Below are 126043 nucleotides of genomic sequence, written 5' to 3' on the forward strand. Positions count from 1 at the left end.
AACATTAAGGATGCAGAGGGTGTTGCTCCAGGCCCAGGCCCTAGGAAGACATCAGCACTGTGTTCCCGCCCCCCTGCCTGTGTTCCCCCCCATCCCCCGCGTGTTCTTTCCCACTGGGTCCTTTACACGGCAGGGGTGGGGTTCATTATTCACATGCTTTTGCTTGTTTTAAGATAGGGTCACTACAATGTAGTCCAGGCTAGCTTGGGACTCACTTGGTAGGCCAGGCTGGCCTTAAACTCATGGCAATCTTTCTGCCTCAACCCCCCCCCCCAAGTGTTGGGATTATAAGTGTGAGCAACCATGCCCAGCTTATCCCCCACCCTACATGTTTTCTTTGATAATGCTAAGCTTCTAAGCTGGGCCCTTATTCATACTAGGCGGTGTTCACTGGTGAGCTATGCTCCCAGCCCTGCTGTTGCTTTCAGGTTTAGTTTCTGTCCGAGACAATGTTTTCCAGGCTGATCTCGAACCCTCGGGGGCTTGAGGGGCCCTTCTGCCTCATCCTCCCCAATAACCAGGACTTCAGGTCTGTGCCAGGGGCTTTTCTTTTTGTTGTTTCCTGAACATATCAAAACCAGTCCCACCTTAGCACCCCTGTTTACGCTATGTTCTTCAAGAGTTGTGCTGCTGACGCCTGGTCTTTCAGGAGTCGGTGCAAACATTATTTCCTTGAGAGCCCCAGCCGCTTAGTGTTGGGCATCAACCTGTCTCTGTACCCTTCCTATTTCATTATCTCGTTTTCTTTTGAAAGATTTGTCTGTTGATGCCTGGTGTAGGAACCACATCTGTCTTTAACCCTAGCACATTGGAGAGGTGGATGCAGGTTATCTCTATGAATTTGAGACTAGCCTGGTCTGTGCTGTGTTTTACCTGCTTCTATACTTACCCACCATGTGCATGCAGTGCCTCAAGAGGCCAGAAGAGGGCGTCAGATCCCCTGGAACTGGACTTAGGCTTCTGAATTGCCATGTGGGTGCTGGGGAGCAAACCCTGGTCCACAGGAAGAGTAATGTGAGGTCCCAATCCCCCAATATGGCAGCACCACTGACGGTGACCCCCAATGACAGTCTGGGCTCAGCTCAAAAAAGCTGGACTTTTACAGGGTAAAATAGAAAGTCTGTCTTGGGACAGACAAGAACTTACACTCCGCATTCTCCAGAAACCTGTGAATGGGTTTCCGTCCGCGGAGAAGAACCCGTTCACTTCTCTTCCCCTACCAAATGGAGTAAACGGGGCACCTAGTTTCCTATCAGCACATACCTGTAACACGCATCCCACAACCTCCCCTACCACCACCTGAACTTCTAGGCTGTTCTGGTGTGCACATCTTCTTCCTGGAAGCTGCCCCTCTCTTTATAACTGGCCAGACTTTCCCCGCCTTTTTGCTATCCCTCCGCCGACCCCCGAAAGATAGCCTTGGGAGTTTGAATCAGTTTCCCTGTCACGCACGGGAGCAGTCTAGGTCCTCGGCTTTACTGCGCTATGGGCAAATTATTAAAGTCATTTACAGTTTATCTTCATTTTCAGGACTTGTTCCCCAGACTTTGCTCTTGCCTGGCACATTTTCCAAACCTTTGAACAGGCTTGGCTCACACTACACTCAGCAACTACCTGGGGAACCCTCACAGAACCTTTGGGGCTACTGGATGGACTTTTGAGCACCCACCAAACCCTGCTGTTCTCAGACGCTGCTGGCGCTGCAGGCGGAGCCGCCCCTAGCTCAGTCTGCAGAGGTCCAGCCTTCACTTCTCTCTAAGGAGCCAGGCCTCCTTTTCCTACTTCGCTTAGCCGCTCCCTCCACAGTCAGCAACTAACAAAAACTCTTTTGTGATTTTATGCCGGGGGGTGGGGGGGATTCATCTGAGTCAACCGCCACAGCGATTCCCGCGGAGCTGAGTCCAAAGGTCTGCTCAGTGTTTCCTTCGCTGAGGCCAGAGACCCGCCCTGAAGCCCCGCCCCGAAGCCCCGCCCCTCACCCTGGCGCTGGCTTGGCGCGCGTGCCCTGGGGTCTGGGGAAGCGGAGGATCACTTGAGACCAAATGAGCAAACCTAAGGCGGGGTACTGTGAGCTCTCAGGGGAGCGAGAAGGCAAGGTCGTGACACAGGAGGAGGCTGTCGGCACTGGGAAATGGCGTGCAGCCTGCGCGATCCATCCTGGCTTTCTCTGCCCTAAGCGCGTTAGGTTTTAAGCACTGGCGGTTTCAAGCTGATGGCTTAGCGCCTTAGTTTCCTGAACTGCCCCGATACTGAGCCTCGCCTGTAAAACAGAATTCCTGCAAGATCATGGATAACCTTGCTCGGCCTTTTGGTCGTCCCAGAAAGGATACTCTAACTTGGCAAATAACAACATCATTGACAAGCCCTTCACTCCGTCCCTAACCACAGCTCCTCTTACCTCCTGCAGATCCCCCAATTTCCTACTGGAGAGAGGCCGCCTCTTGCTGAGTCTGCTAATAAACACAGCCCAAGCTGTGTCAGGCTCCTGTCTTTTCTGCCTCCTGTCGCTTTAAGCGGCCTCAGAAATCTCACAGTCCAAGAGCTGGCCTTTTGGCCTCCAACAAGTCTGACTTCTTTATAGACCTGACAGGTTCCCCTGGCTTCAGGTCGCTGAACACAGCTGTAAAACTTTTTAAACGTTTTTGTGCACTCAAGTGTTTTGTTTATTAACATAAGTTAATTACCTGTAACAATAGGCTTCATTATGATTTTCTTTTGTTGTTGTTGTTGTTTTTCAAGATAGGGTTTTTCTGTGTAGCACGGGAGCCTATCCTGGAACTAGCTCATGTACCCCAGGCTGGCTCGAACTCACAGAGATTGCCTGCCTCTGTCTCCTGAATTCAGGGATTAAAGGCATATGCGATCAAATCCCGGCTTCTCTCTCTCTCTCTCTCTCTCTCTCTCTCCCTCCCTCCCTCCCCCTTCCTTCCTTCCTTCCTTCCTTCCTTCCTTCCTTCCTTCTTTCCTTCCTTTTTTTGTTTTTGTTTTTGTTTTTTTTTTTTTTTTGAGGCAAGATTTCTCTGTGTAACCCTGGCTGTCCTGGAACTCACTCTGTAGACCAGGGTGGCCTCAAACTCACAGAGATCCGCCTGCCTCTGCCTCTGCTGGGATTAAAGGCGTGTGCCTCCACCGCCCAGCGCTTAGTCTTATTTCTGACTAGCTCTTATAACTTAAATGTATCCATTTCTATTAATTTATGTGCTGCCACATGACTCACATCTCCTTACCTCATCTCCTACATGCCATGCTTCCTCTGCATCTCCTCAGGACCCGGCTCTTCTTCTCAGTGTCCTCTGTGCCTGGAAATCCTGTCTAGCGGTTGGACATTCAGGATTTTTTTTTTGTTTGTTGTTGTTGTTTGCTTTTTGTTTTTGTTTTCGGTTTTGGCTTTTGGTTTTCTGAGACAGGGTTTCTCTGTGTAACAGCCCTAACTGTCCTGGGAACTAGCTCTTGTAGACCAGGCTGGCCTTAAGCTCACAGAGATCCGCCTGTCTCTGCCACACACACACACACACACCCTGCACCCGCGTGCTAGAAGGCACTGCCCAGATCAGCTTTTTATTAAACCAATCAGAGTGGCATATGTTCACAGTGTACAAAAAAATTATTCCACAACATTTCCCCTTGTCTGTCTAAATAAAAAAAAGGTTTTAACTCTAACACAGTAAAACTACACACAATAAGAACAATTATCAGGAAAGAATTACATTTACAATGTCCAGTTCGTTTGCATTAGATTTGGCAAAGTCAGAAAAATACTCCATTATCTATCTTGTCTTGATGAGTCCAGAGCTTTGTCCCTAATTTACTTTCTGTCATGACTAAGGAAAATCCTATTATTATCTAGTTTTCAACTCCATCAAAGACCCAAGAAGGATGTAATATTACCTGAGTAAACAGGAAGTGCAGAGCAAACTTCCAAGACAATGGAACAGAGATATGTGGTTGCCTGGACAGTTGCCCCGAGGTCCCTCTGCAATGCTGGGGCATCTGTCTTCAGCCTACAAGCCTAGAGTATCTGATAGGCTTTTCTGTGAAGCAGTATTTTTGAAGAACTGTCCTCCCCTGTCTTGGCAAAGTTTAGCAGTTGCTTTCTTTTGTGTCTTGCTGGTCCAGTTTGGACAGCATACTGCCAGCAGTCGAGGCAAGAGCAGCTTCTTGCCCAGTGGCTAACCTTTGCCACAAAGACAGCAAACTCCATGTGAAAGTTCTTTGATGCTCAACATCTTCTCAGAATTAGATTTGTGCTTCCAGGAGCAGATGTATTTAATTGTCATGAAAAGCCTTATGTTATTAAAACATCTTAAATGCCATATTATATAAATCTCTGAAGTGTTTGAAGACACCCTGTCTATCTAAAATATATCTGTTTGACCTTGAAAACATACCTAACATGAATATAAGTTTGATTATTAAAGTTACTAACTACTAACCTGTATTTTTTATTATTCTAAATAGTTTATAATAATAACTTTCAAGGACTAGAAATGTGCATTACATTGTTTTGTTTTGTTTTTGTTTTTGTTTTCGAGACAAGGTTTCTCTGTAGCTTTGTAGCCTGTCCTGGAACTAGCTCTTGTAGACCAGGCTGACCTCGAACTCACAGAGTTCTGCCCGCCTCTGCCTCCTGAGTGCTGGGATTAAAGGCATGCGCCACCACTGCCTGGCATTGCATTACATTGTTAAATGAGCTGCATAGGTACAAAACAAGAGTAGAAATGTGTGTACAGAATGTTCTAATAAAAATAACCTTAAATTTGTATCAATATACAAAAATCCATACCAATGTAAAATATTTAAGACTAGTAGTTTCTTTTTAAAAGTAGATTCTAATCTATTCTTTTTATCTTATCATTTCTATGCCCCCATTTTCTTTTCAGAATAAGATCCCTTAATCTAATCTCCTTTGCTTAGTCTCTTCCCTGATTATGATCAATAACAACAATAACAACTTGCAATCAACCCCCCAAATGATAGTAAACATTCATAATCTACTGAACAACCAAAACTGTCCACCTAACCCTTGGGAATGTGGGTGTCATGTTTTCTAGACTGCTTCCTGTTTTCTGGGGTCAATGACGTCTTTAGGAGACCATGAGAAAGTTAAGATAATGATCAAGTCCTGAGAGAGCTAGCTGTTGTCTAGTCTCCGTGTGATAAGAAAATTCAGGGCTTATCTGAAGTCTGGCTGGAGTAGTCTGTGAGGCTGGGTCATCTCAGCCAATGGCTTTGAAACTGTTCTATATATAGAACTGCAGCAGAGACACCCGAGAGGCTGGGTCACCTGGGTAACCCGTTTTCATTGATGTCTGGTCCTCTTGCTCTGAAACACACAAACCTTTAAAGGTAACATACATGTCTGCATTAACACAAGCCCAGGTGTGCATTGTGCTCAAGTCAGTTAAAAATGATTTTTTATTCTATGTTTGAGCAGGTAGAAGTCTGTCAACTTTATAAGTCCATTTGGACTGTATAATCAAACTGTAATATAGTCTCTATCCATGCCATATGAAAGGACGACATGTAATAAGTCATGAGGAACTATAACAACAAGATTTGTCATGCCTCATCTCGTCTTCAAGCTGTTCCCATGAAGAGGGATCAGTTTATGCATCTCCTATCCTGCAGTCTTTCTTAGCTTCCTCCCCTGGTCAAATATGATCTCAATTTACCTGGAAGGAATCCACGGCCTTTTGTTTCCTAACCTCTTCTACAACCTAATACAGTCTGACTTTCATTTTAAGGCATTTCTATTCCTTTTCTTTTCTTTCTTTCTTTCTTTCTTTTTTTCTTTCTTTCTTTCTTTCTTTTTTGTTTTGTTTTTTGGTTTTTCGAGACAGAATTTCTCTGCAGCTTTGGTGTCTATTTCTTTTTTGTTTATTTGTTTGTTTTTGTTTTTTCAAGACAGGGTTTCTGCATTCTTCAAGACAGGTCCTGACTGCCCCGGAACTCATTTGATAGACCAGGCTGGCCTCGGACTCATTGAGATCCGCCTGTCTCTGCCTCCCGAGTGCTTGAATAAAGGCGTCTACCACCACCACCCACCTAGATTAAGGCATTTCTAAAGTGTATAGGCTGGTTTAATTCAGCAGCCCCTTCCAGTCCCATGTCTCTCAGAAGCTGTTGTCCGTTCATGAGCAATCAAAATGCTCAAATGTGACAAAGCAAAGGTAAGGCCCATACTTCCTGTGTTGTCATGTGTCCCGTCCTTGCACGGCTTGTTTTTATTGCTTTACTTCCTTCTCTCTTTAAAGACTTTACTATTTTTTAATTATTTTTTTTCTTAAGCCTACATACACTGTTAAACACACTGTAACCTACTTAGAGGGTTTTTTTTTTTTTTTTTTTTTGGTCTGGACCAGTTTTACTGCATATCTGTAACCTTTTCCATCTGCATGAGCAAAACTTAAACCACCACACAGATTAGCTCATGGTGTGCTGGCGATTCAAGCACACAGTCAGTGGCCAGGAGACTACTGCATTGTACTGTAACCCGGATGAGAGACTTCGGGATTAGAAAGCCATGTTTGTCTTCATTTTTGTGTTTGGGGCCCTTTTTTTTTTTTTTAAAGTTTTCTCAGATCTTTTTGCTTTGTTTTGTTTTTCAAGACAGGGTTTCTCTGAAGCTTTGGAGCCTGTCTTGGAACTAGTTCTTGTAGATAAGGCTGGCCTTGAACTCACAGAGATCGCCTGCCTCAGCCTCCCGAGTGCTGGGATTAAAGGTGTGCGCCACCACCACCCGGCTTGCTTTCTCAGCTCTTATGTGGAAATATGTGCCCAGACACTGGGCATAATATATAACTAGTTTTTTTTTTCTGTCCCATCAGCCAGCTCCCAAATCACAACATGGAGACTTATTGTTAATTGTGAAAGCTCAGCTGATAGCTTAGGCTTGTTTCTAATTAGCCCTTATAACTTAATTAGCCATCTCTATTAATTACGTGCTGCCGTGTGGCTCATGTTATCTCCTCTCCTGTTTCCACTGTGTCTCCTTATGACTCTACCCTTCTTCTCCCCAGGCTCCTCTGTGTCTGGAAATCCTGCAGAGCTTTTGGCCGGTGGGTTTTTTTTACAGAGTAACACATCTTCACAATGTACAAAAAGATTTTCCCGTAACATCCAGTTTAAAATGACCTTGACTTGTGCTCTCCAGCCTGAGTCTCCCAGAGGCTGGGATTACTGGTGCCCCTGTGGAGACGTGACAGCCAGCCCTACCCTGATGGCTTGTGTCATTGCCTGCCAGAAATGAACTGCTCTATCCCAGTCCATCAGCGTGCTCAGACCTGACTGATAATTTGCACAGTTCCCCTGTGTTGGCTAACACAATTTAACATTGACCTTTAGCTCTGGAATGCCTGGGGGATCCCAGTGGCCTACAGGTGAGGTAAGGATAGTTTAATGAGTTATTAACAACTTGCTTCTATAAAGTTTGTTTATTGCTATGGGAAGGGACGAATGATCTTTTTATTATTATATAGCGGGAAAGAAACAACTGAGGCGGTCAAACATTGTTCCCTGCCAGCGAGGATTCCCTGGACAGCTGCACTGCACACCTTTCTGGGGTCCCCCGCCATACCCCACTTCCGCAGGGCACACTGTTTCTAAAGCTGCTGTCCTTCTGCTAACAGTAAGAGTAAATTCATTTCATCTCAATTTGAATCGAGTCTCAGTCTTTGGTCTTTCCCAGTAGATCTGAACAAACCCCAAATCAGACCACACCTAGTTCACCTCCCTTTCTTTCATGGGGGAATTTAACTCAGGGCCTCAAGCAAGCTAGGTCTACCTCCCAGTTGTTCTTGGTCTGTCTGGGTGACCAACCCTCCCTTCCTGTAAAGGTGTGAGTCCTGGGAAAGAGAGCTGACTCACGAGCCCCTCCTCTCCTTCACTCCGGGCCTTCGCTGCTGCCTGCTTTCAAAGCCTGTTCCGGCTAAAGATGCTCTATCTTCTGTTTGCTTGCTTGTTTGTTTTTGAGACAGGGTTTCTCGTAGCTTTGGGGCCTGTGCTGGAATTCGCTCTGTAGACCAGGTTGCCTCAAACTCACAGAGATCCACCTGCTTCTGCTCCCTTAGTGCTATAATTGCAGTTTCATAGCTTAGAGAGAGAGACAGACACAGAGAGAGGGAGAAAGAAAAAGAAATAAAAGAAAACACACACCTGAAACCCAAGACTGAGGCCAGAGAATCTCAAGTTTGGGGCTAGCCTGGGCTATGTGAAGTAATAGCGTCAAAACTGACACAGTGAAACCTTGTCTTGAAATGCAAAACAAAAACAAACAAAAAGTAACCATCAATCCTAAAAGGGATATCTTCATCAAACCCTTGCTCTTAGGGTTCAGGGAACTATAGAGAAGAGGAGACAGCTTTTGGGGGGGCCGATTTCAAGATAGTTTCTCTGTGTAGCCCTGCCTGTCTTGGAACTCACTCTGTAGACCAGGCTGGTTTGGGACTCACAGAGATCTGCTTACCTCTGCCTCCCGTGTGCTGTGATTAAAAGTGTGTATCACCAATGCCCTCAAAAAAAAAAAAAAAAAAAAAAAAAAAGAAAGTTTAACGTTACGTTTAGGTCAGGTGGTCATAGCATAAACTTTAATCTATCAATATATGCAAATTAAAATAGCTTTAAAATATAAATAATCCAGTAAGTGATGACTGTGGTGGGCAGGAGGACAGAACTAAGACTCCCGATTTCAAGATCCCAAGGGCTTTGTCACGCCAGAGTGGGAAAGTCAGGGAGTCCCAAGAGGAAGGGGAAAGGGGAGAGGCCTAGGTTTAATCACTTCCTCTCTCTCTGCGGCTGAGCTCTTCAGCCTGTGGGCTGTGGTGAGAGACAGTCTGTGAGATGCTTTGTAAGCTGAGAAGTTTCCAGAAGACAGAAAGCGTGGGAACCTGGTGGGAAAGGCTTGACGCCTCAAAGGAAAGTTAGCCCCGGGGGAGTGACAGTAGCAGAGCTGCTATCTGGGGAGTGAGTCAGACACCAGGGCCCTGGAGAAACCCCACAGCCATAGGGAGGATTATTATCACTTTTCCATTTGTCTTCTGGAGACAGGAGCCTGGCTGTGTAGACCATGTAGCGTGACTGCTGTGTAGACCGTGGACCCGTGACTGCTGTGTAGACCATGACTGCTGTGTAGACCGTGGACCCGTGACTGCTGTGTAGACCGTGACTGCTGTGTAGACCGTGACTGCTGTGTAGACCGTGGACCCGTGACTGCTGTGTAGACCGTGTAGAATGACTGCTGTGTAGACTGTGTAGACTGTGGACCCGTGACTGGCTCAGCCTCCCGAGGGTCACGATTACAACCGTGGATGACCATGCTGGCTATTAACTCCCATTTTAAAGATGCGGAAAATGAGACGCAGAGTGGGGAGACATTTGCCCAGGATCACACAGTAAACACATAGGACAGAGGATGGCCGGATCTTGTGACTTACACAAAATGAGCCGTGTAGACTCTAAGTCAAAGTCATTGTCTTGAACTGTAGATGCCTAGCGTGTGCAATGTCTTGGGTTTGATCCCCCAGAACCCTAAAAATGCATTAAATCTAAAAGTCCTTAGCTGGTCATAGAGTCAGGCTGGTAGTCCCAGCTGTAGGAAAGGGGATTTCAAGTTTGGGGCCAGCCTTGGCTGCTTGAGACCTTGGGTCAAAGCAAAACGGGGCAGAACATGACAGCACAGAGTCTTTATTATTTATTTACTTATTTTTCTGAGACAGGGTTTCTCTGTGTAGCCCTGGTTATCCCGAACTCCCTCTATAGACCAGGCTGGCCTCGAACTCACAGAGATCCGACTGCCTCTGTGTTTATCTCTCTCTCATTTTAAAGATGAGGAAATGAGGCTCAGAGTGATCCAAACCCAACAACAACAATAGTTTTTAAATGTTTATGTAATTCTTGTATATGGGTGTTTTTGCCTGTATGTCTGCCTACTGGAAGAGTCTGTAGGATCCCACGGAACTACAGTTACAGACTGTCATGAGTCACCTTATGGTTGCTGGGAATTGAACTCACGACCTTTGGAATAGCAGCCAGTGCTCTTAACCACTGGGTCTTCCCTCCAGCCCTAATAATAAGAACTATTAATTAACTAAAAATAAATGTTAGCTGAGTGTGGTGGCAAATCAAGAAGACCTTGGTTCTCTCTTTTATTTTTCTCCTGTCTCTTAAAAACAAAACAAAACAAAAAAACTTCTTTGTGTGTGAACGCCGATCCTGACTCCTTACTCCTCGCTCCTCCACGTTAGTCACACAGACCTTGCACAACCTCCGAATTACATATTCCCGTCTGGTTTGACTGTTAGAACCCTCGAAAGAAGAAAAAATCCCCGAGGAGTCAAGTAATTTCCTCAAGGTGGCACAGCCCAAGCCTCTAGGCCTGACGTCTTTCCCTCCACCTGCGTCACAGTCCCGCTTAGGGACAAGCGGATTGTGCCCATCAGTCAAGCCCCGACCGGGGAGTCTAACCTCATGTTAGCGGGCACACGGTCGGGATCACAGACCCCGCAGAGAGGAGCGCGCAGGCTCACACTGTCTTATGTCCTCGGGAGCTCGTGGACTCCAATACTGTTGTCTAATCCTAACTGCTGGGCAGCTAGGCGGTGAGGGACCGCTTGCAGGACGGATGCTGAAGCCCAGGCATCCTTTCTGGAGAAAGGACGCGCCTCCAGCTCTGAACCGGTTCATTCACTGGAAGGAAAATCCCACACTTGCTTCCCCGTGCTTCGTCTAAGAATACAAAGCGGCTAGCTCATAAGCCCTCATTTTTGGATTAATCTAATCAGTTTCTCTTCCACATCCAGGGTGCTGTGGGGAAAACGTCTCCTAATTCTGCCGATTCCTGCCAATGCACATTTATGGTTTCCGGGCCCAGTGACGTCTGTAACGCAGCTTGGCAACTCTCCCTTGAGTCCGAGCGCACACACCCAGCCGTCTCATGACCCTTCCGAACGAAGCTTTACAGGTTTTCCTGTCATCGAAGAAGCACAGTGTACACACTTTAAATTCCCACCTCAGTGCTTTTGCCCTGTTCCCCACCACCGGCTTGTTTGTTTGTTTGTTTGTTGAGGGGGGTCTTCTGTGACCCAGGCTAATTTCAGAGTTACTATGTAGATGAGGCTGGCCTTGTGTTCCCCATCCTCCTGGCCTGCATTTACTGAGTGCTGGGATTACTGCCTTGTGTCAGCACACTTGGTTTTATTTTATTCTCTTTTAAAGTAGTTTTTGAAAGGAGCTGGGCAGTGGTGGCACACGCCTTTAATGTCAGCATTCAACAAACAGAGGCAGGCGGATCTCTGGGTTCGAGACCATCCTGGGCTATTAGTGAATTCCAGGACAGCCAAGGTTACACAGAGCCAATACTCTAGCACAAACTATGGGTATTTGTGATACTGAATGAGCCTGGAGGCCGGTATGTGCTTTGGTATGCTAATAGGCACCACAGATAGACAGTTGTTCCAAGTTTCTTTCGGAACCGATCCCCTCAAATGTATCATATGATTAAAAATATAAAAAATCAAGATTCAAGCAGGCTATGGCATTTGCCTTTGATGCCAGCACTCAGGATGGACAGGCTGCTAGACCTCCAAGCTCCAAGTCAACAAGGACTACGTAGTGAGACCCCATCTCAAAAGTAAATAAGTAGTCGGACAGTGGTGGCATACACTTTTAATGCCAGCACTCAGGAGGCTGAGGCAGCTGGATCTCTGAGTTTGAGGCTAACTTGGTCTACAGAACAAGTTCCAGGCTCAAAGCTACACAAAGAACCAAGGTTCGATTCCTGGCACCCACATGACAACTGTCTGCAACCCCAGGTTCAACCTGATGCCTCCTGCTCTCCTTACATTCAGATATACATGCAGGCATAACACCCACGCACAGTATTTTAAAAGAGCAAGTGCCTTTAATCCCAGCACGTGGGAGGCGGAGGCAGACAGATCTCAGTTCAAGGCCAGCCTGGTCTCCACGAGCTAGTTCCAGGACAGCTAGAGCTGTTCTACAGAGAAGGCCAGTCTTGAAAAATCAAAATAAACAAACAAAACAACAAAACAGTACAACCTCTCACACACTAACTGTAGGGGGCAGTAATATCCACAGTCAGCAGAGAGCTAGAGCAGACAAAATTAACAAAGAGAACTTGGGATACCTCAGACGCAGCTGCCTAAGGACTAGTAACCACAGCCCATGGGGTCCCCAGAAACAGCAGTCTTGACTCCTACAAGGACTGGCACCAGTATCAGACAGACAAGTCCATTCCAGGACAAGGACACCGGACTAAAGTCCCCTTTGTCTTTTTTTTTTAAAATACATTTTATTGATATTTATTGAGCTCTATATTTTTCTCTGCTTCCCTCCCTGCCTCTCCCCTCCTCCCTTTAATACTCCCCAAGGTCCCCATGCTCCCAATTTACTCAGGAGAGCTTGTTTTTTTCTACTTTCTACTCCCCATGTAGATTAGATCTATGTAAGTCTCTCTTAGTGTCCGCATTGTTGTCTAAGTTCTCTGGGATTGTGGTTTGTAGGCTGGCTTTCTTTGCTTTATGTTTAAAAAACATCTATGAGTGAGTACATATGATAATTGTCTTTCTGTGTCTGGGTTACCTCACTCAAAATAATGTTTTCTAGCTCCATCCATTTTCCCGCAAAATTCAAGCTGTCATTATTTTTTTCTGCTGTGTAGTACTCCATGGTGTAAATATACCACATTTTCCTTATCCATTCATTGGTCGAGGGGCATGTAGGTTGTTTCCAGGTTCTGGCTATGACAAACAGAGCTGCTATGAACATAGTTGAGCACATGTCCTTGTGGCACGATTTAGCATCCTTTGGATATATACCCAAAAGTGGTATTACTGGGTCTTGAGGAAGGTTGTTTCCTAATTTTCTGAGAAATCGCCACACTGACATCTAAAGGGGCTGTATCAGCTTGCATTCCCACCTGCAATGCAGAAGTGTTCCCTTTTTCCCACAACCTCTCCAGCATAAGTTGTCATCAGTGTTTTTGATCTTGGCCATTCTTACAGGTGTAAGATAGAATCTCAGAGTTGTTTTGATTTGCATTTCTCTGATGACTAAGGATGTTGAACATTTCCTTAAGTGTCTTTCAGCCATTTTAGATTCCTCTGTTGAGAGTTCTAGGTTTAGGTCTGAACTCCATTTTTTTAATTGGATTATGTGATCTTTTGGTGTCCAATTTCTTGAGTTCTTTGTATATTTTGGAGATAAGACCTCTGTCTGATGTGGGGTTAGTGAAGATCTTTTCCCATTCTGTAGGCTGTCGTGTTGTCTTGTTGACTGTGTCCTTTGCCCCTTTGTCTTTTTGTCAGGGTTTTTGAGAAAGTCATGGGTCAGTATGGATCCCCACAGAAATCTAGGCACCATGGCAAACACCTGTGACCCCAGCCCTGGGGAGGCTGAGGCTGGAGAATTGTTGAGTTTAGGGTGTCCTGGAATTCCCATTCTCCTGCCTTCCCTCCCCCAAACACTGGAACTACAGGCGAAGTCACCATCTCGAGCTCAGTTTGAGATCAGCCTGGGCAGCTTCCACACTCCCCCTCTCTTGCTCTTCTTAAAGACTGTCGATATTTCGCCTGTGTGTATGACTGAATGTGAGGAAGCCTCCACGTCTCCTAGAACTGGGGCTACAAAAGGTTGTTAGTTGTCATGTGGGTGGTGGGAATCGAACCTTGGTCCTCTGGAAAAGTAACCAGTGCTCTTAACCTCTGATCCATTTATCCAGCCACCAAACTCCACAAAAACAAAACAAAAGGCTGGGGAGATGCTCAGCCGTTAAGTACGCTTGTGGCTCTTCCAGAGAACTCAAATTCCGCTCCCAGCATCCAAGTCACGCTTCACAGCTGCCTGTAAGTCCAGCTGCCTGGGATCCAGTGCCCTCTTCTGGCTAACACACACACACACACACACACACACACACACACACGCACACACACACGCACACACACACACATAAAATCAAGTCTTACCAGGCACAGTGGAAAGTGGCAAATGCCTTTGATTCCAGAACAACATAGTGAGACCCTGTCTCAAAACAAAACAGGACAAAATCTTTTTAAAAAAATATTTATTTATTTATTTATTTATTTATTATGTATACAATATTCTGTCTGTGTGTATGCCTGCAGGCCAGAAGAGGGCACCAGACCTCATTAAAGATGGTTGTGAGCCACCATGTGGTTGCTGGGAGTTGAACTCAGGACCTTTGGAAGAGCAGGCAATGCTCTTAACCACTGAGCCGTCTCTCCAGCCCCCAGGACAAAATCTTTTTTTTTCTTTTTCTTTTTATTTTTTGTTCTTTTTTTTTCTTTTTCTTTTTCTTTTTTGTTCTTTAGGACAAAATCTTTAAACAATGACAACGATGACAACAAAGAACCTGGGTGTGGTGATGCACACCTGTAACTCCTGCTCCCCAGAGGGAGCTGAGGTGGGGTCCAGCATGCCTGACACCTCTACTCTACCCCCCAAAAGCATCAGAAAATTAGCAACATTTGAGCAACTACTACACTGAGATGCTGAACTCTGAAGGGAATGTCTCCTGAAGGCGGCATGTGGCCTTGGGGCTTTTGTTCTGGAAGAGTCAGTCTGAGCTACCATTGTGGCATCTTGGGGTCTAAAATCTATATCTGGGTCGGGGATGTAGTTTAGTTGCCCTACCAGCATGCACAAAACCCTGGGTTCAATACCAAGCCCTTTACAGAGCTGGGCATGGTGGAACATGCCACCAGAGACCTGGTCTCAAAAAAGTAAAAGCAAAAACCAGGGGCTGGAGAGGTGGTTCAGAGGTTAAGAGCACTGGTTGCTCTTCTAGAGGTCCTGACTGAGCTCAGTTCCCAGCAACCACATGGTGGCTCACAACCATCTGTAATGAGATCTGGTATCCTCCTTTGACCTGCAGGCATGCATACAGACAGAACACTGTATATATAATAAATAAATAAATTCAGTTCTGAGTCCTGTTGTCAGTGTCAGGGACAGACAACTTTACACGTCTGAGACGGACAGAGCTCCACACTGTGAGCAGCTGAGGCTTCTGAATAAAGAAAAATCCAAACAAACCAAAACAAAAACTGCAGATCAAGCCAGTGTGAGGCAGAGTTGGAGAGGATTTTTGCTTTGTGTTCTTTTATTTAGCGTGTGTGCACCTGTGAGTGTGATATACTGTGTGTACAGAGCACAACTTTGTGGACATTGGTCCCCGGCTCCAAGGCACCTACCTACCACACTATGGGAAGGTTCCGGGCTCAGAACCCGTAGGCCAGCAGCTTACACAGGTGACCTAAACCAGTCAGAGTCCTTGATGGCAGGAAAAACGAGAACTCCCATTTAGACTACAGGCAGGAGGTAAAGAGCCAAAGGGACAGGGAACCAAGCTATTGAAACCTCAAAGCCCATCTCCAGTGACATACCTCCTCTAGCAAGCAAAACCTAATCCTTCCCAAACAGCTGCACCAACTAGGGACCATGTAGTCAAATACAGGAGCCTACGGGGGCCGTCCTCATTCAAACCACCACAGCCTCTTATCTTGTGTCCTAGGCTGGTCTGGAACTCCCTACGCAGCTGAGGATGACCTTGAACTTCCGATCTGTTGGGAGCAGTGAGACCCCAGATCTTGAATTTTTTGTAATCCCCTGATCTGAGTGCCTACAGCTGCTCTGAGCAGGAGACCTTCAAGAGTTCCTGATGGTAGGAGAGTGGTTTCTGGTGGGTTTGGCTGGGGCGTGGCTATCTCTATATAATCTGCCCCTGAACACAATAAAGGGGGCATTCTTGGGGAATTCAAGGATGACCCGTGTCGCTGTCTTTCTGTCTGTCTGTGTTTGTGTATTTTAACCTTCTGCCCCTTGCCCAAATCTCGTGAACTAGGTTCAAGTGCACCGAGTGCAGACACGGGGGCGCGGTGCGCGGCACCGATCCTCCTGCCCCCGCACCGCTCATGCTGCAGTTACAGGTGTGTTGCCATCCCTGTTGGTTTACTGTGTGGAAGAGTGAGCCCGGGGCCTGTGTGGGCCAGCTGAGCACTGTGCTAACCGAGGAGATTTTACACAGATTTTTAAGCTCAAGAGTTAAGGAAAGAGAAGTCACCCAGAAGAAAGCAAGCGAAGACGAAGCTTGGTGGCTCCACAGTTGCAGGCACCGCTTTGTGAGGTTTGAAGCTATTATCTTTGAAGAGTTGGTAGGGACTTAAAGGAGATCCCAGGTTCCCAGTTGATAAGGTGAAATCTAGATCTCAGGGGTGCAGGAAGTTGGATTGTCTCCACTGTACACAAAGTTAATGATGTCCTTTATAATATTTCCAGAAACCACTCAGAAGAGGAGGCCAACCCCTTTTCGTGAAGTTATTATTTTTTTTTTAATCACAGCAACATAAATGTAACTAGGACATCACGTCACCATATTTGCCATTTATCTTGCCTCAGTGCCGAAGGGTGGCCAGGAGACTTGTGCTCCAGGTATGGTGTGGAGGGGTCAGTTAAACCTAAACAGACACAGAAAACTCAAGCCTGAACTTGACTTAAGGTGGTTAGAGATTGCCAATACCCTCAGTAATTCAGAAACATAGCAAAAAGTTCTCTTTGAAAGGGTGTGGTGCACACACCCGTGAACTCAGCACTAGGCAAGCCAGTGTGCACAGCTGCGACCTCGGCTCTGGGCAGTCACTGCACACACCTGCGACCTCAGCTCCAGGCAGTCAGTGTGCCGCACACCTACGACCTCAGCACTGGGCTGTGAGTGCGCACACCTGCGACCTCGGCACTGGGCAATCAGAGGCAGGGACTTCTTAGGAGTCTGAGGCTTAGACTGAGACACAGTCAAAAGCTGCTCAGGAGAAAACCAAAACAAGTTCTCCCTGATGGAAGACGATATTGTCTTATCTCTTGTAAACTTTTTTCTTTTACTTTCTCCTCTCTGTCTCTCTCTCTCTGACAATCTTTTGGAGTGTGGGCTAGGCTCAAACAGCCTGTGAGGCAGAGGGTAATCTTCGGATGTGCCTGCCTTTACCTTTCACGTGCTGGGATTAGACACGTGGATCACTGTGCCCAATTTAGAGAATTTCTGCAATTTTTCAAAAGAAAGATTTTATTATTGTGGTTTTTGTTTGTTTGCTTTTTTCTTTTTTTTCTTTCCTTTTTTTTTCTTCTCTTTTGCAGACAGGCTCTTACTATTTAGCTCTGCCTGACCTAGAACCCACTATGTAGACCAGGCTGTCCTCCAACACACAGAGATCTGCCTCTCTCTGCTTCCAAAGTGCTGAAATAAAAGACATTCTCTACCACTTCTGGGCAAAACCAAATTAATTTTTTTTAATTAAACCTGGTCATGGGGACTGGAGAGATGGCTCAGTGATTAAGAACACTAACTGCTGTCCCAAAAGACCTGGGTTCAATTCCCAGCACCCACATGGCAGCTCACAACTGTCTATAAATCCAGTTTCAGGGGATCTGACACCAATGGCAAACACAACTGCACATAAAAAAATAAAAATTTTAAAAACCTGGACATGGTATCATCTATCTTTAGTGCCAGCACTCAGAGGCAGAGGCAGGCAGATCTATGGAAATTCCAGACCAAAAGGGAGAGAAAGTCACGCCTAGCAGAAGAACACCAGCGTTCAGTCTCCAGCTTTGCCTGGGCATGGTGACACACACGCCTGTAATCCCAGTACCCAGAACAGGAGGCTGGAGAGTCAGGTGTTGAAGGTCATCCTTAGCTACACAGTGAGTTCAAGGCCAGTGTAGACTAAAGGAACCATTTAAAAAAAAATCACAAAATATAAAGCCAAAGCAAACTACAACAAAATACAATATCCTGGAGCCAGATAAAGTGCTTCTAGTCCTGGCTGACTGGGAGGCTGAGGTAGGAGGATCCCTGTGAGTCCAGAAATTCCAGATCCGCCTGGATGACGCAGACTCTAAAAATAAAAACAAAAACAAGACCAATATGAGCACACAAAGGTAACTGGAGGGCATGACACAGCCCTCTAAGACTAGAAGTGCAGAGGAGTTTGTGTGGTATTTCACACCCACAGCTCCAACACCAGGGAAGCTATGGCAAGAGGCTCCTGGATTCCAGACCATCCCAAGCTACAGCCAAGCCAAGGCAAGCCTTGACCAAAGTAACACCAGCAAAAGATGGTGGGTGTAAGGGTATCATAGACCCTAGGAAAAGAGCCACAAGGTTTCCAGACGCTGAAAATGAATAGCATGGATCACAAAACAATTGTACATTGTGCAGTCAAGAGAATTAGTGAACTGGTCAAGGATTAGAAATTTCAAAAAAAAAAATGATGGAGCAAGAAGTGAGTGTGGCACACACGTGGGATCCATGCCCTGAGGATCAGAGTTCTTTAAAGTCACTGTTGACTTTATAGCAATATAGCAAGAGGCTGTTGCACGAATTCTATTTGGCATCAATAATAAAAGCCCAGAGTCAGATACAGGGGTTAATGCTGACTGAAGGTCAGAGAAGCTGAGCGACCAGCCACTAGAGAATTCTTTTACCTCTACCAATGCTCAGGAAGGGCGATTCTGTCCTCAGACTGTCTCCTCAGACTTCATCTTCTCTGCAGGGTGACCCTCAGACTGCAGCTGTCTTCACCAAACCTCAGACTTCCCTGAGCTCCTGTCTCCTTCCACCTTATATTCCTCTCTCCACTCAGCCATACCACTCCTGTCTCCACTTCCTTAGTGCTGGGATTAAAGCATGGGATCCCAAGTTCTGGGATCACCTTTGCCTGAACTCTGTTTCTCTTTTAGACAGATCCAACCTTAAGTAGCCCAGGGTGGCCTTGAACGAATAGAAATCCCTCTGCCTCTGTCTCTCTGTCCTGGGATGAAAGGTGTGTGCCACCACTCCCTGGCCTCTAGTGGCTGACCTCTGCACTCTGACCTTTGGGCAAGCTTTATTTGTTAAAATATAAACACCATATGGAATTCTGTCCAAAAAAGGGAGGGACAGGGGTAGGGTCAACTCCTACTATGCACCAGCTGGTACCTCTGGATTCTTCCATTATATAGAGACAACCTCAAAGAAAGCGGGCATCTCTCTTGCCAGGCATCCTCGTTAGAGTGACATTGTCTTTAATTAAACCCTAAGTGGCAATCCCTGACGCACCACCGTGGTGCCCAGGGAAGACAGGGTGACCTGGAAGTCCAACTACTTCCTTAAGATCATCCAACTTTTAGATGATTATCCAAAATGCTTCATTGTGGGAGCAGACAATGTGGGCTCCCAGCAGATGCAGCAGATCCGCATGTCCCTGCGAGGGAAGGCTGTGGTGCTGATGGGCAAGAACACCACGATGCGGAAGGCCATCGGGGGCACCTGGAGAACCACCCAGCTCTGGAGAAACTACTGCCTCATATCCGGGGGAATGTGGGCTTTGTGTTCACCAAGGAGGACCTCACTGAGATTAGGGACATGCTGCTGGCCAATAAAGTGCCAGCTGCTGCCTGTGCTGGTGCCATCGCCCCATGCGAGGCCACTGTGCCAGAGCACTGGTCTGGGGCCCGAGAAGACTTCTTTTTTCCAGGCTTTAGGCATCACTACTAAAATCTCCAGGGGCACCATTGAAATTCTGAGTGATGTGCAGCTGATAAAAACTGGAGACAAAGTAGGAGCCAGTGGAGCCCCGCTGCTGAACATGCTGAACATCTCCCCCTTCTCCTTTGGGCTGATCATCCAGCAGGTGTTTGACAATGGCAGCATTTACAACCCAGAAGTGCTTGACATCACAGAGAGGCTCTGCACTCTCGCTTCCTAGAGGGTGTCTGGAATGTTCCAGTGTTTGTCTGCAGAGCGGCTCCCCGACTGTTGCCTCAGTGTCTCCAGCATCCATGGTTATAAGCGGATTCTGGCTCTGCTGAAAAGGTCAAGGCCTTCTCGGCTGATCCAACTGCATTTGTGGCTGCTGCCCCTGCAGCTGCTGCCACCACTGCTTTTCCTGCTCCTGCAGTGAAGGCTGAAGACAAGGAAGAGTCGGAGGAATCAGATGAGGATGTGGGATTTGGTCTCTTTGACTAATCTTCTCAAAGCAACCAACTCAGACAACTTAATCTGGGAAAAATGGAACTAAAAGCTTACTTCTGTTAAAAAAAAAGAAAAGAAAAGAAAGAGAGAGAGAAAGAAAGAGAGAGAGAGAGAAAAAGAAAGAAAGAAAGAAAGAAAGAAAGAAAGAAAGAAAGAAAGAAAGAAAGAAAGAAAGTGGCTGATTGGAAAATTCCTGTTTGTTTGTTTGTTTTGACTTTGGTTTTTGTTTTCAGGACAGGATTTTTGTTTCTGGCTGTCCTGGAACTTGCTTGCTATTTTTTTTTTTTTTTCGAGACAGGGTTTCCCTGTAGTTTCTAGAGCCTGTCCTGGAACTAGCTCTTGTAGACCAGGCTGGCCTCGAACTCGCAGAGATCCGCCTGCCTCTGCCTCCCGAGTGCTGGGACTACAGGCTTGAGCCACCACCGCCCGGCTAACTTGCTTGCTTTTGTAGACCACGTTGGCATCAAGATCCACCTGTCTCTGCCTCCTAAGTGCTGGAATTAAAGGCGTGCACCGCCCGGCTGCCTAAGTCTTTCTTAACACATTCCATATTCCAAACCTTTCCCTCGGGTCTGAAGCTCTGTGACACATAGGTATGGGCCCTGGAATCTCATCCTCCATCCCAGGAATCTGAGGGATGGCGACGTCCGAACTGCCTCTATGTCTGTCTGCAGGCAAAGCCCACAGAGAGCAGACAGCGTCTGCAGTTCATACAGGAGTTGGGATTTATTTTAGATTTGTTTTTATTTTATGTGTGTGGATGTATTCCCTGCATGTGTGTGCAGCACCTGAGGAAGTCGGGAGAGGAAGTCATATCCCTTGGAGCTAGAGTTACAGACCATTGGGAGCCTCCACAGTGTTTGAAAAGCTCCACTGTATATTTAGAGGTCGCTAGCATTTATTAGTGATAAACAGAACCACAGCAAAAATATTTTTTTTGAGCCGGGCAGTTGTTGAGGTCTGGTGCCATCCCGGACCATAAATTATTTCTCTGGACCAGAGGGGAGGCGTGAGAATAAATATACAACTCACATGGCTTTATCAGGAAGAGTTCTCAGGGATACCTCATGAAATCTGAGTTCACATCCTGAAAATCACCTGTGTCTATTCTCCAAACAGCTTTTATACCAAAATACAAACCAAGGAGGAAATTCATCAGCATTCTGTTTCCTAGGCAACCGGGAGAATGGTTGTGGTCATGTCTACACCTTTGACCACACCTTTCTATGCCCGTTTGTTTTTCTGTCTTCCTGCTCTGTGTGCCAGCTCTGTCATGTAGGCCAAATTAGCATCTCTATCTCAAGCGTCCTTCAAATTACAAAGAAGGAGCAGAACAACATTAGCATATCCTGATCCTTCGTCTGTAAAGACTAGGTGACCTTCTTCTGTGAGGCCAGGTGTAAACTATGGGTTGGGAGTCTGGCAGCCATTCATTGTAGGGATATGGGCCTGTATGGTATATGAGCCTACAATCCACTCTCAGTATTTAATTTTAATAAAGCCTGTGCTTCTACAACAGGACAGATGATCATGTCTGCCTTGGGCAAAGACTTTTCCCTTTACCCAAATTTATCCGTTGTTGGAAATTAGGAATATTTTATGTAAGCTCTTGTCTTAGGTTTTTGAGAAGGAGAAGCTTTAAACCTGTTGTTGACTGCTGACCTCTGTGAAGAAGAGATTAGGGGAGAGAGATACATTTGGGCTCTGTCTCTTGGAGCCATACTTTTTGTAGGATAAATTATGATGCTTTATGCATAATCATGTCCTTAAAGACCATAGTCTCCTATTTAAAGGTGAAGAGAATCACCTGAGTTTAAAATGTTTTTTAGCTAGTTTAGAGCACCTCTTAATTTTTTTACATTGTATCAAAATCTAAAATTTTTAACATATGCATTAAACCTAAACATTTACAGGGTGTGTCAAACCATTCTCAACATCTCATAAGCAGTTACAAACATTATCAGGTCAATACCATAATTTTAGAACAGGAATTAACAATGAATCCACAATTAAACATATCATAATATTTTTAAATCCACATTCATCAAAAGACAAGAAAAGCTTTTCTGGTGGGTGAGGGTCCAATGACATTGCTGTTATCAATACCAGCTCCAGTCTCTGAGCAGTTAAACCCTTAGGCTGCCGCCTCTTAAGAGAGGAAGGGTTTTAGTCATTTTTTTATTTTGAGTCTTTTTTTTCTTAAGAGGAAAACTGTCTTAGTTCTCAGATCCAATATTTTAATCAAAATGAGTTCTGTGTCCCAAAGGTTAAAACAGCCAAACATTTAGTCTGCATTTCTAATTCAGCTCCTAAACAAACAGGATTCAGATTGCAGAAAATTGTAGTCATCGTGGTCAGGCCATCTCAGTAGGGCTGTGTGTGTCCCAAGTGTCTGGAAGCAGCTCAGCATCCGTCCCTCAGTGTAGCAGGGCATCAGCGGGTCTCACAGACCAGGCCCTCCTCTCAGTGGGGGCAGGGAAACTGGACCAAGGACTCCTCTCCTAGTCCTTCCTCCCACTCCTCTATGGGGCCTCTGCAGCTACGATGTCACCAGGTCGGCGACTCCTTCACTGTATACACAGTCATCTCATCCAGCTTTATTTTCTTTCTGTGAAAAAAACACAAACACATCCCCGACCCCAAATTAATATAGGGCCGGGTCTTTTTATAATTCATTGTAAGGGCTTTTTTACCTTGCCTTAGCAAAGGTCACCTTGGTGTCACCATGCCAGATCTGTCTGCATCTTTTATCCTTTTTTTTTTTTTTTTTTTTTTTTTTTTTTTGGTTTTTCGAGACAGGGTTTCTCTGTGGCTTTGGAGCCTGTCCTGGAACTAGCTCTTGTAGACCAGGCTGGTCTCGAACTCACAGAGATCCGCCTGCCTCTGCCTCCCGAGTGCTGGGATTAAAGGCGTGCGCCACCATCGCCCGGCTCTTATCCTTTTAAGTTGTTTTGAAGGAGCCATGTCACGCTCCATAATTCCTTTTCATTATTAATCATATAAGCAGTTTTTCCATTGGAAGAACCATGTGCAAAATTTTAGCATAACATCCTTTAAGGGATCTTTAGCTATAACATTAGCAAAATATAGTTGTGAGAATTGCAACAACAATCACTGGGAAAGATTATTACTCTGGCCTTTAAATTGAGCAAAGACAATTGTCCAAGAATCACTATTTTAAAATTATCAGTTAATCTATTGCTTAGTATAAGACACACTGATCACAGTCAGTTCTCTGCTAAAGTACCTCCTGAAGGCCATCCTGCTCTTTTGTATTAGAGAAGCCACTGCTTTAAATTAAGAGTTTAACATCTCAACTGGCAAAATGGGAAGGTGCAGTCATAAAAGACATTTTGTTTTTCCATAAAACTTCTGTAGAATACATTTTGTACTTAATATACACCCTTGCCATAGCTGAATCATAATTAATATACTGTACTTGCTGATTATTGTATACTCTGCCTGCTTGAGTACCTGTTTGGCAGCTTCTATAAGCTTTCTACTGGAAACTGGATCATTGCTTCCTTTAAGAATTTTACTTAGTGGCTCAAGGTCTCCTATAAGAATATTATAATTAAGGCTTTAACCATTGTATAACTAATTAAAAGTTTGTAAACTCTCCCCCTTTTAAGGTGCAAGTCTGCCTAGCTGATAGGAAAATGGAAAAAAGAAAGCACATTCTACTACGAATGCTGGCATAACTGGACAATCAACACACGGAGGGATGAAAAGAGATTCACATTTATCTCTATGCACAAAACTCAAGTTTAAATGAATCAAACACCTCAACATGAAAAACTAACAATACTGAACCCCATAGAAGAAAAGTTAGAAGTACACGTGAATGCATTGTCATATCTCAAATACATCCTCAGTGGCACAGACATTGAGAGAAACGATTAACAAATGAGATCTCCTGAAACTGAGAAATTTCTGTCCAATAAAAATATATGGTACAGACCTAAACCAAAAACTCTCAACAGATGACTTTAAAACACTTAAAAAATGCTCAACATCCTTAGCCATCAGAAAAAACAAATAAAAACTCTGAGATTGCACCTTATCCCTGTAAGAATGACCAAGATTAAAAATACTACTGACAACTTATGCTGAAGAGAATGTGGAGTAAAGAAAAAAAACTCCTCTACTATTGATGGAACTGCAAACTGGCACAGCCACTTTGAATACTAGTATGGCTATTTCTCAGAAAATTAGGTAACAAACTACCTTAAAACTCAGCACTACCACTTTTGGGCTTATACACAAAAGATGCTCAACCATACCAAAAGGACACAAGCTCAACTATGTTTATAGCAGAATTATTTTATCATAGCCAGAACACAGTGTTTGAAAAGCTCCATAGTACGGTTAGAGGTCACTAGCACTTATTAGTGATGAACAGGACCACAATAGCTTCCTGCACGCCCGGCCCTCTGTCAGCAACAGCCTCCTGTTTCAGTTTGAAGCTGTACTTGGGGGACATAGACTCAGACAGGCCATGGAGGCTGCGTCATGTAACCTTTTTTTGATATGCGTGTGGAGAGGCCTCCGTCACCAATGCAACTTCAACAAAATAAGCAGAAAGGTGTATCTCCACGAAACTTAGAATCTAGCAGATATACAAGTATAAACTCTGTCTCAAAAAGCCAAAAACCACCGGGCGATGGGTGGCGCACGCCTTTAATCCCAGCACTCTGGAGGCAGAGGCAGGCGGATCTCTGTGAGTTCGAGGCCAGCCTGGTCTACAAGAGCTAGTTCCAGGACAGGCTCCAAAGCTACAGAGAAACCCTGTCTCGAAAAACCAAATATATATACATTTGAAACAGAGTTTCATGTAGCTCAAGCTGATTGCAAACTCAAAATATAGACCATACTGACTTTGAATTTGTGATTCTCCTACCTAAGCCTCCTGAGTGCTGGAATTAAGACATGAGCTATGCTCAACCAAATAAGTTTTTAAAAATCTAATAATTATATAAAAATCTATTAGATATTGCCACCTCCAACCATGCATGTGTGTGTGCGTGTGCGTACATTTGAGTGTGTGTGTGTGTGTGTGTGTGCGCGCGCGCGCGCGCACATGTGTGTATGTGTGTGTGTCTCCTGGGAGTCAAACCAAAGGATAAAGGTATGAGTCAAAGGTTCTGCCATTAAGTTACATCCCCAGCTGTATTTGCTCGTGTTTTTGTTGTTGTTGTTTGTGTGGTTGGTTTTGTTGTTGTTGTGTTTGTTTGTTTTCAACTGGACACAAGCCAGGGTCATCTGGGAAGCGGGAACCTCAGTTGAGATAATGCCTCCATCAGACTGACCTGTGGGCAAGTCTACAGCGCATTTTCTTGCTTAGGGACTGATATGGGCAGGTCCATCTCACTGTGGGCAGTGCCTGCTGTGGGCAGGTGGTCCTGGGTTGTGTCCAGTCATGGCTGTCCTGGAACTCTTTGTAGGACCAGGTTGGCCTTGAACTCACAGAGATCTGCCTGCCTCTGCCTCCTGAGTGCTGGGATTAAAGGCGTGTACCACCACTCCCAGTAATATCATTGTTTTTTTTTTCTTTCTTATAAGTGAAGACTGCTCTTTCATTCCCAGAGACCCAGATCTGAATAATCATACAGAAACTTTATTAATTACAACCCTGCTTGGCTCAGGCTTCTTATTAACTCTTACATCTTAAATTAACCCATTTCTATTATTTTGTATATCACCATGAGGATGTGGCTTATTGGTAAGGGTCCCGGCGTCTGTCTCCTTCAGCAGCTACATGGCGTCTCCTCAACTCCGCCTACTCTCTCTATACATCTCTTCCAGTCTGCCCTGCCATAGGCCGAAGCAGCTTCTTTATTAACCAATGGTAATAAAGCATATTCATAGCCTACAGAGGGGAATCCCACATCACTTTCTTTTTTTTTAGATTTATATTTATTATGTGTACAGTGTTTTGCCTGCCTAATATGCCTGCAGGCCAGAAGAGAGTACCAGATCTCTTTACAGATGGCTGTGAGCCACCATGTGGTTGATGGGAATTGAACTCAGGATCTCTGGAAGAGCTGCCACTGCTCTTAACCACAGAACCATCTCTCCAGCCCCTTCTCTTTCTTCTTAAAAAGTTTTTGACCATGTCCATATTGTTTCTCCCGTTCCTCATCTTTCACCATCCCGTTGGTCCCCTTTTTCCCAAGTGTTCTTTCTTTCATGGCCTCTGCAGGGCCCTCTCCACCAACCCCCCTACCCCCCCGCGCCTGCTACCTGTGAACAGACACTAACTTCTCCAACGCTGCGCCTGCCGCTTCCCACCACGACGGTCTGCACTCGGCAACTGTAAGTAAGTAAGCTCCCAGTTAACTGCTTTTTTTTCCTACAGTTACCTTGACTATGCTGTCTCTTCACAGTGTAGAACATCACAGTATACATCAGGGACTGGGACAGTAACTTGATATGCTGCCCTCCCATTGGACCAACTTTCTTGAAAATGAAAACATTAAAAATAAAATAAAAATCCATGTGGAGGCCGGTTAGTGGTGGCTCACACCTTTAATTCCAGCACTCAGGAGGCAGAGGCAGGCGGACCTCAGTGAGTTCAAAGCCAGCCTGGTCTATGAAGTGAGTTTTTGAACAGCCAGAGCTGTTACACAGGGAGACTATGTCTTGAAAAACTAAAAATTAAAATTATGAAAATTACGAAAGAGGCTGGGTGGTGGTGGCACACCCCTTTAATCCCAGCACTTGGGAGGCAGTGACAGGTGGATCTCTGTGAGTTCGAGGCCAACTTGGTCTACAGAGTGAGTTCCAGGACAGGCTCTAAAGATAATGGAGAAACCCTGTCTCAAAAAAAAACCAAAAAAACAAAAAAACAAAACAAAACAAAAAAACAAAAAAAAAAATCTAAAATCCATGTGGGGGTTGGGAAATGGCTCAGTTGGAAGACACACACACACACGTGCACACATGGTGCTTTGTGCCTATAATCAAATCTTTAGAAAGGCAGAGACAGGAGATCACTAGAGCTCCATGTTCAGGCAGCCTGAGTGAATCTGTGAAGGACCCTGCCTCAAAGAGCTAAGTGAGAGCGTTTTCAGAAGAAGCCGAATCTGCCTCTGGCCTCTGTGTGCTTGAACACACATGTGGCCTCACACATACACACACCATATTTCCTCTGTGTGCTTGAACACACGTGTGCCCTCACATGCACATGCACACACCATATTTCCTCTGTGTGTTTGAACACATGTGTGCCCTCACACGCACATGCACACACCATATTTCCTCTGTGTGCATGAACACACGTGTGCCCTCACACGCACATGCATATATCATATTTCCTCTGTGTGCTTGAACACACGTGTGCCCTCACACGCACACACACACACACACACACACACACACACCATATTTCCTCTGTTGTTGGACATCTAAGTTGCTCCCATTCCTTGGCTATTGTGGACAGTGTAGCAATAAGCACGGATGGCTGGGTGTCTCTGACATGTGTAAACACCCGTGACTATAAGGGCTGCTGTTAGTGTTTGGGCATCTGCACTGGGGTACGCCTCCTCAGCTGCAGCCACTAAGAGCACCTGTGCACATTCACTAGGTTCCATTTTAAAAGGGCTCTGCCCTTGGCTGGGCAGTGGTGGCATTTGCTGTTGTTAATCTCAGTGCTCGGGAGGCAGAGGCAGGCGGATCTCTGTGAGTCTGAGATCAGTGAGGTCTACCGAGCAAGTTCCAGGGCAAGTCACAAAGCTACACAGAGAAACCCTGTCTCGAAAAACAAAAACAAAAAACAAAAAAAGTCCCTGCCCACCTCCCATCTCTGTCCCTGTCTGTCTGTCTGTCTGTCTGTCTGTCTCTTTCTTTTCTCTCTTCTTTTCTGCCACTCCTGTCCCCAGAGCCCGGTCTCCCCTCTCCTGTCCTTCCCTTAATACAAATCCCTCCATATGAACTTGGTCTCACGGCATCTTTCTCTCACGTGCCACTTTTTCTGAATTACAACATTGGTCTCCTGAGTGGAAAAGGTTCTTCTTCCTGCCTGCAGGCAGTTGAATCCTGAAACCTGGTCCACATATGACCGCCTCGACAGCCTTTGCTTCTCCAGATTGCTGGGTCCCTCCATCCCAAACCTGCACGATTGGTGAGCCCTTCCCTTTCTCCCACCTCTGGCTGTTTCCCGAGGGAGGGCTTGTCTTGTCTCTAGAGCATGGTTTCTCACCTTTTGTCTTATTAAGCCCTGGTACCAGGCAACCACAGCCTTTGGGCTCAGAGCCCTGGGCTCCCACTCTTTATGTGACGACCTACTGTGCAGCCTGTTCCAGTTCATTTCTCGGGACTCTCAGGTCCTTTGCCCCTTGACTGACCGGATCACCACCGGGCAGCTTATGCCTTTCTCATGATCCTTGCTTGATAAAAAGCCACCTGTTCTCGTTCTGCCTCACTCATGGGAATAAACCTACCAAAAATCTGCTTCCTGGCACTCCATGTCCTGATGTTTTTCAGGACCTTTGCAACACTGTCAGCGACCCCGATCTTGTTGCACGTGGCACGTTTCCCCAGTGGCAGAGCCCACCGAAAGGCACTCACTTCACGCTGGGACCCTACCCACCTGCTCCACCTTCAACAGAGCTGCTCCTTTTCACTTGCAACAAATCTGCCTTCTTGTTCTCTGGCGGCCTCGCCTTCCATTCAATATAGTTAATTGGGTCTGACCATCCCCCCGGGAGGTGAGGCTTCCTGTCTCGAGCACAATCCTCTCCTCGCCTTCTGACTTTTCTTGAAGTTCTGGTACCAGGTGACTGTGCCTCTTTCGGGCTCAGAGCCCTTTGTCCCCGCCCTTTGTGTGATGAGCCACTGGACAGCTTGTGCTTGTCTCGAAACTGATCCTCTCTGAATTCCTGGGAGGCTAGGATTTGCAGCCCCTTGGGTCTTCTCTGCTCACTCGTGGGAGCCGTGTCGTCGTCGTCTACAGCTCCTCGTTCCCACTGGGATGTTTTTGGAGACCCACCGACCATTTTACCAGCTGTTGGCCACAGAGCTGGAGGCGCAAGACCATCAAACATGTCCGGGTGACGCTGTGGTGACGGGAAAGGATCAGGAGCTGTAAACCCTAGGGAGTCGACTTGGATCCACCCCGAACAGCATTTTGCCGGGTCCTAGCAGGCCTGACAGTTCCTCAGAGCCTGGGCAGTGAAGTGAAACACCTGGCTACTGGCCAGCACCCCAGTTTTCCCAGGTCCCCCAAAGATGAACGCCGCCCCCAGGTCAGCAGCAGGATCTAGTCTTGAGAACTCAGCATCCTCATCCCGCCTCACTTGCTCCCCTTTCTAACTCCTCGCCCTTTTTATTTTGTTTTCTTTCTGTTTTTCATCACAGGGTTTCTCTGTAACTTTGCCTGTCCTGGAACTAGCCGCTTTTTCTAAGTTACAGCAGCTGTGGCTGTCATAGGAGGACCTCTGTCTGTTTCCTGGGAAACCTCTGTCCTGAAGACCTCAGTGGCTGGACTTGTGTTTTTTAGCTCCGCCAGAGGCATATAAGGCTCCTCTCCGTCCACATCCTGGTCAATACTGTGATGTTTTCTTAGTGACTACCATTCTGACTAGGGTGAGGTGGAATTCCGGCGTGGCTGCTTGCGCTTCTCTGATGGCCAGGGAGATAAAGAGTTTTCCATGTTCTTGGGCCTTTGTGTTCCATCTTTTGAGAATGGTCTATTCATTTCATGAGCCTACTCCTGGGTGGGTGGGTTGCTTGTTTAGTTTCTTGACTTCTTTGTTTGTGTATTCTAGATATTAATCCATACCAGATGTATAACTCTTCCCTACCTGTAGGCTGTCTCTCTCTCTTTCTCTCTCTCTTTGGTCTTTCAAGACAAGGTTTCTTTGTGTAGCTTTGGTGTGTCTTATGCTACTCACTTTGTAGCCCGAGCTGGCCTCGAACTCGGAGATTCTCCTGCCTCTGACCCCCCCCCCCCCCCAGTGCTGGGATTAAGCCACCGCCCATCTTGTAGGCTGTCTCTTAGCTCTTTGCTCTGCTCTACAAAAGCCTTTTAATTTCATGGGTTCCCTTATCTAATTATTGGCCTTACTTCTCTCTCTCTCTCTCTCTCTCTCTCTCTCTCTCTCTCTCTCTCTCTCTGTTTTTTTTTTTGTTGTTGTTGTTGTTTGTTTGTTTATCGAGACAGGGTTTCCCTGTAGTTTCTAGAGCCTGTCCTGGAACTAGCTCTTGTAGACCAGGCTGGCCTCGAACTCAGAGATCCGCCTGCCTCTGCCTCCCGAGTACTGGGATTAAAGGTGTGCGCCACCACCGCCCGGCTCTCTCTTTGTTTTTTTGAGACAGGGTTTCTCTGTGTAATAGTCCTAGCTATCCTGGAAGTCACTCTATAAACCAGGCTAGCCTTGAACTCACAGAGATCCATCTGCCTCTACCTCCCGAGTGTTGAGATTAAAGGTGTGCACCACTATGCCAGGCTAATTGATAAAATTTAAAAAGAAGTCAGCCAGTAGTGCACGCCCATTATCCTAGTACTTGAGAGGTGGGGATGGGAGTTAGTTTAAATTCATTCTGTCTACACAGAAAGCTGAAGTCAACCTGGTTTACGCTAGATCTGTCTCAAAGGAGAAACTCAAGAGAATGCCAAAAGCATGAACATTTTTATGAAACTTTGTAAATTCCCACAAAGGAAAAACTGTTCACAAAAATATAGATATGAGAAATTCTGATTAAACAGGACTTTTAAAATAATGTGAAGCAGGGCTGTGGTGGCACACGCCTTTAATCTCAGCGCTCAGGAGGCAGAGGCAGGTGGAGCTCTGAGTCTGACAGCAGCTTGGTCTACAGTGTGAGTTCCAAGACAGCCAAGGTTATATGGAGAAACCCTGTTTTGAAAATCAAAAACCAAAGAGCCAGGCTTGGTCTCAGCACTTAAGCCTTTTAGACTAGAGGATCATAACCTAGTTCAAACCAGAGGCTGGAGAGATGGCTCAGTGGTTAAGAGCACAGCTGCTCTTCCAGAGGACCTGAGTTCAATTCCCAGCTAACACATGGTGGCTCACAACTGCCTGTAATGAGATCTGACGCCCCCTTCTGGCCTGCAGGCATATGTGTAAGCAGAACACTACACATAATAAATAAAACAGATAGATAGAAAAATAAACTTTAAAAGGTACCCAAAAAACCTGGTATCAAATAAACAAATGTAAAATGCCCAGTAGGTTTCTTTTATGCTGGTGATTTATTACTATGTCGCTAATTAGCCCAATGTTATCACAGATTCCGTGCTTGGGAATTTTGGAAGGGACTTAATTGGCTCTGGCTCAGGCACCCACTATAGTGTCGCCTTGTAGGGAGGCAGGGCGGTTGCCAGTCTCTATGCTATGTGTGTGTGGCTTCCGCTGTAAACAACAGTCTCATGCAGATGCAATGCCACTGAGCCACACCACCAAGCCTTGGGTCTCTTTCCTTATTTGCTTCCCTGCCCTTTCTCCCTTCATTTTTGCTTTGTTTTGAAACAGGGTTTGTTGTGGGTCTTGTCCTGCCTGCCTCTCACTCTGTAGATTACGCTGGCCTCACGCTCACTAAGATACACCAGGTTCTGCCTTCCACATTCTGGAGCTAACGGTGTGGGCTGCCACTCCTGCCCTCTTTATTTTTATATAATTGTTTGTTGTATTTTTCAAAACAGGGTTTCTCTGAGTAACTGCTCTGGCTGTCCTGGAACTTGCTGTGTAGACCAGGCTGGCCTTGAACTCGGAGACCCACCTGCCTCTGCCTTTGGAGTGCTGGGATCAAAGGCGTGCACCACCACCTTGCTTTATTTTTTTTTTTTTTTTGGTTTTTTTCGAGACAGGGTTTCCCTGTAGTTTCTAGAGCCTGTCCTGGAACTAGCTCTTGTAGACCAGGCTGGCCTCGAACTCAGAGATCCGCCTGCCTCTGCCTCCCGAGTGCTGGGATTAAAGGCGTGCGCCACCACAGCCCGGCTTATTTTTATATTATTATTATTTTATGGCCATTTTTTGTTCTTTGCTTAACTGCATTTCGTGGATACTTCTTTTCATTCTAGGTTTCTGGACTATGAGGCACCCACAGCCCTTCCAATGGCTCAGGCGATTGTTACCATTGTTTAGCCACAATATTTGTTTTTTAATTATAAAAAGGTGAATTTTAGGGCTGGAGAGATGGTTCAGTGGTTGGGAGTGAGGCTACTCTTCCAGAGGACCCTGGTTCAAGTCCCATGGGTGCTCACAACTGTTTGTGATTCCTGTCCCAGGGGATCTGACACCCTCCCACAGATATACCTGCATGTATGGCAGTGCAAACAGAGGCTGCGTGTTCATTTCCCGATGTCCAGACCAGAATAATCCCACAGAAACTATATTCATTACAGCACTGTTTGGCCAATTCCTAGTTAGCTCTAACATCTTAAGTCAACCCATTTCTTTTATATTTTACCTTGAGGCTTGTGGTTTGTTACCTCTTGCTTCTTTGGCAGCTACATGGCGTCTCCGTGACTCTGCCTACCCCCTCTATATCTCTGTTCAGATTTCCTGCCTGGCTTTACTTTGCTAAATCATTGGCTGAAATAGCTTTATCAACCAATAAAAGCAGCACATATACAGAAGAACATCCCACATCATGGCAGAACAGCAATGAACATAAAATATAATTTAAAACTATTTTCTAAAAGTGATTTTATTCCAATTTAAGCATAGATCTCATCTTGAAAGAGACATCTGTGTGCTTAGGGTCATGGAAGCCCCATCCTCTACTTCTACCTAAAAGACCTGGAACTAACTTCTAGTAAATCTAGTGGAGTAGATAATTGTGCCTTAGATGAGCTTACTGAATTAATAATAATTTAATAATTAAAATTAAAGTGTTGCTATCACAACCGGATAGTGCTTTTAAGTGCTTTTTTTGTTTGTTTGTTTGTTTTGTTTTTTGAGACAGGATCTCTCTGTATAACCCAGGCTGTCCCGGAACACACACACACACACACACACACACACACACACATTTTATAAAATTTTAAAATGTAATTTAACTCTTTTATATGTTTTGTCTGTAGGTCTTCATGTCTGTATGTATGTATGTTCACCACATATATACCTGGTATCCATGGAAGTCAGAACAGGGCATAGGATCCCTTGGAACTGGAGTTACAGATTTATAGTGAGCTGCCATGTGGGTGCTGGGAAGAACAGCCAGTGCTCTTAACTGCTGAACCATCTCCTCCCTCCCTCACCCCCCCCTCCATCTTCCAATTCATGGCTCCTTTTGCCTTCACCTCTCCAGTTTATTGTTACAGGCATGGGCTATGGGCTACCAAGTTTGCTTTCCCATGGTTCTTTGAAGAGTCTGAGTTTCCTAGGCTTGCCTTAAACTCACTCCATAGCCCAAGAAGCCTTGAATTCATAATCCTCCTGCCTCAGCCTCCTGAGCACCTGGGACTACAGGTACAGGACACCATGCTGGGCCATTCCCCTTACCTCTTTATTTTTTCTATATCATTAACACAGAATCTGGGGGATTTTTAAGGTGTTGCTAACACCTCTGGGCTGCTTCTCTTCACCAGGTCATCCGTTCCTGTCTGTCACACATTGTCACTTGCCCATTGTGCTGTTTGCTTTTTGTGGAACCTCAATTGAGAGCGTGTCTCAGTCTATCGGCCTGTGGCCCTGTCTGTGGGGTACTCTCTTGATTACTGATTGGTGTGGGAGGGCCCAGCCTACTGTGGGCGGTACCATCCCTGGTGGTCCTGGGTTGAGCAGACCTTGAGAAGCAAGCCAGCAACCTGTGCCAGTTTGTGCCTCTGGTGCCTGCCTTGAGTCCTTTACTGTAGACCTTGGGTTTTAAGCTAAAACAAACCCCTTTCCCCTCAAGTTTACCACAGATTGCCCTGATAAGCAAACAAACGGGAGCAGGACGTCTATCTAGCATAATTTAACTCTCCACGGAGTCTGGATGCTGCTCAGGCCAGGCTCAGGCCAAGTTCATGTCATGGTGGTAGATGGGTCTGTAATCCCAGCACTTTGGCAATTGGGAGGCTGAGACAAGAGCATAGTGAGTTCCCCTCCAGCGTTTTTGTTTTTTGTTCAGTTTTCAGTTTTTGTTTTGTTTGTGGCTGGGTCTATCTACATAGCCCTGGCTGTCCTGGGACTCGATTTCTTAATCAGGCTGGTCTCAGACTCAAAGAGATCTGCCTGCCCTGCGAGAGTAAAGACGTTGCTACTAAGTACCTAACCTCCTTCCAAGGCTGGCCTTGAACCCATGGAGATCCCCCTGCTCTGCCTCCTGAGTGCTGGGATTAAAGGTGTGCACCACCACCTGACTCAGCCTCACTTGGTTTCTTTTGATGTTTTTCTTCTAGTCAGGTTTAGATATTTATTTATTCTTGAGACAGGGGCTCATGTAGTCCTGGCTGTCCTGGAACTTTGTAGAACCAGGCTGGCTTCAAACTTAATAAGATCCACTGGCCTGTGTCTCCCAAGTTTGTGGATTTGAGCTACCACCATCATTTTTGTTTGTTTGTTTGTTTGTTTGGTTTTTGGTTTTTTTGAGACAGGGTTTCTCTGTAGCTTTGGAGCCTGTCCTGGAACTCACTCTGTAGACCAGGCTGGCCTCGAACTCAGAGATCCGCCTGCCTCTGCCTCCTGAGTGCTGGGATTAAAAGTGTGTGCCACCACTGCCTGGCCACCACAATCTTTTTTCTGTTTTAATTGTATGCCACATGTCTGCCACATGTCACAGGTGCTGGTGGAGGGAGTGGGATCCCAGAATCTGTAATTACAGGCAGATGTGAGTTGCCTGAGTCCTGGGAACCAAACTCGGGTTTTCCTGACTGCTAAACCAGCTCTCCAATTCCTTCCAACAAAAATCTAAACTTGTTTACTATTGTTTTTTGGTTTTTTTAAATATTTATTTATTTATTATGTATACAGTTAGCCAGAAGAGGGCACCAGACCTCATCACAGATGGTTGTGAGCCACCATGTGGTTGCTGGGAATTGAACTCAGGACCTTTGGAAGAGCAGGCAATGCTCTTAACCACTGAGCCATCTCTCCAGCCCTTATTATTGATTTTTAATTTTTTTGTTTGTCTTTTTTTTACAGCTGTTTAATGATTTATTTTTATTTTACATGCACTGTTTTGTCTGCATGTATGTCTGTGTGAGGTGTTGGCTCCACTGGAACTAGTTACAGACAACTGTGAGCTGCCATGTAGATGATGGGAATTGAACCCGGATCCTCTGGAGGAGCAAACAGTGCTCTTAACTGCTGAGCCATCTCTCCAGCCCATCTTTTTGTTTTTTTGGGACAGGGTTTCTCTGTATAACAGACCCAGCTGTCCTGGAACTTGCTCTATAGACCAGGCTGGGCTTGAACTCACTGAGATCGTCCTGCCTCTGCTTCCCAAATGCTGGGATTAAAGTCGTACACTACCACCACCCAGCTATTTTTGTAATTTTTAAAAGATTGATAATTCTCTGCGTTTTGTCTGCATGCCTGTATGTGCCTGGGGCTAGCAGAGGCCAGAAGAGGGCTTGGATTCCCTAGAGGGGCAGTTACAGGGTTGTGAGCCACCATGCGGATGCTGGAAATCAACCCAAGTCCTCTTCCTGAGAAGTCAGGGCTCTTAGCCACTGAGCCACCTCTCCAGCCCTTTGTGCTTTAACGGCTCTGTGGAATTCAGCTCTCCTCAGTTAGAAGCTCTGATTCCTGTGTTTCCCACAAACTTAAACTTTTTTCTTTTCTTTTGGCTTTTGGAGACAGGGTTTCTCTGTGTAGTCCTGTTTGTCCTGGAACTCTCTCTGTAGACCAGGCTGGCCTAGAACTCAGAGATCCACCTGCCCATGTCGCCTGAGTGCTAATGTTAAAAGCGTGCGCCACCACCTGGTTTAAATTTTATCTTAATAGTTAATTTTCACATCTAATTGCTGTGAATTTTAATACTTCCCCTTTTTCTTGGTAACCACAACCCATTTGATGCTGTCCAAACTCACTGCCTAGTTACTAATGCTCACAAGGAGCTTGCTTCTTAGCTCCATCTCTGGTTCCTTCTTCCCAGCTGTTTACTATTCTTCCATTTCCCTTCTTCCCTCCCAGCACACTGTGAACCACTGCAGCCAGTGCTGTGCGACTTGGTGCTGTGCTACAGCCCTACAGCCGGGTAAAGACAGCCGGGTCTCGGGATGTGACTTCCGGTCAGAGTACTCCGGACTTCTGCAGATAGGCTGCTGGGGCTCTGGAGCTCCGGACAGGGGCTGGAGTTGGGCGATGAGCTGCGGCCGCCCGCCTATTGGCCCTAGTGCTGACAGGCAGGAAGGATCTGCTAAGTAGTTGCTTAGGAACAACCTCTGACCAAAAAAATAAATAGAAGGCTGTGGCGGGGCAGGAAGCGGCTGGTGTGGGTTGGGTCTTAGCCAGGGTGCATGACCGGTCTTGGTTCACCCTTTTGGCTAGAACTGGAACTCAGAAGTCTGTGTTTCTGGAAAGATGTTCTGCCACCATCCGGGTCACAGAGGAAGCCCTCCCCGGGAGTATTCTTCCATCTCCTGCTTTGAGGTTCAGGGTTCCAGGGCAGCTTCGCAGGCCTTGAAGGTCCCCGTCAGTCACTGCCTTGTCTGATTCACCTCAGGGCTGGAGTTCAACCCCATTGTCTGGGAACATGGTTGCTGACTAGACATCTCCCAAAGCAAATTTGAGCACATCCTCTGCTGGAAACCTCAGTGGCATTGTATCATTCTGGGGGCCACCAAAAAGTAAGGCTCTGGTGTTCGTGCCCTGCCGGAGGCACTCATCCTGCCTGTCTGGAGTGGAAGCTTTGCCACCCGCTGAGATGCTTGCCCAGTGCCACCGGCTGCCTCAGCTCAACCTCACCCCACTCAGGTCTTGACCTGCTCAGAGCAGACTGGCACCCTAACCGCCCTGTACAACACTTGGCACACCTGCAAACAGGTTCTTGGACGGTGAATGACCAGGCAGGGGCTGTGTGTTTTAAACTGTGTATTTCCCAAGTCTGACATGATCATAAATGGGGGGCAAATTGATAATAAGCCAAAGTGGGAACTCTTTTTTGTTGTTGTTTTGTTTTTGGAGACAGAGTTTCTGTGTAACAGCCCTGGTTGTCCTGGAACTTGCTCTGTAGACCAGGACTGCCTCTGCTTCCTGAGTGCTAGGATTAAAGGCGTGCGCCACCACTGCCCAGCACAAAGCAGGAATTCTTTTTTTTTCTTTATTTTTATGGTTTATTTAACTTTTATTTTATGTGCATTGGTGTGAAGGTGTTAGATCCCCTGCAACTGGATCTTCAGACAGTTGTGAGCTGCCATGTGGGTGCTGGGAATTGAACTCAGGACCTCTGGAAGAGCAGTCAGTGCTCTTAACCACTGAGCCATCTCTCCAGCCCCAAAGCAGGAATTCATTGAGCTGGGATCGCTAGCTGAGGTGCTGTTGTGGGTCTGTGAGCCAGTGGGCAGGGGAATCCTTGAGGATCCACATAGCTAGCCGACTGGTTACCTGGGAAGCTTACATGCATACATACATACGCACATACATGCACACCTGCACATTCACAAACACGCACACTCAGAGACCACACAACCTAGGCTGGGGACACAGGGACAGAGCTCAGTGTGATAACGTCATTAGTTGTCAAGACGCTGGTTCCATCCTGAGCACAGCAAGATTAAAATGTCAGCCTGGGCTATGGCTCATCAAGAACATAGATTACATCTTTTTCACCCTCTACCAGGCAGTTAGAGGGGTGATGTTTTTTTCAAATGCTTGATCATGGTCACGATGGGGCAAGAGGACTGCCATTTAGCTCTGGTCCCCCACTGAGGAACACCTCCTGTGCAGTCGGTGGAGGCGGCACAGGGCCAGTCTTAAGGAGCTTAGGAGGGCGTGCTCGTGTGTTAAGGACAGTGAGGATGCCAAATCCAAGAGGCATTTATTGTAATGAGTGTTCAAGGAGGGTGGAGTAGGGTGGGGTTCCCCATCTAATCCTCCGAGGCTCAGGGTGACTCATTTTTCTTCCTTGGACCCAGGGGTGGGGTTGACATTTGTTCCTCCAGTTGGGCCCTGCTCCCCCTGGCTGGTGGCATCCCTAGTGTCTCCGGACACTAACGCCACATTTCTCAGATAGTTGACATTGAAGCAGTTGGCTTGCTCATCCCCAGGAGACAGGTTACAGCAGAGGGCAGGATCTTTCCAGGAGTTCCTTCGGGGACCACAGAGATTCTCGACGAAGGCTAGTTTCTGAAAAAGGAGTGTAAAGCAGAGATAATTGGGTATGGTGAAGTTACAGGTTGGCTTGGGGGCCCTCAGTCCTCCTTTGGACAGCTTCTGCTGCTTGACCACTGGATTTCCTCCGGAGGCCCAGAAGCTGTGCAAGCCTTCCTAGCACAGCAGGATTCCTTGTGACTGACAGATGTGCACATCTGGAAATGCCAGAAGCTTGAGGCCCAGGGCAGGGATAATAGGTCAAGTCGGGAGGGAAGGCGTCTGGAACACCGAGGAGGGTCTAGTCCTCTCACCCTCTGGTTTCCGGGAGCAGGTTTCAGAAACTACAATGAAAGGCCATCTCTACCTCCAGCTCTCTCCCCTCCTCCTCTGTTTCCCAGAGTCACTCACCTCGTCTTCACCGCAGCAGGCCTGTTCTGGAAACGGCAGGTCACAGCAGCGGACAGTCATGTTCTGGATCAGCCCAGGAATCTGTTTACTGATTGGTATGGGAGGGGCAGACTTAGGGTCTTGTGCCGTCCAGAGCACCCAAAGGCTGTGTGGGTGGTGGTTTATGCCCACCCTCCTACTACTTGGGGTGCTGAGGCAGGAGAACTGGCTCTGTTCAAGACCAGCCTTGACCGCAGAGTGAAACTCTTTCAAAATAAATAAACAGCCTTCCCCCAAATGGTACTGGGAGATCATGATTTTGTTTTCCCCAAGGACACCCCAGGAGGGAGGAGGTTTGGACAGACAAGAGGGTTGGGAAGATCTGGGCAAGACTCACTGCTTGGTGAGAACTCTTCCGTTTCCACAGAGATGGCCCATGAGGTTAGGGGTGACTCGGCTGAGGTCAAGAGTCAAGAGATCCCGGTCATAGTTGGGATAGGGAGCCCGTTGGGCGAAGCATTCATCACGGGCAGGGCTAGGAGGGTAGTGGCAACAGGAGTGGGGGTGGGTCTTTATAGCCAGTTCCCGATCACAGTATTCATCCAGGGTGTCCTCCCACTGTGGAGCAGAAGAGATTACGTCAGAGGCCCGATTACCTGGCCCCCTCTCCCCTCCCTACACCTTATCACTATCATCTATGAGATGAGACCCCATGGGCCGAGGGAGAGAGTGAAGAACTGGAGGACCGGGTTATGGCTTTGTGGGCTGGGGAAGGTGCGAGGGAGGAACACAGATGAAGCTCCTAGTTAGCCACTGGAGACGAGCTGCAACAGCAGGTACAGAGGGTCAGCTGAGGCCAGAGCTGGACGGACGGGCGGACGGCAAACAGGTGCATGTGTGGGGTCACGGGTGGATGCGCCCAGGACGGCAGCACGAAGACTCAGAGTGAACAAACTCAGATGACAGACACAGCGATGGACGGACAATCACAAGCGGACGAACGTGGATGTGCTCACGGGGAAGAGCGTGGATGGGCGGCTGTAGAGTCAGCAGTGCAGCTGGGGGGCAGGTGGGCAGGCAGACAAGCTTCCGAGGTGGCTGGGATGCCCACTTACGGCCTTCCATGTGCAGGTGTGGTTGTGGCCCTGGCGGCAGCAGCGCTGGAACTCCATCTCCAGCCGGGTTAGCGCCTGCAGCTGCCTCTGGATGGGGTCAGTAGCTAGGAGGTTGCGTGGCACAGAGCGGAAGCGTCTCAGGAGACAGATGTTTTTGACATTGTCCGGAGTGGGCAACCCCGGGGGGAAAGGCAGCTGGGGCCCTGAGGACATGCCAGTCTGGTGGATGGGGCAAGGCTGGAGCAGGTAGTGTGGCCGCGGAGCTTCCTCTTGGAAGCAAGAGAATCGCTCCTCCCCCCGCTGTCTGCAGCACCGGTGGGGTCGGGTCTTGACAGAGAACTCGGCCTCACAGAACCTGGTCATTGTGTCCTCCCACTACAGTGAGAGGGGTGGGTCAGCCCGGAAACCCGCTGTCCGCATTCCTGCCTCCCTCCCACGCTCCAGGAAAGGACCCCAGGCAGATAAACAAGAAAGCAGCATGGCTGTCCAGTGCTCTTGGGGCACGCTGAGGAGGTCTTTGCGGTAGAGCCAGTGAAAGGAGCCTGGGTCCTCTGTACCCAGGGTGAGGTTCTAGCCCTTCCACACCCCCACACACTCTCTGGAGTTAAGAGACACCCCGGCACCGGCAGTCAAACCCTTACCACAAGCTTCGCGCAGTCCAGACGGTTTGTGGGGTTGCGGCAGCGGCAACAGCGGGAATACCCAGTCTCCAGCAAATTGAGGGACTCTCCTTGTCGACTAAGGTGGGAGTAGCCAGTCTGCGGCAGGTTCCAGGGGCCGTACACCACATGCTGGCGCTCAGGAAGGCAGATCTGGTTGAGATTGTCTGGAGAAGGCCGTCCAGGAGGGAAGCCATCCAGCCGGTGGCCCCAGCCTCCTCTCCGGCCCTGTTGGCAGTGCTGCGGAGGATTGGAAGGCTGGGGTTCTGGAGCGCGCTGGCCCACGAAGGGCTTCTCTGAAATTGGGAAAGCAGCGGGGAGGGAGATGCTAAGGCGGGCTGAGATGGAAGAATTGGAAGACTGTGGGTTGAAAAGGAGGATTGGGAGCATGTGTGGAAACACGAAGCTAGTCCGGGCTTCTTACCTTGACCGGCACTGAAAGGAAAAGGTTACTGCACGGACCTGGCCGCCCAGGCCTGCATTAGGTCCTTCCTGAGGCTCAGGGGCCTGCTCCTCTGCCAGGGTTCTGAGCCTGAGGGCTAATGTGCAGGGGCAGAGGCAATTGCTGTCACTCACCCTCTGTCTGCCTGGACTGGAGCATCTCCTCCTGATGCTGGGCATATGGCTCTACTTGGGTAAAAGATGCATAAGCAAAAGGCTTGTGGGATGGGCACCTCTAGAAAACGGGCACATCCTAGTTCCCATGCACGAAGGAACTCGAGAAGCCAATGAGACACAAGCGCTACTTTGTATCACTTAATCTATAGCTATGGAGTAGTCGTGGTTTCCTTCCTTCCTTCCCCCCTCCTTTTTTAAAGACAGGGCTTCATGCACCCCTGGGTGACCTTGAACTCTGATGGTTAGGCCTCCTCCCAAGTGCTGGGACAACAGGGGAATGCCACAACCAGGTGCTGTGGTGCTGGGGACAAACCCAGCACAAGGCTCAGAGAAGTGAGCAGTGCACGGGGTCACACAGGCCTCAGTGGCAGAGCTGCCCACCCCGTCGGCCTCCAAAGCCCATGCTCTGGATTAAGGGGAGTCACTCACTTTCCTTCTGCTCAATAGGAACTTGGAGAGGGGGCTGATCTTCCTGTAGGGGGATGGCTTCTTGAGGGACAGGGCGACCGACTGCAAGACGGGTGAAGGCACCAGGGTGTGGAGATCAGACAAGCGTCGGCAAGACCACAGTGGGGTGGGGCAGGGGACCAGGAGAGCACTCACCTATACTGTCTCCCAACTTTGGGAGAGTGGGCCACTCTTCCTGGACCGGGATGGCTTCTGGAGAAGGGGGGTGCACTATAGAACGGGCAGTGCGAGCAGTCAGTCCACCCCTCAGGGCCAGACAGTGGGGTGGGGGTCCCTCCTCCCCACCTGGAGAGCAGGAAGCACGAGGGGCTTGTGGTGGCCTTACCTTCCCTCTGTTCCTCAAAGAGAGGGTCAGGCTGAGAGGTTTCAAAGTGGTCCACTCGGAGTCTCCGGGTTTGCGATGGGGAAGGAGGGGCTGCATAGCCAACTGGAGGCAAGAAGGGAGACAGTCAGAACCACAGCTCCTAGACTAGAGGCAAGGGAGAAGAACCACAGCTCCCAGACTAGAGGCAAGGGAGACAGAACCGCAGCTCCCAGACTCATTGTGTGCTTGTTCCCCCAAGTGCATCAGCCGTGCATCCTGAATGCTTCTGTCCTCCGTCCTCAGTGACCGGGAAAGCTACGGAAGTTAGACTTGGTTAGTTCTTGGGCAGAGGGTTCTCACCTTCATGAAGGTGTAGGAACAGGTTCTCTGGCTTCATCTCTTTTTGCTCTGAAGGCTTGAAGGCTGGAGGAAGGAAGAATAAGTCAGAGGCAGTGTTGGGAGGCCCTTTCCTGGTCCTGAGCAAAGGATGGAGAGGCCATAGGGGCCAAGAGTGTAGAAAGACCACTGTGTGATGTCTTCCCCTCTGTCTTCCACACCAACCTTGATGTGAGTTGGGGCCTGAGAAAACCTGAATTTGTATCTAAAGGGAATGTGACATGTGACTGTCCCCCTCCCCACCCCATAGCCATTGTTCTGCTGGTCTCTAGCTTCAGAGGACCCACCTCCCCACCAGCCTCCTCCTATAGGCCTTTGGGTAGGAAGCCCAGCTAAGTGTTTAAATGCCTTCTCCAGTCAATCTCAGATTCTAACTTTAGGTTTCTTTAAAAAGAAATATATCTATATATGGCATATAGATATAATTATATATGATATGTATATTTCTACTATATGGTATATAAAATATACTTTTCTATGTGCAGTGTGTCCCAGTGAGCGTGTGGAGGTCAGAGGACAACTGTGGGAGCCAGTCCTCTCCTTCCATGTGGGTTACTGGGCTCGAATTCAGGTCACCGGCCTTGTTGGCAAGTGCCTTTATGTACTGAGCCACCTCACTGGCTCTCCTTTAGGCTGTGGCTGGACACAAGACACCAGACAAGGGAACAGGACAACGGGTAGGGTTCTGCCAGGTACAGGCTGCATTTACTGACTTCTGAGTCCCCCCCCCCCCATCCAGAGTGAGCATTCCCTTTTGTTTAGACTCCAGAGCAGTGTGGATGTGCTTAGGAGAGGGTGAATGGGCACCCCTAACTGGCCTTCTAGCCAATGAGTCAGAAGGCTCCCCGGGTCAGCAGACTGGTTTTGAGCAGCTTGGGGACCTCTTTTTCTTCCTCACCTGCCTGAGAGCCCTCCTCAGACATCTCCAGGCCCCGCAGCCTGTGCATTCACCTGTCCCATGTTGTCAATCTGACTCCAATTTGTGTTTCTTAGCAACTGTCCCTAGGTATCCCTCTCCTGCTCCAGCCTTCCTGCCTGAAGACTCAGGTGCCCCAGCCCCATGGTGAGCATGCTCACAAAAAGGAAGCTCTGAACCCAACTGCTGATGAGCTGTTTAGTCTGGCTACTAAGCAACTGCTGACCCCACCCCGACTCACCTCCCTCAGAGGCAGCAGAAGCAAGGGCCAAGCAGGCCAAGATCAAGGCTGCTCTGGATATGGTCCCCATCCTGGGGCAAGAACTGGTCACTGGCCACCCAGAAGCTGGTTGTCCCAGGTAGATCTGGACTTGAAGGTCTGGGCCACTTGCTGCCAGCCTGCTGCTACTGCTGCTGTGTACTCCAAGGCCTGCTGTCTCTTTTTATATGGTATCTCCCGCCCTGTTTCCTGCCGTGACTCAGGCCCAGCTGCTCCTCCTCTCACAGCCACTCCTCCCAAAGTCATCCTGGAGCCTCCTCAGAAGACTGGGAATAATGGAGGTGATGGGAGGGAGTCCACACAGGACCCCACAGCTGACGCAGACAATCACAGAGCAACTTGATATCCGAATCCGTAATCTGCGCCTCGGTTTTCCATCTGTAAACTGTCTTTGTAGGGAAGGGGTCTGACAGCCTGGGAATGGGACTGGGAATGGCTGCCTGAGACACTTCCCTGGCTGCTCAGAGGCCTCGGTATCTCTTTTCCTCAGCTCTGGGGCAACAGGAAGACAACACAGAAGACCCTTCCCGCCAGAATGAGATGAAGACACAGCCTTGGCTTCAAGTTTATTTTTATTCTCCCCCCATGCAAGCAGCATTGTGCAGGGTCCTCCAAACCAAGCAGTTCTCAAGAGTCAGGGACGTTCTGGGCTGCCAGTTGGGCTGGGATCTCCCATGATAAGGGACTCTCAGGAGTCTATGCCTCACCAGGGAACAAGACTCAGAACATTTCTTCCGCATTGGGGACCCGGGCGTTCTGTAACTCCAGCAGTCTCTGCACAGACTCGGTCAAGCCTCGCTCCCCAAGCTGCCGGTTGTCTCGAGTGCGTATGTTCACTGTTCTCTTACTCTGCTCTCTCTGGCCGACCACTGCAGGAGGAAACAATTGCAAACCCAGGAAAGCTCACACTATGGGCTATTTCCTTTTACTCTGCAGAAGCTTCAGAATCCTGAATCTTTAGGAAGGGGGAGGTGGGAGCAGAGTCTAGACTCGGCTTAAAGGAGCACGCTCAGTTGTGCTTGCTACGCTGCTGCCTGTCCATTCTGAGGAGATAAGGAAATGGTCCAGGCTCCACTCGACTATCACCACAAGTCAGGACACCAGGGCTGGAGAGTCAAGGAAACAGATGAAGAGCTCACACAAAGGAAAGAAGTGTCTGTGTTGTCTGGGGGGAAGGCACCATACAGGAAAGGGGGGCTGGACTGTGGCATAGCCGGCTCTTAGTGCAGGCAAGGCAACTGGTATGTGATCCCATCAGGCCGTCTGGCTGGGCAGTTTCTGCTTCTTGCCTCCAGAGTCCCAACAGCCAGAGCAACTTCCTTCCTTCCGGCCCTTCTCGTGCCCTAGAGCTGCCCCCCCACAACAAACACGGCCAATCCATTAGAGCTTTGGGTGGTTTTGGTGTTAGGATCAAACTCATGCTCTGGCAGAGCTACAAGCCCAGCTCTTTGTTACTGAAAATCTTGATATATATACGCATACATATACACATACATATATGTACATATACATATGTACATACATGTATATATAGCTCAAACTTTTGATCCTCCCGCATGCACCTCCCAAATCCTGGACTGCAGGCGAGCTTCATCTTAGCTCTCAGCTTCCCTTTCTCTCGCTGTTGGCTTGGTTGGGTTAATGAGAAGAACGCTGTTCTGAGATGGAAGAGGTTGTGAGAAGGAGCAGGGGAGGCAGATTAGTCAGGCTTCTACCCGGCCTAGGTAATGAGCCCAATTAATCCAATGTACACAAAGCCAAACAATAGATTTAATACAGAGAATGCAGAGCCTGGGGCTCTGAGCGCCAAAGCTAACCCTCTCTTACCAAACTGAAAATTGTAGTGGGCAAGCTGGGCCCGGCGGACTCTCCTGCTGAGGGTCAGTCCGGAGTCGGCATCAAGGTCGCCGACAAGCCCTGCAGCCTGTAGGGCCTGCTGCACCTGGGACATGGGATGGAGGTGTGGGGATAAGTAAACTTTTTCCTTTTTCTTTTTTTTGAGACAGGGTTTCTCATTCTAACCCTGGCTATCCTGGAACTCACTTTGTAGATCAGACTGGTCTTGAACTCACCTGCCTCTGCCTCCGGAGGGTTGGGATTAAAGGCATGTGCCACCATCGCCCTGCTAGTGATGAGTCAATTTCAATGGAAGCTTGAGCTAAGACACTCGGTCGCCTGTCTTCCCCCCCCCCCCCCCATGCTCTCTGGCGTTTGCTGACTCCCTGCCTCTTCTGAGACACTGAGGCCTCCTTCCCATCCCCAACCTGAAACTTCTCTGTATGCTTCTCCTTGCAAGATCCCTGATTAGTCTCAGGCTCTGTGTGCTGCTGCTGTCAGGCACCCACCTTCCCACCAGCTGTTTAACTCTAGTATTTCCCTGTTATTAGTTTTCTTAAAAGACGACGTCATGCAGCCTGGGTTATGAACCTGTGCTTTTTGATGCTCTGGTGTCCACCTCCTAGGTGGCAGGATGGCAGGCATGTGCCTGACTCATCTGGTGCTGGGACCTGAACCCACTGCTTTGTGCATTCTAGGTAAATATGCTACCAGCTGGACTATATCCCTAGGCCCCACCTACTAGGTGTCACTAGTAAGCCCAGGCTGGACTCCCGCCTCAGCTTCCTAAGTACTGGTTCTGTAGGTGCTGTTACAATGCCCATCAGTTCTCTCTGGAAAGGAAAACTAAACCACCATTTCGATAAACCCACGTGTGTGCTCTGTTGGCAATGTTGAGCATCTATTAGTCAGCTTTCACACATCCCCACAAGGCAGGGACTGATCTCGTTTCTGAGACAGAGAATGTTCAGCACACAGGACAGCTGCCACTCAGGCCCTTCCCCCATCCTGCAGGGCCTCTCTTCTCTAAGGACACATGTCAAACGCCCTTCTGTTCCTGTTTTTGCTCTTCCCCTTGCCACCAACTCACCTGCTTAGCATATTCCTCTTGCTCTGTTCCCACAGGGATGACCACCACCTGGAGCGGGGACAGCCACAGAGGCCTGTTGGGAAGAAAGAGGAGGAAATTATTCAGGTGTAGCTGCAGGGAGATCTGAGAAGGAAACAGGCAGGATAAGGTCAGAAACTAAGGCTCGAACTGTGAGGCTGGACAGGAGGACGGAAATCTGGTGCTGATGACTCACCATTTCCCCCCATAGCTTTCTGCCAGCACGCCCAACATCCTTTCCACAGAACCAAGTACTGCTCGGTGAATCAGGACCGGATGCTCCAGGGCCCCTGCCCGCCTTGGAAGGAAAATGGAAGTGAGAGGAATGGGGCAGCACCACAAACTGAGCCCTACATCGCCTTCCAGTTATCAAGACACATCTCTGGTGGGGTGGGGTGTGCAGGGTTGGACTGGCTCAGGCTGAGACAGGGTTCTATACCCCTTGTACTGTAGGTTGAATCTCAGTGGCAGCTGGAAGTCAAGCTGGATCGTTCCACATTGATGGGGCCGCCCCAGGGCATCGTGGAGGCGCACATCAATCTAAAGAGAGGGGAGTGTGAGAGAAATCAGGTCCAACAACTGCCATTACCTTCAACAGCCAACACTTCTACCACCCACGTCACGGACTACTCCTCCACTCCTCTTAATCCCCTGAATTCTTCACTGCAGAGAACTCTACACCACATCCCATCACTTCCCTCAAGGCTGCACCTGAGTCTCCCGCTCAGTCTGGCTACTTGTGCAGCTGATACTCCTGTCCTCTTTCCCACCCACAGGCTCAGCCCATTCACCGCTCCACTCAGCTGCAGGAGTTCTAGTTCATTTCCGCTCTTTTGCTGTCAGATGTGGCAATCTCACCTATTTTCCTTAAGCCCTGCAGAACTGCTCAGTGCCCTTTAACATGTCACGTGCTGAGGCAGAGGTTGATGCCACTATGGAAATCAGTTTCAAGAGTCAATGAGTCCCCTGCAATCTCTTGGCTGCTCTGGTCATTATTTCGTCTTGTTCTACTTAATGATTTTCAAATTCTTTCCTCTCTTGGTCATAACTTTTATTTTCTTCTTTTTTTTTTTTTGAGACAGGGTTTCTCTGCATAGTCTTGGACGTCCTGGAACTCCGTCTAAAGACCAGTCTGGCCTCAAACTCACAGAAACCCTCCTGCCTCTGCCTCCCGGGTGCTGAGATTAAGGCCTGCGCCACCACCACCAGGCTTTTTTGTGTGTGTAACTTATGTGTGTGTGCCTGTGCATACATGTGCACAGGGCTAGAGAAGCTTATCCTGTGTCTTCTACTGTCTCAGGCCTTATTCTCTTGAGGCAGGAAAATGGTTAATATCAACTGTCAACTTGACAAGACCTAGACTCACCTAGGAAATAGGTCTCTGAACATGTTTGTAGGGGATTCTCTCGCTTAGGTTAACTTGTGTGGGGCCATTCCCTTTGAGGAAGTCCTGGATTATTCAGTTAAGCACTGGGTCCATCCATTGCTGACTGTGGGGGCAGCGAGACCAGCTGCCGCACTGGGACTGTACCCAAACTGGGGGCCAGAATAGACCCTTTCTCCCTTAGGTTGTTTTGTCAAGAGCATCTGGTCACAGACAGCAGCAGGAAATGAACCTACAACAGGCAGGATCTCTCCCTGAACCTGGAGATTTCCTCCCACCTGGGCTGGTAGCTAGCAAGTCCCAGTAAGGGGCACTGGGGTGAGGGGCACTTGTGAGATCACAGCTAGCTTACGTGTGTGCTGGGTTCCAAGCTCAGGTTTTCATGACTTAACTCAGAACCATCTCTCTAGCCCCCTATTCATTCATGCATGCATGCATTCATTCATTCATTCATTCATTCATTTGGTTTTTCAAGACAGGGTTTCTCTGTGTAGCTTTGGAGACTGTCCTGGAACTTGCTCTGCAGACAAGGCTGGCCTTGAACTCAGAGATCTGCCTGCCTCTGCCTCTCAAGATTAAAGTGCTTGGGTTAAGGCAAGCAGCACGCCACCACATCAGGCCACCAACTTTGACTTTTAAAGAGCTAATCTTTTTTCCCTAGTATTTTGAGACGAGGTTTTGTTATATGACTCGGGCTGGCTTTAAACTCTAGATGTTCTTATCTTCGTCTCCTGAGTGCTGGGGTTATAGGTGTGTACCAACATTATTCAGTATTTTTTTTTTATAAATTTTTTTACATTTATTTACTTGGTGTGTATGTGTATGGGATAAGAATGTAGAAGGCAGAGGACAACTTTTGGGAATTGGTTCTTGCCCCCACTACGCAGGTTCCAAAGACAAGGTGTCACTGTGTACCCCTCGCTAGCCTGAAACTCACCACGTAGACCAGGCTGGCCTTGAACTCATAGAGATCCACCTGCTTCTGCCTCCTGAGTGCTGGGATTAAAGGTGTGTACCACCATTGCTCAACTTAAGGTAAACCTTCAAAATAAAAATTTTAGACCATTTTATTTTTATTTATGTGAATGCATGTTTTACCTGCATGTATATATGTGCACCACATGTATGGCTGGTGCCCGCAGAGGTCAGAAATGGTGTATGGCTGTGAGTCAACAAATAGGTGAACAATAGAGAACTCAGGTCCTCTGCAAAAGCAGCGGGTGCTCTGCTGAGCAGTCTCTCCAATCCCCAGAAATAAACAAATCTTTAAAAAGAACAATACAGGCTGGAGAGATGGCTCAGAGGTTAAGAGCATTGCCTGCTCTTTCAAAGGTCCTGAGTTCAATTCCCAGCAACCATATGGTGGCTCACAACTATCTATACTGAGGTCTGGTGCCCTCATCTGGCCTGCAGGCATACACACAGACAGAATATTGTATACATAATAAATAAATATTTTAAAAGAACAATACAAACAAAAAACTGTAAAAACAAAATAAAACCAAACAAACCCAGCAGCCAAGCTGGGTGTAGTGGAGCACACCGGTAATCCTAGCACCTGGGAGGCAGAGGCAGGATGGATCTCTGAGCTCGGGGCAGCCTGGTCTACAGAGTGAGTTCCAGGACAACTAGAGCTACACAGAGAAAACCTGTCTTAAAAAACTAAAAATAAATGAAGTTCCAGACCAATCTGTGTTCACAGCCTGAGAAACCCAAGGAAACAAGCAGGCGTCACATCCAACAAGGCGACCTTAGGGCCCTGCCTCTTTTTCTTGCGCTGTTGGGGATCAAATCCAGAGCCTGTGCAACTTGTCAAGTTATTCTACCACTGAGCCTTATTTCTATCATCCTGGTTTTGGGGTGAGGTCTTTGTTTGCTACCCTGACTGGCCTCACATCCCAGGGCTTATGTGATCCTTTTTGAACCTCCCAAGTACCTACAATTATAGCCTAGTGCCCATAGTAGGCTCCTAACAGCCTTTTGGCCCAATTCAGCCAACACACACCACAGCCTTTTGGCCCTATACTTTCATCTCTTCTAACTTGCTCTGTGGGTTCTTACCCCATCCTCCTACCTAGAGGCCTATGCCATTCCCTCCCGAGACCCAGTTCCTGCAGGAGGCTTCCCTAGACTGAGTACTGCTACACCCGCTGCGCTCCCATGGTGCTCCACAGCAGGGCTCCACTGGGCTGACAGAGCCAATTCACCTAGCTCAGCCTTCGGGAAGCCTGAAGCTCCACAGGGCAGACATGCACTGGTTTGTTTTTTTTTAATAGCCTACACAAGTTTTAAAGCAGTTCTGTGTAGATACAACTTAATTAAAGAAGACAGACTAAATACAACTCCTAAGTGTGGTTCCAGCTTGCCTTAGGCCCATAGAAAGCACCATCTCCAGGGTTAAGGTCCCAGGGTTCTCCAAATTCCTCCAAGGCTTGTTGTAGGACCTTAGAGGGAGCAAAATGAGAGGAGAATGAAGGAGACATCAGCAAGATAACCTGCTGGCCCATGAAAATTGACACCCAGAGCTCATGCCTTTCTCTGAAGACCTGGGCTACTCCACCCCCGCCCCACGACAGACTGGCTTATCTGCTTTATTTCCCTTTCTCCCACTCACCTGCTCAGCCTGGTCCCATAGGCGAGGTTCTCCTAGGAAGCCAGATGGCCGGGTAGATAAAGCCAGGTGGAAGGAAAAACCAAGAACGGCATAAACAGATCGGAGAAAATCAAGGCACCCTCGGATCTCTGCTTCTAGCTAGAGACAGGAAGTCAGGATGTCAGCTAGATGCCAGCTAGAAATCTGAGGTGATAGGTAGTTTTGGGGAAAACAGGGCGGGGGTGGGGTAGTGGTGGTGAACTGGGTCCAGAGGGATAGCTATACTACAGTATAAAAAAGGCACCTGAAGCCTATGGATGCAGCTCGGTTGGTCTAATGCCAGGCTAACATGCATGAAGCCCTGGGTTTGATTTCTAGCACTGTATAAACCATGCATGGTGGCATACACCAGCAATCCCAGCACTCAAATGAAGATCATTCTTGGCTACATAGTACTTTTGAGGCTACATAAAAAGGCAGAGGAAGTTAACACATTTGAAGAACAAGGAAAGTCACCTGATCTGGTGCACAGAAGATGTGAGCATCATCCTGTTGGAAGCGCCACAGCCGTGTTAATCCTCCCAGACCGCCAGAGGCCTCAGCACGATGCAAGACTCCAAAATCAGCCAGTCGCACAGGTAGTTCCCGCCAGGATCTGGGCCGGTGGGCGAACATGAGGCTGAGGTTGGGATGGGAAAGAGTTAGTGCCAAAGCGAAAAGGAGCCGTGGCTAACTGTCCCTTTTCCTACTAGACTCATTTTTTTGAGACAAGGTCTTAGTATGCAGCCCTGGCTGGCCTAGAACTTGCTGTGTGGTGTAAAACGGCCTTCAACCATGCTCATTCTGCCTTTGCCTCTCCAGTTCTGAGACTGCTGCTGTTGTCTACAGTGCTCACACTTCCCTCTGCACACTCTCCCACTGGATCCTGACAATCCTATCTTGAGTGTCTGGTCAAAAGCCACATTTCGGCAGGGCATGGCGGTGCATGCCTTAATACCACCAAGCAGAGACAAGCGGGTCTGGTCTCTTAAGTGTGAGGACAGCCTGGTCTATGTAGTGAGTCTGGGGCCAGCCAGGGCTGCACAGTCAGACCCTGTCTAGAAGAAGAAGAAAAAAAGTTAAACTCTCAGTCACATAAGAACAGGCATCATTTACTGTGTCCATATTCTGTGATGGGTACAGAGTCTCAATATTGCCTAATGAAACACAGGCCCAAGAAATGGAATAATTTCCCAAAATGCACTCAGGTAAATACTGAATCTGCCTGTAGTAGATTCAAGACCCAAATTAGATGCCCCAATATTCTTTCCAAGGTACTTTATATTACTTTACATTTTTGTGACCTGATATCCCAGTCCCTGGAGGAGCCAGGCTTCCTGGCTCCCAACTCACCAGTGTGCAGGGCAATTCATGGGCTTGAGAGCAAGTGTGTCTTTGGGACACCTGGCAGGGTGGCCACTCTGAGAGCTGTCGGGACCAGTAGTGCCTGGGGGCTTCAGGGAAAACATGTCTGCCCTATAATGCTCCCAATGGCCTGACTGTTCCCAGAGTTTTGTAGAAAACAGCGTGGGAGTTTTCACCTCTGAGAAACCACGACGGGCGTACTCGGCCTGAAAAAGTGAACACAGACACCAAAAGTCAGTGTTACTGGGAGGAGAGGAAACAAGGGCTTTGTGATTCTCTCGGGGACTCAGACCATGCTGGCCACAGCCACAGCGATTAAACACCATGCAGACCCTTTAAGCTGCTTCACTGCAGAGCACACAACAGTAATACTTTGTTCAAAGTCAGCAGACAGAACGTTACAGGGTTTACGCTCTTTTCCTTTGACACAGGATCTTGCTATGCGACCTAGGCTGTCCTCAAACTCATGATCCTCTGCTTAGTCTCTGTCCAGGACTACAGGCACATGCCACCATGCCTGAGCCAAACTCAAAGACCTTGGCTTCCTCTAGGCCCCACAATGGCTTTCGTCTGCACATGTGCCCTGCTTACCCTGATGAAAGCCACCAGGGCATTATAGACTCTTGTCCCGCGTGGCAGGAAAAAGCAGCTCCCAGGGCTCAGTTCATGGAAGAAGAAGAGCTCCTGTTCCTAGGGAAAGGATATTACCTGTCACTCAAAGAGGGGAGGGCTTTGGAACTGAAGAAGCAAATGACAGAGCTGCTCCCTGCACTGACTGAATCTTTGGGAAATTCACAATCACATTCTTTGGTCAGGTGTGGTTGTTTGAGTCTGTAATCCCAGGACTTGGGATGTAAGAGGCAGGGGGGTTAGGAGTTTAGGTCATTCTTGGTTACAGCGGGAGGCCAGCGAGGCTACATGAGATCGTCTAGAGAAATAAAAACTGAGACAAAAGTCAAGACGAAACAACACAAAGCTCACATCACATCCTTCACCTTGCCCCGCCACCATCCTCCCGCTCTTCGGTGCTCTGTACCTTCCCGATGCGTCTGTGGTCTCTCAGCTCTGCTTCCTCCCTCCAGGCTTCCCAGCTCCTCAGTAACTCTGCCTTGGGGAAAGAAATTCCCGACACTCTCTGCAGCGTCTCTGGAGCGCCTGAGGACTTCCACACGGCTGAGGAGTTCTGTGAGAGGCAGAGGATATCAGAAAGAAGATGAAAAGGACCGGAGACACCGACCTTCTGTCAAATCTCTGATGCTCTTGGGTCAGAGGTGACCACCTGAAGACCAGTTCACCTCTGCGTGCTTTTCTTCCATCAGCACCAGCAGGATGGCTTCTCCATCCTTTGGTTACTGGGATCGTATCTTCTATGCATCCTGGTCAGCTGCAATCTCACACAGCATTTCTTGTCTACATTCTCACTGCCCCACCAGCGCCTCAGAGTCAGCTCCCCCTCCTAATAATGACAGCTTAGGAGAAAAACTAAACTGTGGCCAAATGTCCTTATCAATACTCCAGACATCCGTTAAAGAAGTCGGACTTCCACACCCATCTACGCCTAGCCGTGTGGAATTCAAATGCCCCTGCTTGTGCTTCAACAGTGTTAATAAGAACCTTTGCTGTTGTTTTTAACACAGGGCCTCAGGTAGTCAAAGGTGACCCCAGATGTGATGTAACACTCAAGGAGAACTCTGAATTCCTAATCTTACTGCCTCCATTTCCCAAGTGCTGGGATCACAGGCATGTATTGCATGTCTGGCTTGAAAGAACCAACAATGTATAGCCTTTTTCTTAAACACTCTCCTGAGCTAGCTGACTTTGTTTCTACGGTGTGGCTTTACCAGTGGTACAGGAATAGTCAGTCTCATTTCATAGATAGGAGCAACAGGTAAAGAGATGTGGCTGAAGCCACACACCTCACTAGTAGTAGAATAAGATCATGTACACGGCTAAGTTTTCAGTAGGTTTTTTTCTACACCATCTGCCTGTCCCTTGCTACGTTCCACCCCATGCAGCACCACGACGTGTAGGAACAGCACTTCATGGAATGCCCTTGTCTTGGGTGACCTCCCTGGTATCTGTCAAACAGAAGCACCTGTTCTCCTGGACATGGTCCTTCTCAACACATGCCTTCCTCATGTGTCCCCGTCATGATCTTGCTTCATTTCCCTTAATCCAGACCCAGACTAGGGAGTCTAAATTGAATTCTGGACCCTGCCATGAAACCTTGAGATTCCAGAATGGGGGAACCCGTCTTCCTCCTAAATTTCCCCATAGCCATCAATCAGAGACGGGGCAGAGGGCTTTCTTTCGGCTCTGCAGCGCTCTCCCGAGAGAGCAGAGCATCTAATCACACCGTCAGCTCACCGCCAGCAGCTTCAGAGCTCCAATCTGTCCAGTGTGCCGCAGATGGGGGCCCCGGCAAAGATCCACCGACATGCCACACCTGAGACAAAGAGGCCTCTTAGTGCTTTCCAAGGTTCTCCTCTTTAGTTTAGTCCTGTTTAGCATCAACTGACAGAAGAGGTGTTGATACAGAGGCTGTTTTGCCAACAGAGAAATGACAGATAAAAGCAAATTCCTCTTCCCACTTCTTTTTCTAGAGCAATACAGATCATCTGCCACCACCCTTCCTTTCGTCCAGTCCTCTGCTCCTGACAAGGCTCACCCATACACTGTGGCTGTTGGGCCTGTCACCTTTTCCTCGATCAGATGAAGCTTGAAGTGGTTATCCTAGATGAAGACAGAAAGGAGTGCCGAGCTACAAGTGCATCCTGGAGCCATCCTTTCCTTCTAGTCTCACCCAGCTCCTCTCCTCACTGCCAACTCACCTTGAAGAGCTGCCGAAGCTGATCCTGAGAAGCCTCTAGCCTCCGGAACGGCTGTGCTGCAGCTATGATCTCCTGGCAAATCCGTTCTAAAAGGGGCAACTCTGAGCTCCGGACTGTCCTGGAAAAGGGAATTGTTGACTTGCTTCTTCAGAGACAACCCCTGAGTCATGACACATTAGCTAAGAAGTAAAGTTCTGCGCTTTGACAAAGAAACCTATAATTAACTGGCAAAGACAAACTCAGAAAAAACAAATCGGAAATTATGTATAGTTTTTGTTTGTTGGATTGTTTTTCAAGACAGGGTTTCTCTTTGTGGCCCTGGCTATCTTGGAACTCAGGCTTGAACTCATAGAGATCTGCCTGCCTCTGCCTCCTGAGTGCTGGGATCAAAGGCCTGCACCAGAACAACAGCATAGATTTTTGTGTGTGTGTGTGCATGGTGCTGAGGATTGAACCCAGGTCCGTGATCATGCTAGGCAAGCACTCTACAGGCAACAGGAAGATCATGAGTTCAAGACCAGCCTGGACTACAAAATGAGAAAGGGGGAGAGAAGGGGCAGAAAGAGAGTGTGTGCTGAAGGAAGGAAAGCTGGAGGAATGAGACCACAATAGTAATAAACTCGCACGGACTGGAAGAGGGGGGTTCCGGCAGAGTTAGAAGACGAACCTGCTGGAGCTTCTCCTCGAAACTGCACTTGCTCTGAGATCCCGGAAACCACCCCAGAATCAATCCCCTTCCTTGGACGGCTCACCTCTCTTTTCCCAGGAAGAAATCATGGTAAAAACCAGATTCTGTACTTGGACCTCGGCAGAGAACAGCACCCAGTTGTTGCTCAGCTGCTGCGCCCAGAACGTGAGCACTGGAGTGCCAGAATACCTGGAGGGACAGGACCAAAACAAGCTCGGCACCTGCTTGCTAAGTCCCGGCTCTGCTGCCTTCCTCAGAGCTGGCTGAGAAGCTGCAGCACTTGTCCTAAGACTGCCTGCTGCAAAATGGAGAGTCCAGGGTTCTGAGAGTGACTTCTGCACAGTAAACAGTTGTCTAAAGGGGGTGGAGAGACGCTCCAATGCTCAAGGACGCTGTGCCTGCAGGTGACCCAGATTCGGGTCCCAGCGCCCAGTCACCTGTAACTCCGACTTCAGAGGATCTGACACCCTCTTCTAGACTCCATGGGCACCAGGCACATAGGTAGACATGTACAAACACGCAGGCATTGACAGGTATACAAATAAAATCTTTAAATAAAGCAGAGAGCCAATGTCATCTCTTCTGCTGCTGAGTGGAAGTGCGGGTCCACCCTCCACATCTTCAGTGTTTTCTGGGCCAGGGGCACAGAAGCAGAGGCACTGGCCTTCTTTGCTGCTCCTGTGAGCCTTAGAGCTTCGTGATATACTACTTAGAAAGAATGTGGCTCCTAACTGGCTGTGCTGGCACATGTACACAGAGAGCTATGGCTGGAGGCTGAACTTGGGCTACAAGTTAAGACACCATCTTAAAAACAGTCACCACCACCACCAAAGAGCAGTTCCTTAAGTTCTGGCTTGGCTACTGCTGTTATTGTTGCTTGTGTGTCGCTACGATCCAGGACTTCATCCATTCGCCATCTGCAACTTCTGCTTTGCCTTTTAGTGCCATTTTTTCTCGTCCAGAAATCTAGAGTGATGGAAATACTCTTGGATTTGTTCACTGTCCACATGTGGATGACAAAAGAAAAAACGTTTTTCTGGATTCTAGTAAACAAGCTCTGTGATACCTGAGCTGACATGAAATGAACAAAGCAGAAGGCCCTAGGTTTTGTGCTCAGTCATGGAAACCTATGAGAACTGAGCACACATCATGGGTGACTTGCACTGTGTGTACTCAAGAATTGCAGAGGTTGAAAAGGCATGCTACCCTTCTGCTTCTCAGCTCATTCTCTCTCTTTCACTAGCATACAAGCTGTTTGCTCAATAGAAGAATGCTAAGTAAATGCCTTGATCAATGCTTCCAGCTTTGATCAGATGGTGATTATAGTCTGTGGTATGTCTCCTCAGTTGCAACCTGAGAAACTGAGGCAAAAAAAATTATAATTTCGCCAGGTGGTGGTGGCGCAGGCCTTTAATCCCAGCACTGGGGAGGCAGAAGCAGGTGGATCTCTGTGAGTTCGAGGTTAGCCTGCTCTACAGAGTGAGTTCCAGGACAGTCAAGGTTACACAGAGAAACTCTGTCCCGAAAAACCAAAATACATAAATAAAAATTAGAATTTCCAGTTTAAAGATCGTTTAGCTAATTAGGTTCTGTTCTTGTTATATGGAAGAACTTACTGCTTTGCCTTCTGGGGAATCAAACGTCAGGAATCTGAGGTGGCAGTCTGTCTCCAGGGGCCGCTCCAGGTCATAGAGCTCACCGTCCACTTCAGCAGCCACAGCGGTGTTGGCCAGGGTGGAGCTGCAGCAGGCGAGGGCAGGAGCGACAGAGAGCAGTGAAGGTCACAGCCCACAAGGACAAGAGGCAGGCATCCCAGGGGCTCTATGTCTGTCAAGTGGAAATTAGCTTCCAGAACAATAAAACTTACTATTCCTTTGCTCAATGGATAACAGAAGGACGGAGACTCTGAAACTATAAAGATAAATTATCAAGGACCCCTCGCCCCCTTTTATTTATTTATTTATTTATTTATTTATTTTGGTTTTTCGAGACAGGGTTTCTCTGTAGCTTTGGAGCCTGTCCTGGAACTAGCTCTTGTAGACCAGGCTGGTCTTGAACTCACAGAGATCCGCCTGCCTCTGCCTCCCGAGTGCTGGGATTAAAGGCCCTCGCCCCCTTTTAAAGATAGGGCTTGTAATATGGTCCAGGCTGGCCTTGAATTCTGAATCTTTTTTTTTGGTTTTTTGAGACAGGGTTTCCCTGTAGTTTCTACAGCCTGTCCTGGAACTAGCTCTTGTAGACCAGGCTGGCCTCAAACTCAGAGATCCGCCTGCCTCTGCCTCCCGAGTGCTGGGATTAAAGGTGTGCGCCACCACCACTCGGCGAATTCTGAATCTTTTGTCTCCACTTTCTAAATGTGAAGATTATAGGCCTCTACCACCATATTTGGGAAGAAAGGCTATTCAGGTATAGTGGCTCACACCTGCAATCCAGCACTTGGGAGTGCTTAAGCAGGAAGATTTTCATAAACTCAAGGCCAGCCAAGACTACAGTAAACACGGTCCTCTGAGTCACCATGAGGTGTGGCTGGGTCTCACCGCTCTTCTGTAACCAGTAAGTATGCTTTTTCTGATTTCCACAACTCAGCAGCCTGGCCTTGCCCCTTCTCTCTCCTCATTCTTTTCAGGCAGCTGCTAAGATTTACAGCTTGACTGCCCTGCAGGTAGGTTCTCTCTCTCTCTCTCTTTCTCTCTCTCTTTCTCTCTCTCTCTCTCTCTCTCTCTCTCTCTTCCTTTTGGTTTTTCTTTTTTAAAAATATTTATTTATTGATTTATTGATTATGTATACAATATTCTGTCTGTGTGTATGCCTGAAGGCCAGAAGAGGGCACCAGACCTCACTACAGATGGTTGTGAGCCACCATGTGGTTGCTGGGAATTGAACTCAGGACCTTTGGAAGAGCAGGCAGTGCTCTTAACCGCTGAGCCATCTCTCCAGCCCCTCCTTTTGGTTTTTCAAGACAGGGTTTCTCTGTTTAGCTTTGGTGCCTGTCCTGAAACTAGCTCTTGTAGACCAGGCTGGCCTCGAACTCACAGAGATCCACCTGCCTATGCCTCCCAAGTGCTGGAATTAAAGGCGTGCGCCACCACCGTCTGGCTTTATTCATATTTTGAGCCAGGATTTCTCTGCATAGTCTTGGCTGTCCTGGAACTCACTCAGTAGACCAGACTGACCTCAAACTCACAGAGATCCACGTGCCTCTGCCTCCCAAGTGCTGGGATTAAAGAACTGTGCCACCACTGCCAGGTGGGAAGTTTTTTTTCTTTAAGTCAAATAAAACTGTCCTTGAATTTGGAAAAAAAAAAAGCATGGGTAGAAGACCTAACTCAGTCTGTAGAAAGCTTGCTTAGCATGCAAACAGACCTGGGTTTGATCCCCAGTCTTCTATTAACTAGAAATGGTGGTGCACACCTATAATCTCAGAACTCAGGAGGCAGAAGAGTCGAGATAGCTCAGACGTGGAGCCTGAGCATGTCTGTAAGGGGGTAAGGGTGCTTATTGTCAAGTCTGATGAAAGGAAGAACTTCCTCTCGAAAGTTGTTCTTTAACCTTCAATGTGCACTGGGTCATGCATGTGTGTGGGCATGCACGGGCACACATGTGCAAGCACGAGGACAGGGAAACATACTAAACACAAAAAAATAAATTCTTTAAGAAAAAATTTTGGAGACAGGCTCTCTCTACACAGCCTAGGTTGCCTGGAACTCATGGTATCCAGCAGGCTGGCCTTGAATTCAAAGACCCACCTGCCCCGTGGGTGCTGGGATTAAAGGTGCGCACCACCACATCCAACAATTTTTTTCTTTTAAAAGATGCTTCTTTGTGTGTGTGTGTGTGTGTGTGTGTGTGTGTGTATGTATTCTTCCCTGGAAGCCATTAACGTTTTTAGAAACAGAGACTCTCATTGGCAAAGGAGCTCCCCCAGCAGGGTAGGCTGCTGGCCAGACAGTACAGGAATCTGTTGGGATTACAAGAACATGTCACCACATCCACCCTTTTTATTTTTAAGCTTAAAATTCTATTTCATTTATTTATTGGGGGTACTACAGGTCCTTATGCTTGACAATCACTTAGATGTCTTGACCTCCTCTCCCTGACCATTGATAGGAAACAAAGAAAAAAAATGTTTTCTTTTCCTGAGCAGGTGCAGAGAAAATAATGGACAGAAAAAATAATTTTTGTAAGTATAGGATGGCTTGATACCTGATCTGCTGGGCTAGTTGGTAAGGGGTTGTGTTCCACGCAACAGCATCTACCTTCTGGCCTTCAGGAAGTGATATCTTAATAGCCCGGGGTTTCTTCTGTGTCGCACTTGCTAACCTTTTCACCTGAGCGGCCCATAGCTCCTCAAAGAGGGCAAATCGCTCTGCCAACCAATGGGGAGGAGTCAGAACAGAGGCCTGAGGAGAAAGGTACAAATTAGGAGGTTATTTCTGGCCGTATTTCCACTACTCCGCAAAGGGGGTGGTGGAGGTTGTGGATGTTTAAGTTCACAGTAGGAGTCAGGTTGGAGGTTCAAGAGGACCGCACATTTCAGAGTGGGGCAGCAGGGTATGGGGAGGCTGGACAGCCTGCACTTTGGACTCTGCTAGGCTGAACGGTTAGGAGCTTTGCGTACCTCATGCACTGTGTGCAGCTCGCAGCCGCGGAACCCCGGCAGCGGGAGCCCGAGCCGGCGCCACCTCAGACAGAGAGCCATGCTGCCTCAAGTCGGTGCTTCCATGCTCAGATCACCGCTTCTTTCTCACCAGAGTCCTCATTGGCGTCTGAGCCAACAATATCCCCTCCTATTGGATAAAGTAGCCGCCACTCGGTCAGGTGCCACCCCCAGGATATCCGCCGAGGCACGTCCCACACTGCAGCAGTCGTTCCGGGAAAGGTTCCGGTTGACGGGAAAGTGGAAGCCGGGGCACATACCTGGTGCCCAAAGTGACAGGAAGGTGCCCAACTTTTAGGACACGGGCAGACCTCCTGAGAGCAAGAATGAAAGAAAAACAGGAGTGAAAATTAGTCATTTTTCCTTGAATCATAAAATTTTAAACATCCTTAAAGCAGGAAGGAAACAAGAGTACAGACACTGGAATTAAAACATCTAGTGTAAATCCTGGATCTGGTACTAAGTAGTTTTTGGTGAACTGTTTCTGTAATCTCGATTTTCTCATCTATAAAGCTAGAAGAAAAATATCCGGCCCAGCTGGGTGGTGGCGGCACACTCCTTTGAGGACAGCCTGGTCTACAAAGCGAGTTCCAGGACAGAAACCCTATCAGGGGCGGGGGGGGGGGGGGTATCTGTTCCAGTTGTTGAGGTACATCTGCTGTAAATAGTTAAACTCTCAATTTTTGGTATACCATAAGAGGCACCAGCAGCAAAATGCTGCTATTACCATTGGATATAACAACTCTAAGACTGGAACAATCGGTGAAGATCGTTCCTTGGGCCCTTCCTAGTCATTCGTGGTGGACAGACTTTAAGACACAGCTAGATGTAAATTTTAATGTCGCTGTTGTGCGTGTATGAAGTATGTTTGTGGGCACAGGCAACACAGCTGTGGAGGGCAGATGCCACCCTTCTGGAGGCAGCTCTGTACTTTCACATTATGTGGGTTCTAGGGATAGAACTTAGGTTGCCAGGTTTGGGCAGCGGGTGCCTTTATCTGATGAGCCATCTTACTGGTCCCAGAAATGGAATTTGAAAAATCACAAAAGATAGTTTAAGGCCAAAAAGTGCTGATGACCTGGGCGGTGCTGGTGCAGGCCTTTAATCTCAGCACTAGGGAGACAAAGGCAGGTGGATCTCAATGAGTTCGAGGCCAGCTTAGTCTACAAAGTGAGTTCCAGGACGGCCAGGACTGTTCCACAGAGAAACCCTGTCTCAAAAAAACCAAATAAATTTAAGAAAATAACGTGCTGATGAATTTCAGGTTTGCACTCTTCCAGCATTCTGTGTCCTTCCTATAGCTGACTCCCTGACCACCTTAGAGGCATTCTCTGTTCCTTACCTAAGCTTTGTGCCTCTCATTACTACTCCAGCCTTCATCTTCCTTTATCTTTTATTCTTCTCCATTAAATCTAGGATACAGGGCTAGCTATATTTAGTTAGCTTTATCCAGTATAAACAGAAACATGGTCAGATGTGTGGAGAAGCATAAAGGGAAGTGAACTTGTTAGCGCCTGTTTGGGTTCAATTAGTCCCCTCACCTGGGGGTAAGGATGCTTAGTCCATTCCCAGACTGCAGTGGTGATAGGATCAAGGGGTCTTGTGGAAGAGTTGTCAGAAAAAGCTGCTTAACTTAGGCTTCCAGAGAGGCCCAAAGTTCTGTCTGGGGATGGCAGCTGACTTGCGTCATAGCCCACTCTGGGGCTCCATCTTCTGATATGTTAGACATCCTGAAATACAAAGAAAGAGACAAGGCTGTAGAGATTTCATGAGTGTGCACTCTTGTGGTGGGAACACAGTGTTTTAAGTAGCATTCAGAAAGGACGGCAGGCCGGGCGGTGGTGGCGCACGCCTTTAATCCCAGCACTCGGGAGGCAGAGGCAGGCGGATCTCTGAGTTCGAGGCCAGCCTGGTCTACAAGAGCTAGCTCCAGGACAGGCTCTAGAAACTACAGGGAAACCCTGTCTCGAAAAACCAGAAAGGACGGCAATGGCAGACCAAGGTTTTCTTGTGACGCTGTAACAGAGACGGGCAACAAAATGATAGACACTCAATAATCACGGAGTTAAGTATGTACTGGTCACACACTGACTAAAAAATTATTCCAGTGTCCTTTTGCTAGGATCACAGAGAGATGCCACCCTGGATGACAGCTCCTTACATTCATCCTTCAACATTTATTATGTGCAATGCACTGGGGTGGTGTTGATTGATCAGCTACCACATCATCACATATGTAACTTGTGCTGCAGTGGAGGAAGGAATGTTGTCTTATTCCCTTGCCTATTGGAGCAAACCAGACAGCTAAGGCCAATTCATTAATTAATGGTTCTCCTAGTACATGCCTTGGCTTCGGGGACCCTTAAGCCTTTAGTCTACCTGGAAAAACATCTCTGTAACTTTTTTTGCCCACCCCACTTGTACCTGAGTCCTGGGGTGCATCGCTATTACATCATTTCATCTCCTCCCTAGAACTCGGTCTAGTGTTGTGTTCCCTTTAAACCACGGGAAATGACCCCACTGCCAAATCCTAGCCTGTCCAAACCCACGGCCTGGCTTGCTCATACATCCACAATGACACCCTAAGTAAATCCGGATTACTCACAATGGATTGTGCTTGCTAACATGGATTTGCTTCCTTTTCTTTCAAACATGACTCAGATGTTTGTGGCCAAAAAGGTCTTTTCGAGTGAAGAGATAGTTTCAAGAAAAAGTCAAAAAAGGTGATGCCCCCTGACTTGCCTCTATGGTTGCAGAAAATGACTAAGAGTCACAAAAGCGTAAGGAAAGTCTGCAATGAAGGATGTTTTAGATCCTTAATCAGATTTTAGGAATTTCTCTTCTACTCTTAGACCAGGCTTCAATTAAAAAAATTGGGGAAAAAAAAAAGATCAGGAATCCTCACTTGGCTGAAGTTTTGGTAAAAGAAAGTGTTTGTTTTTATAGCTTTAAGACACTAGAAACGATCTCCAATGAGTGGCTTTCATTCACCAGGATCAGTATATAGCCCTCAAACCCATTTTACCTCCTGAAGGTAACTTTCTCCTGGGGACATGGCCTGAGCCTCACAAACGAGAACATTACCACTCATACAGCTCCAGCTCATTAAGCAAATGCTGCTGGGAACTAAAGTTTAAATAGAGGATTCGCTAGTAATGTGGAAGGTCTAACATGGGACCAATTTTATACTTTATTAACCTCTATTGGCCTCCGCAAGGACTAACTGCTCATATAGAGGCAAAGGGCTCTACCATATGAAAGCAGGCAGGGGAGCACAACTGGATGTTGTCAATGTCCTTTCTTCCCATTTTCACAGATGGCCCAAGAAAAACAGAACCGTCAGGTCCTTTCTTTTCCACAGATCAAATGTCAAAGGACTTGAACATGTTACAAATACAAGAGAATACAAAAAACTAAAATAAGAAACAAAAATTTGGAGAACATTTAGTTTGCCATGAAACCAAACAAGTCCAAGGTAGACTGGGCTAGCAACATCCTTTTGAGTCAAACATGAACAGATGATGTTTGTGTTTCTCAGGTGGCACTACAGATCTCCCTATGCCTCCGCCCAAAGAGGCTCCTGCCTAGGTGAGAACAAAGGGACCAGGAAACAAACAAAAAAGGGGAGAGGCTGGGATACTGATTCGTGCTTTGTATGTATGAGGTCCTGAGCTTGATCCCAAGCATATGAGCACGCACGCGGAGACACACACCAAAAAAAAAAAAAAAAAAAAAAAAAAAAAAAAAAAAAAAAAAAATCCTCACCCAATTCCCTTTGCCCCTAGACCAGGGCCTTTGAATGTTAAGCACATCTGCAAATTAGTCCCCTCCCCACCCACACAAAAACAAAACAAAAGCAACTTTTTAACTGAGGAAAGCATTCCTCTGTTCACAGGTTGACTCGGACTCTAGTTTTGTATCTCTTCTTCCTTTCCCTTGTCATGTTCTCCTTCTGCACAGAAACAGGTGCTTTAAGACAGCTTACAGGTGATCTTCTAGACTTGTCTTTACCACCTCAGTGACTTACTTCTCAACAATTGTGAACAGCAATTGATCAGATTTGTCTATAGTTACTCATGAGCAAGAATGAGAAACACCCTAATACTGCAAAAACCCATTCTGATGATGTTACTAAGTCTACACACAAGAGGTGGTAACTCATTCCTGTTGTGTAAGATTGATCCGAATATATCAGGCGGTAGTGGCACACGCTTTTAACCCCAGCACTCGGGAGGCAGAGGCAGAGGCAGAGGCAGAGGCAGGTGGATCTCTGAGTTCGAGGCCAGCCTGGTAAAAGAGCTAGTTCTGGGACAGGCTCCAAAACTATAGAGAAACCTGTCTCGATAAACCAAAATAAGAAAAAAAATTGATTGGCCCGAATAGAATAAAACAAACTGGAGGAGGGGAGCAGAAGCCACTTAGTTTTCACCAACATGCCCAGAGGCCAAAGAAGAAGTCTAAAAGAGGTTGCTCCTTCAGGTGCAGAGCTTTCAGTGACCAGCTGAGCTTTAGTGGAGACAAGGAAGCAAAGGTGAGTCAGACTCCAGAGTCGATGTAGTGGTACACCCTGGGAACTGGGTGTGTTCCCTAGACTGCTGCCACTTCTGAGGTCTTGTGACACGGGGAGCTTCACGAAATCAGGGCTGCTATTCAGAGCCTTCTACCCTGCCAGTGACCCAAGCCTGGCCCAGATATAGTGACTATCCCGTGTGATCCCTTTAAGCCAACATTCCATTTATTAAGCCTCACTGGGTTATGAAAAAGGATGGAGTAAGAGAGGCTACGTATGATTTCTACATGACAGGTCAATCACCAATGTCACCAAGGACAGATATAGATGACCAAAAGGACTCTTTCCCACACATTTCCCTCAACTCTTTGCTTGCTTTAAAAATGTTCCCTATAGTTAGAGATGTCCTTCAATGGTCCGTGCTTGCTTACAATGCACAAGCCATGGGTTTGATGCTTAGCACTGCAAGCCTAACAACCAAAACATCACCTTTTTTCCTTGGTTTACAGCCGTACAATATTTGGAAAACAACATATAATCTACACAGTATAACCCACTTCACTTATCGATCACTCCCTGATCGCATCCCACCCATTACAATGCAGAGGACTGAACAGAACACCGAGGAGGGCATGAAGATCTTACAGGCTCAGCCAGACTTCAGTGACAGCGCACAAGTCTAAAGAGGACAGATGGAAAAGTTCAATGTAAGAGGGGAAAAGTTAACCACACAACAAAGAAAACCACATTTTATTAAACTGGAAAACAATATTGGAGGCAATTTTCCCCAAAGCCGGGGAAGGGTAAGTGCAAGTGGCTACAGAGAAGGAACAGGTGGTCTGTGCACACATGCTTAATGTGTGTGGGTACACAGGCAGCTGTCTGTCCTTCCCCATATACCCCAGACGGCATCTTCAGGGCTACCCCCAGCTTTTCTTTCTCCATTCTGTAGCCTGTTTCTCCTTTGACCCTGGACAGTCACGCCGCATCTTCGATGGAGGAAATTTAGCATCTCTAACCACAGGTCTGTGCTACAAAAGTTGCAGTTTTGGCTCTCGAGAAGTCGTTTCTGTTTGCATTCACCAGAGCAGCCAGGGGCCCTTGGTCAAAGCCCAAATCTCAAAGAAAAATGTCAAACCTTTAGAACTGTTATTTTATTAAATGATATTAATACACATTCCAAAAGGATTTCATTGTTGTTGCCTCTAAAGCATGTACTTGTTTTCCACACTGAACACGTGAGAGTATCAATCCAACATATCTACTTTTTCCCCTAAATCTTAACAGGTTACCCCACCAATTAAAAATATGGAGGTGGGGGAGGAAGCAGTAATTTACAGCCAATTCAAAACCTAATAGCTGAAGCCTAACTGCATCAATGGTAATGTTAGGACCGAGTGGATATTCTGCGAGAAGAAAGCTGAGCCAATTTACATTGTCTAGATAGCCTTGCTGTACCATACATAACATGTTGTTTCTGATATCAGAAAGGATAAAAGTCCTACACTGCTCACTGCACCCCTCCAGGGAACCAATGGAGTTCTGCTGACCTCCTTGGGAGGGCAGAGAGGTGCAGTGAGGAGCTATCGTCTAAGCTGACTGGAGAGTGAACTCTCAGAAAACCTTTAAGGATCCTTGTTCTGATCTAGCATCAAGGAATTTTGCATGGTACTAGTGTATTCATAGAATTCTTTGTCTGTGGTTTTACAATGAGCACCAAGGACCTTAGGGACAACTACTTAATTCTGCTTCATATGACTCATGTCCTTGCTAAGACACACTATGTTGTACATTCTTTAAAAAATATCTTGTTTATTTTTTTTTTTAAACTCAGGGTAAATACAAAAGTCAGAGCATGGTACGGAGTTTAAATCACAGACACAGAAAGAATAAAATCCCTTGTTTTATCTTTATGAATACCAGAAATGTCTTTTGTTTCACTATATCACATATATACAGTTGTCTTCATTTACTGTTGCAGACGGATTTCCTTAAAATATCCAACAGCTTCACACAATCCTCACTTGCACCCTGAAAAACACTCAAGATTTTGTGGCAAAAACAAAAAATTTCCCACAAAAGCCCAACCCCTGGGGAGTCCACCCTTGAACTGTACAAAGTACTCGTTTCATGTATCGACCAGTATGCTTTTGAGGACAATTGCTTCTACTCTCCAGAAAACACTATCCTGGTACTCCCATGTTTTCTTAGAAAATCAAATAGTCAGAGAGCCTTTTCAAGTAAACAGCGGTAGAAAGAATTCACATTCCTTTATTCTAGACTGAAAAACATCACTTAATTTCTGGGGGGGACGACACCCCAATTCCGAAAGTCACAATTTTCCTGCCCTCCCACCCCCGTTTGATGCTTTTTTACTAAACAAATGTCTTAAGACTCAATATAACTATATTTCCTTTGCTTTGCTACATACCCAATCCCCTCCACAAGGTCATGGTATCATGCATTTTTGTGGACTGAACTACAGAAGTTTGAGAAAGGAAAAAAAGAGCTGGATCAAAAAGGGAAGTGAATGAGGACAATGTCTTGCACCCTTACACGGAACACAGATCCCAGACTATGTTGGACAGTTTTTCTTCTGAAAGTGGTTTGTTCTGAGGCAAAGGATTGTCTTTGATCACGTGTTGCACTTTTCTCCGTCTTTCCTACCCCACTGAGAAATTCAAAGCACTCCTTTGCTTCCTGATAGTTCCATCCTAACTTGTTAGAATCCCTTCAAAAGCCCATCACATTGTTTTACACACCTACCTGGAGATTGTTAGCATTTACCCTGGTGCAACACACCAACAGAAATTGTAGTAAGCAGTATATGCTTCCCAGATAAAGATAAAAGCACTCCAAACACAGTGATTGTCTTTCCCCTAAGTATAAGATGCAGAAACACAAACAAGCCTTCTAATGTAGGGAAGAAAATTCTTCCCTTCATGGCAATGACACAGGCAAAACATCTGTTAAGTTGACATGGGAGGTGGGCACCGAAAACATCTAGTTACTATCTGCTGAGGGCTAACTTGGATTCAACAGGACCCCACTTCCCCTGTAACGTTCCCCTGTAACAAAGGCCAGCAATACCCACGAGCAGGGTAAACAGAGGACTGAGACGGGGAAATCACTCCAAAGGCAAAGTACTCCTCTGGTAGTTAATGTTTGCAGAAAACCACCAGCAAGGCGGCACTGTAGAACGAACATCTACGTAAACATTTAAGAAGGCAAGGATAATATTTTACTACACTTGTTTAAGAATTTAGTCAGAATTAGTAACTCAGGGAGAAAGTCAGGGAAAACAGGGGGTAAGAGCTTAGAACAGATATGCAGAACCATCCAAACGCTTTCTTGTTTACAAGGACAGTTGGTCACACAGCACCATTAAATGATCCTTCCCTAGTTTACATACTATGACCATTCCTCATTTTAATATTGAAATTTTATTAGGCTTTTCACTTAAGGATGAGACTTTTTCTTTCTTTTGAGACAAAGTTCCACTATATAGCTCAAGCTGGCCTCAAACTTGCCATTCCCTCCCGTCCCTGCCTCTCTGCACTGGGACTATGGGTGTGTGCCACCATACCCAGCAAGAGAAAACTTTCTTCTACATAGATTGAAGTTTGTACCGCCTAGATTCACTGCCTGGTAATAGTGCAGAGGAGACTGCTTAAAAAAAAAACAAAGATAAAGAACTCCGTCTCAACATGCCTTTAAAATAAAGCAAATACACCTGGCAGGCTCAAAATTGCCCACATTTTGTCCTTTTGCAAACACCTCTTGGCCTTCAGCAGGGCAGAGCATACAAAGGGAGCCAAGTTGGTCCCAGAAGTTGCTTAGCTGGAGAGGGAAGGAGACAGAGATCCTCCCAACACTATTAGCAAGTTCAATCCCCAAATGACACCCCAACATATCACATGTTATTACCTGTACTGACCGAAGTTTTATTTCAAATGTAAGTTATCTTTCCAACAGAAATGGGATAAAATATTGTTCTCCTCCCTACTCCCCAAACCCACAGCCAAATGAAGTGGACTTAGTTATGTTCACTTTTTTTTTAAGGGGAAAAATGCAAGTAATTTGGGAAAGGCCCTAAGTGCACTGCCACCATGTATGCTTTCAGAATTTGGAAGGGAGGCCCTTCATTAAAAACAAACAAACAAACAAACAAACAAACAAAAAATTCAAGAGAGGAAACAAAAACAAGAAACCAAACTACTACTTCCAATGCTCTCTAGACTGTTCAAAATGCCTTCCCTGATTTCCATCAGTACCTGGGAGGGAAGAATGGGCGTTTTGGTGCAAAGAACGGAGGGCCTCTAACAAAAGGTGGCCGGGGTCTCTTTAAACTGTGGAATGGGTCTCTGCCGAGAAAAGCTTCCCTAGGCCGAAAGTCTGGCCGGGGACTCCGCAAAATCATACCACTCCGGCCGATGGCGTCTCTGTGTGCGGGACCCAAGGGAAGGCCACTGCTGCTGGTGTTGCCTCCCCCACCTCCTCCAAGGGCTGGGCCCAGATGCTCCAGAGGGCGGGAAGGCAGGCTCAGGCTCTCTCGTGCACGGCTAAGACCAGGGCCATTGAGGTCCCTGGGTCCTGTGAGCACCCCAAAATGCTCAGCCAGGGTCCCTTGAAGGAGGGAACTATGGTCCTTGGGAAAAACTGCCACAGGCCCAGTCACTCCATGCTCTGGCAGTGGTGGTGTTGGGAAAGGTACAACCCCAGAGTGGTCAACAGGAGGCGGAGGAGGGGGTGGAGTAGCAAAGGGGACACCACTCCCTCCACTGCTGCTAAGTTCCCCAGGGGGTGGGGGAGGGGGCGGGGGAGGGAACGGAACTCCGCTGTGCTCTCCAGGAGGAGGTGGTGGAGCGGCATGGGCCAGAGGTGCCTCCTTTGTAAAGGGGTTCGAAAGATCCACAGAGGGCAGGTGAGTGGGTGCCTCTCGAGAGAAGATACCACCATGATCCTTAGGAGGGGCAGGTGGGGCAGATGATGGCCCCACTGGCTCTCTTTGGAAGGGTGTCCCATGTTCCAAAGGGGATGGGGGGAGATGATGCTCAAATGTTGAGTTGAAACTGCTGGAATGAAAGCTGGCGACACTCTCCTGAAACTGGGGTGCCCGTTCCTTGTATGGCGTTGTCTTAAAGCCAGTGAGGCCTCCGCTGCTCCCACCCCCAAGGGATGCCAACTCAGAGGCACCTGAGGGACCATTGTCAAAAGAGCTGCCTGGTGTGCTCAGATCAAACCAACCTACTCTTGAAACCTCACGCCCATGTCCTCTATTTCCCTTCCCAGGAACTCGTATGGACTCTACAGTCTGTATTGGCTCCCCTGACATCCTCCTATTGGCTGCATTATGATAACCCAGAGTTTCTATGGGGGCTCCCTTTTCTTCTGTGCTATCAGGCAAGTCTAAGCAGGAGGAGGAGACGCGGGTTTCTATGCGATAGTGTTCTTCCTGTTGCTGGTCAGGGGTAGGCAAGCCGGGCTGGGTGAGGTTTGACAGACTGACACCATCACTTGAAGTACCCTTGTTGGGGGTCTGGCCAAAATGCTTATCATCTGAGGGTTTGCGCGAGGCGTTTTTAAGCATATTCTTAAACTCAATCGTCGATGTGGTGGAAATCGTGGAGGCCAGAACTTTTTCCACACCTGATGTGGGAGGGTGTCCCGTTGGAGCAGCAAGGGTATTCTGCGAAGAGAAAAGGGAACGATGTGGGACTGAGTGAGGAGAGTCTGGGTACTGCTTCTGTGGCAAAGTGAGATGCCCAGTAGTAGGCTGAGACAAGCTACTGTGGTTGGAGTCAGGGGTGAAAAATGAATCATTCTTACTCGGTGACGGTGACCGATCAGACCCAGGTTCATTCCCTCTTATGCTGAAGGCACCAAATAGCCCAGGGGGAGATGAGAGCTGATCACAGTTCTCACTAGAGTCCAGGAGGGCCCTTACAGATGGAGGGAAGGCAGACTTTACCCCAAACTCTTGGGCCCTGTGGTTATAACTGGACAAGATTGGCTGATACTCATTGGTGTCAGAAAGCTTGCTTGACTTCAGGATGGATTTGGCTGGTTTCTTCTCTAAGTTCATCACCGCAGAAGGGGGAGGCCCTGAATACTCAAAATCTCGGTAATCCTCATCTTCCTGGAAAGAAGTATCAGGGAAGAACTTTTCCTGGGACGACTCCATCAGGGAAGATGGTCTCTCTACTCCCTCCGAAGGCTGCTTGTAGGGAGAGTCACTGGCCAGGCCAAAGGGCCGATACGTAGACACAGAATTGGGGAGCTCTTGAGGGTAGCTTTCATCTCTTCCAGGGGGCGGTGATCTTGTACTGCTGGGTGTTGAGGAACCAGGGCTGATTATCTTAGATAGCAGGGACATAGTATCTACACTGCTGGATGTGGGCTTGTCCATCATCTCGTCCTGGGTGGGCGTCCCACTCCGTTCATCCCGAACAGGGGTTCCATCAATGTTGTCAGCTGAAGTGCTAGTGGGACCACGGTGGAAGTCTGAGGAATGGCTCTCTGATGGGGCACTGGATCCCAAACTGCTCAGGATTGGGATGTTTAAATTTAAGCCACTGAAACCAGGATTACCTTTTAAGAAGTTGTGGATCTTCATTTCCAGGCTTGGGGAAGTGGACTCTGATTCCAGCTTTGGCTTGGAGACCTCTGAGGATTGGCACATGGCAACTTCAGCAGGTGGGGCAGCAGGGCTAGTACTGTGGGTACCTGTAAATCCTAAAGTACTGGACGGTAATTTAAAAGTAGTGCTGGGGAGCACTGGGCTCTGCCCAACCGGCGCCTTGCTTGCTGAAGTCGAAGAGACTTCAGCAGTTGATGAGTTAGGAGAATAGTTGAAGCTTTTGGAAATAAAGGACTGCGTATTGGAGAGCAGGTTTCGCCCCTTTATGGTAGAGCCTGTGGTGCTAGCAGGGGAAGCTGTAGAGCTCTGGGATGCAGCATCACTGGCTGGCACTGGGTTCCCAGTAACACTCTGAAGCAAAGATGACAGGCCTGCGGAAACACAGAGTAGAGGAGTTAAAGAACACTACCCACAGTGATGAAAACAAGGCGGGCTTATTAGATGTGACCATTCACTCTGGTGGGAACCAGACAGACTTTAAAACATGAAGTTAAAAGGAATCCAGACTAAGCAGGCAGTGTCTAAATGTCAGAGAAAACATCAGGCCCATTTATCAACATAAGACAGCAAAGCATTCAGACATTCCCAGAACAATCCACATACAAATCCAATAATAAAAGGTCACAGGAAAGGGGGATTTTCAATGCCAGAATCATTCATAGTTTAAACAAAGCAAAGCAGGAGAGGAACGAATTCTTAACACAACATTCCAAGGCAGTATCTGTGTCTGAGCTGTGGAATCTCTCTAAACACAAATGAATATTCCCACCTTTCTATGCTTCATAATTTACTCCAATATGTTAGCATGCACTGCTGTTTTCAAGAAGCAAAGAACATACACAAAATTCAGAAATCTGCTTTAATAGAGAATATTTGAAGTCTATCTCTTGTTATATTAGTGTCACTTTTAAAATTATTTTGCATGTGTATGGGTGTTTGGCCCTCCTAGCCTCATGTTATGTCTATATGCCACGTGCATGGCCACGGAGGCCAGAAAAAGGTACTGGATCCCCTGGAACTGGAGCTACAGACTGCTGAAAGCTATGTGGGTGATGAATATCATCTCTCCAGCCCTGTCTTTTTTAGTTAATTTTTTATTTTATGTGCATTGGTGCTTTGCCATGGGTGTCAGAAGCCCTGGAACTAGAATTACAGACAGTTGTGAGTGTGGGTGCTGGGAATTGAACTTGGGTCCTCTGGAAGAGCAGTCAATGTTCTTAACCACCGAGTCCTTTCCTCACCCCAGTCTTGTCTTTTGTGGGGGACGGGAGTTTGGGGGAGGAGGGTCTCATGTAATTTAGGCTGGCATTAAATTCTAATCCTTTGAAGCTGGGATTTTAAGTGTACACTATCACATCCAGTCTTTTTTCCCTTTTAAAATTTGAATTTATTTAATTATTTATATTTGAGGCAGAATGTCAACTACCTCGCTCTGGCTGGCCTTGAACTCATGGAGCTCTGCCTGCCTCTGCTTTCTGAGTACTGAGATTAAAGGCACATGCCACTACAGCCCAGCTCTTATCTTTTTTGTGAATTATTTTTATTTATGTTTATGTGTTCAGGAGCCTGTGGATGGCGGAAGAAGGCATTACATATTCTGGAGCTAGAGTCACAGGTGGTTGTAATCTACCAGATATGAATGCTGAGAACAGAATGTGAGCCCTCTACAAGAACAGGTCATGTTCTTTTTTTTTTTTTTTGGTTTTTCGAGACAGGGTTTCTCTGTAGCTTTGGAGCCTGTCCTGGAACTAGCTCTTGTAGACCAGGCTGGTCTCGAACTCACAGAGATCCGCCTGCCTCTGCCTCCCGAGTGCTGGGATTAAAGGCATGTGCCACCACCGCCCGGCTATTTATTATTTATTTATTTATTTATTTATTTATTATGTATACAATATTCTGTCTGTGTGTATGCCTGCACACCAGAAGAGGGCACCAGACCCCATTAGAGATGGTTGTGAGCCACCATGTGGTTGCTGGGAATCGAACTCAGGATCTTTGGAAGAGCAGGCAGTGCTCTTAACCTATGAGCCGTCTCTCCAGCCCCCAGGTCATGTTCTTAACACTGTTCCAGCCCCTTTTCATTTTCTTCTAGTTTTTTTTTTTTTTTTTTTTTTGAGACAGGGTGTTGCTATCATCAAACTTTCAGTCTTCCTTTTTCTTAATAAAGGGGTGCATCACAGAGACGGCTTTCAAGACCAAGGCTGTGAAAGACAGCAATGACAAACAGAAAGCAGGCACCACAAAGATGGACAAAGCCAGGCCAAGAGAAGTGCTGATATTTACATACAAAAATGCCCAATTCCTGCTTTACCGCTAGGAAAACCTAAGGATTATTGGTTTGTACTAACTGACAATGATGAGATTCAACTGTTCACTAACTGACAAACCTCAGAACTATGAGAAAAAAAATCTTTGTTGCAGGCTAAAGTTAATGAAATCAAAGTGCTCTGAAAATGAAACAAAACAACCCCCAGGATCTCCTTACATAGCCGGGATGGACTCAAACTCATGGTATTCCTCCCTGCCAAAATTACAAATGTATACTGCCATGTCCAGGCAAAAAAACAGTCTAAAAGACAAAAAACTGAAAAGGAAGTCATACAAGATCCTGCGAACCAACCATACTTTGTCAAGTTTATTCACTTTCTAGACATAAATGAAAATTTTAGTTCTTGCTAAATCTGCCAAAAGTATCTTTTGATAAATATCTAAAGAAAATATTCCTGGGGGCTGGAGAGATGGCTCAGAGGTTAAGAGCATTGCCTGCTCTTCCAAAGATCCTGAGTTCGATTCCCAGCAACCACATGGTGGCTCACAACCATCTGTAATGGGGTCTGGTGCCCTCATCTGGTCTGCAGACATACACATAGACAGAATGTTGAATACGTAATAAATAAATAAATATTTAAAAAAGAAAATATTCCTGATACTTCAGCAGTTAGTGCTTCTTCAAAATATCAATTTAAAAATCATATTTACTAAGGAATTTAAATTTTTATCATCCTCAACTTCAGTTTTAAAATTAACTCTGTGTACAGGCACATGTGGCACCTACGTGTAGGAGCCAGAGGTCAACTTCGGCATCAGCGACTCAGGAGCCTCGGCCTGTCTGTGAGGCAAGGCCTCACTGGAGCTGGGGCTAACCCATCAGCCAAGGCAGCGGGCCAACAGGATTCTTTTGTTACTGCTTCTCTGGCACAAGGATCCCAAACACAACTCCAGGCCTGGGTTAATGTGGGTACCATGGATTAAGCTCAGGCCTGAATTTAATGTGGGTACCATGGATTAAGCTCAGGCCTGGGTTAATGTGGGTACCATGGATTGAGCTCAGGTCTTCATGCATGCACAGAAAACAATTTACTACCTGAACAAATCCTAAAGTTAATTTCAGTAAATGGGCCTCATCATGCCATGTTCATACACCATGTGTCATTAAACTTCATTAGTCACCTCTTCTCCCTCCACCCTCCTTCCTCTCTGTGGACAGAATTCCACCTGCTGTCACGGCACATCTATTTTACCCCAACCACGATCCTTTCTTCACCTCTCATGGGTCTTTATTTATTTATTTATTTTTAAGTACTTATTTATTTATTACATATACAATATTCTGTCTGTGTATATGCCTGAAGGCCAAAAGAGGGCACCAGACCTCATTACATATGGTTGTGAGCCACCATGTGGTTGCTGGAAATTGAACTCAGGACCTTTGGAAGAGGAGGCAATGCTCTTAACCGCGGAGCCATCTCTTCAGCCCATGGATCTTAATTTTAACATCTACCTTTGAGAGAAAATATGGTTATTTGTCTTTCTGTGTCTCGCTTACTCTACTTAACACAATAATCTCAGTTACGCCCATTTCCCTGCAAATGTTGGGTTTTTCAGGTTCTTCATGAGGCTGAATTAAATTAGAAGGGCAGATGTGCATATTTCATCTCTCTCGGCTGGTTCCATTTTCTGCCTACTGAAAGCAAGGCAATATTAACAAGGACACACAAGAATCCCTGTGTGTTCATGTGAGTTCTTAAGATGTAGACCCAAGAACAATCATATCTGAGCTCCATTTTCAGTCAGGAAAGTTCATCCTGACTTCCATGGTTGGCTATACCAGCTTACAAACCTACAGACCAGACACAAATTTTATTATTACTTTTTCTGCTTCACATACTGGCATAAATTTTTGCCACTGCCTCTAAGGTAGGGGTCAATTGCATCATGTCTGTCCTTTGTTTATTCTTTTATTTTTTGAGACTAGCTGCTCTAGAACTCACTATATACACCACACTGGTCTCAGACTCACAGGGATCCACCTACCTACACCTCTCAAGTGCTGTGACTACTGGTGTGAGTATGTATGACTATGACGTCTCAGACACTGTGGGCATGTGCTTTCACAGAGCACTGTTTTCTCAGATAGATACTGCCAGGCCAGTGAGATGGCTCAGCAGGTGAGACACCTGATGCCAAGCCTGAAGATCAGCGTTTGATCCTCAGCACCCACATTGTATAAGAGAACCAATTTCAACAAACTGTCCTTCAACAAATAAACAAATTAAAAAAGATATTAGACTTTCCTAATATTTGTAATATGACATTTTTGTCACTTTACTACATTTCTTTCATGTCAACAAGCCATGAAGTCTTTCATTTGAAAATTTGTCAACAGATTATGGATGACAAAAACAGAACAGAGTTCTAAGGAATTTTCTTTTCTTGTTTTTTGAAACAAGATAGGGTTTGAGATAGGGTTTCTGAACTCAAATCTGCCTGCCTTTGCCTCCAGAGTACTGGGGTTAAAGGTGTAAAAAAATTGTACTCTCAGGGTGGGAGTGGCACATGCCTTTAATCCCAGCACTCAGGTAGGAGGACTCTAAGATACAGTGATGCATCTGAAGGGGAAAAAAACTAATATGAATGACTTTAAATTTTTTACTCCATCTACAAGATGGTGGTACAAAGGGAGAACCCAAGAGCACTGTAATCTCTCTTGAGTTGTACAAGATGAGCTGTTAGAGATTATCAAACCTTTTTTTGTGCTTAAAACAACAACCACCACCCCCACAACACAGTGCTAGAAAGATGGCTCATTGGTTAAGAGCACTGACTGCTTTTCCAGAGGTCCTGAGTTCAATTCCTGGCACCCACATGGTGGCTCACAACTGTCTGTAGCTCCACTTCTAGGGGATCTGACACCCTCACCCAGACATACATGCAGACAAAAACACCAATACATATAAAAATAAATTATATATATGCATATTATACACACACACACACACACACACACACACTCACACTCACACCACCACAGAAACAGAATCCCACTGTAGCCTACGTTAGCCTTTAACTTGAAATCTGAGTATCCTAAGAACTGGGATTACTGGGAACATCAATTCTTTCCTGCTAGTTCCAATAGAGAAAGGTTTCAGATGATCACTGAATAGTATTTACTTCTATAAAATAAAATTCTTTGTTTAAAAGATAAACAATAATTTATCCAGAACAGTTTGGGGAACGGAAGTAATACATAGCTACACTGGTCTACTCAGATAGCACGGGGCTGCTCACTGTAGCAATACTGACAGGTTACACTACACACATTCCATGGCTGGAGACTAGTCTATGCATTATAGGATACTTAACAACATCTGTCTGACCTGGTTTTATAATGCTGACACTGTTCTGGAACTCCTAATTAATGGCATAATTATACTGAGATGCTTAAGAAAGGTTGTGCAGGTATCTGAGTAATAAGAATTGAAAGATCAGGTAAGATTCATGAAAAACTGAACCACTTTTATGTACAAGATGTAACTGGGAAAGACAAAAAGAGAAGTTTAAATGAGTCACAGATTACAGATAGAGGAAAAAAAGATGTATTATAGGTCAACATTAGGCCTCAACACACACCAGGTAGTGGTGGTGAACTCCTTTAATATCAGCACTTGGGAGGCAGAGGAAGGTGGATTTCTGTGAGTTCAAGGCCAGCCTGGTCTACAGAATGAGTTCTAGGACAGTCAGGACTACACAGAAAAACCTTGTCTTGAACCACCCTCATTAAAAAAAAAAAAAAAAAAAAAAAAAGTCAACACACTCTAACCCTATACTGAAATTAATATAACCCTCCAATGGTGCCATGGTGCCGGTCAGAGTATTAAATAATCAAGAAAACTGGCGTTCAGTTTTAACATCACACATCAGACAGACTTAACCAACCAAATCACTGCAACAAGCCTAGTTTTCTTACTTAATGGGATGGTAATAGACTAGATAATATTTAGTCTGTTTCAATGTTGACATTTTCAATTCTATAAATGCCACTTCACAAGTGATAACTATAAAGGCACTAAGGAGTTAACTAGAGTGTACATTTCATGACTTTGGATTCTTAGAACTAGAATACACGATTACACTGGAGACGAACATCCACAATTCAAGTCCCTCTGGCACATGTCAGTTTACCTTGGAGTGCAGGGGCTGACTGTGTCTGGGTTTTGGAAAGAGCAGAGAGAATGCTCTCTGGGGTGATCTCCACCTTCGAGAGGATATTTGCCAGAGGGTTGTGAGATGTTGTTGTGGCAGGTGCAGGTGTTTTCAGGCCACTGGTGAGGTTGCAGGGACTGGTAGGTGTTCCTGGAGAAGGTCTTGATGCAGAACTGACCCCTGGTGGCAGAAAGATGAACTCAAGAAAATGCAATATTCAATTCATGACACTTTCTACTCAATGAATGACTGTTTAATAGTAATTTTTGTGACTTATCCACAAATTGTGCCCATTTTGATACATACAAAGAAAAACACCTGAAAATATGAATTGTTCTATTTAGAATATTCTTAAAACAAACAAGCATTATGTTATGTTCACACACATTGGTTTTCAGAGCAGCAACCAGAAAAGAACCAGACAACCTACTTCTACTCTGATGATATGCCTGGTGTGTGGGCTGTGGTAGGGGGTGTGGGGGTCGGTGATGTGGGATGTCCTTCTGTACATGTGTTGCTTTTACTGGTTGACGAATAAAGCTGTTTCGGCCAAAGGCTTAGCAGAGTAAAGACAGGCAGAAAATCTAAACAGAGATATAGAGAGTGGGTGGAATCAAGGAGACGCCATGTAGAAGCTGAAGGAGAAAGATGCCAGAACATTACTAATAAGCCACTCTCATGGCAATACAGAAATGCATAGAAATGGGTTAATTTAAGATGTAAGAGCTAGCTTGGAATACACCTGAGCCATTGGCCAAACAATGTTGTAATTAATATAGTTTCTGTGTGATTATTTCAGTCTGGGAGTCTGGGAAATGAAAGCACAGTCTCTGTCAACAGGTTGGGAAGTGGGGGGAAGGGATAGGGGTAGTAACGACAAGTCTATGTTGTTGGCCAGGGTTTTTCTTTGAAACAGCCTTTAAAATGACATTATACAAACAAACTCCTTTACACTTTTACACCTCAAAATATTGGGTTGGTTATTAACACATTAAAAGGGGAAATGCAGACAGGAGAAAATAAGTAAATGAAAAATAGTCTAATTAAAAGGATAGACGCTATCTTTTCAAGGCTGACTATGACAATGGAAAGGGTTGGTAACAGTTAAATTTCCAACTACCAGGTATATAAAGGAGTATACTCTCAGGTAACAATTTAGGCCTAACACATGAAAATACTTTTTTAAAAAATTTGTTTATGGTTTATCTTTTTATTTTTATGTGCATTGGTGTGAAGGTGTCAGATCTCCTGGAACTGGATGTTCAGACAGTTGTGAGCTGCCATGTAGGTGCTGGGAATTGAACCAGAGCATAGATGAAATATCTGTTCCCTATCTTTCTGCAGTTGTGTTGTACCCTGTTCTTATTGTTGTTGTTACTATGTGGAGAGTGGGGGAGCGTGTGGAGATAGTCAGATCTCTCCAGTCACATAAGATCCTGAGAACAGTCATGAGGAGGTGGTGCACGCCTTTAATCCCAGTACTTAGGAGGCAGAGGCAGACGGATCTCTGAGTTTGAGGCCAGCGTGGTCTACAAAGCAAGTTCCAGAACAGCCAGGATTGACTGCTTTAGAGAGAAACCCTGTCTTGAATTAAAACAAACAAACAAAAAACCCAAACAAACAAACAAACAAACAAAAAACCCAAAAAACAACAAAAACAGATCCTGAGAATTGAATGCAGGGCTCATCAGGTTTGCATAGCAAAGATCTCAGCATTCTTTATAAAGCAAAATGCTGAAAACATGATATCTAATAACAAGGATTATCGTATATTACAATTAAGGTTGACATAGATAAATTTTCTTGTGTGTGTGGTATGTGCACAGGTACACACATTCACATGTGACATGGGTGTCTTCTGTCACTGTCTAATCTCTAGAGAAAGTGTCTCAAACACTGAATCTGGAACTTAGTTTCTTCTGGACTGGTTGCCAATCCCAGCCTGTCTCCACTCGCTCCAGATGGTGGGGTAGACACATATGACTAGTTTTTTCATGGGTGATGGTGATCTGAACTTAGATACTCAGACTTATGCATCAGGCATGCCGTTCACTGGACCATTTCCCTACCCACTCTCATCTTTTTTTCCAGAAAGGATTTCATGTAGCCCAGGCTATCCTTGAACTCCTGATTCTCCTGCTCTTCTTCCAACTGCGGAGACTAGATATGCACCATCACAACCAGCTAGCTGTTTAAAGAAATTTATTTATTTATTTGTTGTTTGTTTATTTATTATGTTTACAATATTCTGTCTGTGTGTATGCCTACAGGCCAGAAGAGGGTACCAGACCCCATTACAGATGGTTGTGAGCCACCATGTGGTTGCTGGGAATTGAACTCGGGACCTTTGAAAGAGCAGGCAATGCTCTTAACCGCTGAGCCATCTCTCCAGTCCCCTAGACAATTATTTAATGACATAAAAATGTATGATATAAGCCGGGCGGTGGTGGTGCACGCCTTTAATCCCAGCACTCGGGAGGCAGAGGCAGGCGGATCTCTGTGAGTTCGAGGCCAGCCTGGTCTACAAGAGCTAGTTCCAGGACAGGCTCTAAAAAAGCTGCAGAGAAACCCTGTCTCGAAAAACCAAAAAAAGAAAAAAGAAAAAAAAAAAATGTGTGATGTAAAGTTTTTAAGTAAAATGGTTTAAAATGATATAGACAATGTTTATTTTTTCTTAGTTTTTCGAAACAAAGTTTCTTTGTGTATCGTTGGTTCTCCTGGAACTCACTATATAGAGCAGAATTTAATCAACTTCAGAGATCCATTTGTCTCTGCCTCCCAAGTGCTGGGATTAAAGATATACAGCACCACTGCCCAGCCAACATTTCAACTAATAAAAGTATTACAAATACTTAATCCATCAAATTCACGCATCCATGCATATTTGTGGGTGGTTTGTTTTGATATATTAAGATTATTTTTGAGCTTTTTTTTATAATGTCTATCCATTTGTTAATGTATTTAAAATGAAAAAAAAATTGTCAGACAATGATGGCACACCCCTTTAATCCCAGAATTTGGTAAGCAGAGGCAGGTGGATCTCTGCGAGTTTGAGGTCAGCCTGACCTACAGATCGAGTGTCAGGACAGGCTACAAAGCTATGCAAAGAAACCCTCCCACCAAAAAAAAAAATTGAAGAAATTTCACCATTAACAATAAAATAAAAAATTCGATGGTTCAGTGAAAACCAAGATGGAATCCAGGTTTTACCATCCTCACTAGGCTCACTTACCAGTGTTTTTCATGACTGAAGTTAAGCTGCTAAGGATGGAACTAATTTTTGCCAGATCCACATTTGCCAGGTTTGGCAAAACCAAAGCAGGGGAAGGGGACAGAAGCGAAGTGTTCATGGGCTTTGGAAGAGGTGGAGCTGCTGTCGTGGGCACAGTTGCTGGGGCACACGGCGAGGCCTTCGAGACACTTTCTGTTGACTTTGTGGGTACAGAAGTGGAGACAGCTGGTTTTTCCAGAGGTTTTTCTTTCCTGTCCTCTACTGTTTAAACAAACAAGAGGTAACGTTATAACCTATATTCTAGATTTTACTTTCAGTATGAACCAATATTATGTCCCTAATATTTCCTACTCTGAGGGTAAAAGCCCTACTCTCACTTTATGTTTTAAAAACAAAACAAAACATAAAAGCCCCACCAGTTCCTAGCAGCCATATTAGGTGGCTCAAAACCTCTGTAACTGCAACTCCAGTAGATGCCCCCTTCCGTGTTCTGGGAGTATACACAGATATGTACACTCATACACATAATACACATAAAAAATATAAGACAGGGCTGGAGAGATGGCTCAGCGGTTAAGAGCACTGGCTGCTCTTCTAGAGGTCCTGAATTCAATTCCCATCAACCACATGGTGGCTCACAACCATCTGTAATGAGATCTGATGCTCTGACCTACAGGCATATATGCACAGAGTACCATATACATAACAAATAAATAAATCTAAAAAAAATTTTAAAATAAATAAATAAATCAGTCTTTATAGTTTATAATCATTCCCACTATAAATTATCTGTATTTTACTTTTTACTTAACATGAATTATTTTATGCACATGACTGGTTTTTTGTCTGCATGTTATGTGTTCATATATGCAGCTCCCAAGAGGCCAGAAGAGGGCGTCAGGCTCCTGTGAACTGCCATGTGTCCTCTAAAAGAGCAGCAGCTCTTACCTGCTGAACCATCTCTCCAGCCCTTAGGTATTAATTTGAACTACAATTTTTTAAGTCTTAAATTTTGGAAATACACTCCTCTTACTACTTTAAAGAACACAGAGTAAGTAGTGTATTTAATTCAACACAAGCCAAACTACTTAATAAAAATAATTATAAAAGGACAAATGTCAGACAAACAACCAATTAAAGTTAGTTCTGAAAATTAATTAGTCAACTGCAGCTTTGGAATTATTTTCCCTTAAATTATTTTTGGATTTATATATGTTTATGAGTATTATGTCTCTATTTATGTACACCACATATTTCCTGGTGTCCAGGGAGGTTACAAAAAAGTGTCAGATTCCCTTGGAACTGGAGTTAAAGACAGGTGTTGAAAACTGAACCCAGGTTCTTTGCCAGAGCAGCAAGTGCTCGTAATTGCTGAGCCATTTCTTCAAACCAGTCAAATTAAAAAAACACACACAAAAGTTTAAAGTTATAAAATCTTGTAATATATTTTGTTTATCTCAACATATCCAAATTTTGTTTTGTTTGATCAAGACAGGGTTTCTCTGTGTAGCTCTGGTTGTGCTGGAACTTTCTCTGTAGACCAGGCTGGCCTTGAACTAATAGAAGATCCACCTGCTTCTTCTTCTTCCTGAGTGCTGGGATTAAAGGCGTGTATTGCTGCCACCACCACCTGGCTTATATCCAAAATATTTTTTTTCAGTAAGGTATAAAAATAAAAATCATTTCTGAGCACTAGGCATCCGGCTCAGAGCTGAGTGCCTGTGAAAGGCCCTGGGTTTCATCTCCAACACCATGAAAAAGCAAGTTTGGCTGACTAAAGCAGGAAAACAAAGTCAATACAGAATATAAGCTACTTACTAGCAATATCAGAACTTACCAATGATTTTTGATCCATCATCTTCCACATCAGAGAGTTCCATATCTTGCACATCACGGTTATCTGTCACAGGCTCAGGTGTGGCAGATTTTTCACTCTCCATGGCTGGTGACTGGGATTCCTCACCTCCCATTCCCTGAAACGGAGACTCAGAACCAGTTGGAGAAGGAGCATCCATACTTGGAGAAGGAACTGGTGATTCCTCAGGATCAGGAAGGGTTGACTTCAATTGATCCAACTTCTTCTTTAAGTTGTTTACTCGATTAGCGAAGGTTTTGTAAGCCTAAGTAAGGGGGGGGGGAGGAAAAAGGGATTATTTCTCTGAAAAAAACGAACACCCAGCCACCATTTTGACTATGATCACATTTCCTTGTTATTAAAAACAATGAGAACAAAATAAGAATATCATCATCTGTTGAGCACAGAGTAGTCTGGGTATCTACTTGTGTTCAGTGAATATTACAACCCACAGTTATCTGAGTTAGAAATTTTTTGTTGTTTTTGTTTTTTTGGGTTTCTCTGTGTAGCTCTGGCTGTCCAAGAACTCACTCTGTAGACCAGGCTGGCCTCAAACTCAGAGATCCACCTGCCTATCTCCCAGTGTTGGAATTAAAAGTTATGAGCTACCACTGCCCAGTTTTTCACACATATACACATAACCCTCTCCTCCTCCCTCCCTTTCTATATGTGTACACATGTACATATATAAAATAACTCACACACATTTATTTTGGGGGTGGGTATACAGGTGTGTCGGTGTCACAGCACACATAATAGAGGTCAGAGGAAAATTTGTGGGGAAGCTGGTTTTCTCCTCTCACACTAGTCCCAGGGACTGAGTGCATCAGGTTTGGCATCAAGTGCCATCTCACCAGCCCCCAAAACTATTATAGTCTATATACTGAGTCATATATGTTTACCCATATATATCTCTAGTCTTAGTTTTCATTTCTATAACACTGTGAACGTCTAAGAATAAATAAATAATTGAAACAAGGAGGAAAATGAACCCATCAAGGCATGATAAGCAAACAATCAAAAGCAGAGGGACCGTTACAGTAAGTTATTATGGTAACCCAGGCTGTCTAGAGGTTGGAGGAAATCACTTCTTGTTATTTGAAGCTGAAACCTTTAATTAAAACATTCTAGGGAAAAAAAGAAAAAAAAAAAACAAAGAAAAAAAATTCTAGGGAACAACTGCAGGCTTCTCTTAAGGTCTATCCCCTATGAGAATAAAGTCCCCAAACTTCCATGTTTGTGTTTTCTCTTTGTGAATACACATGACTTGGGGGGAGGGGGCATTATACCTTCCCCTCAAGAAACCTATTTCGCTCTGGCACCCTGAATCGGCAAATCCTTGCTTCTTTGATCACTTGTATGTTAAAAATTACAAGAGTACTTCTACTCATTCATGGTACTCCAGCTTTAAAAAAAACCTTTATAGCTGGGCAGAGGTGATGCATGTCTTTAATTCCAGCACTTGGGAGGCAGAGGCAGGAGGATCTCTGAGTTCAAGGCCAGTTTGGTCTACAGAGCAAGTTCCAGGACAGGCTCCAAAGCCACACAGAGAAACTGGTCTTGAGAGGAAAAAAAAACAACTTTTTTTCCAAATGTATAAGGCACTATAGAAAGAATATAAATATCACACACACAAAAGGAAAACGGGGGAAAAACGAGAAAGAAATAGTAATGCACAATGGTTAGGATGCTTATGAATGTCAGTATCTGAGGGACCATGTCTTTATCTAATCAGCACTTTTTACTCGCTATAATGTCTTGTATAAGAAAACTATTCAAGAGTAATTTCTTTAAGTGTCTAATGTCTAATGCTTATCCTCAGTGTTAGTCACCCTATGTAAAAAGTATCTAATATACAGTAAGCATTCAATATAAAATAGTTGCAATTACTTACATTGGCCACCACTTTCACTTCCTTGTACTGTGCTTCATAGAAAATCCCAGCATTTTCTAGTGCTTCTGTTAGGGAGGGCCCGTTTTTCACCTGCTTATCTAATCCATTCACAAACTCCTCTAACTTTGAACTTGCTTCTTCAAATTCTTTGGAGAACTTCTTTCCCCCTGTTTTATCTAAAAGAATGGAGGAAATATTTTTATTAAAATTAGAAAAGTAAAAACATTAATCTCAGCCACGTGGTAGTGGCACACGCCTTTAATCCCAGCACTCCGTAGGCAGAGGCAGGTGTATCTCTGAGTTCAAGACCAGTCTGGTCTACAGAGTGAGTTTCAGGACAGCCAAACAGAGAAACCCTGTCTTAAGGGGAAAAATATTTTGAGTAAAATTCCTTTCCATGCAACGGTTCTTACTGTTCTGTGACACTTTTCTTGCTGCGTTAGCGGAAATTATTTTTGTTTTGAGTATGAGACTATGTAGGCCAGACTTGTCTTAAAGTCACTATGTAGTCAATGCTGGCTTCAAACTCACGGTCTTCTGCCTCAGCTTCCCAAGTGATAAGAGTCCTAGAATGTGCCACCACATCTGTTTTCTAGTGTACAATATTTCTCGTCCCAACTTTCATAAGACAGAGTTTCAATAAATTGTTTAGGTTGTCCTTCAGTGACTGATACTATAGACTTGTGCCACCAGGCTATAATCACAATAACAGTTTTACCTTTAAGAAGTTAAACCAACACCTCCCCCCTGAGACACACACACACAAACACAAAAACAGACTTGTGAGTGTTCCAAATGAAGGTGCCTATAATAAGAAAAATGTTCACCCGAAAAAGTTATTATTTTTCTTTTTTAAAAAACATTTATTTTTAGCCAAGCAGTGGTGGTGCATACTTTTAATCCCAGGATGAGGGAAGCAGAGGCAGGTGGATCTCTGTGAGTTCAAGGCCAGTCTGGTCTACAGAGTAACTTCCAGTACAGCCAGAGATAGACAGAGAAACCCTGGCAAAAAAAAAAAAAAAAAAAAAAAAACCCAACAAAAAAAAAACCAAACAAATTTATTTTTAAATTTTATGTGTATGGGCAAGTGTTTGTATATATGTGCACCACATACAGGCCCTTGATGCCCTGGAACTGGAATTACAAGCCAATGGCGGTGAGTCATCCATCATGGGTGCTAAAAACTGACTCCAGGTTCTCTAGAAGGATAGCAAGTGCGCTTAACCACTGAAGCACCTCTCTAGCCCCATCGGTTACTTCTTTTAGCTATAGCTATACTCATCCTTAGGAATATCCTATGAAGCTCCATTCTCTTTACCTGCATCTACTTTCTGCAGTACCGAAGGTTCTAACATATGTCTCTCATATGAGAAGCCACAGTTCAGAGAAGTCAAGTCATTCTCATACAGTATTCACTCTTCTGTGAAAGTGTCCTTAAAATTCAACAAAAGCTTCTCTTCTAATGCCTGCTGGAATAGAGCTGTGGATGGATATGGGTATTCATTCTGTCTTTGCCTTTCATCAGCTACGCAACTTGAGCCTAACAATCTCTTCATGAAGCCTGTTTTCTCATGCGTCTAACAGAGCTTTATAAGATGCTTCCAGGTTTTGATTGAGATTAAATTAGATAGCCTGTGTTCAAATTAAAGTATGGTGCACTGGACAGGGATAATATTCAATATTCAATGGATAATATTCAATATTCAATGGATAATATTCAAGTCACTCTGATTAGCTAGTATAGTATCACTTATTCTGTCAAGACTTTTTGTTTATATTCAATGGACACCCCTTAGAGATATTACAGAATAAAAGCCCAAGCATCTTCATCTTTGGTGACTAAATACACATTTATGTATTCAGCAAATTTATGTCACTATTGTAGGCCATGAGCAGATGCTAGAAGTACCATCTGGGTCGCTGTGAACTGTTTAAAAATAGTGTGCCTGCTTTTATCCTTTTCCCCATTATGGTTTAAGTATAAGGCCTTGCAAAGGGCAGATATTAGGATCAGCTACAGGTACATGGCTGGTTTTGTTTTACGTGAAAGTGGTCCTGTTCTAATTTATGATCTATTCCCCTTCTCCCTCTTTGTAGTCCCTAGCTGTAGTGGTTCAACATAGCTACTCCATTCTTTAGAGCATGTTCTAACTTTATGTAGATAATGCAGGTGGACAAGCTTGATTGTTAGAGGCAAAAATGGGAACATTAAACAAACACCACAGAGCTCACTAACAGCATTTGATTTTGCTATAAAATGTAGATTTTTCTCTTTGGGGAAAAAGCTTATGACTATTTTGTATGGCTTATCTGAAAACTTCTGTAAATCTTATGTTCTATGACTTTAATCCCAGCACTCTGGAGGCGGAGACAGAGGCAGGTGAATCTTTGAGCTCGAAGCCAGCCTGCTCTACAAAGTGAGTCCAGAACAGCCAGGGTTTACACAGATAAACACTGACTCAGAGAACAAAAAAACAAACAAGGAAAGAAAAACTTACGTTCTAGTAAAACATTGTTATTCCATAAATAATTAAAGTAAAACATGGTACAAAAAGGAACAAAAGGGACATAAAAATGAACAGCTAACCATCATTTATTCATTATTTCAAAAACATGCCTCAAATGCAGATTATGTGTAATTGCTCAAGCATTAGAGTATAGAAATAGTCAACTAAAAGATAATCTCTGATTGTAAGAGGCTTATCTTCAAAAAAATTATGAGTATAATTATGTAAAATCATAATATAAAAAAGAAGACAATAGAGCAACCTTACTAAAGAATATACTCAAATCAATTAACCACAAAGGGGAAACAAAACTGTTTACATCTAATTCAATGTAACAAGAAAGTGAAAAGAGTAGAAATTTAGGGGCTGGAGAAATGGCTCAGTGGTTAAGAGCATTGCCTGCTTTTCCAAAGGTTCTGAGTTCAATTCCCAGCAAGCTCACAACCATCTGTAATGAGGTCTGGTGTTTTTTTCTGGCTGGCAGACATACACACAGACTGAATATTAAGAGAGAGAAAGAGAGAGAGAGAGAGAGAGAGAGAGAGAGAGAGAGAGAGAGATAAAAAAAAGGAGTCAGAATTTATATACAAAGCCAGGTGTACTGGTACACAAGAGGTTCAGGCAGGCAGATCTTTTTGAGTTTAAAACTAGCCTGGCATGGGGCTGGTGAGATGGCTCAGTGGTTAAGAGCGCTGACTGCTTCTCCAGAGGACCCGGGTTCAATTCCCAGCACCCACATGGCAGCTTGCAGCTGTCTGTAGCTCCAATTCAAGAGAATCTGACAGCATTATACCAATGTGCATTAAATAAACTTTAAAAAAAATAAAAAACTAGCCTGGCATATAGAGTGAAACCCTATAATAAGCAAGCAACTCCCTGTCTCCAAAATGAAAAAACGGGCTGGAGAGATGGCTCAGGGGTTAAGAGCACTTGCTGCTCTTGCGAAGGACCTGGGTTGTTTCTATATTCACACAGTGGCTTACAACCATCCTTAACTCTAGCCCAGGGAATCAATGCCTTCTTTTGGCCTCTGTAGGCACCAGGCACAGATGTGATGCACATATAGACAGTCTGGCAAAGTACTGATACATATAAAATAAATAAGTCTTTATCACTCCCTCCCCAAAAGAAACCCAGGAAACCTCCTCCCCTCAGGGGAACTGATTTATTTATAAGGTTTATACAAATCAAACTGCTACCTCAATGGAACACAATCACTTCTAAAAATTGCTTTACCTGAAGGGGTTGAGGAATCCTCCCCACTCCTCTTTAAATACTCGGTAATGATCCCACCCAGAACTAAGTCTAAAGTTCTTTTTATGGGACAAACGAGTCTGAAAGAAAGAAAACTTTGAGCTTCTTTTGTTGTTGCTATTGCTTTTTGTTGTTGTTGTTGTTTTAATAAAACAGGTTTACTCTGTGTAACTCTGGCTGTCCTGGAACTTGCTTGGTAGACCAGCGTGGCCTTGAACTCACAAAGATTCAACTACCTCTGCCTCTGGAGTGCTGGGATCAAAGGTGTGCGCCACCATCACCTGGTTACTTTGAGCTACTTTATTTAAGGATGTGTTTGTTACCTTTTAAACACTTGAGAGTTTCTGTGCTGCAAACATCCACTCTCATAGTTGACAACTGTTTCTCCTTCAGTTCTATCTGATCTTCTGATCGTTTGTACGTCAGCAATTCTTCAATGAGGGCCTGAGACTGAACACAGACCACAATCAATTCTCATTCATAAGATCAAATATTCTCCTCCTAGATATGTAAGACTAATGACTAAAGAAGCCCTAAGAGGAAAAATAAATTCTTTTACTTTTCCTCAGACAACAGAAATCAATCTTCAACTCTCAGTCAAAAACCATATTCTTAGTTACATACTTATTTTAAAACTTACTTTTAGTTCTTGAAGAAGTTTTACTATTTAGCCCTTGCTCCACAGATCAAGCTGACCACAAATTTGTCCCTGCCCCGAGTCCTAGGATTAGCCTTCACAACCACAATCAATAAGTTATAAAAAAACAAAACAAAACAAAACCAAAAGAATAAGCAAAAAACCAAAACTTTTATTTAAATTAAAAACTGGAGAGATGGCTCAGAGGTTAAGAGCACTGGCTGCTCTTCCAGGGGTCTTGAGTTCAGTTCCCAGCAACCACATGCTAGCTCACAATCTAAATGAGATTTGGTGCCAGAACACTACATAATAAATAAATAAATAAACAAATAAATATTAAGAATTTTTTATCTTCTAATTTAATTTTCATTCTGTACATATGTGTAGGTGCACAGCGCCATGGTGCATGTGTGGAGATCAGAGGACTCTTCAAGAGTCAGCTCTCTCCTTTCATCATGTGGATCTCGGTTAACAGGCTTGGTGGCTATCTACCCAGTCCCTAATTATTAAAGTTAATTTACAGATATGGGGTTAACATCGAAACAAAAGCCCCTTACACCATCCCTAAATTTAATTATAGTCTTGTGCTGCTCTAAGAAAATTTTAAGTTTAGTAGCATTAAATTAAAAAAGAAGGCTCTCTGGTAACATTCACTAAACACAGAGCTTAGCTGGCAACAGATGTTCTACACTGCTGTTTCTTCACTAGGAAAACAGACAGAACTCTAGGTAACCTAATCCTGTTCGGATTCCCCATGTACACATGAGCAGAAATAAATATGACTGGGAACTGTGACTTCAATGGTGAATAAATGGTCTTTAGTATACTTAAATTCTGGAACTTACTCGAAACTCAGCAACTATCTTAGATTTGAGAGCAGCTTTTGGATTCGTGGATGCTGTTGAATGAAATTAAAAAAAAAAAAATCAATAAGAATACAAGACAAAGACTTGACCAAATCTAGGAAAATCTGAGATGTAGAGTTAAGGGTGTACTCTGCAAACATACGGCAGCCATGCACACATAAATCATAATATAATCCTACAGCAAAATAATTGCCTATGAAATTTAAATACTCCTAAATATAACCAATAGAAAAATTAACTATTTAGATAAGTCTAACAACTTACCTCCAAAAGACTTTTTAAGTCCCAGAATTAATGATTTAGAGACACCGAGGTAGGTACATGAAGCACCTCCCTCTAGTCTCATCAAGTGTAAGAAAATCTCAGTATCTCAATGTAAGAGTGTCCAGGAACAAGACATCCAATTAATCCTGAGCACTGGCTGAAGAAAATTATTTATCAACTTCCATCTGGCTAAGTTTAGATTTTTTTTTAGCTGACTCAGTTCATAGCAACAAAAGATCTAAAGGCATTATCACTGCAATTGAACTTTGGTCAGACTGATGGCTTCCGATGTTCCTAAGCATGCAATGTATGACCAAAAGGATGACAGAGGACTCCCTTAACCATGATGAGTATCATATGCTTGGTGGAGCAAAACATCCCAACTCTCTTGTTCACCTCCCACTTCTCCACTGTCCTCCACCTTGTTCCCTCCAAACCTTCCAGTCTCTCGACAGTCCTCAGTTTGCCCACAACAGTCTATAACATGCAGCATTCCACTCCCTTGATATCATGCTGGGTAAATAGGACAAACACAACAGGAGCTCCAGATAGAGAATGAGTTTCTGGCCAAAATTGGAGGCCCATGTCTAATCTGGTAGAGTGTATCCCCAAATCTGAAGGCTTTCATGGCTCCCAGAGAAATGCTTCTTAATGCCTAGTTTCCTCTTCAGCTTTGTGGTGTAATACCAGCAGCCTCTAACTCCGCACATCTCTGAATGTGGAAATTAGCCTGGTACTATCAAGCTTTTTTTTTCTTCTTTCAATCCCCCAACTACTCTTGGATCTTCGCTCAATTAAACCCTTTTTCTGCATTTCCTCTGTTTAACAGTAGTTTTTAAAAGAAGTAACTTCATGCTGGCTTGATTAGTCTAAGACTGGGAACCTCCCAGGCCTAGAAACACAGGCTTGCCCATGGTTTAGCCAGGTACGGTGTCAAACGGTCTACAGGTTCTTCCGCTCCAAAAGGAGGAGGTAATTTTATATTAGTTGAGATTTTGTTCCTTACTTTGTGATTTCTTCCACTGCTTATTCGGTTGTTTGTTCAGATTTTCTTTCAGCTGCTTCTGAGTTTTGAAAGTGGTACCTGGAAAACATTGCAGTTTTTGCAGTCTGGCATTATGGGAAGCTGTTCTGTCTGTCCACTTCAGTGCCAAAGATGTAGCAAGAAAAAGGTAATCCAAGACTGTGTAGTTTCTTTCATTTTTTCTTTTATTTTTATAAAAACAAAAATAGACAATACCCACCAAATCTAAGAAGCTATTAAATAAATTAATTTCTACAATTAATGAAACCTCTAGTTCTGAAAGAGAATAAGGCAGAGGCTAAAAATAAGTTTCTTTTGAATAGAACACAAACATGTATGCAGGATTCAACAGCTTCTTAGAAGGTGTTCTTTTAAAAGCCAACTTCTAGTGAAATGACGATCATGGCAATAATTATCATGAACTTCTATTTGGTGGTTTAATTACATAAATCTTATATGTAAGAACTAATTTACTTAACACACACATACACACACAAACACACAAAGAATAGATATATAATTATTGCAAATTGAAATCAAATGGAGCTTAGAGACTATACAAGTATGTTCACCACCAAACAACTTAAAGATGTGAAACCATGCCCAAACTTCCCCAACAGAGGACAGAGCAGTATTTACCAAACACAATCAATGGATAGTAATATTTAATGAAAGCAAACACAGAAAAATAACCAGATGACTATTGTCATTTAACGTATTTAGTGTTTTTAGTCAGCAGAAACAAAGGTCCAACTACCTATCCCAACCAATTCAATTAAGTCCAGATAGTCATACTTTTATGTATTTAATTTTAAACAAATCAGGCCAGATTCATTTACCACTTTAGTGTTATACAACAGGACTGGACCTGTGGATACAAACAGAATTGCAAAGACTGACTTTTAGAAAAGAAAAGGCACTTACTTAAAGCTTCTCTCAATGCCACAATCATGTCTTCTGGGTACACATTTCTATCTTCCCAGATTTTAAAGATTCGCTCTATTGACTTAGAGACAGATGGATCCCTAAAAGAAAAGTAAAATATACAAATACTGAGCTAGAGATGGCTCAGTGGTTAACAGCACTGCCTGCTCTTCCAAAGATCCTGAGTTCAATTCCCAACAAACACATGGTAGTTCACAGCCATCCATAATGAGATCTGGTGCACTCTTCTGGCATGCAGGCACACATACAGGCAGAATATTGCATAAACTAACAAACTAACAAGCCGGGCAGTGATGATGGTGCAGGTACTCTGTGAGTTTGAAGCGAGCCTGGGCTACAGAGTTAAGTACCAGGACAGGCTCCAAAGCTATATAGAGAAACGCTGTCTCAAAAAAAACCTAATTAAGCCGGGCGGTGGTGGCGCACGCCTTTAATCCCAGCACTCGGGAGGCAGAGGCAGGCGGGTCTCTGTGAGTTCGAGGCCAGCCTGGTCTACAAGAGCTAGTTCCAGGACAGGCTCTAAAAAAGCTGCAGAGAGACCCTGTCTCGAAAAACAAAACAAAACAAAACAAAACAAAACAAAACAAAACAAAACAAAAAAAAAAAAGGAAAGAAAACCTAATTAGTTAATTAAAATATATAAAAATATTGACATATCCTCAAACTAGAAATCTGTGAATAAAGTTACCAACAACTTAGTATCTAGCAAATTTCTTGTGTTATTTTTTAAGTTTTGTTATTTTTTGTTTTATTTAAAAAAAACTATCTTTTTCATTTTACATAGCAATCCCAGTTCCCACTCCCATTCCCTCCCCTTTCTCCCCTCCCCTCATCCACTCCTCAGAGAGGGTAAGGCACATTGTTTAGGGAAGGTCCTTTTTAATTCTGAGAAAAGATCTACTATTCACTACACTTTATGTGTTTTGTCTGCATGCACACACATGGGCCACATGTGAGTCCTATGTGGGTGCTGGGAACCAAACCTGGGTCCTCTGGAAGACCAGGAAGTACTCTTTACTGAGCCAATTCTCCAGCCACATGTATACCTTTAAATATTTGTTCCTACATTACTTACTGCTAAAGAAAATTACCTTATTCAACACTTTATCAATGACAAAAATGAGGCTACAGATATATAGTAAACATTGTGATGCTTGTGAGATACATGTGTGTATACACACGCAGACACTGTTCTGCCCACACATGTAGTGTGTATACTCATGCAGACACTGTTCTGCCCACACATGTAGTGTGTATACTCACGCAGAACTGTTCTACCTATACATGTAGTGTATATACATGCAGATACTGTTCTGCCTACACATGTAGTGTGTATACTCATATAGACACTGGTCAGCCCACACACATAGTGTATACTCACACAGACACTTAAATGGAGAGGGGAAAAAATGGTATTTATTTATCTTTGTTTTTATAAGACAGGGTCTCACTCTGTATCCTTGGCTGGCCTGTAATTTAATATGTAGCCCAGGCCCTGAACTCAGAGCCACCTCTGGTGCGAAAGAATTGTCTGAGGCCGGGCGGTGGTGGCGCACGCCTTTAATCCCAGCACTCGGGAGGCAGAGGCAGGCGGATCTCTGAGTTCGAGGCCAGCCTGGTCTACAAGAGCTAGCTCCAGGACAGGCTCTTTAAAAAAGTCTTTAAAAAAAAGAAAAGAAAAGAAAAGAAAACAAGGGAGAGCAAGGCTGATAACTGGGACCCACAGAGTGAAATGAAGAATTAACGCCTGAAAGTTGTCCTCTGACCGCCACACGCACACTGTGGCATATGTACACACATACACAAATACATAAATGTAAAAGATAAATCAAAAACAAAACAAACAGTGCTGGAGAGAAGACTAAGTAGTTTAAAGCACTTATTGCTCTTGCAAAGGACCTGGTTTGGTTCTTTTCACCGACATGGAGCTTTGCAACAGTCTGTAATTCCAGTCTGAGAGGATCTGGTGACCTCTTCTGGCCTCTACTAGCACTAGGGGTGTGTGTGTGTGTGTGTGTGTGTGTGTGTGTACACGCGCGCATGCAAGTGCACACAAAGCATTCACATACACATATAAACTTTAACAAAGCTAAGAACTGAGAGGAAGCAGAGTGACAGAGCACTGGCTTACCAAGTGCTCATACAGAAGGCCCTGACTTCCATCCTTAGCACCAAAACAAAATAGAACACGAAACCCAAAATAATTGTACTAGGATAGAAATACTGGGTTTGTCTTCCTTTTAAGGTTTACTGAAAAATAAGCATTAATCAACTCCACACTACAACACATGTTCTAAGAAGAGGATTCCAGCCTGATTACATACTGCCGTACATGCAAGCAAAATATACATTCGTATACGTGCCTATAACATCAGCAACTAGGATGCTGAGCTCCAGTAAAAAAGGTAGGCTGGGGTATATATATAGCAAGATTATGCCTTTTAAAACAAAATTTTTATAAAACACTAACTCTGATATTTTCTAGGGGGTTATTAACTGGAACAAACAAACGATACTTCCATTTCTTCTGCACATACACACATTTGTTTGGTTTTTAGAGACAGGGTTTTTCTGTGTAACTTTGGCGCCTGTCCTGGAACTTGCTCTGTAGACTAGGCTGCTTGAACTTACAAAGATCCACCTGCCTCTGCCTCCTGAGTGCTAGGATTAAAGGCGTGCACCAGCAATACCCGGCTTTCTATTTTTATGCTGAAATTCTTTCATTATTTAAAAAAAAACCTGTAAATTGAAGAACACTAAAAATTAAACTACAAATGAGTACAGAGAGCAATGAAGAATTGGATCCCCCCCCCCCTTTATTTTTTGCTTTTTTGAGACAAGGTCTCATTGAATAGCCCTGATGGCCTCAAATTCAAGAAATCTGGCTGAATCTGCTCCCCAGGTGCTGGGGTTAAAGAAAGTGCCACTACTCCTGGCCATGAACAAAATATTTTATTTGGATCTTGAAATATGCACAATTATTCAAATTCTTCCTCATGAGTGGGAAAGAAAAGAAAAATTTTTAATTTTCTTAAATCCCAAAGTACAGTAAAGATTCACTTACTTCACTAGAGCAGCTGCTTCGGGAAGCACATCAGCAAATGATTCACGGAAGATGATTGCATTTTTTCTTTTACAATTCTGTATGACATCATTGGCAAGATAAAAGAGATTCAAACGGTGGGGATACGTAGCTGGAGATGAAAGACAATAAAAAAAAGTTTTTATACTTAGTGAAACTTGTTCCAATTATATTGTTTGCAAACAGCTAACTTTTTTGTTTGTTTGTTTTTCGAGGCAGGGTTTCCCTGTAGTTTCTAGAGCCTGTCCTAGAACTAGCTCTTGTAGACCAGGCTGGCCTCGAACTCAGAGATCCGCCTGCCTCTGCCTCCTGAATGCTGGGATTAAAGGCGTGCGCCACCACCGCCCGGCTGCTAATAGCTAACGTTTTAAATTACATTTTATTATCTTAAGCTTATGAGTGTTTTGCCTGCTTGTAGGTGTATCACAAACCATGCAGTACCCACGGAGACCAGAAGAGGGAATCAAAGCAGTCAGTGCTCCTAACCTCTAAGCATCTCTCCAGCCCCAGTTAACTGTTTTCATATGAACTAATTACATGAATGTAATAACAAATAAAAAATTAACTAATGGATTAATTTATCAAATGTACTAAAACCCTTAACTATTTGAAGTTAAATTTCTGCTCAAGGTACTCTTCAAGTAGACCACCTCACTCTGTAGATGTTTGGCACTAAAGGAAAAAAAATCCTTTAGTGGCTTTAGAGACACTAAGACAAAATTGTTTCTCCAATTATTTGTGAAGACACAAAGAGAGACAGAGAGACAAAGACAGAGACAGAGAGAAACAGAGAGTTGAATAAACTCAGCTTGTTACAAAAATACCAAGGCTAGTATAAAAAGCACAACACTGAATTCTAATTATATATCAACCGTGTAAATAATGTTTAATAGTATATTATACACAAATCCCTAAATCAACCAATCTAAACACCACTCACATTAACACCTAAAAGTCCAAGTCTTCCCGTTTACGATTATTATAATTTTCTGAGTGTTCTGGGGATAATTTGACTTCATATATACATAAAGGTTAAGCTTTTCCAAGGCTCAACCTACCTAAGGTTTACTGTTACATGCTGGGCAACTGCAATTCCAATATTCACATAGATGATCTGTGTTTCTACAGTTCCTCGGGTTCCTCAATTTCAAATTCAGTAACTTCTAAGATCTCTCCCATATTGCTTTCTCTTCAGATAATCTCCTACTCCCATTACACTGGTTCATCAGACATCAGTTCATTTTCCAACTCCTCAGTCTCTTAGAATTCTATTTCTATTAATTCGAGAGTATTTGATACATTATTTAAGATACTCTTATTAAATCCCTCATTTTTTCTTCTCTACCTAATTTAGTTTTCTAGAACATGCATTAAAAAAAGTCCAAAATTAGGATTAGTCTAAATGAATGCCTTTACTGTACAAATCTTTGCTATTTTTAAAAAATTAGATTAGCTGGGTGGCAGTGGGTGGCACACACCTTTAATCCCAGCACTCAGGAGACACAGGCAGGCGGATCTCTCTGAGTTCCAGGGCAGCCTGGTCTACAGAGCGAGTTGCAGGACAGGTTCCAAAGCTACACAGAAACTGTCTTGAAAACAAACAAAAAAAATTAGACTTATTAAGCCAGGCAGTGATGTGCACGCCTTTAATCCCAGCACTTGGAAGGCAGAGACAGGGGAGTTCGAGGCCAATCTGGTCTACAGAGTGAGTTCCAGGGCAGGCTCCAAAGCTACAGAGAAGCACTGTCTTGGGGGGAAAAAAAATTGTTTTTGGCCTGTATGTATGCACATGCACCATATATGTGTACAATCCCCTTCTTTTCTGTTCTCTCTCTCCCCAACCCCTCTTTCTTTTGAGACAAGGTATGGTGGTTTGAAAAATAATGGCCCCTATAGGCTCATATTATTTGAATGCTTAGTCACTAGGGAATAGAAATGTTTGATAGGATTTTTTTTTCCAAATCACTATGGAGAAGTTGAAAGGGCTTAATAATAATAAAAATGAGGGTTATTTATTTTGTTTGAGATAGAGTCTCATATGGTCCAAACGGGCCTCAATATATTATTTAAAGATGACCTTGAGCTAAACCTCCTGCCTCTCTAATATGAACCTCCCTAATACTGGAATTACAGGTGTGTACCCCCTACCCAGTTTTATGAGGAGCTAGGGATCAAATCCAGAGCTTTGTGAAGCACCCTAAGCAAGCACTATCAAATGAGCTACATTCCCAACCACTGGATTGCTGATTTAAATGTGGCAATATCAAAATAAAGCTGTTAGCCTGGTAGCTGAACGACTGGGCAAATTTTAGCATGATAATATTACTATTTTATGTCTACCTGTCCAAATGGTGAGGGGCAAAACTGAGAGATAGCTCAGCATTTAAGGGCAAGTGCTCCTCTTTAGAAGACCAAGGTTCACAACTGCTTGTGACTACAACAGATCTCTTACAGCCACACTTTGAATACCACTGGCACGTGGTATATACATATCCAGGCACTTGCACACACACAGTAAATAAATAAGCAAATATTTAAAAAGAAAAAGAGGTTAAGTGAGGGTGGGAGAGATGGTTCCTTGATTAAGCGATTGGCTGTTCTTCCAGAGGACCAGAATTAGATTGCCAGCACCCACACAGCAGCTCACACAGCCCAAGGGGATCTGATGCCCTATTCTGGTTTCTGTAGACACTAACATGGTAAATAGACAGACATACATGCAGGCAAAACACCCAATTAAACAGAAATATGGGTCATAAAAAAATACTAATAAAGAAATGGAAAAACAAGTATCTTTACAAAGATAAAGAGACAGAACAGCCCATCAAAATCCCAGCAACATTCTTCACAGACCTCAAAAGAACGGTGCTCAACTCCATATGGAAAAGCAAAACACTCATGAAAGGCAAAACAATCCTGGGCAATAAAAGATCTTCTGGAGGCATCACCATCCCTGACTTCAAACTCTACTACAGAGCTACCGTATTGAAAACAGCCTGGTACTGGCATAAGAACAGATGGGAGGACCAATGGAACCGAATAGAAGACCTGGATATCAATCCATACAACTCCAAATACCTAATATTTGATAAAGAAGCAAAAAATATCAAATGGAAAAAAGAAAGCATATTTAACAAGTGGGGCTGGCATAACTGAATGTCAACATGTAGAAGAATGAAAATAGACCATGTGCATGCCTGGTGCCCTCAGAGGCCAAAAGAGGGCAATGGAACTAGGGTTAGACAGTTGTGAACTCCTATGTGAGTGTAGGAATTGAACCCAGGTCCTCTGGAAGAGCAGTCAGTACTTTTAACCACTGAGCCACCCCTCCCCCACCCCCGAGAAAGGTTTCTCTGTAGCTTTGGAGCCATCACCACCACCGGGTCTGGTAATGGTACTCTTAACGCCTATACATATCACAAGAATCTATCTTACTATGTTTCAGAGTCTTTCGTTTATTTATTTATTTATTTATTTTGAGACAGAGTCTCACTGTGTAGCCCTAGCTGTCCTGGAACTTGCTATGTAAGCTTCGCTTTCTTGGAACTCACAGAGATCCTCCTGCCTCTGATTTCAGAGTGCTGGGATTAAATACATGAGCCACCATACCAGGCCTCTCAGGATGCTTTTCATTCAAAACATAATCCTCTTGACCTACAATATGTTATACAGTAATTAATCCACCCGAATTTTTAAAAATTCCACTATTGGAATGGTTGTTGTTATAGTGAATGTCTTTATTCCTAGCACTCAGGAGACAGAGGCAGAGGCCAGTGGATCTAAGTTCGAGGCCAGTCTGGTCTACAAAGTGAGTTCCAGGACATCCAGGGCTACATAGAGAAGCCTTCTTTCGAATCCTCCACCCCCAAAACAATCTGCTACAGATAGGCAGTGGTGACACCTGCCTACAATCCCAGTGCTCAGGAGGCAGAGGCAGGTAAATTTCTGTGTTTAGGAACAGTCAGGGCTACACAGAGAAACCGTGTCTCACAAAAGAAAGCACTAAGCACAAATTTACAGTGTTAATTCCTAGCGTATGTACTCAGCACTGTCTTTGGTGTTTGTGCCTTCATCAAAGATGCTTTATTTTCCTCCACCCAAAGAAATGGTCTTTAAAAATCATTAGCTGGGGCTGAATAGATAGCTCAGTGGTTAAGAGCACTTGCTGCTTTAACTGAACCAGACTAAAGTTCGGTTCCAAGAACCCACTTGACTGTTAACTCCAGATGCCCAGATTCTGACTCCATTTCTGGACTCATTGAGCATTAGCATATATGCACATGCCCAAGCACGTGAACACACATGCTTAAAAACTAAATCAGGGCTGAAGGGATGGCTCAGTGATTAAGAGCATTTAATCTTGCAGAGGGCTGGGTTTCAATTCTCAGCACCCACATGGCAGTTCATAATTATAACTCCAGTTCTTGGGGATCTGATGTCCCATTCTGACCTCTGTGATCACATGTAGTGCACAGAATACATGCAGACAAAACACTCATACACATAAAATTAATCTTTTGAAAATAAAATAAATTTTAAAAACTATTAAAAAAAAAAAAACAAATACCCTTATTTCTTAAAGACCAGGTAGGCCCTCTTGTCCAGTTGTATGATCCTTCCAAACACTGCTCTCCTCATTAATACAACAGAGTACTAATATTAGTTTCTATGTGCTCAAAGTAGTTTTCAAGATTATGTGACACAAAACATCCAGCATCTAGTACATGAACTAAAAGTATGAACTTAACAGTATGTTTCTGAGTACCGTGTGTGTGTGTGTGTGTGTGTGTATAAAATACCCATATATATGGGTATAACTACACAATTCTTCTCAGGCGACCTACGGATGCCAAAGTCATGTAGTTCAAACCTGCTCTCGTTATCTGTTATTCCCAAATTCCCAGCCACCAAAGATGTAGAGAACTCATCTTCTAAATGTTCCTCTAAATTATAACCACAGCATTCAACTGCCAAGCCTGTTAAATTCTGCTTTCTAAATACTTCTAGGTATTTCTCCTCATTTCTTTCCTTCCTTCCTTCCTTCCTTCCTTCCTTCCTTCCTTCCTTCCTTCCTTCCTTCCTTTATTATATATGCTGTTTTCTGCCTGTATGTGTGTCTGCAGGCCAGAAGAAGGCACTAGATCTCATTATGGATGGTTGTGAGCCACCATGTGGTTGCTGGGAATTGAACTCAGAACCTCTGGAAGTGCAGTCAGTGCTTTTAACCTCTGGCCATCTCTCCAGCCCCTCTCCTGTTTTTTGTTTGTTTGTTTGTTTTGTTTTGTTTTGTTTTTCGAGACAGGGTTTCTCTGTAGCTTTGGAGTCTGTCCTGGAACTAGCTCTTGTAGACCAGGAACTAGCTCAAACTCAGAGAGTCGCCTGCCTCTGCCTCCCGAGTGCTGGGATTAAAGGCATGCGCCACCACCGCCTGGCTCCTTCTCTGTTTTAATTCAAACTTTTTTGGTCAGATTATGTAATAGCCTCCTAACATTTCTTTCACTTTATGTCACTATGTAGTTCAGGCTGGCCTTGAACTCACTGTTATATTTAGTAACTAGTATCAGTTTCAGATACTGCAGCTTGTGGTTCTCTTTTATTTGAGAGAGGAATCTATGTAGCCAGGCTGCTCTTAAACTATGTAATCAAGGCTAGCCTTCAACTTCTTATCCTCCTGCCTCCATTGCCAAGTGCTGAGCTACACAGACCAGGGTACCTCTGGCTTCACAAAATACACTAATGTTGGTAGAACATAGAAGCCGCTTCCCATCTTTCACTGACTCACTGTAACCTGGTATGAAGCTTAGGCTGGCTCTGATCTTGCTTTGACTCCCCTGGTACTGGGACTACAGGTGTACACCAAGTTTCATTACTTTCTTGACTTTTTTTAAAATAAAATAGAGCTTCACCAAGTAGCCCTAGCTGGCCTCAAACTCAGAGATCCGCCTGCCTCTGCCACCACACCAAGAGATCCGCCTGCCTCTGCCTCCACACCAAGAGATCCGCCTGCCTCTGCCACCACACCAAGAGATCCGCCTGCCTCTGCCACCACACCAAGAGATCCGCCTGCCTCTGCCACCACACCAAGAGATCCGCCTGCCTCTGCCTCCACACCCAGCTTCTTTCTTACTTTAATGTCATCTATCCCTAATCTCACTCTCACTACAAACCCTATCCCTGCCACCCTGCCTGGGAAACTCCCTAACTCACTCCTCTGTTGTCATCAGCTTTTCACCTTCAAGAGTGGTGGGCATGTATCTCTGTGGTAGAGCCTTTGCCCAGGGTTACAATGCCCTGGGTTCAATTCCCATTACCCTCTTCATATCTCACAGTAAAAGGACCTAAGGAGAAAGAAGGGAAGATATCATGATTGAGGTAATCTTTCCTAAATTAGCCAAGAGAAAAATTAGAAGTTCAATCTACTTTTCTTCTTTTTTTCTTTTTGGAGACAGAGGCTCATATAGCATAGGTTGTCCCAATTTATTACAAAGCCAGGAATGACCCTGAATTCTTCTGCCTCCACTTAAATAAAGTTTAGCTATTTTGAAGTGCTTACCAAACAAATGGTCCTGAAAGAACTACTTAAATGGGGCCGAAGATACTGAAATCCAATATAGCCACGTATAGTACACATAGTAACTACAAAGGTGCTTCAGGCAAAGACAAAATCAGATGCAAAGCCTACAGCAGCTAATGACTAATCTTAAATGCAATTTTTTAAAATTATTTTTATTTTCTGTGTATGGGTATTTTACATGTATGTATGTATGTGTGTATGTATGTATGTATGTATGTATGTATGGTTACGTGTGTGTGGTGCTCAAGGCCAGAAGAGAGTGTCAGATTCCCAGAACTGAAGTTACAGAGAGTTCGGGGCCATATGGATGGTGGGTCCTCCGGAGAACATCAAGGGCTCTTAACTGCTGAGCCATCACTCTGTTGCGGGAGCTCCTTCCGCTCCTTCAGCCAATAGCCGCTGAGATACCAGCCCATTGGGGCGTGGTCTCTCAAAAAAAAAAAAAAAAACAAAAAAAAAAAAAAAAAAAAAAAAAACCGGCCACTTCCCTCCACTCCCTCTGGCTTCCGGCTCCGCTTCTGACGACTAGGCTCCCTTCCTGATTGCGCAGAGGGCTGTTGTCTGGGACGGTGATCTGTAAGTTTTTCCCCTTCAAATAAATAACCATTCTATTAATCATAATTCCTAACTGGTGTGGGATTGTTTGTGACTTACGCCTTCATCACTCCAGTCCCAGCAGATAGTAATTTATTTTGCAAATATAGTCTATGTTTGCTGCTATATTTTTACAAACTCAGGTTTTTATTAGATGGCCTAGAATATGATCACTGATGATATATAAATTCAGGGATTTGGTACTGTATACCTGTCAATACCTGTCATCTCAGCACTGGCTGATGCAGAGCAGGGGGATCATTGTGAGTTCAAAACTAGCCAGTGTAAATAGTGAGTTCCAGGTTAGTTGAGACCCTTTCTCAACACAAAAACCAAACAAAGCTTAAGGACGACCTTGGCACATTAGGACCCTGCCTCAGAAATACACACACAGTAAGCAACTCTTTCACCGTGTGTACCTCTGACTCTCTGACACCTGCTCACAAGATGCGTTCTTTCACCTGCTTCCCATTTCTGGAGCCGTGCACACAAATAGTTACTTTATGCTCTGCCATTGGGGTATCCTAGAAATTTCTGTGTAACCAAGTTTCCCAACGTATGTGCTCTGAAACAACAATCATATGAAGAAGTGGATTCACGGGCAGGTGGTATACACCTGTAATCCACTTAGAAAGTGGAGACACAAGCATCAGGAGCCTGAGGCTATTTTTAAATACATCCTGAGGGACTCCAAGGTCAAATAAGTATAGAAAATGCTGAATATCCTACTCTCCAATCCTCAAGGGAGTTCAGGAAACATTTGTTAATGATAATTAAAGTTTCACAGCATAAAAGTAGATTTAACAGTAATTTGGTAGCACCTTACTTGTTTATCTGAGACAAGGTTCTTTGTGTAACAGCCCTGGCTGTTCTGGAACTCACTCTGTAGACTAGAACTCACAGAGATCCGCCTGCCCCTGCCTCCTGAGTGCTGGGATTAAAGGTGTGCACCACCACTGCTCAACTAGCACTTCACTTTAAAAATGGCATTCTTGGACTGGAGAGATGGCTCAGAGATTAAGAGCACTGACTACTCTTCTGGAGGTCCAGCAACCATATAATGGCTCATGCCCATCTGTAACGAGATCCAGTTCCCAGAACATTGTGTACATAAGAAATAAAATAAATCTTTCAAAAAATGGCATTCAGGTGGGTGGTGGTGGCTCACACCTTTAAATCAGCACTCGGGAGGCAAAGGCAGGTGTATTTCTGTGAGTTTTTTGAGGCCAGCCTGGTCTACACAAGAGCTTGTTCCATGACAGGCTCCAAAGTGACAGAGAAATCCTGTCTCAAAAAACACGAAAAAATAAAAAACAAAAATAAATAAAAAGCCATTCTTGGACTGGAGAGATGACTCAGACTGGCTGCTATTCCAGAGGTCCTGATCTTAATTCCCAGCAATCATATGGTGGTTCGCCACCATCTATGAGATCTGGTGCCCTCTAATGGTGTGCGGACATGTATGTTGGCAGAACACTGTATACATAATAAATCTTCTTAATGGCATTCTTGGTTGTAGATTCTGCTCCGAAGCTAAGAGCTCCAGTTCTCAGGGCTCTGGAAACTTCTTCCTGGTCTCCACACACACTCCTCAAACAGGATGCATAGACACACATGTCAAAAAACACCTATACAAATAAGGGCCAAGAGATTATTTTATTTAAAAAAATGGCATTCTTAACATCACCATATCTTGGGAAATGTATGATCATGAGCCTTCAGTGCTGCTTTTGTCACTACTGTATGCACACTTATGCTCATGCATATGGTACAAACTATAGTCTGAGAAACCTAAGATGACAGATAGAAATTATTTAAGTCTAATAATAGAAATAAATTATTTTATTCTATTCAACTCTAGAGATTGCACCTAGGGTATGGCACATGCTCAACAGCTGGCTTGAGTCCCATCCCTAGTTCTAGATGTCTATAACCTAGTTGGTCCTCTGAGATATTGTGTGAGTTCAAATGTTCTTCCCTTGCCTGCTATCAGGATTTTACTTGCCCAGGCTAATCTTAAAGTCCTTGTCTCAAACTGATCCACTGTTCCAGGACAGGCTCCGAAGCTACACAGAAAAACTGTCTCGAAAGACAAATTTCAAATAACTCAACTTAAATAGTTTGGAAATTTTTTGCTCTGAGATAATGTGCTTCTAACTCTAACAGTCTGTAAAATAGTAATCATATCAATGGCAGCATTTTATGCTTTTTGGCAAAATAAATTGACAAACTTGAGATTTCACACATTATAAAAAAAAACAAGGGCTGGAGAGATGGCTCAGAGGTTAAGAGCACTGACTGCTCTTCCAGAGGTCCTGAGTTCAATTCCCAGCAACCACATGGTGGCTCACAACTGTTTATAATGAGATCTGGTGCCCTCTTCTGGCCAGCAAACATACAGACAGACAGAACACTGTATTCATAAGAAATAAATCGTTTAAAAAATGTATTTAAGCTAGGTGAACAAAGAAACAGGAGAAAATTAGAACAAAAAAACTAAAAAGAATTAAAACTTAGAAAAAAATTAGAGGGCTGGAGAGATGGCTCAGTGGTTAAGAGCATTGCTTGTTCTTCCAAAGGTTCTGATTTCAATTCCCAGCAACCACATGGTGGCTCACAACCATCTGTAATGAGGTCTGGTGCCCTCTTCTGGCCTGCAGACATACACACAGACAGAATAATGTATACATAATAAATAAATATTTTTTAAAAAAGCAAAGAAAATTAGAGAACAAAAGAAAAAAAGACAGAAAAATAAAGAACATGACCCAAACAAGATATGTATAAATTTATTCTGTACCCCTCAGATAGAAAAACCTTCAGTTCAATTTCGCTACACTTTGAAGCTTTTCTTCAAGACCTAGAGGTAGTCTCGAGAGCTGGTCCTACTAATAATATTAAGCACTGCTTTCCCTTCTATTCGGGGCTTCTTTATTGTTCTTACACTTTAGCAAGTTGATTTCCATGTCCCCAAAACATTATAATTAAGCCTCCAAAGGGATAATGCCAAATGAAAATTCTCGATCAGAATACTGCAATTTTCCAGGTTTTTTCTAACCAGATTTTGCATAGGCTTTAAGAAGCATACATGATTCACATATGTTAAACAGAAGGTCCTGAGGACAAAATGCAGATTAAGGCATCCAGGAGCCAGCTGCAGCTGTGTAGGGGTCGCCCTGACAAGTGAGAGATCCTGCCTTAAAAAAAAAAAAAAAAAAGACTGGGCCCAGCAGTTGAGAGCAGTGCGGCTCTCGCAGAGGGCTTGACGCCGGCACTTCCATGGTGGTTCACAGTGTGACTCCAGTCCAGAAGCTCTGACCTCTGGGGCACATCAAGCACAGTACACATACAGACACGGAGGCAAAGAACTCAAACACAAAAACTAACAGAATAAACCTTAAAAAATAAATAAACACCACCAAGGATGCTCTCTGGATGAAGGCTACCTAGTATACCCATTCACATGAATATGCACACACATAAGTTAGTTGAGCTGGATACAATGGTGCACATGTGTAATCCCAGTACTAGGGAGGCCAAGGCAGAGGAAATACTAACAGTTTTTTTTTTTTTAACTAACATGAGCTACATACATTAATTCCTCGTCTCAAAACCAAAAGACAGAAGGAAGCAGCAGTAGTTTGCCCCACGTGTTGCTAGGTCTTGTGTTCAATTCCTAGTGCTACAAAAGTAAGTACATAAAAATAAAAAATAAAGAGGGAGCAAGGTGGCTCAACAGATGCCGCAAAGCCTGACGACCGTTCTAACCCTGGGACTTATGTGATGGAAGGAAAGAGCCAAAATCTTGCAAGTTGTCCTCTAACCTCCAGATAAATGCCGTAGCATGAGTGTACACATACGTGCAACACACACACACACAAACACACACACACAATAAATAAGTACGTAAGTAACTGGAGGCATCCCGAGCACTGGCTCTGACAGTCTTCTCACCCTGCATCAATAACACTTCTTTCAACAACAGACACCCACAACTGGTCAAAGCATAGAACATAAGGGGCTGTAGGCTGCCCAACCAACACATCTACCACACAATTTCTACACCTAAGGCTCAAAGAATATCATGAAAGAGAGGGTAAAAGATTTAAGAGCCAGAGGCACAGGACACCTATAGCTAAATAGTGTACCTTAGGAATGGCAGGGAAAATAAACCAATAAAACCTCAAAAAAAAAAAAAAATGAACAAGATCAGCATGACAGCACAGTCAATATGCTAACTTGAACAGCAAAATTTTCCTATGGTCCCTCCCCTAGATAAAGAGCTACAGGTGGTCAATGGCTACTGAGACAAGAAAAATTAGTTTCCTTCATGGGTGAGATTTCAAATGGGATGTCCAGTTCCAAAGTGATCCGCCCTAGACATGTTCACAGGAACAATACTAACTGGAGTCAGTAAGTGTATATACATGTACATGTGCACAAACACACAACAATAATCAGAGACCATGAATTTGGAGAGGGGAGGAATTTAGAGGGAAGGAAGGGGTGGGAGTGATGTATGAAGTTCTCAAAAAGAAAAAATAATAAGAGGCTGGAGTGATGGCTTTGGAATTAAGGACACTTGTTCTTGCAAACAAAAAACAAAAAACAAAAACCAGATTCAGTTCCCAGCACCAACATGATGGTTCACAACCACTGTACCTACAGTCCAGGGAATCTGACACCCTCTCCTGACCTCTGCAGGTCCCAGGGACAGATGTTCTCAAACATACATGCAAGTAAAACACTCATACACATAAAATTAAAAGAAAAAAGTTGAAGGCATGATGGGCTAGGAAAAGAGCTCAGGGGCTAAGAGCACTACTACTCTTCCAGAGGACCCAGGTTCAACTTCCAGCACCCACAAGGCAGCTCACAGCTGTCTGTAACTCCAGTTCCAGGGGATCCGACAAACAGACACTCATGCAAGCAAAACACTAATGCACATACAAAATAAAAATGTAGGTTATTAAAAAAAAGAATGAAGCATTTAAAAAATTATCTTTATCTTACCCTGAAAGTTTTAGTGTTTCAAAGCAAAGAGGAATAGTTGCCTTTCTGAAGGAAGTAACTAGATTCTATTACTACTTTCTGTACATAGCATGCAGTTGTCCTGTTCTCCTGCTGGAATCTGTAATACCACAAAACACCCACTGTTCTTTTCTAACAATTACATGAAAGCTTGTAAAACTTTAAGACAATTCTGAAGCCATTTCTGACAACTCTCAGTCTCAGCAATAATGTTCCCCGCTTCCCCTTTGGGGACCCAAGGACCTAACAATTGCCCACAAACGTACTGAAATGTTGGGAACTTTCCATCATCTCCCTGAGTCCTTGTGAATGTTCTCCAAACAGAACTCAGTTATTGACTAGGGGCAAGATAACCCTTAGGTGTTGACTCAGTTACTGATGTTTTGACTCAGGCCCTGGGAAAGGGGCAAAGTGACCCTGAGATGTTTCCTCTTACCTCATCTGATCTGGCAACCACTCTCCAGCCAATTATTGGTAACAGCCCTTTTGAATAAGCCAATCATAATAGTTAAAGAACAACCCCCAGACACCCCTTCCTTCTGTGGTTTTTCCCTTTAAAAATAGCCTGTACCAGACATTCGGGGTCTTCTAGCCTCCCGACTGCTGGAAGACCCTGTCATGACAGAATTAAGAAAATCTTCATGCTTTCACATCAGCTGTGGTGATGAGAGACAGTCTCTGGGGCGCAACTCCTCCTCGGTGTTTGGACTCTAGGATCCAACAAGCTGATTTGTATAGTTCTTGGTTGTTTTTATTATCATTTCTGAGGTCCTTCTACAAATTAAACCTCACATGAACTTAGTTATTACCGTCAAACTTTTTAATTTATGTTTATGTGTGTGCTTGTGTGGGTTCGTGTGCATCGTGTGTGTGTAGTGCCTGCAGAGGCCAAGTGAGGGCTCTGGATCTCCAGGAAATAGAGTAAGTGCTGGGAACTAAACTCAAGTCCTCTGCAGGAGCAGCCAGTGCTCTTAACCACTGAGCATCCAGTGTCACACACAGTCAATTACTTTTTACCATAATTCCCAATATTCCCACTGAACTTTTAGAAGTATTCCTGTTAAATAATAAACACTTGGGGGAGAATAACTAGTTAGCAAAAGCCTAAGAGGAAAAAGTAATTTGGATAAAGCCATTATTTATTAGTTTGTAAATGGCAAGCATATCACCAAGAATAAACCAGTAAGCCAGGCATGGTGGCACACACCTTTAATCCCAGCACTAGGGAGGCAGAGACAGTCAGCCTGATCTACAGAGCAGTTCCAGGACAGCCAGGGCCACACTCTGCCCAGTATATCCCCAAGCAGCAGCTGTCTCACAGCCTCAATCACAGTGTGAGTATTGATTGTCTGCCCTTGGAATGTCTACATCATCTTCCTTTTCTTTTTTTTTTAAGTTTTTTGAGACAGGGTTTCTCTGCGTGGCTTTAGAGCCTGTCCTGGAACTAGTTTTCGTAGACCAGGCTGGCCTTGAATTCAGAGATCCTCCTGCCTCTGCCCCCCACAGTGCTGGGATTAAAGGCATGCGCAACCTCCACCTAGCCACAACACCTTTCTTTATTTCAGTGTGTTAATAAGTTCATGGAGATACAGGCAATATTTCACAAACATAAAACATTTTTATTTCTCCTGTGTTTCAGAACAGATCTCAGTGTGTGAGCACTCCACTACTGACTCTTTCATAACCAGCCCCTGCCCAAGCATGAAACTTAATTATTATGTCTAGAATATATTAAACGTGTTTTTTGTTGCTGATACATAGCCCTCCCTGGCTGGCTGCAAATTCAGTCCTCACATCTTAACTTTCCAGGTCCTATAGTGATTTAAATAATGCACTGAATACATTAAAACAACTGCAAATGAGGGACTTACACCTGTGAATTTTATCTCAAGGTATTTTAAAAAAACAAGACACCTCAAAATTTAACATTCAAAATTAAGTTTCTTTTTCTTTTTTTATGATTTCTCTGTAACAGCTCCGGCTGTCCTGGAACTTGTTTTGTAGACCAGGCTGGCCTTGAACTCACAGAAATCTGCCTGACTCTGCCTCCTGAGTGTTGAAAATAAAAGTGTGCGCCACTGCACCTGGCTTCAAGACTAAATTTCCCGTCTACCCTTCAAAACCTGCTCTACTTGCAACCTTCACCAGTAACCACTAACTCCTTGTAGTTGCTGAGGCAAAAATCAAAGTCATTGAGACAACTCTTGCCCCAAATTGAATCCATCCAAAAGCATGAGATCTCCCTGTATGGAAAGGTTCTCACGAAACCCATCACTGCTTTCAATGAATACATACCAGTAAGATATAAGTAATGAGGAAATCTTGTTGGCCAGATGTCGTGACTTACACTCAGCTTCCAGGAAGCGGAGACAAGAAGACTAACAGAAGTTTGAGGCCAGCCTGGACTACATGGTGAGTTCAGGGCCAGATTGGGCTATATAACAATATTAATTAAAACAACTATCTGGTGGGATCTACCTAGAAAATACAAGATTACTTTGAATCACCTCTCTCCACAAGCTGACCCAAGCCATTAACATTTTACAACAAATTACACTAACCATCTAGCTAACTGGTGTCCTTGTTTCTGCAGCAACCAGAAGAACCTTTTAAAAACTTAAATCAGAAGCGAGTAATATAGCTCATTTTGTTAGATTTATTTTATTCTATATGTGTATTTATCTGCATGTATGTATATGCACCACATGTGTGCCTGGTGCTCACAGAAGACAGAAGATGTTGGATCCCCTGGAACTAGAGTTTTATTGATGGCTATGAGCTACCATGTGAGTGTTGGGAACCAAATCAATTTCCTCTCTCTCTTAACTGCTGAGCCCTCTCTCCAGCTCCTATAGCTGAGTTTGTAGAACGCTTGTCTAGCATTCACAATATCCAAGATTCTATCATAGTCACACAAGCAGTGATCCTAGCACTTGGAAGGCAAAGGCAGAAGACCAGTTCAAGATCATTAAGGCTAGCAAGGGCTATGTAAGACTATCTCAAACAAACATGAGCTAGCACATATTTAGTCCTTGGTTCAGTCAGACACATGTATACCATACTATCATAAATCAGATACTATCCCTCCTTTGCTAAATGGCTCTCAGTATAAAAGTCCTAGGCTGGAATATGGCTCAATTCACAGAGGGCTTGCCTAGAATTCACAAGACCTGGGGTTCAATCCCCAGCACTACTAAAATTGGTCAAAGTGGCATATGATTGCAATCTTAGCACTCAGGACCTGGATGCAGGAGGATCACGAATTCAAAGTCATCCTCAGCTATAAGTTTGAGGACAGTCTCGGTTACACGAGAGACTCTCTCAAAAACAAAACAAAACAAAATCTAAAGTCCTTAAAGTGCCTATTAAGACTCTTGATGAGGGAGGGGCTGGAGAAATGGTTCCAATGTTTGGCACCAATTGCTCTTCCAAAGGACCTGGGTTCAATTCCCACATCGACATGGGAGCTCACAACTGTCTGTAACAGGGGACCAAACACCCTCACACAGACATATTTGCAAGCAAAACACTAATGTTCATAAAATAAAAATAAACAATTTTTTTTAAAAAAGACTCTCAATGAGCAGAGTTGTAGTGGCACACGCCTTTAATCCCAGCACTCGGGAGGCAGAGGCAGGCTGACTCTTGAGTTTGAGGCCAGCCTAGTCTACAGAGTGAGTTTCAGGACAACCAGGGCTACACAGAGAAATCCTGTCTAGAAAAACCAACCCCTCCCCCCCCCAAAAAAACTCTTGATGAGGGATTGGATTGGAGACATGGCTCACTATTAAGACTGCTTGCTGCTCTTCCATGACCTGAATTCAGATGCCAACACCAATGTCAGGTGGCTCCCAACCTTTCAAAATTCTAGCTGACCGAACTGATATTTTCCTTTGTACATTCATGCACAGGCACATATGTACACACTAAGGCACACTCATGTTCATGTACATAAATAATAAACCTTTCTACTAAGTAAAGAAGACCTTTGATCTATTTATTGCCCCCGTGCCCCCTCCCATCATAAACTCTGAACTATCTGCTGATAAAGTTCCATCTTAACTGTTTCCAGCCACAAATGTCTTCTTGTTGTTTCTTTAACTCATCAGGCACACTCCAGCCTCAGGAACTTAAGTGTTTTTCTGTTCTTTTGGCTTTTAACATTTTTTAAAAACAAACTGTCCTTAAAAAAAAAAGGATTTTATTTATTATGTGTACAGTGTTCTGTCTGGGTGTATGAGTGGAGGCCAGAAGAGGGTGCCAGATCTCACTACAGATGGCTGTGAGCCACCACGTGGTTGCTGGGGATTGAACTCAGGACCTCTGAAAGAGTAGACAATGCTCTTAACCTCTGATTCATCTCTCCAACCTGGCTGTTAATATTTTTTATTATATTTATTTTGTACGTGTGTGTGTGTAACTCCCACAGGAGTTCTTTCCTTCTACCATGTGGGTCCTGGGGACAGAACTCAGGTTGTCAGACTTGGTGGCAAGCATCTGTATTTCTGTTTGATAGCATCTATCACCTTCAATAGATTTAATTAACTCGTTATTCACTGCATCTGCTGTCTGACAGGAAAATGCCCTGCCCACTGTGTTCGCCCACTGTGTCCTTAGTGCTCAGACAGTACCCGGCACAGCAGATGTTCTGTAAATATTTCTGATGGTTAACAGGCACAGGAGTTAACAGGAAGCTAGAGGAAGGAACAAACCCCCGTTCTACAGCACAGTAAGGTAACTATGCTCTACAACAACTGTATTTCAAAACAGCTCATACAAGTTCTTCTGTTCTTTTTTATATATCTGTGTCTATGTGAATGCATATGCATTTGTGTGTGCCCACAGAAGTCAGAAGAGTGCATCAGACCCTTTGGAGCTGAGTTGCAGGTGTCTGTGAGATGCCTAATATAGTTTCTGTGATCCAAACTTGGTTTTCATGATAGAGCAACAAGCACCCTGAACTGCTAAGTCAATTTTCCAATGTCTTGTAGAGGATTTTCAATGTTCTAAATGCAAAGAAATGATGTCTGAAGTATCACATGAGCAACTGTAGTGGTGACACACGACTTTAATCCTGGCACTCTGGAGGCAGAGGCAGGTGGAGTTCAGTGAGTTTGAGGCTAGCCTGGTCTACACGAACTAGTTCCAGGACAGCCTGAACTGTTATACAGAAAAAACCTGTCTCGGAAAAAAAAAAAAAAGAAAAGAAAAGAAAAGAAAACAGTCTGGAGAGATGGCTCAGTAGTCAAGAGCACTAGCTGATCTTCCGGAGGATCCAAGTTCAGTTTCCAACATCCACATGGTGAGTCACAAACATACGGTATACATGTAAATATGCTCGATGCTGTGGTCTCTCCTCTCGTTCTAGCTACTTGAGAGGCTGAGGCAAGAGGATCCCGAGTTCAATGACAGCATAGATAATACTCCATCTCAAAATACAAACAAAAAAAGTACTTTGTAACTCAGAGTTCAATACAGTGTCTACTTCACCTTTATTAGTCATACACCGTGTATGTGTGGTAGTTGTTGCTATGCTCTACAAATCTAGCCTAAGTATCTGCTGTAACAGATAGATTACAAGAAGGTAAATAGTTAAAGGAAGAGACCAGGCCTGCACAAAATGGTGTCATGTCTTTGATAAGTATAATAACCAAAGGTAAGCTTGCAGGCTGGGAGTAAGTTCAGTGGTACTGGAGATCACATGCCTCTGGTATCTCAAGATTCTGAGCTCAGTCTCAAACTCTTTTATCCCACAATATATATATGATAGCAGATTGAACTCTCTACTGACTAGTATGTATCTCAAACATTATATGACCAAAACTTTTTCATTACTTAATGTAAGTGAACCTCACATTCAGAGATTTTTTATTTAGTAAGAAGCTTAAATATGTTCAACTTGTTTTCCCTTTTTTATTGATTAAAAAACAGACATGATTCTCAGAACATCAAATAAGTACTTCTACCACCGTGGGGAAAGAATAAAAAACAAAACAAAGACACTCATATGCACTCATAGGTGTGTGCACACACTCACAGTAAATACTAAAACTTCAACATTCTCCACAAAGATATGTGTTTGAGGAGATAATATTTACCTTGGTTTGAACATTATAAATGTTCATAAATATGTACAATTTTATGTCAATTTAAAAACATAAAAACAAAAAAAGTAGGTTTTCAGGGCATGGTGCTGCAGGTGCATATCTTTAATACCAACACTCAGGAGGCTGAGGCAGGAGGATCTCTGAGTAAGTTTAGTCTCCTGGTCATCATAATAAGTTCCAGGACAGCCAACACCACACAGTTCATCCCTGGATTATGCCATAGTTTTAAAGGCTAGGCATAGTATATAATCAATCCCACCACTAGAAACAGGAAGATAAGGAGTGTAAGATCAGTCGGAACTACAGGAAACCCTAGCTCAAAAACAAAACAAACCTCTACTAACCTAAAAGATTAAAATAAGAGACACAATACCTCAATATTCTAGCTAATCTACATGGGCTAGGCTTGAATAAGAAGCAAATTATCTAGGGTTTTCTGCACTATAGAAAAAAATCTTTATCCTTTCCTCTTTTCTTCCCTTTCTCTCTTCTGTAGACAGGTCCTCCATTAGCCTTAATCCTCCTAGCTTTGCTTCTTAAATACTATGATTACAGCAAGACCCACTATACTTAGTTGCCTTTCTATTTTTTGTAATTTTAACTAAAGATGGCTGAAGGGTCAGTGTGATTGTTCAAGTGGGAAAGGAGTCTGATGAACTGAGTTCTATCCCTGGAACCCACAGGATGAAGGAAGAGAACTGACTCCTACAAGTTGTCCTGACTGACCATACATGCACTGTGGTATGGATATACCCCCGGACCTCAAAACAGATAAATGCAAAAAAATCTATTCTTTAACAGCTGAATGAAGTCTTATGAAATGTTTTGGTTTACAATTGATTGCTAATTAAGACTTCTACCTTTCCTGCAGAACTCATTTAAATTTTCACTTTTTGTTTCCTAAAACATATCAAACCACTCAATGATTAAGGGATGAAGCTGGGCGGTCCCAGCACTTAGGAGGCAGAGGCAGGTGGATCTCTCTGAGTTTGAGGCCAGCCTGGTCTACAAGAGCTAGTTCCAGGACAGGTTCAAAAGCTACAGAGAAAATCTGTCTAGAAAAACCAAAAAATAAAACAATAATAATATTAATATAATTAATAATAATAATAATAATAATAGATGGGCAGTGGTGGTACATGCCTTTAATCCCAGCACTAGGGAGGGAGATGCAGGCAGATCTCTGTGAGTGAAGCCAGCATGGTCTACAAGAGTTAGTTGCGGAACAGCAAAGCTATCACACAGAGAAACCCTGTCTCAAAAAAGAAGGCTGAGTGGCTAAGAGTGCCCTGCTCTCATACAGGACCTGAGTTCAGTTCCCAGCATGCACATCGACATTCACAACTCCAGGTCCAGGGAATCCAACTCACATACCCCCAAGGTAGGCACATGTGTAGAATAAAAATAAAAGTAAATTATCCCGGCCAGTGGGATATGAACAGGGGTCCCTGATAAACCTAGAGGAGGAAAAGGAATGGAGGGGACAAGAGACTCAAGAAATGACAGCAAAACAGGTTTTCCGATCAAGGTGCCACTTTATTATTCCCCAGAAGCTGTTATATAGCAAACGGGCAAAAGGGAGGGGAGGGTGTCAGGTCTGCTGGAATTCAGGTCTGGAGAGTCCCTCGCTGATAAGGAAATACTGAGGGTCTGTGATTGTTCACTAACAGAGGAAATGCTAACTGCTTCTAAAGCCTGGGGCCTGCAGGTCTCACTGGGCTAATTTCCTAGGTGTGTGCGGAACTTGCCCTGCAAAGGTGAATATTTTACTTGTGAACTCAAGACTGCATAAACAAAATACAGGTCTCAAAATACAGGTCCTTGCTTCCAGCAATAAATCATTTTTTAAAAGATAAAATAGAGGTCTCAGGAAACAGGGTTTCACTTCTGTCCCACTGTTTGTTCAGACCACCTTCTAATTCACCGAGAGGTTGGTCCAAGTCTCTCCCGGAGGGGTAACCCCACCTCAGTACTCCAAGCAAAGCTAACTCTCCTGAATGCTCAGGATCTCAGCAGAAAATAATTCATGTTTCTGTAGGTTAATTCTATACTAAGATAGATGTATTATCCCCTTAAACTCAGGCCACAAATTCTGTGAGTACAATGCTCCCTGTGAATAAGAGATAAAGACCATGGTTTAAGTACTTTGCACGGTGCACCCCCGAGGATGAAGCAATGGAGCTAAGATCTGATCAGAGCTCTAATTCTAAAGTTTTTCTATCTTTCTATACTGACTCTTGTTTTATACTAAAAATGGGAGAAAAAAATATAATACATCCTGACCCAGAAAGTAAGCCATCCCTAATGTTTCACTAAATTATAAACACTTTCATAATCAGGAATTTTTAAAAATTGTTCAAGTTTTTTGGGGGTGGGGTTTTAAGACCATATAGCTCAGGTTGGCCTCAAACTTGTAATTCTCCTGTTTCAGAATTCCAAGTGACCGGACTGCAGGCATGTGCAACCAGGCCAGGAGTATTTTATTACTCATTTTGCAATACTATTTTGGCAAATATTTACTGATCTATATCAAGTGCTTGGGGATATAGGGACAAACAAGACATAACCCTGACGGTTGAGAAAATAGGTAATAAAGATATAACAATACAGTAATTTAGCATGCTGAAAATAAGATGATAAGCCTGCCAGGTGTGGTGCTGAATGCCTTAAATACTAGCCCTAAGGAAATAGAGGCAGGCAGATCACAATGAATTAGAAATCAGCCTGGTAAACATGGCAAGCAAGCCCAGGCTTCTCCGTGAGTTTGAGGCCAGCCTGGTCTACATAGTGAGTGCCAGGCCAGCCAGAGATAGATAATGAGTTCCCACCTTAAAAAAACTGAATGAAAAAAGAAAGGGGAAAAAAAGGAAAGGAAAGATACAATAGGAATTGAAGGTAATGAAAAAAAGGCCTTCCTGAGGAGGGTAATACTAGAAATGAGATCCACAAGAGAAGGTGGCAGGAGCTGAAGAAGGCTGTACAGGTGACACAGGCTCTTGGAGGGGCCACAGTACAAAAAATTTAACTTAACTCTACTGCAACAATATCACTGGAAGGTTAAAAAGAGGAGGCATGAGCGGGGCATGGTAGCCCAATCCTTTAATTCAACACTCCAGAAGCAGAAACAGGCTGATCTCCTTTAGATTGAGGCTAGCCTGGTCTACATAGCAAGTTCAAGCACAGTCAGGACTACACAGAGAGACCGTGTCTTTAAAAAAAAAAGTAGAGCCTAATATCTGTTCATTAACGTAGAAAGATCACTTTAGAAAACAAGCACGGTGGTGAACTACAGACCAGCAACAAGGAGGCTGAGCTAGGCTGCCGCTGCGGGCTGGAGACCAGTGTGGGCAACACACTGAACACCAAACCAGCCAGGGTAACTCAGACAGAAGATAACAAATGTTACCGACATACCTAGATGTCTACCTATCGAATACATCTCCAGAAAGCATGGTTGCTCATTAATTGTTTTCATTACAATGCATAAACAAGCCCGTTATTACTACACATGGTAAGATTAAGGAAAGAGTGAAAACATCTCTGAGGACTTGCGGTGTGTGTAGTCTAGTGGTAGTGAGTGCTTGCACAGAACTCAGGAGGCCCTAGCTTAGCCTCATAAAGTGACAGAAAGAAAACGTCCCCTGAACACTAGCAGTCACTTAAAGTTAACCGAGGTCTAAATGACTAAACCTGATGTCAAAAGAAAAGGGAGAGGCAAAAGTGACGTCAGGAAAAGGACAGAGACTGGGAATGCCCAGATACCTACCTCACAATTTTGCCTAAGCAAACTTAGCAACCAAACTCTGTCAACATCTACACAAAAATAAGTGATAATACAGGCCTAAAACTATTTGCGTCTTACTTTTCAGCACCCAGGTTCCGTAAGCCAGAAAGCCATCAGGTGTAAATGCAAATGTACACAAATTATTCTCAGCTATGTTAGAAAGTTAAACTCCACTCCAGCAGGTTAAAAAAGAATACATTTAACTTTATTTACACTATGTAGAATGTACTTTTGAAATGAAATATTGCTCTCCTACTCTTAGTACCAACAAAGGAAATAAGCTCAGACACAAAACAGCATTGTCACTTGTGATCCACAAAGCACAGACAGGAACTTATTCTTGAAAATAACATAACCATAGCGTTTAAGGACCAGGGACCAACAGTGGGGAATGAAGACTGCGTCATAACTGAAAACAGGGTGGAAGATGTTCTCACATCAGCACTGTTTACTGCCTCTGATGGACCCAAAACATCAAACATTGCTTCAGAGTTAATGACAGAGTCGAATCCTAAATACACCATTCTACTGAGTAACCTTCAGCAAAATCACATTTCTGAGCCCTAGTGTCCTTAGTTATAATTTAGACTATAAAGTACATTAAAAGGTTTAAGGATATGGTTGGCATGTGGCAGATACTTAACATGTGAATCTCTGAAGGTAACAGCATTATTTAATATTGCAGATTCTAATCTGGCAAGAAATAAATGAAGAGATCTGATAATAGTCAACAGAGATTACCTAATCTGTCTTTTTCTTGAGTATCCTTCTCAGCACTGTATTTCAAAGAACTGTCCCATCAATAACTTTGTAGCTTTCAAGTTTGGGGCCTTTAATTTTGAAGTTTTACTCATTTGTTCACAAACAAGTAAACTCAAAACTATTCCAGAAGGAAAGACAGCCGTGCAATAAGCAAACAGTTAAATGGGCAGCACTGGCAAGAGGCTAGAAGGGGGGAGAGCAAACTAAAACTCTAATAAATATGTATGGAACTGGGATTAGGGTTGCTTGGAATCTACTATATAGCCCAAACTTCAAACTTGTGGCAATCCTCCTGCCTCAGCCTCCAGAATGGCGTGAGCCACCACGCCCAGTTTAGCAATCTATAGTTTTTGAAGACCGCTTTTCTACACCAAAGCAGCGATGCGGGGAGAGCCCCACAGGTTTAAGGGAAGAAGAAACTATAACTGGGGGGAAAGTATATGCTAAAATAAAGAATATTGAGAAGCCTACACGCCCCATTTTGACTGCCTATGCAAACAAACTCGATTCTCTAAAATGTAGTTCAGGTGGCTGAAAGTGGCTGGACACCGTGTATGTTTCGGTAGCAACGGTGATACCGACGACAGCTTCTCAGTGAGCCCGAATTTTACTGCTGTACACACACAGGTGAAGGGAAAACAGGTGGCCGCCTCACAGCCCCGTCGGCGCTCATTCCGCTTCCCAGGCAGCCTCCTCACAGCACCCGCCGGCCAGAAGGCCGCTTCCCCGACACATCGCCAGGGTCGCGGCGACAGCAAACCCTGACCGGCCCCGCAGATCCCAGGGAAGGGGACAGCTCAGAGCAGAGCTCCACCACCAGGAAACCCAGAAATCGCCAACACGCCAAGGCCTCGAAGGAACGAACGGACGCTACGATTTCCGTGAAGGCTCAGAAAAATCAACAGGACACCTTCCGAGGCTCGGAAAAGAAACCCGCGGACGCCCATGGGTCTAGGCCCAACGGCCCAAGGTCACGCCAAAGGAGCCGCGGAAAAATTCCAAGCAATGAGCCCCCTGCAGAGCAGGGCAACCCTGCCTAGGAATGGAGTCTGGGCTCGGGAGCACCCGCGCCCGAGCTGTAATGGGAACCCCAACTGAATGCAGCGGCTCCGCGGGCAAAGCCCCGAGGATCCGGGGCCGCACAGCCTCCATTTCGCCAGCATCCCCCCTTCCCGGTGCCCCCACACTCACATCTCCGCAGCCACTTCATCCAATGGTAGACGATCGTGCTGTGGTGCTTCTTGTTCTCTATACACCAGGACGACAGGCCCTGAATGGATTCCATGGTGTTGGTTACCGACTGGAATTTTCGATCCAACGAGGACTCCAGGGCCCCGGCGGACGAGGCCGACGAGGAGGAGGCCTTACTGCTGCCTCCGCCGCCGCCGGCCGCCATCTTCCCAGTTTGCACAAGCGCCGCTGGTCCTGTGGCGGCGGCGACGGCGGCGGGAGCGGGCAAAACAATCAGTGCGAGTGCGTGAGAGCCGTGGGAGGGAGGGCGGCCAGGGGGTGGGGATGCTGCACGCGCCGGGCTCTCCTGGAGGCAGGACGACTAGCGGGGCACGCGGGCGCCCCCCACGCGCGCCGAGGCGGGGCTGCGGCGGCCCAGGGTTGTCACTAGGGTTCGGGGGTCGTGCTTGAACCGGCGGCCGGGACCATGCGACGCCCTGCCAAACGCCCGGCGCAGAAGCCAATACGTTTAGCCGCACTGCCCTCAACTCTCAAGGCCCTGCCCTCATCCCGTCGGCCAGAATCCGGCGAGCCCGGGCGGCCTCGGCATGGGGAGCGTGACGCTGCCGGACCGTCCCTCGGGTGGCGGGACGCTCTCCGCTAGGCTCCCTGCCACAGAGAAGGCCCACGGCGCCCTGGTCACAATTTTTTTTTTTTTTTTTTTTTTTGCAACGCAATAGCAGCAGAGGACCAGCAAAAGCAACGCGCACGCGCGCGCTAGGCCCGCCCCTCCGCTTCCTCCGCGCCCTTGAGGGTAGGTGGGGGGGGCCTTGATGGCCCTGCGATCTGGCCAATCACGGAAGGCGTCGGAGAAGCGCGCGCAAGAGTCGCCCAGCCCTGAGCGCCGAGGAGGCGCGGCGTTCCCTCGTGCGCCTGCGCGTTAGGTCTGCGCCGAGCGGGTTGGGAGGAAAACCTGGGAAAGAGGGATGCGGGAGCTGGGGGAGCTGGGGATGCGTAGCGCTCCCGCCCTGCCTTTCGCTTCCTAGCAGGGTTGCTCCCTTGGAGCCTTTAGCTCGCACAAGGCTGGGAAATCCACACCGTTTTGCGGCCGCTGTTTCCGGAAGCCGCGGCTGCATCCGCTACCACCCCTAAATCGGGGATGTACGGGCGACAAAATGGCTGGCATCCATCTTGCGGCGTGGTAGGAGGTGCGCATGCGCCTGTCCCGCTAGCCGTTCTCTACGCAGACTCCGGAACTAAACGGAGTTACACACCCGACTTGGGTGATATCATTCACAGCCAGTCTACCGTCAGCACTCTAGAAAGAGGGAATAAGGAAATTAAACAAAAATTTCTCTGTAAAGTTCTCGAAGCGAGGAAAGAGTAATTGGCAAGATGTGGCTTCTTTGGTCGGTTATAATCTCACAATTCGGTAAAGCACTATAGTTTACAAGTCTTAAATACTGCGTTTATTAGCCTAGACTCAGATTAACCATTACATCTTGTCTGCCAATGTTAATCTTTTGGGAAGATTTGGGGGTTCGTGTATTCCTACTAAATAGAGCAATCATTTTAATTATGCCTCAATAGAAGAGAAGGCTTTTTATATTTATTTATTATGTCTACAATATTCTGTCTGTATGTCTGCAGGCCAGAAGAGGGCACCAGACCCCATTACAGATGGTTGTGAGCCACCATGTGGTTTTTGGGAATTGAACTCAGGACCTTTGGAAGAGCAGGTAATGCTCTTAACCTCTGAGCCATCTCTCCAGCCCCAGAAGAAAGGTTTTTGCGGCAAGGAACTGTTTCATCAAGTTCACGTTTAGTATTCATTAATGTCGTTGTGCCAAAAACTTTTAGGATTGGGGAAATGGTGGCAAAACAAAAGTCCTCCGACTTGACTTGATATTGCGAGGGCCAGTCATGATAATCTAAGTCTGGGCAGGTCACCCAAAGGAAGTTCTTCTTCCATTATCACCTGGGACTCTGGCCATCGATGAAATTCAATGGAGGCTGGAGTCTCAGTTGTTTATCCTGAGACGATGCCTGGCTGAAATCACCGAACCCACCCAAGAACAGACCATTCACAGGAAACTCCTGGTATTCCAACCACTGCAGATAGAAACACCTGCCAGCGCACAGTCACCAGGAAACCCTATACAAATGTCAGCCAATCAAGGGTCTTAAAACCTCAAAAAAAAACCCTCACCCCCACCTTTACTACTATAAAACCCTATTCTAATTGAGCTCGGGGCTCTCAGGTTATTCCAGTACGTTGGACACGCAGAGAGACCAGGTTTGCAAACTTGATTACAATAAAGGCTCTTTGCTTTTACACACGGGACTCGTGGTTTCCCTGTCGGCTTGCGGGGATTGTGGATTTGGGCGTAACAATATTAGCGTCAAATCACGAGAATATTAGGGAGTAAGGAATCATAAAGAGACATGGAATAGGATTAAGGGAGAAAGACTGAGTATATGAATAAAAATGGTGTGAACCAGTTTTTAAAAAGAAATACTTGAAGCCAGGAGGTGGTGGCCCACACCTTTAATCCCACCAGAGGCAGAGGCATTTCTGTGAGTTCGAGACCAGCCTGGTCTACAGAGTGAGTTCCAGGACAGCCAAGGCTACATAGATAAACCTTGTCTAGAGAAACCAAAAGTAAAAAATAAATAAAATATCTTTAAGCAAATGTCTACTAGATATAACTTACCTTGCTGTCCATCTTGCATAATTACAATAAAGGGCTAGCCAATGCCTCCAGTAGGGAGTGAGGTTTGGATATTACCCAGAGGGCCTCCATCAGTCACTATGGTGATGACCCTCTGGCCGCCACTCCCCACCACTTGCTGGATTGATGAGTAAACTGAATTTCCTTCTTTGATTTCCTCTAAATTAGCTAGGAATAACAAAAGTGAATTTAAAATGTCATATATATATATATATATATATATATATATAATGTCATATATACTCAAGTAGTTTAAACAGAGGCCTGGGAGATGGCTCCAAGGTTAAGAACACTGGCTGCTCTTCCAGAGGTCCTGAGTTCAATTCCCAACTAGAATTATGGGGGCATATGATGCTCACCTTTAGTAAGAGACATGAAAATTAGATTAGGGACTTTAGGATGAGAAAATACTTAGTATAAATATCGTGGGGCGGTGGTGGCGCATACCTTTAATCCCCCCACTTGGGAGGCAGAGATAATTAAATCTCAAGGTCTACAGAGTAAGCTCCAGGACAGGACAGGCTCCAAAACTACAGAGGAAACCCTATCTCAAAAAACCAAAATAAATAAATATGCCTTTGTATGGCTGTTAGGGGTTCAGTTCATCAGAGAGCCTGGACCTTCCCTCTGCCATATAAGCCTTAAAATTTCACCTTGGAGTGCTTTCGCACTCTGACACCTTTTTCTCCCACCCTCCTGCCAACTCCACACATCCTCTTTCAGACCTGAACCCCTCCAATTCCCCCCGCTCCAAGCAGGTCTTTGGCAGAAATCACTGGTGTATGTGTGTGGGTGAGGGGTTTGTGCTTGTCCCAGTCCACCTGTGGAAATCAGAGGACAACTTGGAGTTTTTCCTCTTTGTGTGGATTAAACACATTAGTGATTAACTCCAACTTACCAATAATGTATTGGTTTTGTATTAAGAAATCAAAGCACTTCCCGCTTGGGTCATCTAACCAAGAGTAAGTCCAGATTTGAATTCTCTACTTCATGTTTCCTGTGTCTTCCATCCTGTCTGCCTGTTGAGTGAGTCTGAATCTGTGCCTGCTTCTCTTCTTCATGTTTCCTGTGTCTTCCATCCTGTCTGCCTGTTGAGTGAGTCTGAATCTGTGCCTGCTTCTCTTCTTCGTGTTTCCTGTGTCTTCCGTCCTGTCTGCCTGTTGAGTGAGTCTGAATCTGTGCCTGCCTGAAGGCTGTTTTGATACTCTGACTCTTGGCTTTGCTGTCTTTACTGAGCAGCTTGAAAAGTATCACATGGGGAAGGACTATGGGGTACTTACCAGAAACCTTTAACAGAGTTTAACAAGATGTCATTGACTGCAAAGACCCCAGCCGACCCAGAAAGCATTACAATAAACATCACTCACTGTTTTACTATCCAACGTCCAAATGTGTTACATTTATGGTGGACCTTCATTTTAGAAGATTGCTTTCAACCTCCATTTATGCTGCTTTCAGCAACTGATACACATGCACTCTGGATGGTGACTTGGAAGAGCACCCAATTTGAGCTTCCAGCTGAATATTGGCTTAGGATGTAAAAGCTGATCATGGGAAAAACCTAAGACAAGTAAGATTGGGCGTTACGTTCTCGTAAAGGCACGTTAAGGAGTCTGAGTAGGTTATCGGTCTTAAGTGACCTCAAGGTGTATTATTAACTCTGGTTGTGAGGTCCAGCCATATTCCAGTCTCCTAGAATGTAAGAGGTATTTTCATAACATTGCATCAGCATACTCTTCTTCTACCATGTGAGTCCTGGGAATTGAACTCAGATTATCAGGCTGGGCAGTAGCCCATTTTGTTCTCTTAAAAACAAAACAAGGCTAGGCAGTGGTGGTAAAAGCCTTTAATCCCAGCACTCAGGAGGCAGGGGCAAGAGGATCTTTGCAAGTTAAAGGCCTGCCTGGTCTACAGAGTGACGTTCAGGACAGTCAAAATTACACAGAGAATGTCCTGTCTCAGAAAACCAAACCAAACCAAACCCAGGGGCTCTATGTAACCCAGGTTGGGTTCAAACTCATGATCTTCTTGCCTCAGCCTCCTAAGGTTAAGATTACAGATGTGTGCTACCTTCTATGACTGTTCTGTTTGGACAAATGTATTATATGTATCCTCTTAGCTCTTCACAATTATTAATCTTTACAATTTTAATTTGTGTTTTAGTTTATCATTCCATGTGTTAACAGGGTTTGCCTGCATATTTGTACACTATCCACATTCAGTGCCCATGGAGGTCAGAAGAGAGGACTGGATTCCTTGGAAATGGAATTAAATATGGTTGTGATCCATCATATGGGTACTGGGAATTGAATCTAGGTCCTCCGCAAGGGCAACAAGTGCTTAGTCATTGAGCCAACTCCTGTTTTAGAGTACATTCATTGTACAAAGCAGTGGGTTTCATTTAAATGCATTCCATGCTGCCCATGATGGTATACAGCTGTATCCCTTGCACTCAGGAGGCAGACCAGGCTGGTCTTGAACTCAAGAGATTGACCTTATTCTGCTTCTCAAATCCTGGGTTTTTTTTTTTTTTTTTTTTTTTTTTTTTTTGGTTTTTCGAGACAGGGTTTCTCTGTAGCTTTGGAGCCTGTCCTGGAACTAGCTCTTGTAGACCAGGCTGGTCTCGAACTCACAGAGATTCGCCTGCCTCTGCCTCCCGAGTGCTGGGATTAAAGGCGTGCGCCACCACCGCCCGGCTTCAAATCCTGGGTTTAAAGTTGTGTGCCACACCAGGCTTTTCCCCTTCTAGAGACAGAGTTCATATACATCATAGGTCAGATTTGAATTACATAGCTCAAGGATCATTCTGAACTTCTGATGCTCCTGTCTCCACCTCCAGTGTTGAGATTATAGGTGTTCACCACACTTTTATGGGGTTCTAGACATTAAGCCAAAACTGTACATTCGAGTATTTGCTGATCTACATTCCAAGTCCACATACTATCTTTTAGAAAAGGATTTGGCTGGATTTAAGAATATGGCCACATCCACTATGGAGGAGAGATTTTGTACTAATAAGACAGACAAAATTGGGCTTTTTCGCCCTATAAAGGGCCTTATGGACTTCAATTACCCTCAAATTCTGACACTCTTGCCACTTGTTTGTTATCCAAGGGCTGGACATCACAATGCATGGCAAAAATGGGCTAAGGGCTTCTTCTGTTGTTTTTTGAGGGAGTGTTTTGACTCAAATGAGAAATGTCTTCATGGGCTTATGTATTTGAACACTTGACCCTTGGTGGTATTACTATTTGGGAAGCTTCAGAGCTTGGAGGAAGAATATGACTGGGGTCCACAGCCTTGAGGGTTTTGCAGATTTCCCTGCTTCCTGTGTACAGGTGAAAAGTGATCAGTTTCCTGTTGCCAGGCTTCCTTCAATACTCCTCCTTTGAAAGCATAAACCAAAATAACCATTGGTCATGGTATTCCATCACAGCAACAAAAAGGAACTAGTAGAGGGGGTGTTTGAGATAGGATCTCACTCTGTAGCCCAGGCTGTTCTGGAATCACATACATCTCAGGCTTGGCCTTGAATTTGCAGGGATCTGGCTGATGTAGCCTCCTTAGTGCAGATTACAGACCTAAGCAAGCCCCTATGCCTGGCTTTTTGTTTTGTTTTAAAAGACGAAATAAGCCGGGTGGTGATGGTACACACCTTTAATCCCAACACTCGCGAGGCAGAGACAGGCAGATCTCTGTGAGTTCGAGGCCAGCCTGATCTACATGAGCTAGTTCCAGAGAAACCCTGTCTCGAAAAACCTAAATTAATTAACTAATTAATTAATTAAAAGGCAAAATGTTAAGTTAGGGGCTACGGATGGAACTCAGCGGGTACAGTGTTTGCCTAGTATGCACAGAACCCTGAAATCCATATCCCCAACAATATATAATCCTGGGCTTTATAAATGCTGTAATCCCAGTATGTGGGAAGTGAAGTAGGGTAAGAAGTTCACGGTAACCTTGAACGTAGCAAGTTTAAGGCTTGTCTAGGTTATACGAGATTCCTAACTTTTTTTGTCCTTTTGAGAGGGTTTTACTGTGTAGCCCTGGCTGTCCTGGAACTCACTCTGTGGACCAGGCTAGCCTTGAACTCACAGAGATCTGCCTGCCTCTGTCTCCTGAGGACTAGGATTTGCTAGGATTAAAGGCATGTACCACCACTGCCTGGCTCAGAAAAAAAAAAATTTAAGGTTATATTGAGCATACTGCCA

General features: G+C 44.8%; 3 protein-coding genes, 1 long non-coding RNA gene and 1 pseudogene across 13 annotated transcripts in view; 1 reads left to right on the forward strand and 4 right to left on the reverse strand.

The window, feature by feature from the left end:
- Positions 1-948, reverse strand: part of LOC119801347 — a 1621-nt gene extending 673 nt beyond the window's left edge. The window contains exon 1 of the long non-coding RNA XR_005283171.1: positions 890-948. This is a non-coding gene — a long non-coding RNA (uncharacterized LOC119801347). The remainder of the gene's footprint in view (positions 1-889) is intronic.
- Positions 949-17977: 17029 nt separating this feature from the next.
- Positions 17978-20032, forward strand: LOC119801204 (annotated as a pseudogene).
- A 17917-nt stretch (positions 20033-37949) lies between these two features.
- Ecm1 (extracellular matrix protein 1) lies at positions 37950-43608 on the reverse strand. 4 transcript variants are annotated; one of them, XM_038311794.2, is made up of 11 exons: positions 43346-43608; positions 42153-42215; positions 41814-41915; positions 41624-41680; positions 41450-41530; positions 40979-41032; positions 40385-40698; positions 39744-40118; positions 39026-39246; positions 38650-38737; positions 37950-38274 (listed from the first exon to the last, which is right to left on the reverse strand). In XM_038311794.2, the coding sequence occupies exons 1-11, from the start codon at positions 43413-43415 to the stop codon at positions 38041-38043; spliced, it is 1659 nt and encodes a 552-aa protein (XP_038167722.1). In that variant the 5' UTR covers positions 43416-43608; the 3' UTR covers positions 37950-38040. The 4 variants fall into 4 exon arrangements, with proteins under 4 accessions (XP_038167722.1, XP_038167719.1, XP_038167720.1 ...); XM_038311791.2 differs by having other exon boundaries at positions 41624-41698; positions 43346-43603; XM_038311792.2 differs by having other exon boundaries at positions 40979-41029; positions 41624-41698; positions 43346-43601.
- Positions 43609-43938: 330 nt separating this feature from the next.
- Tars2 (threonyl-tRNA synthetase 2, mitochondrial) lies at positions 43939-60014 on the reverse strand. Of its 2 annotated transcripts, none has more exons than XM_038311790.1 (18): positions 59847-60014; positions 59549-59628; positions 56845-56968; positions 55293-55417; positions 54541-54658; positions 54378-54442; positions 54077-54155; positions 52746-52892; positions 52301-52399; positions 51698-51915; positions 50822-50984; positions 50327-50464; positions 50079-50156; positions 46768-46868; positions 46525-46626; positions 46311-46383; positions 45212-45326; positions 43939-44253 (listed from the first exon to the last, which is right to left on the reverse strand). In XM_038311790.1, the coding sequence occupies exons 1-18, from the start codon at positions 59925-59927 to the stop codon at positions 44105-44107; spliced, it is 2055 nt and encodes a 684-aa protein (XP_038167718.1). In that variant the 5' UTR covers positions 59928-60014; the 3' UTR covers positions 43939-44104. The 2 variants fall into 2 exon arrangements, with proteins under 2 accessions (XP_038167718.1, XP_038167717.1); XM_038311789.1 differs by having other exon boundaries at positions 59432-59628; positions 59847-60012.
- A 5103-nt stretch (positions 60015-65117) lies between these two features.
- On the reverse strand, positions 65118-119804 carry Rprd2 (regulation of nuclear pre-mRNA domain containing 2). Of its 6 annotated transcripts, none has more exons than XM_038311785.1 (12): positions 119122-119804; positions 95061-95190; positions 91976-92076; positions 91034-91111; positions 89743-89795; positions 88584-88710; positions 84500-84675; positions 82588-82870; positions 80751-81011; positions 77498-77698; positions 70225-71406; positions 69855-70084 (listed from the first exon to the last, which is right to left on the reverse strand). In XM_038311785.1, exons 1-12 carry the CDS (start codon positions 119324-119326, stop codon positions 69996-69998), a joined length of 2886 nt encoding a protein of 961 aa, XP_038167713.1. In that variant the 5' UTR covers positions 119327-119804; the 3' UTR covers positions 69855-69995. The 6 variants fall into 6 exon arrangements, with proteins under 6 accessions (XP_038167711.1, XP_038167712.1, XP_038167713.1 ...); XM_038311787.1 differs by having other exon boundaries at positions 70987-71406; positions 119122-119803; XM_038311783.1 differs by having other exon boundaries at positions 65118-71406.
- Positions 119805-126043: the final 6239 nt, after the last annotated feature.

The sequence above is a fragment of the Arvicola amphibius genome, chromosome 14 (genome assembly GCF_903992535.2).
Source record: "Arvicola amphibius chromosome 14, mArvAmp1.2, whole genome shotgun sequence".
Classification (NCBI taxonomy): domain Eukaryota; kingdom Metazoa; phylum Chordata; class Mammalia; order Rodentia; family Cricetidae; genus Arvicola; species Arvicola amphibius.

Coding starts and splice junctions, on each gene's coding strand:
- Ecm1 (XM_038311791.2), bottom strand. CDS start 43,415: ATGGGGACCATATCCAGAGCAGCCTTGATCTTGGCCTGCTTGGCCCTT. Junction 41,531..41,623: donor AAAGTTGGGAGACAGTATAG/GTGAGTGCTCTC, acceptor CCCGTCTTGCAG/TCGGTCGCCCTGTCCCTCAA. Junction 38,738..39,025: donor GGAAGAGTTCTCACCAAGCA/GTGAGTCTTGCC, acceptor CATACCAATCAG/TAAACAGATTCCTGGGCTGA.
- Tars2 (XM_038311789.1), bottom strand. CDS start 59,927: ATGGCTCTCTGTCTGAGGTGGCGCCGGCTCGGGCTCCCGCTGCCGGGG. Junction 50,985..51,697: donor ATGAATTGCCCTGCACACTG/GTGAGTTGGGAG, acceptor TCCCAACCTCAG/CCTCATGTTCGCCCACCGGC. Junction 44,254..45,211: donor CCACTACAATTTTCAGTTTG/GTAAGAGAGGGT, acceptor TTCCTCCTGCAG/TGGTCGGCCAGAGAGAGCAG.
- Rprd2 (XM_038311783.1), bottom strand. CDS start 119,326: ATGGCGGCCGGCGGCGGCGGAGGCAGCAGTAAGGCCTCCTCCTCGTCG. Junction 84,676..88,583: donor AACTCTCAAGTGTTTAAAAG/GTAACAAACACA, acceptor CCATTCTTTTAG/ATAAAACAGGGGGAAAGAAG. Junction 77,699..80,750: donor TTCAGTCATGAAAAACACTG/GTAAGTGAGCCT, acceptor TTCTGCCACCAG/GGGTCAGTTCTGCATCAAGA.